This window comes from Accipiter gentilis, chromosome 2, assembly GCF_929443795.1.
Source record: "Accipiter gentilis chromosome 2, bAccGen1.1, whole genome shotgun sequence".
Classification (NCBI taxonomy): domain Eukaryota; kingdom Metazoa; phylum Chordata; class Aves; order Accipitriformes; family Accipitridae; genus Astur; species Astur gentilis.
In genome coordinates this window covers 10,746,196-10,890,374 of record NC_064881.1, presented here as the reverse complement: position 1 = coordinate 10,890,374, position 144,179 = coordinate 10,746,196, and the positions used below count along the sequence as shown (strand labels likewise).

At 38.0% G+C, this 144,179-nt stretch overlaps 1 protein-coding gene across 4 annotated transcripts; it reads left to right on the top strand.

The window, feature by feature from the left end:
- Nucleotides 1-25,434: 25,434 nt before the first annotated feature.
- On the top strand, nucleotides 25,435-128,078 carry ST18 (ST18 C2H2C-type zinc finger transcription factor). Of its 4 annotated transcripts, none has more exons than XM_049818686.1 (22): nucleotides 25,435-25,543; nucleotides 51,111-51,217; nucleotides 57,890-57,944; nucleotides 59,842-59,872; nucleotides 77,767-77,957; nucleotides 82,220-83,017; nucleotides 85,794-85,928; nucleotides 87,729-87,819; nucleotides 89,303-89,407; nucleotides 90,790-90,995; nucleotides 94,186-94,397; nucleotides 103,045-103,290; nucleotides 109,972-110,087; nucleotides 112,966-113,028; nucleotides 113,741-113,809; nucleotides 118,952-119,014; nucleotides 119,110-119,190; nucleotides 120,244-120,465; nucleotides 122,650-122,738; nucleotides 124,245-124,348; nucleotides 126,677-126,820; nucleotides 127,632-128,078. In XM_049818686.1, exons 3-22 carry the CDS (start codon nucleotides 57,890-57,892, stop codon nucleotides 127,770-127,772), a joined length of 3,162 nt encoding a protein of 1,053 aa, XP_049674643.1. In that variant the 5' UTR covers nucleotides 25,435-25,543; nucleotides 51,111-51,217; the 3' UTR covers nucleotides 127,773-128,078. The 4 variants fall into 4 exon arrangements, with proteins under 4 accessions (XP_049674643.1, XP_049674633.1, XP_049674662.1 ...); XM_049818676.1 differs by lacking the exon at nucleotides 25,435-25,543 and adding an exon at nucleotides 30,413-30,516; XM_049818705.1 differs by lacking the exons at nucleotides 25,435-25,543; nucleotides 57,890-57,944 and adding an exon at nucleotides 30,413-30,516.
- Nucleotides 128,079-144,179: the final 16,101 nt, after the last annotated feature.

The following is a 144,179-nucleotide window of genomic DNA, read 5'->3' as shown; positions in this document are numbered from 1 at the left end:
CTAGTAACTAACATCCCAAGTCACACAGCAAGGCTGCCTTGCAGTTATATATAATGTTAGGGCATTCACTTTGCTGTTTATGATCAGATGTGTAATTTCTCTTGGCCTCACTGGGCATTCTGTATGCATGACACTTGATGTAACTTTTCCTACAATGGTAAAAGATCATTTTTTCTGCTGAGTAATAATACCTTTGCACTGTGTCTTTGTGTATGTGAGTGTGACACATACTCTGTCTCAAAAATTCAACTGAGAGTTTCCTTGTCTGCACAGGAGACAGTATAAGTGCAATATAACATAATATAGCCTATAGCATAGCATGCTGTTCATAGTAGAATTTACCATCAGCCACGTTAGAGGTCAATGCTTATTAAGCAAATTGATCATATCCATAGTTAACTACTGTAAAGGTTCAAAAAAACCCACCAAGAAACCATTTTATCCCCCCCCCCCCCCAGTTTTGGGGGGGGGGGGTTGAAGGAAAGAATAAATGATATTTCTGGTACAGCTAATGCAGTGACAAGGACTGTCGAGCTGCATTTCTTCAGTTATCATGAGCCCAGGTGTTAAACATGGCACATGACACCGGTGTGCACCATGCAGTAAGGCAGGGACAGTGTATGCTGACAGAGAATCAATAATGAAGTGGAAAAGACAATGACACTCTATGGCATTGCCTCTCTTCCTGACCGATCTGTGCAGCCCCAGAAGTATTAATTCAATTGCTTCAGTAGCACCAGACTCTTTGATTTCATTCAGAAGTCAGCACTCATGGGGACATTGAGAGCAGCATCTTTAATACATAAATATGTTTCACGGTCCTTTCTTTGTAAATATTTAGTTATCTAAGTAGTTGTTACAACTGATGAAGTCATATTGGGTTCCAATCTTTTCTTCTCAAAGATAACCATTTCTGCAGCAGAAATCCAATTTTAAGTTAGAGCTCCCCCTTGGCTTGACTCCATAGTTGAGCATTTTAGGGGGAATCTAGTGACAAATTTAGTTAAAAGTTAATGAATTCAGTTTAGACAAATTAGATAAAGGGTGGTGTACAACAACAGAAAAAGGAACTATCTTACTAGTAACTACATAGTAACAAAGTAAGTTTCATTTGCTCATTTTTCTCCCTTCTCTCTCTATTCATTGTAATGACCACTGTAAATATACAATGCTTTCTACATGTTGTTCACCGCTGAAAATAAAGTTACACTCAATATTAATTTACTTCCACATCCCTGTTTCACCCCAAATGACAGCATCCGTGTATTGAGGAGTCTCAATCATCAAATCCAAACCAGGGAAGACCTGAGTAATATGCTAGTAAAACATATCTGAAGCATGTAGGCTGGAAGAGCTTAGGCAGCTTCTGCAATGAATGTTTATGTGTTCTACAGATAAATAGAGAACTTGAGTGTATTCTTTTTTAGCTCACACAACTTTCAGAAGCTAACGTTAATTACTTAAGTTTTAGATCAAAGTAGCTAAGCTAGATTTTATTTTCATTCATTGAATTTTCATTAGTTGTAATGGGCATTGCATGCTTTTTTAAATTAAGGTATTTACACAGGTTACTTAATTTTTATTTTTTTGTGTGTTTAGCATTTAAGGATTTTTCTCTGAATACTTAGGCCTCTATTTTTTTGTGGGTATGGACAGAGAAATGAGAATGGTGAATTTAGGCTTCTTCCACATCATCACACCCAGTAGTGCTTGTGAACTGCCAGGTCCTGAGTGAAGTCACAGTGTGCTTCAGCTCAACCATCCATCCTCATGGTCCAGTTTCTACAGGAGGAAAACTTGGACACATGGGACAAGTTACTTTTATGGCATACCAGAGTCAGACAGTGTTGTTCCAATATTAGAAAGTTAAAAAAAAAACCCAGTACTGGAATTATATTTTAGGAAGTGTATTCACAGATAAACTTCTAGAAATAATCTGGGATGTAAAGGCAATTTGTGATAGTGAATCATACAGGACATTCATATTCTTCACTTGAAGTATTGTTCTACATTTACCTAAATTCTGAAGGCCAAAGTTGATGAAAAGGTACACAAAACCAGTGTATGACTATTGGTACAAAATAAATCTGAAAAGCGTACTTGAATAAACTTCTGCTGAAAAATCTAGGGAAGGAATGTGAGTTTCAGCCAGTGATAGAAATTTTATTTAAAGTTAAAAGGACACACTGAGGTTCTGAAGGCAAGTTAAGATCCTGTCTCATTGCTGGTTTAATTTTTGTTGAGTATACTTATTTCCTATATTGAAGATATATTCTAATGTGGAAAGAGAATGACCATAGAGGGACCTGGTTAGAGATAGTATTTCTATTAAAGCCATTATTGGATGTTTCTCTGAGCGAAACTGCCTTAATGAATCCTTGTTTTGTAAGAATTCAGAGCACTTAAAACCTATAATTCTCTTTCTCATGCTAAATCAGGAACCAAGCAAGACATGCCAAAATAAGATGCCATTTTGAAACATGAGTGAGTATGAGAAGTGGATGTTCGCACAATTTTGTGAACATGTCTCTATTTACTGGAGGAAAACAAGGTCACTTTTCACATCAGTAACTTCTTTTTAAAAAATCCTTACGCCTTTATTTACTTTTAAAGGAGTCTCAAAAAATGCCTACAGCATGACCCAGTGATAGGAAGAATTAAGATCATGTTGGAGACAGGGAAGGAGATAGAAGGAAGACAAGGAAAGAAATAGAAGGGAAACAGGGAAGAAGTGTGACCTGCTATACTTTTCCTCTTGAATAGATAGTTCATCTTTTCAATCTGTATTCATATCTTTAATGCATAAACTACTGAATATTTGAAGCCACCTAATGAGCAAGCATGTACACTCTTAATTCTTGTAATAGAGAAACAAATACTGCTTACAGCATCTGAAGGCTGGGTGGACTATGTATAGCGTCATGTTACTCTGACAAGGATTTCATGTCAAACTGGGGAAATTACATTGTCCCAAATTTTCTCCAACAAGACATCACAGTAGATTATCTGGCTGCCACCACTCATCAGGCTGCAGCTGCTACCCTGCTCTGTTTGTTTGAACCAGCTCCCTATGTCTCTGCTGAAGTCAGACGGGCTGCAGACCGTGCTCAGAAGCAGGTTGGATTAACAATAATAAGGAGGCAGATTGAGCAGCCAGTAAAGAGTCAAACATGACTGGTGGTGCAAATCCAGGCTCACCCAGGCTTTTGTTTGCTGCTTCGGTACAAGGGCTGGTGGGGTTTATCCATCACAGCATTAAAAAAAAAAGAGTACATTGATGGTTTTGACCTCAACATTATCCCTTTGGTTTAACTTTGACCTCCTAATTTTGCACCAAAGGGATGTGGTCCTGCTGAAGCATGCCAAGAATTGAGAATGTAGGGAGCGCTAACAAGAATTTTGTGGCAATGTGTAGAAGCAGTGTATTGCTGGTAAAAGGCTATAGAGTCTCTCTACTTCAAAAGGTTTCATAATTCTGCAGCTGTATACAAATGATCCATTTTGTTAATCTGAATTCCTAGGGTCATTAAAATTTTTTTCTCTCCTCTCTGAAGTAGTTTATTACTTTGAGAGAAAAAAAATCAGTTTAAAGCCAGGTAAGGGAGGAAAGCTGACAAAAACATAAATTAGAGGAAGAACTTAATTTAAAAAGTGTCAAAAAGGATAGATAGTCTTAGTTCAATAATAAAGCCTGGTTCAAGAGCCTTCTATCTTTAAATAAAGCATTTGAGCACTCTATTACCTGTATACAACCAATCTTTGATTTCCAATCTAAGCCTATTTTTGCTTCTTATGTGATTAGCATACAAATGCAACAAAAAAAATGTGGCTACCCTGGTGACACCTAGGACATGTTTTTGACCTTCATGTCAGTGTCAGTGAGAGATTCTGTATGATTTTGAAGGTGACTTTTGAATAAACTCCTCCTGTTTTCTTGAATCAAAATATAATCACCACTGTGTTAGGTTATATCTACGCTTCCTGGAATGTTTCATCATATGCCTTGTGCTGCTTTACAGAGACACCAAAGAATTTTTAAAGATTTGACCTTTTCTGGGCTACCATACTGTGGGCTGATCATAAATACCTACTGAAGTCACACATGTACAAACAAGGCAACTGTATTTGTAGAGTAGAAACATTATCCAGAATTGTATAAGAAACTCTTGTATTCCACACAATTTAATGCTTCCTGGAGTTGTCCCTGATAGAGTAAGTTACAGTCCATTATGGGATTCTTATTTCAAGATATTATATTTAAGTATAATAAAAGCAACATGCTACAAAGTTGAGGAGAGAGTTGTACTTTGCATTATTTTCTGAAAAACATTTTGCTGCTTCTGATATTAAAGACTAAGCACAGATTTGCCTCCCAGGCCAAAGATCAGCAGCAACCTGTAGAGCCAGTGATCACAACTACTATGTCAAGTCAAAACTTGGGTAACTGTATTGGAGTCAATTGATTTTGTTTGAATATATATTGGTTTACAGTGAGAGCAGTATGTGACTCAATACATTCATCATAATCAAAATAAGAGAAGTAATCGGTTTTGTAATTCCACAACTTGGTATAGAGGGATGATGGTAGCTTGAAAGTCAGATGTGTTGTCCACTACTAACAAACAAACAAAACAAGTCAGCACAGATAGTGAGAACTCTTGAATTCCTTCTTCCTGATCCATACCATCAGCTTGTTTTTCACATAGTGGAACCAATTGCAAGGAGGAGAGGTGCATAATTATATCTCTGTGGGTTTTTTTTTTGTTTTCTGCTGAGACTGAAAACAAAGATGACTGTTATGATGGTGAGATTTGTTGGGTCTGTCATACTTTGTTTGGAACTTGGACTAAGACAGCAAATATACTTCATGTAGATCATGCGTTGAAATTGTTCATTTTTCAGTACTAAGAGCAGTGGGGTCTGAGGAGTTTGCAAATAACTCTAATCTTCAAATCTCACCAAACCCCCTCCCCCAAATTAAAGTTGTTGGCTATTTGGTTATTTAATTATCTTTATAGCAACAGCTGCATCATTTGCAATCACTCAAATCTGATTAAAATTAAAGATACTGAATTTACTAGCCAAATATTTCAGACTAATGATCACTGAAATGGCAGTTAGCCAAAATATTTAACAATTTCATTTCTGGTAGTGCATACTGTTTGAGTTCTCTAGGATCCACTGCCTCATTAATATTTCATTTGTGATGAGTTTCTGAAGTTCTTTGTAGCTAAGTTGCAACATCACCAAACTGGTTACTCTGCATTTTTTCTCATGAAGGAAAATGTCTTTTGGGAGATGATAATTGACTACTTGGGTTGGTCTCTGAGGATGTTCAAGGTCTTCCAGGATCTTTATAAGCTGCCATTTGTGCCTCTCTGTCATTTTTGTTGTTCTAAGACAAACTGAGTGTCCAAATGGACTTATGCTCTTAAGTTGCTCAGCTGCAGTGAAGTGACAGCTCTCTTGAGGGAATGCTGAAACCCACTTTTCAGAAATATGTCCCTTGGTATGGGGGTACTTGCTCACTTTGTCTCTAGTCCATCTCGTTAAGAAATGTAACTGAGAAAGTGATTGCCTTCTACAAATACCTAGGTCAAAACAGCCTGCATAGGTTCTACCTAGGTTTTATTTAGGTGGCTGCATTATTGCTGCTGTCTGCCTTTACTCCGCTGCATCACTTTCTTTGGCACAGTTTTGTTCTTTCTTTTGCTTTGACTATCTCTTAGTTCCTTAGATCAGAAAATCTGTGCGTATACACAGACTTACTGACACTATAAGATGCTCTCAGAAAGAGACAAACAGGTGTTATTAATATAGAATTCTAAACATTAAATAATAACCTAACTTCTCCCTTCAATCCTTTTCTTTTTCCTTATTTCCTACACCATTTCACTTCTCACATAGTTCCATTTTCAAAGATTGTAATTTTTAACATTGTTACTTTCTTCCGTTGGTCCTGTAGTGCACCATGATAATTTTGAAGGAACTGATGCTGACAGATGCATAACCATAAGAAAATGTTCTGCATTTGCAATGGCAGTCTAGCAAACATGTATGTGGTTTTTAATAGACTGAGATATGCTTGTACCTCGAAAGCACTTTATTGCATGCACTGAAAGTAAGGTCTTGCAGGATTATCAGATATTGATATATATTTGTCTGCCTTCAGGATGCTTACCTAGACTTTTCTCTGTATACGTCCAATTCTGGTTTTATTGCCCTTATATTTTAATAGTCTTTGTAATGTCTCTGTGTGAGGAGGAAGGAAGACAAATAGAGGGAAGAAGAAGAAGAAGAAAGAGCACATATAAAGCTAGTAGGAGAAATAACTTATTCAGTGTGGTTTTTTCTCTCCATTGTTTCTTCTCTGGGTTTGGTTTTCTTTTTTTCCCCAAGATTTTGGTTATGGTGGTAGAGTTCTAAACTGGTAGATGTAGATAAGTCACCTCTTTTCTGCAGGGCTTCGATGTGTGAATGGTAAAGTTACGTCCAGGTTAGTGGGTGAGAATGTCTAGGAGAGATGTTTGTTCCTCTCTCTAGTATGCCATTAAAAAAAAAAAAGAAAAAAAAAGCTGGGAAAAAACTCTGAGGGCCTGTGAGGTACTGTCGAGAGACAATCATAAGCAAGCTTACTGCAGCGGGACTTAAATGACTTTACTCTTGACCTTCCCTGTAGCATCAGCTCATGAGGCATTACTCGATATAGCAGCTACCTAGCTATGTAATTCATGCCTCCCACCTAGTCATACCAACCTGTATCTAACTTGGAAATTTCCCTCTCACCAATACCTTATAAAACAAGGCCATAAGTCAAACGGAGTCTGAGAGGACTGGTTAAGGAAACAATGTCTTGGAAAGTATGGATGACATCCAGGTGGCCTTCCCAGATGCATTACTAAATGTATGGCTTCAGTAAGCCGCATTCTTGGCAGCTAAAGGTGCTGCATGGTCAGGTTTCCAGTTGCTAGTATCTTCCAGGATCCTGCATTGTTTGTGGAGACACCACCACTTTTTACTGCACAATAGCAAGAGCTTCATCTCTCTATTAATTCAAAAATAAAAATGAATATGTCCAGGTTCTTGTTAGTGGAATATTTTAAGCAGAATAAGAGCCTACTTTCAGTCTGAATAGCTAAGTTTTGTACTGAATGCATAGTTAATAATAATAATTTCTACATTTACAGTAAATAAGGCAAGTTTGTAAATATAATAACCCACTGTATGAATACAATACCACCATGCATAGAATGTAGAACAGAAAAGAGGGTTAATAAAGCAGACATTATAATAAGTATAGTTTTATGTGTAAATCAAAAGATCTAAAATGTAAAAAATTACCATGCGGGAGAATCGGCAGTAGAAACAACAGAGCTTTAATCTAAAGTACACTAATGCAGCTCAAGTACAATCAGGGTTGAATAAATATTCATCACCTGTACTTTATTATATTGTACTCTGAAGAGGAAGGTACAGAAAAAAGTACAGGGCTATATTAAAATTCAGTTTTTGGCTTTGCAAGCTAGTTCAAGTCATTCATTTACATGCAGCTTTATAGCTAAGGGCTGACCAGTATTGCTGCTCAGAGAGTGTGCAGTTCTGTCAAAGTCAAAATGCTTCACTGAAGTGGCCAGTTTTGCATGACTTCTATTTGAAAGAGAAAGGTGTGGGGGGGAATTCCATTTCTGTCAGAACAAAAAAGGTTAAAATATTAACTTCAAGCTGATTTTTCTTGTTGACTTTTGGTATTGTGCCTCAATACAAAATAACACAGTTGCAACTGAATTCTGAATACGTAGAAATTAGCATTTGTGGTTTTGGTTGTGTTAGCCTTTGCTTAGGTTTGGAAAAGAGCTGTACTTACAGTCTTAAACTTGTTTACATAGTTTTAGTGTCCTCTTCAGATTAAACTAAACAGTCATCTGACCTTAAGAGAATAAAATTGGACTCTCTGTGAAGGCCTGAGAAACAATTTCTTTTATTTTTATTAATTTACAACAACACTGCCCTTTTCTTAATCCTGGTTTCCTGCTGTGGTTCCAGTATCCTCTTTCTGCTGAGTAACAGCAAATAACTTGCACCTTTTAAGTCTACTTTCTGCTCAGGAGCAGAGAACGTAGACAGTAGAACTGAGATTGCAGAAGAGAATCAGACGGGAATCCTCTATAAAATTCACTCAGTACTTTCTTATTCACAAGCTGGCTAATAATAATTAGAGACTAAGTGCAGAGAGAAGAGGTGAATGCTGTTCATCCAGAGTAAAGAGTAGTTCGCTGCTTTCCAAGCCCCTACACATGATGTTCATAGCGAAAGCATGCTGCATCTTCCAAAGGTGGGCGTTTGCTCACAGGTAAGGACATTAAGCACTTGGTATTTTCAATAAACTGAGATTCCTGAGGGAAGGGATTTATTCCCTGCTGCTTCATCACCTCAGTTCCTGCACTAAGTGAACTCGAGGGCTGCATAAAACACCAGCTGAGGATGTTTTTCACGGCTTTACGTTTGTGTTTCCAGCCACTTTGGTTTCGTGTGTTACAGGCTGATTATTTTCGTGAAGTGTCACGTAAGATCAACAATTGCTAAAGTTATTCACACTTAATCATTGATTTCACTCACTGGTGAAAACTCCCCTCACAGGGACCCTTGAAGAGCTGGAGTGAGATACCTTGTAAGAATATTGTTTCTTTCAAGCATTCTATTCATCTGAGCCTCAGTTAATTATACGTGCGTTACTACAGTCCCCCTAACTCAAGGGTAGTTAAGGGTACTCAGTTATTAACTGGACGGTGAATAAAGCTCATAGCTTTTCCTAAGGTGAAAGTAATTAGTTCAGAAACAAGTAATTTCCAGGTAGGGAGGTGAAAACCCTGTGAAAATAATTTATGATAGGACTACAAGTAGTAACCAGGTCATCTAGTTCCTGGTCCTCTACCTAAAATATGAGATTATTCTTCCTTCTGTGCTTTGAAATGTCATCCCATTCATCAAGTTAAATATACAGTGGATTAATGATATGAGTGTGTTCTTGCCAAATTATTTCCCTTTTGAGATTCTGTCATTGTAAATGATATTATTATTTCAGTAAGCTTTCATATTCTTTGCAACAATAACAAAAATTTTTGACAATATTACAGATATTCATCAGATCCTTTTAATGTAGGTCTGATTTACAAATTGTTTGTTTCTTTTCTTCTGTAGATAAATGAATGTATTATTGGTGAATAAATGTTTCCATTATTCAATTAGTTGTATAAATAGTCAAATAATGTTTAATTATGTGACCTATTCACATTTTTCCATCAATTGATATTAAAATACTCATGAGTAATTATTTTCATTATTCAACCAGCTCTTTAAATGATCAAATAATATTATGAAGTTAAATTCAGTTACTATCAGCAAATGAAGCAATGAGTATTAGAGTATTGTTTTTCATTATTTGCTTCAACGCATTTACCTATGTTATGAAACTGCTTTGACAGGTTTTCTGTAAAAGTAAAATATTTTGTATGTTCACGCAATGTTTCATCTTCAGTATAACACTAAGTTAAACTCAGGCCAAGGAATAAACCTAATGGGCTAGAGAAGTACTGCAGTCCCCACTTCTCCACTGTTGGTATGGAGGTTGACCATTTCTTCTGAACCATGATTCTGCCAGTGGTTTGGCATATGCTCTTTTTTCTCCTATATGAAGAACCGCAGACAAACATTTCAATAAATAGACTCTCAATATTTGTATTTTGGTGATGTTAATGCTATTAGTTGGAATTCATTGTTCAGCCTAAAGGCAGATTAATTTGCAAGTTAAAGTCTTTTTTTTTTTTTTTTTTTTTTTTTTTAAGCCAGTCTCCTGAATTTTTCCACCTCTCTTTTTATTTGGTATACTTTGTTTTCAGTCTGACATGGTGTTCAAAAACCACTGCTATAAATAGGAAAGAACATTAGTATAGGCACAAGAACACTGCGGTGCACTTGACAGATGGAAAAGGTTTACGGTGAATCTATCATTGCCCTATGGTGGAGAACAACACTGTTCATAGATTAATGTTCATTTTATTACAGCTATATCTTACCCTCAATCTGTGTGTAGAACTCTCACTGAAGTCATTTTGATCTGTGTGCATCAATCAAGGGTAGTATATGACACTTAGAGCCACATTTCAAATGTCGGCACTTGGCATCTGGAAATCCTGTATCTTGCATGCCCAAAATATTTATTTATACGTGCAAATATGGGTGGTTACAGGAGGTTTTAGTGAGTGAGATATTTCAGCTGGTGGGTTTGAAAAATTCACTGATTAACTATTTGATTTAAGTTCAGGCACAGGCTTAAACTAGGTGTGCCTGATTTAAAACAATTCCACAGTCTTTCCTTTCACAACTGCATTGATAGCCATTTCTACCTGGCTATATCATTTTCCTAGGAAAGTACAATCCTCTAGCTGTGTAGTTCAGGATAATATCGATTGTGCAGCAGTTATACAGATATGTGGTCATATATAAACCCAGTTAGCAATACCACAGTTCTGAACAAAGTCTTTGGGCCCTATGAAGGGTTATTTTAACAATTATTTCTGAAGAGTTTTGTCAAATTTGAGAATCTGACAATTCATATTCTTTAGATGCAAGTAACTGCTGTTTATCACCACTGTTGATAATTCAGACCGAAGATAATATCAGCAGAAAAGGGATCCCTGAAACAAGTCTGTGATAATCTCTTATTTTATAGCATACAGTCAAATGGAATAACAGTTTTGTCCACACTTGCTCAGTATGACCTCTACACTTTGTGAAATCAGCAATGACATAGGATTGTATTCTTCTAAATTGATATTATTAGAAAAGTCCTCTAACTGTTGAGATTTGAGAGAAATAATTTACCGTCAATATAATTTCCTGTATCTCCCTTTGTGATGCTGTAATGAAGTTATTATAGTTTGGCCCTTCAGCCTATGACAGATTGAATTTTCCATGACTTGATGATGTGACAAAGTCATTGCTCAAAGGCAACTATACTTTGTAACTGATAAACTAATGTAAATTAATTTATACTTCAAGTGAACTTTATAAAAAAGAAATCTTAGTTTCTTTTCTAACTCAAATTAAAAGCCAGGTAATATCATAATTTAGTGGTCTCAAGAAAGCAATAAGTACAATCTGTGATGTGAAAAGAAGTATTACTGCAGGATTAAGGAAGTTTCAGAACTTTAATCTTTTCTTTTCTATACTGTTGGACTATGGTGATGACCAATGTGCTTTTAAGAAACTTGAGCTGTATCACAGGCTGATTTAGGACAGAAGGAAGAACTGAATGCAAAAGTAATTTTCTCTTGTCATGTTCATACAAAGAATACGTGAATTATTACTCTTAACAACAAAAGCTTTACCCAGATCGTCAATTCACTTATTTCATTGCCTTTAGGCCAGAACTCTGGACAAGGGTTTGGTGCTGTCACATATCCTTTTCCATCTCATTTAAGTGATCTGGCCTCTGTTTTGGGAATGCATTTTTATTGTGCTGTTAAGCCCTGTGTCCCCTACATGAATATTTCATATATCTACTAAGTGCTTTCACTGAATATATTAGCCGCTGGTTTTCTCTTTTTTTCTTTTTTTTTTCTTTTTTTTTTTTTTTTTTGTCATGCCTGTTGCCACAAATAATATGGTAATCATGGCCTAAATATACAAGAATAATCCTTTATGGGATGGGAATTTTCAGATGCCAATAATAGCTACTTTGTCAGGTTTTGGCTAGGCTATTGAAAATGTTTAAACAAAATCTGTCCGTCATGTTACGTAAGCATTTTTCTATTTATATCTGCCTCTACCAGTCCACAACAAACATAATGAGCAATAAATGAAGCAGTGGCCAAAAGACACGTTTATGACTCATGCAGATGCCAAGGGACCATCCTAATATGGGCACTGCTTGGCATTTCTGCTAGCAACAGACCAGAGTGTAACTCTTATTTGACAATATTTTTTAAATTTACAGTTAAAGCCCATAGATTTTACCCATCTTAACCTAAAGTAATGTTCAAGTTTCAACAGACTTATTCCACTTAATATGACAGATACCAAGGGGAAAGGCAACCCTGGCAATTGAAACTAATATTTTACATCCAAATCATGATATTAACAAGAACAGAATTTGTTCTGTACCGTGGTAAAAGGAAAACATGTAAGTATGCCCGTTTGCTACTATTCAGACTTCATAATTTCCATTGGACCTAAACGTTGGACTTCAGCCACACCTAATTTCTAAGAAATAAGCTTGGCTATGGTAACAGCAAAGATTCATAACAACATTTCACCCATTCTTGTGATAGCTAGAATATTACTTAACAGTGAATCTGCTGATGGTTTATGCAGATTGCATCTATTGAGATGAAAATACACATGCACCTCCCACAAGAGATTTTGAGGTAAGGATGGAAATGGAGCAAAGAATGAGTTCCTAAAAGGGCAACAAGGATGCCTCATATCATGTTAGAGAGGAGATGGTCCGTGTTTTTCTGTCTATGTAGAAACCTCCTTCCCAGGTGTGCTAACCAAAGGTTAAAAAAAAAAATGTGTTAGGGGACTTTCAACTCTTCTTTTTCTCCCATTCACACATTGGAATAATGAGCAAAACGTACAGGTGCTCTAGGCGATGTTTTTAGGCTATCTGGACGTGGAGCACCTGACAGATGAGCAAATTTACATAAGCTTTCGATCCTGTTAATTTTTTCTTATTTCCTAAGCATAGTTACATGTCCTTTTACTGTTGGAAACAGTGCCAGTCTCCCTCTTCAGAAGGTGCTGCAAGAACCACTTCACCATTATTTAAAATCACGGTAGTCTTCTCTGCAAAATGAAAGCTGTACGTGCAAGGCTTAGAAGTAATACAGTGAGCTTACTAATGTGCAGCTCTGAAATAACCTGTTTCTTGGCTACACAGAAGAAAGCTATGCTAACCTTCTGAGTCCTCCTCTGTTGGTACCGAAGAACTTCAGACAAAGTCAGTTATATGATAATGCTGCCTGACAGGTAAAGTGCTTTGTATAAAGTCCATTTATGCTGATACAAACTGCTCGGTTGATTCCCTGTACTTCCAATAAGACCAGCCGCCTCTATTCCACATGCAGAACCCCTTCAGCAAGAAGTTTACGTGCAGCTGTATGGTAGGATGTGATCTTTTATTAGACAGGGAGTCAACGAAGCAGGGTCATTTGCCAGAGAAGAAGAGCCCATATATTTGCCACCATGCACGTTCAGAATTTATTGACATCTCTACTTCAGACTGGAGTTTTGCAGCCAGTTTATACAAAAAGCTTGAAGCATGCTGAGTTCAAGGGAAGCTTTTTTCATTAAAATCCGAATGCTGTGTCTCAAGCCCTAGGTGTTTGTTTGTTGACTTTTCAGAAATAGACATGATGAAAACTGGTTTTAAGGATAAGGAGAGGCTCCAAATCACCAAATGACATTTTTATCTATATGTTTTATTTTGTATTTATTTTTCAATCATCTGCATATTAACATTTGATTAGCAAACACTTGTTTAAGAGAGCATATCGGGTTATCTGGCTGGAGATAACAAAGCACGTTTTCCACAGAGGCTTCCAGACTAGAGGCTACACAGATGGGCCTGAGTTAAAAGGATCTCACTGTCTACTTTGAGAAGTGTAGATGGCTTCTGTATTTAGAGAAAACTCATCTGAAGCATCATAAAATAAAATGTACGGAAAATATAATAATCCATAATTAAGATTTCTAATGAATTGCCTTGTTAATCCATACAGTGTATGCATGTTGCAAAATTTTCCTGGCTTAATTAGTGCACTTGCTGATTATGTTTATTTCCTGATGTACACACTGATTAAGCATTGTCCATACACTGAGCCTCGAAGCAGGATCAGTCTACAAAACAGTACCTAGTTGTTTAACTGGAGACTCAGAATGCAAATAGATCAACTTATGTAAAATTAAATTAGTTCTAATAGAACCCATTTTGACTGAGCAGCTGGTGACACATTATAAACAGAATTCTCTTGTTATGTGAAATAAAGGGCTTCTGCTAACAGATGCTTATATACTTTTAAGACACAAAAAAAGTCATATTACATTTAAGGTCTAAAGTTAATGAAACTAAATAAATTCTGAGCCAGTTATGCAATGTTTCTGCACTGGGTCTCAGCATTTCTATTTGAATAGTGTATAAGGTCAGCTAGACCTTTGCAATGTTCCATGTGGGAACTTACAAGTGAATAACTGCTAAATCATTAGTCTCACAGCTAGCACATTAAACCTGTTCTTTTTAACAAGCACTGGCTATCAGCTGATTTTTGAAAAAACTGTTAAGGAGTTGGTACCGTCCCCTAAACCCCTAATTGTTTTGTTCTTTTAATACAAAGTGACTACTTTGTCTTTATTATTCTTTGGGAACATCATTTCAGACTCATAACACTCAGAATAGTCATTAAGAGTTAGTGGTGTGCTGTTCCTGGTCACTACTTGACAGCGAACTGCACTTTTTTCGTAGGAATGCTGTCAGCCACAGTGAAACGTGTTGAAGTCCCAGTGACAGGCCTTTTCTTAGTGCCAGAAGGTCTAGTGGATTGTATGAATGAGGTAGGTGTGTTTTAAACTCCTGGATGTACAGTTGCTTTATGGAAAGTTTAAGCCTCCAAGACAAAGAACAGAATAATTTCAACAGAACTAAGTAATTAAGGAAGTGAGTAAGACATTAAAGGCCTAGATGTGCATTTTCTGGCTTTAATGGATTTAACTCTGGTCATGGATTTATTTGAAGATGACTTTTCGTGAATAAGACATTTTACTGGAAGTGACAGGCTCTTTGGTTCTTGTTCTGTGTTTGACAGTGTTTACGCCACCAGAATTTCTGTCCTTAACTGACTTTCTAAATATAGCAGCATGCAAATTAATGTATATGGATGCTTTAAAACATTGTAAAATTAGTCATATCTTTAGTAAGTTAATTAGGAAAACAATTGATCAAATGCTCCATTTTTACTCCATTCCTGGTGTGTTTGTGATGTTACTTTGCTTTTCTGTCAACGGTACCTACTAAGCAGAATTAAAAATATCAGTTGATCCATTCAGAGTCTGGCAGCTTTTTCTGGCCTTACTTAATTTTAATTTAGTATCAGTGGACTCTGTGGAGTTAGAGGTTTAAGAGCCTAAATCATAATATTTTAGGCAACTATTGCAGAATCTTGATGACTGTAGGTAGATGCCAATCATAGTGATTTAAATCTCTAATTCTTACTATCATTTGAGTAAATGAGCAATAAGTCTTGATTCAAAGAATTGCATATGTAGTTATTTTCTTAATGCAAAGTTGAACTAAGATGTGGATTTTCAACTAGTGTGAAACTTATACTACAGTTGCTACTCCTTTTTGACAATCTGGAATATATACGAGCTTCACATTTAAATAATATTATCTGAATGTACATTTCCTCAATCACCTATCTTGTTTGAAAAGGGAGAATGACATTTATTTTTTATTTAAGCAGCTTAATTTTTTACCCTCATAATTAGGGACATGTTGGTTCTGTATGGAAATTGGAATTCAATGTGGAATATGTACAATCAGACATTTCTTTTACATTTGCAACATAAAATTATGTTTTAGATATATTATAAAAAGTGTTGCAACATTCTGCATATAGAACTCATTTATAAAAAAAAAAAAGGTACAATGCAGTCCATGTGTGTTATAATGTTTTGTGACTCGTAAATGGTTTTTCACATGTGTGTTCACACATAGATTTGAAGAGAAAAACAAGTTCTACTGCTTGCTCAAGACCTGATAGAATTTTTTTTCACTTTGAATGAGTAAAATAAAAATATTCTTCCTCAATATGCAAGAAGAGATGATTCCAGTTTTCTTTGCTAGTAACGTAAGAGCACCCTTTTGAAGTGTGAAATGCTGTACTCCTGTTTTCTGAGCAATATTTTTGAACAATAATATTACTGTTTTCAGTAATATTTGGAAAGGATAAGTTTAGCATGAAAGACATTACTCTGAATACACAATAACAAAATACATGTGTTACATGTTTAGGCAGTAATGTTAGGAGGCACTATTCGATCAAGTGTCAAAATGCAGTGTAGACTATCTTTCAGAACTTTTAGATGCTAAAATCTTTTTAGAGTAAATTTTGTCTTCAGATACTGTTCTTTATTCCATAATTTCAATTAATAGGGGGGTGTGTGTCTGTGAATTAAATTTTTAAACTAATTTCCTCCATACTCATTTAAGATTTTAATACTGCAGAAAGGAATTAAAATGCATGAGTCTTTTAGCAATACTCATTGGTATATTACAGTTCTACTCTCAATCTATGAGAAAAAACCCACTTTTTTGTACAAGTGAAGTTTTTGGACTAGTATCCCTAAAAAGGTGAGAGCCTTTATCCTCAGTAGGTGTAATTGTAAGTATGGTAGGCTCTTAAATTTAACGCCTTAATGCAAGGCTCTTAAATTTGGAAGGATGCTCTGACCTGTCAGTATAATGAAAGCATTTAAAAGTGTTAGGTTCACTAATCATAGACATAACACAAATACTAGCATGATGGACTTTAGCAGATAATAGTAGCAATGGAGTAATAGATAAGAACTGAGTTGAATGTACATCAAAATTTTGGAGACCAAAGCATATGTCTCGATTTATAGGCACTTTAATCTTTGCTCCATGGATGTCCATTTTATCAGATCTCATCTCTTTTGCACTGTCTCAAAGACATTGGAAAAAAACAATCTGACTTTTAAATCTAAATTTATGCTTACATAATCTTGTTCTTTTACATAATCTCATTCTTTTACTTGCTGTTGGTTTAGTTTTTCCGCAGCCTTTAATGGTGGTGAAGCATCCAGCCAACTGAAAAACATTTAATGCTAGTTAAGCCTTTGTGCAATAGAAACCAAGGCTAATAATCTCATACCTGGGCACTGGTTATTATGATCATGGTTTACATTCCTGACACTGTCTCTCTGGTCTCCCCCATTTTCTGCCCAGAAAAAGGAAAAACAGCCAGCACTCATTCCAGACTGAAATTTAAACAGCCAAAAATTATTCTACCATTAAGCAAGAAGACAATACAAAACAAGCAAACTAAATCCAAATATGTTTGAATTGCTGCTTTAGCCTGCATGGCCTTTTCATATGATTCATACAAAAAAAGAAAAAGAAAAAACAAACTAAATTAGGATCACAGCTCTGACAATGTGCAAAGCTTCCTATTTTTCCCCTATTTCTAAAATGTATCAACGGCAAAATGTCAGTGTGCTTGATCAAAATTAGAACCACATGAAGTGAAATATCAAACTTCATGCTCAAAAGAACTAAGAAAGTTCCCAAGACACAACCTTAATTTAAAGAAGCAAAATTACAAGAAGTCATGCAGAGCAGTATTCTCCTCCTCTCCTTGGAAATATGCAGCTCTTTATTATGGAAAGGCAGTAGCCCCTCTATCGTTAGGGTTGCAATCAACTTCCATTATAAAGCCCTATTTTAGCCCCCTGTAACTTTGGCTTGAGAAATTGGAATACAAATTGCCATATTTTATCCAAAAGAAAAGAAGAATAAATGAGGATTTTTTGTTTATTTGCTGAGGTGGGAGGATTAAGTTTTAATTTTAGTTTTCTGTGTGAAATTGAGAAAAAAATGCATAAGAGTTACAAAGTTTAAGTCACTAAGAAAAAATTACCCTGATCCAAATCTTTTGCTTTTTTTTTTTTGCTACCATATCTGCCCTTATTAGCTGAAATTATTTACAAATTAACGAAACAGTCCTATTGCTTTTTTTTGTTTATGAGGAGGGATGGGCCTAATTTTTCTCTTGGTGATGACATTAAGAATATTTTGCTGGTGACTTCTAGAGACGTAGGACTGGGCAATCTGATCAGCATTTTCAAAAGCAATTCATGTCTGGTAGTGTGGTATATATCTCAAAGTGAAGTATAAAGCACAACTTGATCTACTTGGAATTTTTGAGCAAGCGTTTAGTTTCTGGAGCTCTCCGCATATTCTTTGCTGAAATTTCCAGCACAGAGGGAATGACCGAGTGTTAAACAAAAAGACTGCTTTTAGAAAGGCCAGAAGAAAACATATACTTAGTTACTGAGGGCTACTGACTGCAGTCTAGAGACTGCCTAATGACACTGTGGTGAACACTAGCCACTCCCACCGTTCAGCCTTATTTATCATGCTTGGCTCATTTCCTAGGATTAGGTCCAGAATAGCCTCTGGCCACAGAGGCTGTTCAACAAACTGTGTAAGAAAAGAAAGCAAGCATAGTCCATGGAAACATACTTCTCTCTTTTTTTCAGATAGTTGTTATCCCATTCTGGATCTAAGTATTTAAAATTCTTTATGATTATAGACCTGGCTTTCTTGCAGATCTCATTGATTCACTGAGGGGAAAAAAAAAAAAAAATTAAAAAAATTCTTATGGCTCTCCCTTACTTTTATGTCAACTGTTTAGAAAAGGTTTATAATGCTATTTCCATTCTGTTCAAATGATCTCTTCAGTGTTAGAAAGAACAAGGTTTTTCTTCCCTGAAGGCATAACTGGATTATGTATAAAAAGTTGCATACGTGTGTTTATGCGTTTATATAAAATACACATTTGTGTGTAGATACTTGAAACCAGAGATTATTTTGCATATACCTATTTATAGGAGTTTGGACAGCCCAAACTTTGTTGTATACTGTGTTACAGTACCAAGTATTGTAATTATTTAGTGTATTAGTACTATATTTTTAAATGCTGACAAGATGCATCAGAGTGTAAATGTAGGTCCAATTGTGATCATATACACCCAGTACTGCACACACATATGAATCCGACTTCAGGTTCTTTTCATGCAATGCTTAAGAAGTCCATGCGAGATCACTGTCTGTCCTATGGTATAACTTGACTCTTTGAACATACTATAGTAAAGTTATTCAAAGTTTAGCAAGACTATTGCAATAATATTAAAAAAAAAATACACTCTAAATTTAGAGATTTTAATTAACAATGAAATCTGACAAGGTTTTAAAAATATAATAGAAAAAATCAGTATGAGGAAAATGGTTCTCCTGAACAAATCAGACTGTTTACAGTAGGATATATCTATAAAATAAATCCTAAAAATTTAGGAGCAGAAGGAAAAGTGTTAATCCTATGCCAAAACACTTGAGAGTAAAAGAAGGAAAAAGATGCCAATATTTTCTCTCTTTATATCCACACAAGATATTTTAAAAATTTCTTTTTTTAACTGGTTGTTTTCATTGTGATAGTTAATGCTCAGACCCATGTGAGTTTTGCTTTGCCATTCAGAATTCTTAAAACACAGGAACACTAAGATCACTGTTTCTACAATGTCATTGGGCTTTTCTTTGGATAATAAGCGTGTGCTGCACATAAGCAGAGAGGAGAACAGAAAATGATGAGCAGGATTTCCCTGAAAGAAGCAGTTGTCAGGGATAAGGTAAGACATTACTGGCAATAGCAGTTGGAATTTTGTATATGTTGCTGAGAGAGCAGCAGAAGAGGTTGTGTAGGTACGTTCCCAAGACACGGCTATCGGAATAAAAAAAACTCTGAAGAACCACAGCTGGAAGCCTAGGGAGATCTGAGGACAAGAATTTAGGCTGAAAGGCAGGTGTTCAGCAGATGACTATTTACCTGTTGATTTGTCTAATCTGGAAAATGGTGGTACGTGAGGAACGGAAACAAGGCAGAAGCTTGCCTGCAGACAAGTCCAAATCAGAGAAGGGATATTTCCCAAAGAGAACCTGGAATGCTCCTACTCAGAGAGCCATAAGTGGGCTTCAGTGAAAAGGCTGTAAGGAAAGATATGATAGGAACCGAGGGAAAGACACAGTTGTCACAGTTTAGGAAATTTATACAACTTTATTGAGTTTTGTACTTCTCAGAACTACAGGGACAGTGAGATAAGTGAACTTTTTGTTAAGATTTCCAGGGCTCATTTGCTCTGTTGGAAAGAATGATTTTGCCAAACAAGATTTAGTCTGATGTTACAAAAACTCATGATGAAGTTTTCAGAGGCTAACACTGGAGGTGTTAGAGGTCACCCCTACTTCTAAGAACATTTGTGATAGTGTGTGAAAGGTAGGAATGACACATGCAGACACCAGTACATAAACCAGGCAGCAATCAGATAAATAATTTAGAAGACAAAAGTCCTCTGAAGTAAGGTTGACCTAAAAAGAGTAATTTTGCTTTTTGAGTCAAAATGTATAATAACTTGAAAACTACTAAATTATGACATGATCCGATAATGTGACTCAAAAGAATTTTTCCAGCTGATCAGCTATCTAAATTGCAAATGAAAATCTGGTGGTATCTATGATAGAAAGTTTCTTACCACAACAGCAATATGATTATTGTTTTTTTATTTATGCATTTAATAATACAATGATTAGGAGAAAGATGTGTTTGAGAGCTTTTTTTAATTAGCAGCAAGAGCTGAGAAAATTTGTTACTCTTAATATTTAGCCTTATTATGGAATTTTCTTGAAAGGCTTAATCCATATTTGACATCACCTACACCTAATTTTCAGTGCTTATTAAACAACTGCTTTCAGTTACTTATTAAGGCTATATTTTAAAGTAAATAAGACTGTGAAGAGAAAAATATTTTCATTTCCCAGTTCTAGATCAGCCTGAATTTCATAAAACTGTAACTCAAACCAGCAATATTCTAATCTCCCCTTCAGTGAGGTACAATACCAACAACAAAACTGATTAAGGATGGCTTTTTAAAATCCTTTAAATGGAGAGTTGTCCACAGTCCCTTGAGTATTTTTATAGAAAGTCTAAGAGAATTGGGTGCCTGTCTACACTAAGAGGCTTTGAGAAAACTCACCTGAAATGTCTGTTTCCAGATTTCTGTGGTAGGGTCTATTGGCAGGAAAGGAGTACTCCAAAATTTGCTGGCTTTCCTTAGGATATTGTTAAGTAAACATTTAAGAAAGAAGGTGGCTAGAGAGAAGATGAAATCTTTCTATTGTTTCAGTGAATGGAGTATTTCATAGAGAACATGCTGAAAACCTTAACATTCCCATGAGCCAATATGTAATTTTATTTGGATAATCATTCCCTTGTTAATATTAGGTCAGGTATCTTTTCTTCTTCATCTTTTTTATTTCTCTAAATTGACACTTTTGAAGTAATATGTTGTACAAACATGGTTAGTACATTTTTGAAATGTCACTTCAAAGTTGAATGCTTAATGACTTTTAGTTTTTCTCCTATGTATATATCTGGCGGTTTTCCTCAGCACAAGCCTGCTAACATAACTCACTCCAGGCTGATTTATTGTTTTTATTCAACCAGGTGCTACATGGGTTTGGCAACTTTGGCAATGCTATTGTCTATAATGACTCTGCACTTGGTGCTTGATGATGCCAACGTGTGCAATGAATTTACTGGCACCAGCAGAGAATATTTCATTCCCTTATCTCCTCACGAAGAATCACGCTCATCTCCCATATTGCTTGTTATCCAATATGTCTCATGTAATCTTTTTGATTTCTTTGGTATCTTTCCATTTCCAGAATGTTCAGTGATGATTCTGCTGAGCTAATAGCTGTTCTTAGAAGTAGAAATATATCTGTTATGTTGAAGTTTCTTTATAAATATTTTCACTCTTTATTTTTCCTCTCGTGAGGTCTCTTGTACTTCTCTATTTTTTTGAGGAGGCTGTATCATAAACAAGTGTTGTCTTTTTTAAATAGATAGGAATACCATTTGGCAAGATGTAGGAATACAGAGAGTACATTTATTTCTGCAAAGGAATGAAAACTTTCTTTTCTTACTGTAGCACTCTTCTCTTCCTAACTGTGACTATAAGATAAATCCAGGTGAAAACACTGAAAATTTTAGTACTATTTAATACAATATTCATAGTGCTAATTTAAATTCTGTGCTGTTTTTGAAGTTTCCCCTGAACTTGAATAGCAGCTGAATAACTGCTATACAGTCTACAAGGAAGCTTTCCCTGTCAGTCTTTGCTGTTGTCTATCTGGTGTATTACAATCATCAATTAACAATTTTTGATCTTGCTCTTTGAAGAGTATTTTATTTATCAAGACTATAAAGTCTTATACCTGAGCATTCATATTAGACCCGCACAAATTCTTACCACTCTAAGTCTGAATGGTAGCTACTGCATATTGCAGTGTACATTTATTTCATTTGTGTTTCTGCAACAAGTCATCACTCTACTATTAATTTTCATTTTTTCCTAAGTAACAGCTTGAGGGATAATTTAACCCTTTCTTTATCCTTTTCTTGTTATTCTTGTAAACTTTGAGCCTCCTATTGTGTAGAGGGCTAAAATAGGATGGCTACTGCAACTTAGTTTTGCTAACTTTGAAGCACTTACATCCTAACTTCATATTTTGGTTTTTTTTAAAATGAATTCTCAACACAAACAATCCAAACTTTGCCAGTTTCTCATTTCTTACTGGAATGTAAACCGTGCAAAAAGCTAAGTTGTGGTAAATCTGAACTTAGGACTGATTTAATGACAGAAGTTTGTTGGGTTTTTTTTTCTTGCTTATGTGTCTTATAGGTATGTAAGAAATACCTTCCAAAGCCTTTTTTCAGCAAGCAGTTTTTAATGTGCATGGCACTACAACCATATAGATAAGAATCAGGCAGGAAAAGATAATCTATATCTACAAATTTTACTCATTCCTTCATCCCATGTTCTTCCCATGATGTGAAAGGATCCAACTAGGTTTGTTAAAGGAGCTGTACCTTTAAGATAAATGAGACAGTTCACAACCCAGGACTATACTTAACAGTGGAAAATATAAAGACAGTGACCTAAATGCCAGTCTCAGTCCATGATCAATTAGGGCCATGCACAGCAGATCTCAAAAAAAAAAAAAAAAAAAAACCAAAAAAAACAAACCCTAGGAAAAAAGCTCCATCTGGTTCAGAAGACAGTGGCCAGTCCCATAAATAACACAAGCTGTCAGGAAAACATCATTCCTATAGTACTCTGTGTATTGGCTTTCTGTCCAACTACAGATCCACTACAAGGAGCTTCAGAGCTTTGTATAGGCTTGGACCACACTTATCTCTTCAGCTCACCGTAACAGCCACATTCATGAGTTATTCCCAGACTGGCAGAGTGCAGAACAAAACGTACAGAAGTAAAGAACATGGACATATACAGTTCTAGAATCCTATTGCGCACACATGCAGGCACACTAAAACCCACAAAAATAAAAGTCCAGGTTTTTCATTTCAGCTGCGCTTTTCTGAAACAGGAAAATAAAACTCATCAGTAACATTATATTTGGAAAATGTAATTGCAAATGCCACACCACAGTATGAGGTAAAGATGAACAATAAGCTTTACTTTACACTTCTTTGTATTTCAACTACTTCTGTTGGTAGGTAAAAAGTAGTTTGCAACACTAAAGACAGAAAAGAAACACTTCTGGTTTTTACTTGGTTAAAACAGCCATACATTATTTTCACATTCAGGAGATTTTTTTCATAGTGGAAAAGGAAAGATCATTCAGTACTGAACATTTGTATTCTGGTAGCATCTGTTACTAGGTCAGAAGGTGAGAGTGCTGGGCACTATACAGGCACATGAAAAATAAATAATAGTTCTGGAAGTTTATAATATTGGTGCACAACAGAAATGTGCCTGCATTGTTTTTAGACAGAAGCTTTACTTTTGTAAAAATCGACGACTGGAAACACTAATACAGAACACGAGCAATGCCGAGGTGGTGTTGAGCCCTGCCCAAACAGGAGGAGGATCCACAGGCCCAGCACTGCCTCTGGACTTTCCTCTCACTTGCTTCAAGTGTTGTCTCACCATCCTGATTTTCCTCCGGGGGAGATGTAATGCCACTCGATGTCTCTTCTCTGGCCTCAAATTTACACACCACTTGCATTCAAAGTGTGTGGGCTCCAAGGAGAGGATTGAGAATTACTTTCAGCAGTCTCATCAGTTTTGAGGAATACTCTTGTATGAGGTAGCAAGCTTCCTTGGTCCGGTTCTACACTAAATCTCTAGCACATGAGGGACCCACCGCTTCCCAGAGTGTTTTGTCAGTTTTACTTAAATATCCTCCCCTCTACTGCAGAGGGAGACAAAGGATTCTCCATTTTTCTAAGTCTCCCCTGGGGAAAAGAACAAAAGACTTACAGTTCCTGTAGGTACAGTTTCTTAGTTGAACATACAGTTCATAGCTGAACTTTATTTCTGAGGAATCAAACGGTTACTCACATGCTCAAAATATTAAAGGACGTGAAAGTTGTGGCATGAACAGGGAGAAGAGAGGCTTTGGATATTTTGTTTGCTCAGAGGTAAAATGGTGATCCCCAGTCCTTCCTGTTAATCTGTTGAAGATAAATAGCAAATTGCTGCCTTTATTTCTTGTCTCTGGTTTGCATTTAGAAGACGACACACGGAAAATTCACTTTGAAACATTTCCTTAAAGGCACATGATAAATCCCCAGGGAGAAATTCACAGCCTGAAGAGAGCCTTCTGCTTGGGTTTGATAGTGACAGATAGCAATGGAAATACAGTACTTGGTGCTCCGAACTAAGAGACCATTATGTGTGCAACTCACAGTGAGACCATGGCAGAATAAAGCTTCCCCCAGCCCCACCCAGAAGTGTGGCTGCCTTTGTAATTTTAATTGGTCTGTGTTTGTGGAGTGGGGCCTCTATTTACTTATGGCTTGGGGCTTGTGTTTACCAAGCCTGGTGGAGGCCAAGTGTCATATCACTGAAGCTTAGTTCCTGCAAGCTCTCCTGCTATATCTTGAGGCACTTTTCTTTTCAGTATCTGTGCCTGTCTAATTCGCGAGCTTCTGTGAAACAAGCACAGGAGGGTACAAGGCCTACAGGGAGGAATTACACCTAATTACTCAAATAATTGCTAGGCTGTTGCCTTCTTAGTCACTGAAAATAATTTCCAGGTCCCTGGCTTTTATAGATAGTCTTCTAGAGGCAGGAGGACACAGCCCCCTTTTTAACTCAGCCCATTCACTCACAAAATCAGAACACTCGAGCCTGCAAAATTAATAAGCACCACTTCCATTACATATATTTTAGGTTGTTGTTGCCGTGGCGATAAAGTCAGGGACATTGAATCTCCTCTGTTGAGCCATTGTTATCATCCCTGGCCATCTGCTGCAGAGGAGTGATATTCCATCTCATTTGCATGATGACTGATATATGGGAGGTTTGGAAGGACATATGCCACAGCAATCATGTGATGAAAATTAAAGTGAAAGTTTTGGGCCCAGAGCCGAAAAAAATCTGTGTATGCGCATGAGGCTGTTGATGTGCAAATGTGAATCATATTGAGAAGGTTTGAATAGGGAGGTGTGACGTAAAGAGGGGACACAAACGCAGGTGCTTATCTCTAGGCAGTCAAAGGCACTGGATGTCATATCATGGGAACTACCTTTCAAAGACACAGCTTTAGTGCACACTTCAGCACACAAGGGAGGAGAAACATATAAGTTTTGGAAACAAAAATAAAGTAAGTTTAACAACTTTTTCACACTATTCTGAACCCATTGATGTTTAAGCAACTTGTACTATTAGTAACTTTCTGTCTTTTCTATTGTTTGTGCTCTTATTTTGCAAAAAGCAAAAAATCCTCTCCATATAGCAACGTTGAAAGCTTAAGAGTTTTGTATTAATAAGTTTGAGGGTTTTTAATTCATGTTTAAAATGCTCTCTGCAAACTTTTCTTTTTGTTTAAATGACACTAATGCTGTTTCTTCCACAATGTATGCTTGGTCATTATCTTAAATGCTATTTTGGGCCTCATTTAAAAAATAGCTACTTGTAACTGCTTTGAGAAAGCTTTCTGAATAAAATGTCATGGTGTAATTGCATTTATACTGCCTCAGTAAAGCCTTTGTTCATATACATTTTAGAATTGTGCAAATTTGCAGCTCTAGCTATTTAATTTGAGGAAATGATCACAAGGACACTTTTCCTCTCATTTTGAAAAGTTACTGAACTTAAATACTACCATTGAAAAAAAGAGAGGGGAAAAAAACAAGACGGGAGAGGGAGAGAGTGGGACCAGTGTATTTGTAGGAACTGTTCGATAGATGCAGGTTCACTTGCAGTTATGTGTTACACATCAAAGAGCTTTCTCATGATGTTTTATACTGCTTTAAAATCATGCATAATGTTTTTAAAATGAAGATTGTTGATCAATATATTTAATAGCACTACTCTAAGTGAAAAAGGGTCTTTCAAAGTGTGACATTTCAGTCCTTTAAATTATTTGGGATTCAGAGAGTGAATTGAGAGCTTCTGATTAAAAAAGCGAATACTGTACTTTAGAATGAATGTCTGTGTCAGGAAAAGCTTTAGAAAGTTAAATGACAGTAATATCAGGCAAGGTTGAAGAATGAAATGGACCTTCTGGGACAACATTTTGCAGGAGGATGATTTTTATGAAATAGGATTTGATGCTAGGAAAAGTCTGTTTAACACTCTGATCAGCAGTAGCTCTCTCTCTCTCTCTGACTTTCTTTTGTCTTTAACAAAGCACTTAGTTCAGATGTTTGTCTTCCTTCATATGTAAATAGGAAGACAATCTTCTGCAAGGTGCTGTGAATTTTTCATTTAATTGATTACAGAAGCACAAATCCCAGATTTTATCCTTAAACTGTATGGGGTGAACTTTGTCAGTTAAGGATCTTTTTAGGATTCAAAATGACCATTTATTATCTCTTTTGTCAATTAAATTAGTTAAGTAAATTGCATAGATGTGTCGTCTTTGGTTTGGCTGTGCAATGGTTTTGTAATTCTTGGGGAAAATTACAGCATTTGTGATGAAAGCTTTCTCTGAGACAATAATATATTTCTGCTATAAGGTAGCTAACAGATAATCCAGATTCGGAATGAGGAATTTCTAAATATAGGCTTTGCTTCTTAACTTCCCAGTTTGGAGCATTTTATTTTGACTTGTAAATATCATCTGCGTATTATAGTACTTTCATGCCTGCAGGCTAAGATTACCAGTCTTCCTTTTTTTCCTCCTCCTTCTAAATATTCAATTACTCAATGGTAATTATTATTATGTGGCCTTCTTGGCTTACTGCATTATTAGATTAATATAGATTTCTTGTGCCAAATTAGCGGAAATCACTGTTATACACAACAACGAATCACTTTTTTTTTTTTTTTTTTTTTTTTAGTTTTATTTACTTTGTTGAATAACAGGAAGACTTTGACATCATGAGGTTTTATTCTCGAGACTTTTAATATAATATGTCTTTGAAAGCTGAGCAAGAGAGAGTGTATTTTTATTTTGCTTTTTCTTTTGTAGGTTTCTGGTGAGTTGAAACTTTGGTTAAATTCTAATTTAGTTCATTCAAAGATCGATAAACAGGGACCTTTGTGAATGAAATTACAGTTAAAGTCCCCTGATCTCTGGTTATTGTTTCAAAGGTGTGTAGCAGAGGTTAAGAAAACCGAAAATGAAAGAAAAGGAGCTGTCCAGGGTACTGCAGCTGATTAATATTTCCTGTTACTCTACAGAAAAAATTGTTTACTGAAGTGTTCACAAAACTGCCACCATTTGCTACTGATTTTTTTTTTTCCCTCAACATTAGATAAATCTTATGTCGAAGTTAACTATAAAAAAAAGTGTATGAAAAACTTATTTCAGGATCATGTCATGTTTCTGTGAATAGCAAATACACCCTCAGATCACAATAACTTTAAAAAATTACTTATTAAAACCAGATTTTTATGCGAAGGTTTTTGTCAAAGTTACAGAGAATAAAACTTTTCCAGTCTAAATCAGTCTCTGAGTACAATACAAATGGTTTCTATGGTAGTGCCGCAATGTAAACAAAACAAACAAACAAAAAACCCCCAGATCTCAATCTTGCATTACTTGATTGCTTTTGAAATGAATTCTTGTCCTTATGTGACCTGAAATGTGTGGTTACAAAGCTATAGAAATCCAAACGATCATATTTGTTTGATATGAAATGAAAAAAATAGTTAAATTGAAAGTTTAACATCATGAAATTCAAAATCCCAAGCGGTATATAAACATTAAAAGAAACTTTGGACTGCTAATCCTAGGAAATGAGTTTTATGGATTGAATTCAACAAGGCTTCAGAAATGGTTCCATCTGCTGCCTAGCAGCTGGTGAAAGGATAAATTTAATTCATTAATTCATTTGGAAAAAAGGATCCAAGTAGTAAAGACTTCATTGCTCATAATGCACATAGGTGGAAATCAAAACTGAAATTAGGTCCAGTTGATCATCTTTGATAATGAGGAACATTTTCTTTGTTATTTTTATAATGATCTTGATCAGGCAGTTGACAGTATATTGACTATATGCAGTCATATATGCATATGGTAGTTTTATGCGTCAAGAAGTTGAGAACAATTCTGAAAGCGTAACTCCTCTGTCAGGAGGAACATCCCTACTTTGGGAGTTACAGATTATATAGGTTTAAAAAGCTGGAATGTTTCACTGAAACAATATTGCTGTCTCTCTATGAGTATTTGCAAGTTCTTTCCTATTAAGTCAGTTTAAGAACACAAAATAAGGTACCATTAAAATTACAAAATTAACTTATTCACAGTTAAGTCACCGTAATAATCCAAAACCAGAATGTCAAATGTGAAGGGTGTATTACTTTAATTTACTCTTCTATTAGAGTCACAAGCATTTTTTCTTTCCTGTCTTCACCCATTTTCTTTTCATAAGTGCTAAAAACTTAGAGTAAGAGGGAAAAATATAAGTTAAAGACTGAGAAAGGGAAATAGTGAAATATCCAGAGTTTTAAAGGCAAAATGAATGGGACAAATGCTTCAATATTTACTTGACATTTATGTTCTAGATATGAAGTTATCCAAATTGTCACAACCTCTAGACACAGATTTTTTAAAAAAAGTGGTTGCCTCTACTTCTTTTAATCTAAATCACAAGCAGAGAGTGCAAAGTTATCTGAGGCATTTGAACCGTGATGGTCAAGTGGCAAGAGCTCTTGTTCACCTTATACCAGGCACACAGGTAAACGTGTGCCTCATTACTTGCTGAGGGGTAGACAGGACTGATGAACCTGTTATTCTGAAACCAGTTAAATATCTGCCAATGCCTATTTTCAATGTTTCTGCTTAAGATGGTGATTTCATGAATGATATTTGGCTTTTCCAATTTCCTCTGTAGCCCATAGCTCACTGTGGTGGGTTTGTTGGATTTACTATAAAGGTTCTGTTCGCACCCTGTGGGTTGGGTTAAGAATTAGGATTTATGCATTTACTTCTACTGTTGCATTGTTTATACAGCTTTGGTTTAGTTTTGATCCCTTTTTTTTTGCCTTTGAGGCTCTTCCACAGTGTCAGCTGCTGACTGATAGTAGGAGAACGGCCTCGTGGTGTGAATGAAAGGGACCTAGCGGTTGGTAAACAGAGATAAGGAATAAATAGAGCACAGGCAAAAGGAGATAGTTCTGTGGGAGCCCAGATTGCCGCCAGTCTGTTCAAGTGAGATGCAGTGCCTGTCCTTTTCCCAGATTAAATTAGTGTGCGAAATCTCCAGTGACCTCCTCCCCTTCTCCCCATACTCTTTAGCCAAGCTGAACAGCCTCTGCTGTAAAGTATTCATTTTATCCAGGGACAAGTTGGACAATAGAACTCTCCCTGTTACTTATGGACAGCTGTCGTGATTCATAGGGCTTTTCAGCATTTCATTTTTCATAAGAGTTAAAAGGGTTTTACCTTGTAACTGACGAGAGGTTAGAAATGCAAAGACACCAGCCCTGAGGTTGCCTGTAGTAAGGAAGTTAATAAATAAATATCACCCCCCCCCCCCCCACACACACACACACACACATCCCCTCCCCGATGTGTGAAAGGCTGTGTATTTTGTTAGTGGTGCTCTTCTTATTTAAAGGGGTTTAATTGTGATAACATGATTACACTGAAGCATGAATTGCATGGAGAAATTAACAAGCGGAGACACAGTGATATGCAGGGCCCCCAAGGTTCCCTAAATTAAAGGTGACCAGTGCAAACCCAGTGAGTGCCCTTCTCCCTTCTTTGCCCTTGCTTTTGCCTACATCTCCTATTACTTTATTACCTGCAAATAACTCCCAGGAAAGAGTAAACCCTCATGAGATACCTCTGTGGTCCTGTATTTTTTTTAGTGATTTACTGCAAATATATTCAGCATTTTGACTGATTAAATAGACCTTCGGCAACCTTGAGGGTCACTGTGTAGAGTATGTACATAGAAAATGCATCAGCCCATTGTACCCTGGCAGCTAATGAGATTGGTCGTTAAGTAAATGACACAAAGCCTACAAAAAAAGCTTAGCAGCTCACTAGAGTATCACAGAGTGTCCCTGCACACCACACAACGACACAAACAGTGGACTAACCTAGCCCACCCCTGCTTTATTCTACATCACTGCTTCCCTGATGTCAGCGTGAGAGGCAGAACAAAGGCTAAAAGGCACACGGTAAGTCAGTCTGACAATTATGCCCTAGGGAGAAAGTAGAGCAAATCTTAGCCTAACCATGGGGTTGAAAGTCCGTTTCTAGACAAGTAGGTCATAACGAAGGGATTTTTCCCCCCCTTGTCACTTCAGGAAGGGGAGAAAAATGTCTCTGGAATCAAGGTTGGGTTTGTTTCTTGCTTGTTTGTTTCCTTTTCTCTCTGTCTGATTCGCCAGCTTACAAAAGTTTCTGGAATTCCGAAAGTAACGTGAAACAGTATGTTTTGTGAACTGGGTGTTGCAATTGTAGTGTAATGAAATAAATAACCTTTGTAAGAACTGCCACACAGTAAGCACTGCCTCAGATGTACATCGATGTCTGATGAACTTTACAGACAGAAAGTTTCTTTTTACTTCTCTGTAAAAATCCGCTGAAAATGTGTTATATGTATGAATACACATTTCAATCCACTAGCCAGCTAGTTACACCCCAAATACCTGGTACGGTTTTTAGAACTATGCAGATATAAATGAAGTTGTTACTATAATTTTGGGGTGGTTTTTAAAACAGATTTTTCCATGATGCCTCTCTCAGTGTTGTCTTTTGCATGAGCCAAAATTAAAGAGTTGAAGATTGCTGTTAAAGACTTACACAGTCATTACCTATTTTCTTTGCACAGCAGCAAAATATTCAGCTGATATCTTAGAATAGCAGGTGCCTGCCTGTGTAGCCAATGATAAAATCTTTTCTAGCAGTGTTTCAGTTTAGTATCTCAGGACCTTTTATTTTGCTGAAAAATGGCAACAGGAAGTTGCCAGAAAGTCTTGTTTGCATTGCTAAAATGTTTCTGTCTGCTTTGCACTTTGGAGGCTCAGGGGATGTTACGTTCAAAATGACATGATATTATTGCAAGATGCCTGTGTGAATGAAGTAATTCTGCTCCCCCCCCCCAAACCACTGAAAAGCATCTGTTTTAAGAATGCTTTCTCAAATAAAGACAGTTAAAGAAGTGGGGTTTAGATATCAGCCTGCATTACAGCTCTTTTTCTGTTGGCTTTTTTTGTTGTTTTATTTTGGAAGAGTTATTTTATTTGGGAAAACACTTGTCAATATATGTGTATTTAGATGTGTCAGGATAACCTGTTCACTTAATTAAAACTCTTCATAGGTCACAGAAGTCAGTTCACTTTGATATGTCGCTTACACAGGGACATCCTTTTTACTGCATGGACAATAGAATTATCATCAGAGCTTATAGAAACTAAGATAAAATGTGATATTTTATCATATGCATTTGATGATTCCTTGCGAAGGTGTGTGTGTGTATGCATATATACAAATCTGCATGTACATATTTATGTAAAAAGTGTACATATGCAAAAGACTATGTACCTCTATATAGTATCCCAGTTCACTGAAACTCAGTATATATTAAGTAACAGTTAAGTCTTCTTTTGCATTTCCAACTTCAGAAATTTAATGAAGAAGTAAACAAACTTGAGCAAAATTTTGTATTTAATTTTATTTTCCATATTTTTAAGGTGTATGTATCTCAGCAACATATTTTCCTTATGTTACCTCAGAAAATACGATCTATGCAGGCATCAGAAAACAAGCTTGCTTTCTCAGCTAAGTCCTATAATTCACACCTAATTGCTAGATCAGCAGCAATTTAGTAAGCTACACCATTACAACAGAGTTTTGCTTTGAACTTTGTTAATTAATATTAAGTTTTCAGTTAATTTTAACAGGTAAGATTTGAGGATATTTCATGTTCAGGTGCACCACCACAGCTTTTAAAAATGAGTATATCCCTATCACACAGTCATCATGCTTTTTACATACCTATGTGAATGAGAGTAAAATGTATTTGATATTTCAGCATTCATCGCATTAATGAATAAGTTCAGTTGTCCTTTATCCTACTAAAAGTAGAGAGTGATTTCACAGGGGTAAAGCACAGGCAGCAGTGCTACAAAAATAATACTGCTACTGTAATCCGACAGGTTGAGTCATACTAAGTTTCAGTAGTTTTTTACAGCTTCATTTTTTTTTCTCATCCGTCATTTCTTTGGTGAGAAGAAAGGCAAAGAAAACTTCATTTCTAATGATTAATGTTGTTCATCTGATTTCCCTGATAAACTGTGTAACACACCAGATTTTGAGAAACCACTTTTCAATGGACTTTTTGGACCTTATAATCCAATATGAGGCCTCTGCGCATATCTCTGTGCACAGTGCCAGGGGACAACAGTGTGAGTTGTGCATATGGATTTGAAAAACTTTATGGCATTACACAGTTGATTTGAGTAATTCTAATTCAGTTTTTTTGCATGCTTGTAGATTTTCAAGCCAGTAATCCCAAAATATCTGATACTGATGATAAGCAAGTATCTCAAAAGTCAGTCACAGACAATCCTCCCGAAGGCCTGGCTCTGTCGCTCCAAAATAAAACATAGCAAATAACATGCCAAGTAAAGTTTATATTCTACTATATCCATATCTATATGGAGCATCTAGACCAAAATCTATCTGTTACTTAACTGATTAATTTTGGAAATATACATATATAACTGGGACTGGGTCACTTCCTGTAGTTTATGTGCGCATAGTTGTGGATTATTAAAAACTGCATAAGCAGAATCAGTGCTTCTGAATTTTAATTACCTTTAATCACTTCAGACTAAAGATACTGTTTAATTAGTGATAAAAAAGATTGTCTCCCTCTTAACTTTTTTTAGTACTTACATAAAATCTCTTTGGAGGAGAATTGCTTTCATTTATGTTCGTGGAAGACTTCTAATAATACTAGCAACTTTTGCCTTTCTAAATGACAGATTTCTGGTTCAAAAAAGGTGATAACAGCAAAAGTTACTTTATAATGGAGGCAGGGCTTGCTTTCTTGGGTACATGAACACTTACAAAATCATTTGTACACGAGTGATTCCACTGAGGTGAGGTCGATGGCTCACTTCAATACAGTAAAGCAGGTGTGTAAGTGTTTTGAAGATGAGGACTTCATTGATTTGCTTAATAGATTCAGGTAATATTTGCTAGCTCATTTTTCAGGTTTGGCTTCATATGTGAAATCTTTCATCCACTAAGGAACTTTGGTTAAAAGGAGATAGTTTTTCCTTTAAAGAAATGTATTTGAACTCTGTTCCACGAGGCATTAGATTAAAAAAAAAAATATATGCTTTAGAACTTTTCCAAAATATCATTTCATGTGAGGATCGGAGATCCCAATTTCTTCATAACAGTGTTTCTTCAGGTGATAGTAAGAGTCACTAGGTCAGTTCCCTAAATCTCAGGAGAAAATTTGACACCTTCAGTGCCTCCCCCCCCAACTTAGAGCACATGTACAGCAGCTGGATTGGCACAACAAAGTAGTAATGGTTCCAAAGGCACCGTTATGGACTATCAGGTCAATAATCCTTATGCTAAGAAGGATTTACATGATACAGAGTAATGGTTCTGTCATTTCTGAAGTAAAAATCCACTTTTTAATGAGCATCAAAATACTGTTTTGCACTCTTCACATCAGAGATATTAAGGTAGTTAAAAAACTCAACACATATACCTTCTTCAAATAAAAGTTCACATTTAAATGTTGGAATAAAATAAATGTTAAAATACTGTAGGCAGGCAGCTACAGTATCCCAAAGAGAGACTTTTTTGAAAATATACTTATTATTGTTCTCAAATCTTTTCTTCCTTGCTATATAAGAAGATTTTAGGATATTTCCATCATGTCTTCAAATAGCACTTTTATGATGCAGTCCAGAAATAGATTGGGCTTAGGGGGCCTTTTGTTTGTTCTGTTTAATTTTTCTACTGTGTGATTTTCTCCTACTTCAGGCAGAAGTTTGACACAATCTAACACACACAATCTAGATCTTGTTACAAAATTAAGTTTGAAAATAAGGACAGTGGACATAGAAATCCAAGGTTGTGATTTTGTATTAATTGATTTTATTTTAGATAATTCAATTTCTTGTGATTAAAAAAAAACCCCACAAAACATTTAGTACATTTCCCATGTTTAGGGAAAAAATATTTTCTTCCCTAACAATGTCGGTAACTGAGCCTCCATACAAAGTATGGAAAGTCACCAAATCCTGAACAGAAAGGATGACCATCACGATACAAATGAAGAGACTAAGTACACATGACATTTTCATTGTATCTCTAACATTTTATAAAATTAAACACCATTTTGAAGTATGGGTCTGATGGGAATCATCCTATATATAAGCACTCGACATTTAGTGAACAAAGTGCAACGGAACACATAAATCACTCTGAATAACATTGACACTTGGTCAAAAGAAACATGTATTTAAGGCTCAAGTGTATGGTCAAGCTACTTTAAGGAAAGCCTTCCCATTATTTTTTGTGAGAAACAGTACCGTCTACGAAAAGGGTTAAAGAAAATGCATTCTGTTGCATCTGCTTACTAAATCCCTTACTTTAGTAGAAATTCAAATTTTGTAAAGATTATTCGTTTTATTGATGCATATAATTATAATCACAAGCCATCTGCTGATTTGGCAGGCATGGTTAAAATTCTCTAACTCTCATAACCTTTCAAGTACAGTGCCCTTGGGACTCTATTTCACTTTTATATTTTGGAAAACATGTAGGGACAAACAAGAGAGGTCATCTGCCGAAAGTCAGACCTAGAAATCGTTAAAAGAATAAAGATCATGATGACTGCTCTTGTTTTAATAGCAAAGAAAGTATTTTGTATTTTATTTCTGACTTCAGGAAGGATTATACTGGTTTCCATCACACACTTCGGGAATTTGAATTTTTTCTAGGGATTAAAGCTCTCTCCTAGCACTCCTGGGATCTAGGTTCCAAGTCTAAACTAAAAGAACAAATATTGTTCAGTTTGGTTGCCACAGGTGAATTAAACATATTTGACCTTGGCCTTAATTTTTGTTTTTACGCAATTCCCATTACATTTCTATTTGAAATGTTTTAACAAACTCTATTCTCCATGATTTTTTTTTTTTTTTTAACTTGGTTGTACTGAGTTTCACAGAGAGGCACCTGTCACATATGTAACTTTTTCCCATGAAGCTCAAAAGAGCATTTTAATTTAGAGGGCTACATACAATAAGGCATAAAACTAACATTTTTTGCCGTAGTCCTTTTGAAATGCATGCAGTTATTTATATTAGCCTACCATCGACTGATGGTTAGCCAGTTACAAATGTTTGGGCTTTTTGCCTATGAGAAGTCTCATTCTCCATTTTCTTGTGTCCTTCATCATGTTTAGCCAAACTATTTTATACTTTATATTTTATACTCTTTCTTTTTTTTCTTTTTTTCTTTTTTTTTTAATCTTTGTTGCTGTTGTTTTTGTCTTACATGTGGTGTTACTCTGCTGCTTCTAGCAGAAAACATCTACAAGGGAAAAAAATATCTAGGAGATGCTCTCTCTGTCATAATACAAAAATGATCACATTTCACCATTGTAGGATATTGTCAGTGCTCTGAATTAGGAAAAAAGGTGTTTCAGAGAGAAAATACATGAAGGTGGAAAAACTTTGTGCAGAATGGGATAGTCCAGTGACTTCCTGGCATTAGCAGAAGGCAAAGACAATCACCCCTCAACAGAACTGTCTTGCTTAATGCTGTATTGACGTGTATCTCGCAGGAACAAAAGACGCAACTCTCACTTCTGTTTAATTAGTGCATCTGAGGGCCTGTGTGCAGCGTGCATGCTGCTTTACTCCTTTTGGAAGTTTGATTCTCACCCCACACCCTCATTATGACAAGCAGGAGGGAAATGCACATGTTTGAAAGTGTCTTCACAGCTGAAACTAGGGAAACAGGCCGAGAGTAGCTCTGGTTTATTTCACAACCAATTAAGTATGACATCTGTTGAAACTCAGGAAATAAGTCTCCCTTCCCCCTGTTCATATACTTAGTTAAGCTGCCAGTCTTTTGTTTAAATATGATGAATTTTACTCACAAGACTTTTTTTCTTTGGAGTAAATGCACAAAATAAAGAAAACAAGACATAAAGGCTATTTTTTTAAAAAAAACACAGTAGGTTTCACTGAGTGTATGTCAAAAAGCCCTGCTTGACACTCACAAATCATGCAAATAATTGTGTCAATAATTCTTTGCCTAAACACTCACCTTACATGGTGAAAAAAAGGGCATGCTTGTGACGGGCAGTGTAGGCACAATAACATTTTCATTTTTGAAAATCTGGCTCTTGTTAGCTCCCAAAGGCCAGCAAAAGTTACTAGAAGGAATTTGGATTTTAATTTCTTTAATTTTATTGTTGAAAACTTGACACTGAACAGAAGACACCAAATACAACAGGGTATGTGGCATTATGTATGGTTAAAACAAACCAAAAAAAAAAAAAAAATTAAATGCAGACCCACTGTCACTGGTGACTTCAGGTTTCCCAAGTATACAATAGTTCATAGTAAACCAAGGAAGAAGACAGATAAGCTTAAATAGCAAAATTGGACTTGAGAAAACTATCGTATTCAGTATCAGATAATAATAGTTCAAGCTGAGAGACACTTCCCATTTATCAGACACTAATCCCTGTGACACATTTACTTATCAGGAAAACTTTTATTCCTTCATAAAATATTATCCAATCTAAATATTAAAAAGATGGTATTTCAGTCCATACCAACTCTTAGAGTTCAGTTTGCCTCCGTTGTGCTTAGAACTTGGTTGTCTTCATGATTGTATATCTAGATGAAGAAATATTTGCCATATCATGCAGACCTTTTTCTTTCTCTGCTTCTTGACACTGGATTCTGCTGTGTCTCTGAAGCCACACTGCTCATATCAAAGCTGTGGCTAACTCTCCTTTTCTTTAATTTACACCATCCATTAGTGCTGCCTTTTATTTGTTCATCAGCTTCGTTTTGTTTGCCAGTTCTTTCCTACAAGGACTGGCACTGCCTTCGTTCCCGGAGGATGGTTCCCTACTCTATTTCTTTTGCTTTTTCATCCCTATTTTAAAGTAGAGCTCAGAGACACATAGCGTACATGTTATTTAAGCTGTAAAAATCTGCTCAGCGATTGCCATAGGTTCTTTGGTTAGGAATCCTTTGGTGAAATGTCAGTGTGCACAGTGGAAGTGTCTAGACCGAAGCCAGTCATCCAGATTCCCTTTAGAGTCAGTGGAAAGAAAGAGAAATTTCTTGGATGCAATTCATCTCACCCTGAAGTAGATGTATGAAATAAGTAAGATGTATCACATATCTACACAGCAGCAGAAATACTTGTAGGTTGCCTACAGGCTACCCGGAGACTATGGGAAGCCAGCTGTTACTACCTCAGAAATATGTATCTGCATTTCAGGCATGTAAATTTAGGGAGGTGAATCCTGTCTTTCTTGTCCAGCCTAAAACTGGACTTGATGTCTTCTTATATCTTGTCTCCACATAACCTTACTATTTCTCACAGTTTCATAGAAGACAGTGATATAAATAATGTGGTATACCTTGGACTTAAAGTTTCCTTTTGCATATATACGACATTGATGAAATTTGGTGTGTGCTCAGATGTTAATGGAGAGCAGAATAGCAAAACTGAATATTGCTTTGCAGCTCAGAGGACCAAATTTTGCCCCTGAAATGTGCTATTTACAAAAGGGAAGGGGGCAATTCTGTGCTTTGTTCTTAGGAGTCATTATACTTCCTTTCAGAAAAGGGTTTATTTTCTCAAAACTAATTCTTAAAAATAAGAAATTCTTTTCTCAAAACTAATTCTTAAAAAAAATAATAAGAAAAGAGCTGTAAAGATTTAACAATATCCATTCATTTTCAAATACAGGAGAGATTTCTACATTAAACCAGCTGGATTTTTTAAACACTGCTGATATAGAAACATTTCCAGACTCAGCTCCAGATTTTCTTTCTTCCATTGGTCACTCCTCAGAGTCTGTAGGCACTTTTAGCGGTGTCTCTGTGATTTCTCTCTCTCCTCAGGCTTTCAAGACTCTGTAACTCAAGCTTCAAATAATAGAAGGATAGATTAGATGATGATTTTGCACTCTTTCTATGGGTGATTATAGTGGTTCAATGTTCCTCATGCTATCATAAAAACTACAAGCAAGCTCGCAGTTCAAACTTTCAGTTGCTGTGCATACTTTGCATAGAACTCATGGGGTTTTCTGTGTTTGAAGAGATTTGATGACACGAATTTTGATTTTTAGAGAATTATTTATTATATCCATATCTTTAGCACATAGATGTGGTTTTTATTACACAAATCTTCATCCTTTTAAGCTCTAGGGATAAGTTCTCAAAGTTTCTTCAGATTGAGGCAAAGTGCTTAAATTGTATTTCTAAGTGGACAACTCAGAATTCCCTCAGGGATCAGAGCTGGATGGAGCTCCACTAAGCTATGCTAACCCTGATGTAGTGAGTGGTTCCTGTGGTACAGCATGTGGCTATACACTACCCTAATCTATATCATGGGAGGCACGGGTTGGCCTTGGAAGCAGGGAGCCATAGCTGGGTGTCTGAGAGTCCTTTGCCTTTTCATACCTTTTTGCTGAGGGGAGGGTAACCACAGTAGTAAACTCTGCCATAAGATTATGCTTAGCTTAGTCTAATTTTGTAACAATGAGTTTTACAAAGGGTTAGTAACTATATATCTCCAGTAGCACTTCCACAGATGAGATTCAAAGTCGATGAAAATCATGGCCAAAATTGTGGGCATACGAAGTTCATTATGGTATAAATTGACACCAGTTCAATAAACATAACACTTCAGACTGATTTAAAATCTATCCTGAAAACTCAACCTGCTCACATATAATATTCTCAGAGTTTTCTTCCCCGCAACCAACATTTTAGTGCCTGTCATTAGAAAGTGTCTTCTTAAATATCCCTTACTCATCTTGAATAGTGTGAGAGAATAAATAGCTTTAGCCCTGAAAGCTTTGGGCCAATGTTATTTATAGCAACAACAATAATAATGCCACTTATTTTTGTTGTTAATGTGGATAATGTGCTACTATTTTGTGATCACAGGGAATAATACTGTAATATTGAAGAAGCGCAAGTTGCTTTCAATCAATGATTGCCAGCCTTCAAACAGCAAGTTCAGCATTGTGGACACCCTTCAGGTCATACAGCTTGCTTCCCTATTTATTCATGGGGTTTTGGTATTTATTTGTTAGTTGCATGATGATCCCTATCTTTTAAATTTAGAAGTGGCACGGCTATATTGATGATATTTTAAAAGTAAAGAAGTCAAGTTTTTAAGTGGGCACAGTGCAGAAGATATGGGTTTTAGCCCTAAATTTTTCAGAGACACTATTTGGTGTGCCTCCTCTTTCCTGAACCTCCAAGAGGGATCCCCACGGTAGGACTATCATCAACCCATTAGGCTCTTTAAAGAAGATGTCTCCTAGCATCCCAGCTGCTTCAGTGTATAGCATGAAGTCTACTTCTAGTAAGCCTTGTTACTGATAGAGTTCAACTTAAGCAGACTGCATCTCAGGAAAGGGTGAACCTCAGTCCAAGCGGTTAGGTTTTCCTATTCACCAAATGGAGAGGACTCGTTCCCAGTTTTCCTGCCTGTGGCTAAAGAAGGCATAATGTTCTTCTCAAGAACCCAGGAGAAGACAAGCCAGTGACACGTGAAGACCTTTGAGTAGGTGGAGAATGCCCATGCTACCCCTGAGAATTTTTTTTTTATATTAAGAGTGAGTGAGATGTTGGAAGAAGGAATAATCTCTTGAGCAGAGGGAGAATCTGAGACAAAATGGGCATTACATAATAACAGTTTTCCCTGGCCTGACCTGAGTGATCAGAGGTTTCTGTGAATCATTAAACCCAGTTAATGCACCTTCAGGAAATTCACTTTCACATAAAATTCCAAAACCAAGCAGGAGAATTGCTTCTAATAGAGCAATAAATAAATATCTGCCTTTTAAAAGACCATAACCACACAGCTCACATTTTCTCATCGCTCAGAGTGTCCAAGGTTGTCAATACAGCTTGCGCAAGTTCAGTTGCCTGAGAGAAAGAGGTGGTTCATTACAGTAATGTTCAAAGGAAAGTGTACTGCTAATTTCCCAGATGACTATTCAAGTAACCCTTAGACTCCCATGCTGCTTTTGCCTTGGTATTTTCAAAAGCTAATTTATTGTATTTTGAGCTGCCAGTCCTGCAAGGTTAACCTGGACCTGGAAAGCTTAAGTTTCTTCCTCCTTCATCATATTCAGATGACCGTATTCCTGCCTTAGATTTGTCAATGACCGTTATCTCATGTGACAGCTAGCAAGGAATTCAGCTTCAAATAGCGTCTTCATGAATGGGCCTGTTGAAGATACAATTGCGAGTAGTTGAGCTCATTCTCAAATAACACGGACCGTGTGGTGCCCCTTTGGTGTGTGGTGGAAATTCACTTTCTCTTCTAACACCTACAGATCTTACCCTGAGGAAATCTGCTCAGTTCAGGGCAACCTCCATGTAGACAGTTTTAGCATAGAATCACGCTTTGAAGACAGTGCCAACTTAGAGCCCTGCCCTCAGTTATATGAAAAATGAACATTTTCTGATTGTTGACCCAAACAGGACTTGAGCTTTGGAAGCTCTGTCACAAAGCCCATCTTTAGCCATAGTCTTCGTAGCTTCCCACGAGGAAGCTGGCATAACCACTAGTGATTAACTGTAGGTGCTCATTGCTGCCATGGAGGAGCTCGTGCCCTTACTTTCTTGGCAATACAAGGAAGCCAGGTGTCAGTCCCCTCCCTGTTATTAGAGTTAGCCTTTCTAAATATCCCCAAGTTTTATACAGTCCTTAAAGAAGACATATAAAAGTGATGTATGAGGATCGCTCTTGATCTTATATGGCTATAAAGCATACATCCTGTTCACCCCAGCTAGAAAATGATGTGTTCTATTTAGTTGCTATTGAATTACCTTCTAGAATTATGTAAAACCATTAGCAGGTTACTGAAAGCTTTCAATCATTGTCTTATTAGAGTTTGCCACAAAAAAAACCAACAACCCACAACTGTTTCCTTAAGTGCATTTATTTTTGCACTATTATCTGTTCTACTACTTAATATATTGTAAAGAAGTTTTCTAGTTCATAGACCAGCAAGCTATAAATGAATAGCCTCACCCAACAATCTGGTAAGATGGATCTAATCTTCCTTATATAAATTATTATGCAATATTACAAAAAAATGAATTATTATTAGTTTTCATGTCCTTAGATTTCTACTCCTGTTGATTAATTCAGTAACCTTTAGAACATGATGTTGGCCTGAAAAGTACAGTTGTTTCCATGAAGAGGCATGGGAGTTTTACATATTTTTTTAAAAAACTGCTTTGCAAATTCTTTGCACAACAAACCTCACCAATATGTAAACAGGGCTCTAGCTACTGTGTTTGTCCACAGCTAGAGCTACAGATGAACACAGTGTAGTTGTGTGATGACAGGAACAGCTGACTCATTAGTAGAGAGCAGTGAAAGGTAATTAACCCTGGGAAAAGTACAGCTGCCATGCGAGCTGTTCCTTTCTGTAGGATCTGATTAGAAATTAGTGTTAAACCACTGATTCTTTAAAAAAATGTCATTGATAATTCACTTTCTCTCTCAGGTGTGGCCCCTAAAAGGGGCCTAGGATAGAACTAGTGTACAAAAGGTCTTCTATCTAAAAAGGCCTTTTCTGAGAGAAGTACACACCTGTTTGGCTGCTTCTGGACTTTTCTTAACCATGAATATTGTCCCAGCTTTGAATATTTTGAGGACACCCTCCAAGTCTATGGGCAGTACAGAGAATGCATTGTCGAAATTATTTAAGGTAGAACATTGCCATAATGGTGCCTTTAGTGAGGCTGATTATTTAAAAATCACAGATACTACTTCTTGTATCAGGACATAGTTTTTATGCAAAATGATGCAGACCTCTTTAAAAGAAAACAAAAATCAGTCTCCTGGGGTAGGTGAGCACAGTACATTAAAAAAAATAAAATGATTACACCCTGAGCACAAGAGCCACCTCGCAGCCCACCCCTTTTCCTGTACATGTATTGGCATTTGAGGTGTAAACAGAAGAGGCAGAACCCCTGATTTAATGTGACATCCAAACAACAAACTAGCCTATTCCATATATATTCAGACATCTGATATCGGCCTACTTATCAAGAACGACATGACTATCAAATAAAATAGCAAAATTTCATTGATTTACTATCAGAATTTCTAAACTGCTCTTTATTATTTACAGCTGTCATATCCAAAATCCTTTCTAATCACCTTACTTTGTAAGATCATCTGACCAGGACTGTATCTTTGTATACCTGTGTGATTAGTATCGAGTCTATGTGACTGCTTCCACATGCAAATAACATGTATTATTGAGGTCCACGAGAGTGTTCTGGTTGTTTTCAATGGAGCCAGGCTTACACTAGGGAGCCTGAAAGAAAACTGTGTTTAAAGTGATGAAGTTTGTAAGACATCTCCCCATAGGAAGGCTTTTTTCATCTTGCTCAAGTCAAATTTGCTGCAATAGGATGAATAACAGATTACTGTTATTTACCAATATAAAATAACATTACAAAGGTATGTTTCTGTAGTGTTATTTTTTAGTGGTACAGTGGGCCATTTTCTTACCACACATCTACTATGCTCACACTGAAATAAACTTTTCTCTTTCAGTTACTTTTAAATTAAATACAGTGCTTGCTGGGTACAATATTTGAATATTTGAACTTAATGTTACCACAAACATATAGACAGATAGATAGATATACACACTTTACTGATATTTTCAACACTGAGAGCAGAAACTTTCAAAGTAAAACAGTTAAAGATATTTCCAAGGAGAATGTTTCTCTTCATAGGAAAGCAAGTGAAACAGATTTTTAAGATAAAGACCTGACATGCCAAGAGTACAGTTACCTCTGGATTGCCTAATATGCTAGGAGAGAACATAAACATGTTTTAAATTATTTTTCCATTCATCATGCATTAGTTCGTACTCACTCTTCTCAGAAGTGTCCTTTTCTATTTGTTCAGCGTTTGTGGGGTTTTTTTACTAAAAAAGCTTGGAAACTTTTTTTTCTTGGAAATCCCAAGAAATAGCATACTCTTGAAGTATCTGGTTGAGTTTCAGAGGAAGTGACAACATGAGCAGGCTATTAAATTGATGAACGCCTGAGGGCAAAAATAATATTCACCATCTTAAAGCATGGTTAGAAATGCACAAAAGCATTTCACAGCACTCTATGTCGTTATCCTCATTTAGCTGAAAGGTGAAGAGACTTGCTGAAGGTCAAAGAATAGATCAGTGGCAGAGGCAGGAAGAGAGTTCCAGAATCCCTTTTTTCCAACTATTTGCTCAATCACAGTGCCTTCTGTTTATGTCTATGGCAGAAGACAGGTGCCATTTTAGGAAATAACCTTTGCCCCACTCTAGAATCATAAAAGGCTCCAAAAAGGGAAAGTAAACAGCCATGCCTGGTGTCACTGACCTCTTAACATAACTTTAAACAGCCTGAACACCCTTTTCCTTGCTCCACACATCTGACCCAAACATTTGCTGAGTGAAACCTTATCAGATAAGAAATCTGTCCCAGTGAACATTTTACATGCACATTTTGGTACCTGACAAATATTAGTCTTTTTTTTTTTCCTTGCGTATTCTTTACAACATTGATTTTCAAGGTGTATTTTTGTTCTTGTTTTATTTTTTCCTGTGCTCTTCAGCATGTTCCCAGGATCTTCAGGGCAGTGCAGTAGTGCAAGCCAGCCCCATTATCTTTAGCAGTTAGGGTCATTACAAGTCTTTTAGATGGTGGCAGACTGTACTTCACATGGCACTCTTGAAGCTAATGAACATATGTGATTTGCATGTTGAGGGAAGGCACACTTCTTCCCTTTGTGTGACTTTCCCTTTCTTGGGGCACGTCTGTCATGCTTAATGAAGAGAGCTTGGCATTCAGAAAGGGGAAGATGAATGCATAGGATAGCAGAATGGTAGTTATATTTCTTTTTATAAAAATAGTTTGTATTTTTAGGTTCATTGTTCCTTTTGACTCCATGTCAGAGAATGTTCAATGAGCTAATTAGCCATGGGTTTTGTCCAGCGTAAGAATTGCAATGTCCTAATTCTGGCTATTAAATCAGCCCCCAAAAATTTGGCTGGAACAGCCAGAAATCACAGGGAAGGAATATAGTAACCTAGATTAAGCCTGTAAGTATTTGAGGAGTGAGCACTTTTACTGAACCTAATCAGTTCCAGCACTTCTGCAGAGGTTAAATGCAACCATAACAGCATCCCCATAAAATTGCCCTTCAAACTCATCGGTTCCTAACCAGCTTTCTGGAAACCATGTACGGTACAAGGACCGTAACAGTGGTGGCTAAACAGCAGGCATGTAGCAACACCAGAACCAGACCAGAATCTTGTGATGTTGAAGGAGGCTATAACAGAGTAATTAAAACAACACAATTTCGCTGCTCTTACTCATACTGATCTGTGTGCTCAAGCATCTCCCACTGGCCTCAACCCTGCAACTACTAAGCACCCCTTTTGATGAGCGGAGCATGGTCCTCTTTGGCTGAAGTCAGTAGTGGTTCCCCCACACAGAACCTTACAACAGAGACGACTCTATGCAGGAAAAGTCATCCAGGCTGAAAAAGAGTAAACATGTTTTAAAAGAAAACAAACCTTGTGTTCCAGAGTCAACAACACATGCTCTTTGAACTTTCTTTTAAAATTGCTCTGAAATCATGAGGTTGTTATGGTGTGGTTTTACTCAAAATAATGCATATCATTGTAACACAAGCCTTGAAGTTAAGTGGCTACTTTAATGAAACATAGTTACCATAGTTACAGCAGGAGAACAGAGAATAACTTTTAGTTCTTTTGAAGCTATGAATTAGTTTAAAAAGAGGAAAAGGAAAAAACAAGCATGCAGAAGTTTATTATTCAGTTTCATGCCTGATCAACTCTAAAAAAGAAAAACTCTCCCTAGACTAGGGCATTAACATTTTCCAGCTGAAATCTGTAATTGTCCATCAACAAACACAAAATTACATTTCAACTCTTCAGTATGTCTGTTTCCATGTTTTTTTCCTGAGTCAGAGAAGAAACAGATTTTTCCAAAGTTCTGCTTTCAGCATTTTGTTAATAACTGACATTTTACAGCATCCTGGTTGCTAAAATATAATGTCCTAAAGGCAATAATACATTGCTAAACACAACTCATGAAATCTATGGTCTAGCTCTGTTATTCATTATAAACACTATCTTAAGGTTGATGAGAGGGAAATGAGAATTTATCATAGTGAAGATGTCTTCTAGGACCCGCTTCATTGTTTTTCAGTTTAGCATTGAGATGTGCTCTATCCCTGAAGTGTTAATGGAGGTCACTGCTGTTGCTCTCCTTTACTGTGTCAAAGCAAAGGAGTTCTTACATAGTTGACTATTGAGAAACAAAATGATATTCTTTCCAGTATATCACCTTCAGCTTATGAGCCTCTAGAGCAGCAGTGATTAACAGGACTTTTACAAAGTTTCTGTGTAGTTACAAGGACAGCTTCAATCTTCTGTCATTTTTTTGCATTAGCTATGATTATGCTTTTACCACCAAAATGCATTTATTTTAAAGGTAACAATACAGACTCAGAGAATAGCTTATGTTTCATCTATATTTATCAGCACTCACTGTACATTTGTGTCTTCATTACCAGGAAATATTAAGGGACATTGTGCCATCTATTCCTGTTTACAGTTTATTATGCAGAGATAGGAAACACTTAGCATGTAAAATGAATGTAGAAATTATTCCTGGATAGAAACACGGACATTTCCCACTCGTTGGCTCTTTCTCCTCCATCACCGGATCAGAGTGTAATTGTCAGTAATCAGGCCTGCTTGCTGCTGATAAAACCACTCTGAATGCTAGCAGCCTTCTTTGTGTGATGACTCAATTATTCCAGAAGTGCCTCATCAAATCTGCCCCATCAGCTGGGCTAATAAATAAGGAGAAGAAACTGGCCCCCCAAAGCAAATTATAAATCCATTTGCATTAACCATTTCGCTGGTCCATGATCTAGGCAGAAATAAGCATGGCAGATTGTGTTAAGCTTATTTGAATATGTTTATAATGTTTACAGCATGCAACCTTTTTTTTTTTTTTTCTTTTTTTTTTTTTTTTTCACAAGGTGTTGGAATTATCGGTCATGAATAGCATCTAAATGCAGTTATGTTAATTACAGCAAAGCCTCAGGCATCTTTAAGGGATAGTTTGTTGCTTAAATCAGGTGAAAGTTAAACCCTTCTGCTAGGCAAAATATGATCTTGCACATGGTATTGGAATTACTGCCATGTTTAAAAGAGAGGATGAGTGCAAAGGATGTGTTTTTACAGGTAGTGGAAGGACAACTGCCTGTGTTACCAGGCTGCCTTGCACTGGTAACTTGACATCCTGTTCATCTCAGGGTAGAACTAAGTAAGATAAACTTTAGCCTTGTAGTTGGGAAAGAAAACGCAATAGTTGAAGCAGCAATAGTTCTGTTTCATGTGTACTCTGCACTTAACTGAAGTGCAAAGAGGAGTACTCTGCCCCAAAGAAATTCCTTTCTGAAGCCCAAATTATACAAAAATGATGTTTCCAAGTAGAATCCTTCAGATTTCCAAGAGTGCCCATGTGTACTGCAGTGAGGGTCTTGAAGCAAAGCATCAGAAGGCCAAATTAAATTAAATTTCTTTACTCATATGATGAACATTACACATGCACTTAAGGATTCAGGTGACCCATAAATTTGTGCAGAACTTTACATATTAAGTTACGTACTTCAGCCTGTGCAGGATAAAGATCGGGCTGCAGTCAAGAGCTCAGTATATCTTCATTTATTTGTAATGGCATCTTTTGATTTCACATATTTTTTTTCTCAAACACTAAATATGTTGCATTATTTTATCTTGAGAAAGAGAAATCACTGTCACTGTAGAAACACAAAAAATATTCAGGGATCATAATGGTAAGCACATTGGATTTTGTTTCCTTAGCTATTACTTCCATTCTGAGTTGGCAAATCACAAACTGGTGTGATCATTCATTTTCATATTTGCAATACATCAACTAGTGGTGTGGTAAATGAAAGAAAATCAAATTAATGTATTGGAAATGATATCCATTATGCTCAAAAAAGTTGTTGGGGTCTTTTACAGTGTAGTACAGTTTTGTGTACTGCAATTCTAACAGAGAAAACAACCTCAGACTTCTGGTGAGATAATTTTTGACTGTGGAATATGTCTTTTCTCATTATTAAATCCTCAGGAACTCTAGTAATCTGACCTGAATGAGTGGACTTTCACCTGTAGACACCCATAGACAAGAATGGTTGCTTGAAGGGATTTGTCACACACATCTGATGTTGAGGATCAGGGCCAAAACGGTGATTCACATCAGTATCCTGGTATGACTCATGGATCTCAGTAGGATGGCACTTCAGAGTCAGTACAAAATCATGTTATACTGGAAATGGCTATAAACCAAAGAATGAATTGCAAAGGTTCCAGGTGACCTCACTGAACCATTACACTGTCAAATCAAGCAACTCATTTATTCTGTCTTTGTGGGTTTATAAAGTTTATTATTCAGTTGAATTGAGGTGCTGGTTGAAAAGAGTGCAGGTTTTCTTTGTAGGCAGGCAAACTTCACCTTCAGGATTAAAAAATTCTGTTCAGACACATAGGGCGTTGAAGAGTAGACATAATTTGCCATCTGTAAATCCTTTTGAATTCTTTACTGAAACAGACATATGAGTTAATGCAACCTATTAATGGATTGGGCCAAATGAAGATATGTGTGGACTTAAGGGGAGTGATCCCACCAAAGAACTTGGCTGACAAATAAGTAAGTGAGTTCTACCTGCTTCCCATCAACAACAGTCTTATCATCAAAGTCACCAATAACCTAGATACATGTTCTTTATGGGCTCTTGAGGCTGAGATCTTAACTTTTCCAGTTGGCATTGCAGACTTTTATCTGCACTTCTTGCAATACCTCAAAATTTGGCCAATGATTAATTTTATAATTCATAAAATATACTAAAATAAAGTGTTTCTCAATAGCTTATTGTATAAGATCTTGACGTTACTGTGAAATCAACACTAACTCTTGTTTGCTAACTGAAGTATCAGATCCCAGCACTTACATTTGAAAAGTAAGTTGCTTCTTGGAGCGTAGACACAGGTGATGCATAGTTTATATTCCATTAGGGATATATCACATCCCATGACACAGCATAATCCTACACACCCTGTTTATAACATGACAAATGCATGACATTGCATTAGACTTTTTATGAAACACTGTATCTTCAAATGTGGGTACTCACCCACGAATCAGCCGTATGGCAGCCAGCACCCTGTTATGCGAAGGAAATAGAAAATAGCACATTTAAACTTACTAACCAGTAATTTCTGTTGCGATTAAACAACAACAACAAGAGGGGTTCAGGTTTTGTGCTTTATATAAGGCCTTGCTTTTGTCCTACTGTAGCACACTCTGCTTTACAAAGATAGCTGATGATGTTGCATGAGGGGCAGATGGGAGTAAAATAGCAAATGGCACTGTTGCATGTAGTTTTCCAGTACAATTTTCAAACCTGCCCCCCCAGCCCTGACCCGGCCCCGACTCCTCTTCTTAAAAGGAGAATTTTCAATGTATTAGCTTATTATGTAAAGTTAAATGTGAAAAGTTTTGTATATTTTCCTCTCCTTTGTGCACTTTTCCAAGTGGATCTCAGCTGTGGTGTCTTAACTCTCGGTCCCTTAGGATGAGAGAGACAGCAGATGGGGTTAGGGCAGAGGGCTGATGCTTCTGACAGCAAACGGCCTGGTTGTTGAGTGGAAGCTGTGAGCGTCAGGAAGCTCCTTTTCCCCAGAGAACCAACTAACCACTGAAGAAAGTTGAAAATGAGCCCTTTGAGAAACGCTATTAAAAGTAGTAAAAAATTGCAATTGTGCAGATGATGTGCTGCTGTGTGGTTATTCGGATGCTAATGAGTTTGACATTAGGGAACTCAAAGGGTTTACAGCTACTCCCTTATGTGATTTGGTTCTTTATTGGCAATCTTTGAGAAAATAAATGAAAAATATAATGCTAATAAATACATAACATGATAGGATTTTAGACAAAAAGCTGCTAAGTTTTAGGCTTTAAAGCGAGCTTTGTTCACCATTGTAGTTATTCTCAGAGATCTTTTGTTTTAGGTTAGTGCGTTTTGAACAAAGAGGAAGAGGCAGGTAGAAAGCTTTAAGACTCCTCTTGGTTTTTTTCATGGATGTTGAACTAGAATAACAGGGAAAGAGGCCTTTGAGGATAAACAACATCTTTTTTCCAGCAACATATTGGCTAGAAAATGGCTTAAAAAAAATCTTTTCAGTATTGGGCTGTTTTGTTCTGGGTTTTCTCCCTTCTTTATCATCTTGCATCTGTTGTCTGTTTTGCTATTTGATAAAAGCGTATTTATTTTAATTAAAAGTTATTGATGGGATGCAACTAATATTCTATCTATTGGGACTCAAGCAGAAATTAGTCACTCAATGAACTCTAGCTTCCCAGAGAATCTGTTTAGAATGAGCCTTTCCAATTTCAGAAATGTAACATTATAAATTTTACTGACAAAACTTCATCAGATATGATTAAATGAATACTTAAAGTTTACTTTCATGTTCCTAAAGTTTATCTGTAAACTTTGCCATAATTGGAATACGTTGAATGAACAGATCTATTTTCCTAAATACACTGGATACTATTTGAAAAGGACCTATGAAGTTGCAAGTGATAGTAAAATTTTTATATTTTGGTCACTAGTGGCAGGAGCGATGCCAAAATAAAGCCTTCCCATAATAACTGCTTACAGCCATATTTTTCAGGTTGCAAGTGCCTACAATTTTAAGTGTTTGAAGGGTTTGGGTATTCATTATTTCTGAATACAAGGCCCTCAGTATTGTACACTCAGATACAAACTTCTGCAGCTCTTCTTCCCTTGCTGTTACTGTTGATTTAGAGGGACATTCCTCACAGAAAGGAATAAAAACTGAGCATGGAGAAATGTCAAGGATTTCCTTCAGTTTGCTTATTGTAAGAACACTACCAGTCTGCCAAACTTTAAACTTTGATATTCAAAATCAGAAGAAAAAAAAAGAAAACTGAGGGGTTTTCTGCTATTATTAAAATATTTTAGAATGCTTCTCATTTATTTCACATCATGTACTGAACCACCCTACTCAGTCAAAGGTGTTCTAATGCAGTAAAGACATTTGACTAAGGATTTCTACACATAGAAACTGTGGATTTTTGTCTGTGCAAGAAGAGAAACTTTTCTTAGAGCAGGTCTATTTCATAAACTATCAGAAAGAGCATTAACAATATAAAGAAAGTACGATCACAAAAGAAAAATAGCTATTCTTTCTGCCTTTTAAAAGCATCATTGAAGCCTGTATATCACATCTTTGAAAAACTACACAAGAAAACAATGCACCTGCATTATTTGCCCATTTGATTTAAGAAGTGTCCTGTTTCATCTACATTTTATTTAGTATAGCTGGTTTTTGCTTTTCTTTTGTTGTTTTGTTTTTCAGAGAATGAATTTCAGGATTATCTGTTAAATCAGGCAAGGCATCTTGGGCTGAGTGACGAATTTGGTCCTTTGGAATCTGCATATATTTTCACCCAGAAACACGCAAAGGTGGGATAATTTATTTACAAAAATTAATTTGAGTCAAAATATTCCTCTATATTGGTACTTGAATACTATGTGGTTTCATGTGTAGTGTCTCGTGTACTGGGACTATTTTTCTCGTATAGCATCTGCTGTTTTAAGAACAGTAGCCATCAACAGGTATAACAGGTATAACAATATTGAACAATTGAAAAAGATATACATCTTTGTAAATACTAGAAATTCTAGTTTTTAAGTTTCCGAACTACACTCTGTTAGCATTACATACTGACAGGAACACAACTATCTTTGAATCTATATGACTTCAGAAGTGAGAATATATTTCATAATGCACTGCTTAAATTTAATCTGTGAGGGATAGATTGTTTGTGATTTTTATTATTTTTTTTTAATAATGCTTATTGAGGTTTTTTTTAACTACATATCAGTTGGGTAGGATAAAAACTTTGGTGTTTTTATAAAAAATTTCAAAGTGTCAAAGCACTTTCTTCTTTGTGAATATTGACACTTTTTTTAATTCTAAAAAAATGTATTTAGTACATAGTAGCCCAGGAAGTAGTGACAAGACATTGACATAAATCAAAAATAAAAATCCAGGAAAAAAAGCCTCCAGAAAGTAGGATCACACGTCAGCTTGTGTTGAGCTGCAATTCAGCATGGTAGACTATATAATTTTTCTCTAAATTTAAAAAGCTAGCAGTTGCCCCTTAATTTCATAAAGCTGTGACTCTGCCCTCCAAAGCCTTGGTAAAGCAGACTAATAGAAATACTTGGCACATGTTGGTTACCTAAGGGAATAATAGAACTATTTGCTGTAGTCGTTTGGCAAAAGGACATAAACATATGGCTTTGGTTTATATTCAGCACTGCCAGTTGTGCAAAGTTGCATGGCTGAAGTATACAACAGCAGTGACAACTCAGAAATCAGAAGTGAGAATCAAAATAAATCATCCTCATTACAAAGCTCTTGAAGCTTGCCTCTGATTCAAGGTTTATTTTGTTGCTGCATATTTTCAAGTAGTGACTTCCATATAAAAAAACCATCATCTTCTCAAAAATATGTATACCATCCAACCACACTATAAAATGCCAAATTATCGATTATTTATATGTAGTATAAACATGCTTTAAAGTTTTCATTCAGTACTTACTTACTCCTGAGGAATGAATACATCTGAACCAATTATTTCCATGTTATTCAACTTTCTCCTAGAGAAATCAGGAATAACGTTGTATAAACTAAAGCAAAAGTTTCAAAAATAAAGATGACTCGACTCCTTGGTTAAGAATAATCAAAATCACAAAAAAAGGCATATTTTTAGTAACAGTCTTTAAGAACACCTACTTTGTAAGTATTTTTATACTTTCTGGCTATCAACATGTTATTAAAAAAAGAAGAACAAGAAACTTTAACCATGGTACAAGCAATGTTCCTAAAACTGTGGTCTTTGGATTTTGGATTTTTTTTTACTGCCAGTAATCAGAATATATAAGCTTTATCTAGAAGTTGCTATGTGAGTACTTTACATTTCCTTCTCACGCCGTACTTCTCACCATCAATCTGCCATTAATACTTCATATTAAAAAAAGCTATTGTAGAATGACAGAAAGATGCAGTCAGCATACATATATACACAGCCAGCCAAACAGTGCTCTGTACTTCTGGACAGGCTAGAGGAAATCTTCTTGCTTTCAGATTTATTTTAAAAATCTTTTTATTTATGACATTATCCTCTTCTTATGCGTTAGATTCTTAAATGAGTTCTTCAAAAGAAATGTTCAAATATGAGTACCAAAAGCACTGAAACTTTGCTCTGAAGGTATTATTCATTGTAGGGAGAGGCACACAGTGTCATGTCACTTTGGGAAACAGTACAGCACAGACCTGTTTGTAGTGCTTAGTAGTGTCTGACTTCAACTTTGAAGTTTGTGGCTTGTGTTTGAGACTTGAGGATGGATTCCTGTGCCTTAAAAATCATCAAGTTGTTTTGGTTTTGGGGGTTTTTGTTCTGGCAAAATTTATTAGTCTAATGACAGATACAGCTGTTGCCTCTATACAAACTTTTAGTAGTTTACAAATTAAAAATAGTAAAGAAAAACTATTCTTGTTTCAGACCTCTCAAAATCAGTTAAGGTTTGTCCTAGAAAAGTTGTTTGCCAAATTTCATTTTGGAAATCAGACGTAACTTTTAGTTGGAAAATCACAATGAAACGTCAACTTTTTTACTCCTCACCTCTAGATAAACCGGTTATTTCTTTTCTTCTAGCTAGTTACACAAAAGGAAAGCGACTGCCATTCCATCAGTGTGAAACCCACTCCGGGAAAATCATGCTTGTACAAAGATTACAATAGAAATTAGAAAGTGCATAGCTCTTACATTAGCTCTTTCCAGGAGGTGCATTTCACTTTTACCTATGTCAGCAGCACTGGCTTCCCCAAGTCATAGTTTATTTCACAGTAATGTGCTGTAAAACTATGTTACCAAGATAGCAGTATCAATTTAGTTTCTGAAATTCAGAATTAAAAATGTGCAAGTAAACTGAAATAGTTGTTCTTCTTATTATTGTTATTATTATCATTTATTGCACATGCCCTATTTTCAGCTGTTAGTCATATTCTTGGATCCGATTATAATATCAGTACACGCACATGTGCACAGATAGACTCCAGGCACACAAAAAACCAAACTCAGAGCCAAATCCTGATTCTCTCACTCAGGGAAGTATTTCCAGGTGCTGCTCTCGAGTCCACTGACTGCAGTGGGATGGTACAAACAGAAGAAGTAACATTTGGTTTCTGCAGCCAGCAACTCTGAAATAGTTTGCTCTGACAGCATGATTGCTGCTATTCCACCAATAAATTCATCTGGAGCAACATGAATACCCTGTAACAGTCACATAGCAAGTTACTCCAGTTTCAGCCAAGCAGAATTCCTGGTATCATTGGTGACTCCAGTCAGTTTTCTGGGATCTAGTTATTGACTTACCCTTAAGTCTCAACCGATATTGAAGGAAAGGTGGAGGGAGGAGCAAATTGAAATTCACGAAGTCAGACAGAAAGCATTCCGAAACTTAGGGAGATTTCTTGGAACATGCTTTCGGAAAATAATTCAACATCGACATCCTCAGTAAATTTCCAAATCACAGAAATAGGGCATAATTGAAGCAATTCTAAGGCAAGTATTTATTTATTAGCCTGCTTGCTTAATGATTTGGGACTGCATAGATCCTACCCCGCTGGCACTGTGTTTCTGACTGTGTATTTCCCACTAATTCCTTTTGAGTCCATTAGCTAGTTTTAACTAATTTTGAAAAGAAAATATTTATATGAGTTTAAAATCCATTCAATCAGAGAATCTAGGTATAAGACACAGTGTTAAAGTGGAGTTAATTCCACTATTCACTTGTCGTTATTTTTGTGAAACATGCCCTTAAAAAATACGGGACTATAACCCTCAATAAAATATTCCTGACAAGCACTCAGATATTATCGTGATAGTAGTGCAAGGATTTTGTGCAGACATGACCATTCTATATATCCCTTATGGCTTCTTTTCTCAAGACCACATATATACCAGGAGGGACAGTTGACCATCCCCGGCTTTGAGAGCATGAAGCACCTTCCAGAATCCATCCAATCTTTACAGTACACAGCAGTAATAAGATATGTCTTTCAATTTTACACCTTGATAACAATTACCTCTAAAAATTTCAGATGGAATTTTGCAGAGTTTAATTCTTTTGTTGTTCCAGGGGTGATTTAAAGGTTTGAACACTTCTTGCTGACCATCTGAGGCTGTAATTTCATGTAAAACAATCCCTATGTAGATAACAATCAGAAGTGAGAAACTTTGTTCACTTTTTCAGTATCAGGCAGTCTCTGAAAGAACTATGAAAACCCAAAGATATTGCATTTAAATTTTGAGTAAGAGAAGTCTTTTTGCTGACACACTTTAAAAAAATCACAGTTTTATTCAGTTACTTCTGTAAAACTTCCATGTTAATGTTTGGGACTTTTTGTAAGTCAAGGTGGTTTTTTTATGCAACACAGACATGATAATTATTTTAATATGTGGTATGCACCAGGCTAAATAGTTCTATAAATTTTAGGTTTGAGTTGATTAAACTTCTCTCATAGTTTCAAATCATTACAAGGAAAAGAAATCAATAGAAAAATCACCTACACTGATTTTATTGTTGGTTTTCACTTATTGTGCAGTTTTTAAATATTCATCACAATGCAACGTGCTATTTAGACCAAAGTAACTGCTGTTCAGTAGAAGCAGTGGACACTTTTTGTTTCATAATTAAAAGAGCAGCACTGTGATTGGTGTGGTATTTATTATGAAATGATGACAAAGGAGTACCAGTGGTTTTAATAGTTTTAGCTTACAGGAGCTGTTGTTAATTTTGTCTGTAGAGTTGCAGGTGAAATAATGCACAGTGGATAAATAGTCTATATTGGTTTAACTGAACATAATATATAGTGTGTTCTGGAGTTGTTTGTCTCAATAGACTATAGTAATCAAAAGTAATGAACCTATTATGTGCAGGACCTTGGAGAGCATAGAATGGCAGTAAAAGTGTGGCACATAAAAGGTTTATTAAAGGAAATTAAAGTCCATCATTGCCACACCTGCTCCCCTATTATAAGTCTATGGCAGGTCAGTGCCTTCAATCACAACTCAGCATCAGAGAACAGAGCCATGTTTCCCATTACCATTGCAGTCACATTGCAAAAACTCGTTCTCCAGGATTTAAGGATAGTAACAAGTAAAGGCTGCCATCAGCCCCACTACATAAACACAAGCCACTTATGTTCCTTCACTGCTAATAATCAACATCAGATGTAAATTTAAACAGAGGAAAGATATCATTTTCTGGCTTTGAGGTGCATTTCAATCAATTTACACTTTCATTTCAGATATTGCTAACCTGTGTTCTAGAATTAGACTTCTTGAAGTACATGAACACTCTTTTCAAATGTTTGTGTTCTCTCCTGCAAATAGGTATTTTGATTCCAGTAGCTGTATATAATGTGTAACTATATATAACAACAAATAGGAAAAAAAAAAAAAAAAAAACCAAACAAAAACAACAGGAAGTTAAAGAAATGCTTTTTCTCCTCTATAAAGGCTGACTTTACCCTTTTTCTTTCTCAGGTCAATTTTGACATATTCTTTAATGTTCTTTCAGATAAGACCTTCAAAATATCTTAGTTATCTGAGTCACATAAAGCTAAAAATAAAGCATGCTCAGATCTTCAAACTCTATAAATGTAAAAAGGCACAAACAGAACTTCTTGCACCTTCCCTCAATAATGCAAAACAGTTCTGCTGATCCTCGGAAAGGAAGAGTGAAATAATAGACAGGATCTTCTGTTGACATTGGTTTTTATCTTGCAACATTTTGCAGGGAAAGATGCCAGGCATAGGCAACTTCTGGTATCCACAGAATGCATCCACCTTTTGCTCAACAGTTTTATAAATCCGATGTTGGTGTCTGCATTTGTTCCTGCATATTGATCTGCAGAAGTACATGGGACTTGCTTTGTCTACATTATGTTTGATCATCACCATTTTACAAACAGGGAAACTGAGATTCAAAACAAAGATAGTAAGATATTACTGTACACTGAAGAAGAATTCCAGGGTTCCTGATGTTTTGCCTATATAAAAATTCCTCTTGAGAGAGTCTTCCTTACAGAAAAAATTAAGAGTTATTTCAGAAAGAAGAGGAGTTTGCCTCCCTGGACACGGTCAAAATTCTACTGTTGTACAGTCTGCTGTATGTCACTGCAGCCCTCCACACCAGAACATGAAATCTTAATCCATTTGAATTTCAGGGGTTTGTAATAAAATCCATGGATTGAAAACCTGCCCCTACAATTATGGGTCTGGGCTGGATCCAAGACCAGAAGGTGCATATTTCCAGTGCTGGTTTAGATGTAGCCAAAAGTGTCATGAGAACAGCTGATCTTGAAAGGTCTCTCTTATTTCAGTCAGAAATCTTACTGCAACAGCTGACTTTTTGGGTGGCTGGATTTTTTGGCTGTGTTGTTTGGGTTTTTTTAAGGTGAAATACAAACCTGGGCACTTACAGTCTCCCACCCCACCAAAAAATCTGTAACTGTCTCTTTGACCAAAACTTCTGTAAGAAGTAACTAAATGGTGAAGAATTTTAAAGCTGTACATGTGCAATGATGCACATTCAAGCAAGAGGGATTCACATTTTAAGGATGAAGTCGTCAGAAATGCAGGTTCCAATGCAGCTATTAAGATATGCTTCGGTTACAACAATAATGCCGAGTGCCTGTAGGCACTGTGTCTTCCTGGGACCTTTTCTTCCAGGAGGTAGATGCTGAAAGCAGCACTCATACAGCACTGCTGTGTCTAACCTTATGCCTTCAGCAAACACCTGTAGACCTTGTCATTAAACCTTACAGAGTCACTCATAACCATCACTTTATTAAACAAATCTGTACCATTAAAGGTATCTCCTAGGTATTTACCAGATATTCACAGATGGCTTTTTATCTCTTTGACAAGATTAATAAGGCATGATTATTCTTCTTTCTATTACTGTCTAGCCTTTGGAAATGTGGAAAAAAAGCATTGGAGACTTTTTTTTCCTCAATGGCAAAAGGAATGAATTAAAGACTTTGTGTTAATATTACAGATGGATGCAGATGGGGAAAATAAAAAGCTGCGCACGCGCTCAAAAGGAACCAAGGGTGAGTTAGCAAGCACGTTCCATGACCCTGTGCCCAGCACACCATGAAATATGATAGTTCCTGTGCACAGTCCCTAATGTGCAGTAAGAGAGTGTGTAGCTTCCTTAGGGCTGCTTTTTTAATCAAGGCAGGACACAGACTGCTGGCATTAAGAGGCACGATGTTATTAGCTATGGTTTAAAGAAAAGCAGAAAAAATCTACTGTATGCTATTTTCTTTGAGCTATTTCTCAAAGAAAATAAAGGTTATGCTTTTTATTATGCAAACAAAGATTTTCCGTAGGGAGTACAGCTAAACAATATTGAATGGATGTTTTCAAAATAATGTACACAACTTTGTCTCAGCCAACTGAATGTTTTTCTGTCTATTGCCATTAATTATCTGTAAATTAGATGTGTAAATGTTCCAGAAGTAAATTTACTTTAATCAAAAGGTGCAGGTGTATGCAGCGGAGGAGAACTCTGTGCTTTTTTAAAGTACTGGTGCTCATGTTTCATTTTGCAAAGTTATGACATAGTTGTATTTCCCAGCTATTCCTCTCTTTTTGTAAGGAACAGATGGAAATGCAGTACTGAGAGATAAACAGGCCCTTAATGATCTCAACATCTGGAAAACATGATTGACTAGCAATACAGCCCTTTCAGGAAAATAACTTTTTATTTTAATTCATAACACTTTTTGTGACTCTTGATAATGAGTGATAAATGGAGATACATAAAAACAAATGTCAGAGTTTTGCCTGCCCTCTGAACGTTTTTGCTTACGACTATTTTCAGAGGTGCAAAGCACCCATCCTTCACTTAAATTTTAATGTGAATTGTGCACTCTCAGGATTGTGCAAAACAGATTAATTTGATTCATTATCATAACTCAGTAGTTCTGGATTGTTAAAATCATGCTTCCAGCTTCAAGCTGTGGTCAGAATGAAAAATTAAAGTGTGTTTTGGCTTAGTTCTTTAGTTGCAAATGACCAAAGGGGTGAAAAGTGCTACCTTCTCTTAGGAAAAGACAGAGGAAGCGGGTGCGAGTGCTACAAACTGCCCGCAGACAAGGGGAGAAATACAGACAAGCCTTTCTAAAAACCATAAGCACTATCATATCAAAACTTTGATGCATCCCTCAGTAAAGTTCTCTGAAATTAATGTAAAATTCATATATATTTCAAAAGTACTAGAACAGAGGACTTGAACAAAGCCGTTGAATAGGGAAGTTATTCACACCTCAGCGTTAGAGCATGTCTTTGTTGGTCGGGACTGTAAGTTAAAACAGTCTGGCTGGCTTAGCAGACTTTACTCGTATTTAATAGGGGATTCACACCCTTTTCACTCAAAAAGCTAGTAACACATTTTTAAAACTTGTGGATTTTCTTTCTCTGTATTTCTTATACACATCCACACACCTCTGTAAGAATTAATATATCGGGAACATTTTCCCAGAAGAGGAAACAACAAAAGTTGTCTGTGCCGTATGAGTAATCCTTAGAACCACCTGTTGGCTTTGTCAATATGCTGTATATCCTTGTGTGGGTATTTGTATTTGTAAACACCAGCCTTCATCATTCCCAAATTGAATTAAAATTCAGAAAAAGCAGAGATTTGTCATTCTATTTTCAATAAAAACAAGTGCCTTCTCTTTTACTTTTGTTTTTTTCTTGTTATTTTTATTATTGTTCCACTGAACATCATACTCCAGGTTTTATGCATTCTAAAATCACTGTCTGAATTATACTTTCAGTTAACAGTTGCCACTAGTAGCTACAGTCCTGTGGTTAGCATGAAATAATCACCTGTGTTTTGATAGCCACTCCTCTGTCATCACAGATAGGCAGGTGCAAGGTTGCAGAAAGCACAAGTCTTGAAGTGTAAACTAATTCATTCTTTCCTGCTTTTATTAACAGTTCAAGTGGACTCTATAGCTCAAGAGCTCAGGTAAGAACCCACATTGTTTATTTTTTCAGTTTTATTTTCTGATTATATTGATAAATTCATACGAATGGTATTGCTATAAAATAGAGAATCCAGCAAATTATGCATTATGTATAGATTTAGCATAGATCTGACAAAGGTTACTTGATGCAGATTCACTTTTTTAATATATCAAAAAAAGCGCAAAATATTAGCAATAATTATGCAAACATAATCAAAAGTCATGCAAAGTGGGCAGGATTCTGGTATGCAGTGTTTATCTTCAGCCTGTGTCAGGGCACACAACAAAAGAGTATAGTTTCTGATAGTCTTCAGTCTTCTTTTTCCTGTAATAAGTACTATAATATTTCAACATCTGAACATTCTAAGAGAGACTAACATTTATAAGTTTTGGTAGATGGATTTTATAAAACCGATAGTCTCTGTAAACTACTCTAAGTTTTAAATGCACTAATGGCTCATTCTTCCTCAAGTACTTGCTGAGGTTTCATGTTTTATTGAAGTAGCAGAGAGTTCTTTTCAAATTTGCATAAAGCGTGGCAGTCCATTCAAAATCATAAATTGTACAAGGATATTTCGGATCACAAATAATGTAGTAAAATTTTTAAATTATTACTTTAATCTTACTAATGAGTGCACCAATTCCTAATAACTGGTCCAAGAGCTTAGAACAAACTCTGGAAAGACTGTCATATTATTCAGTACCAAAGCTTCAGAAAAGAACATGTACCATCAAATTCAAGTTTTCTCTGGTACAAGTCCACTCTTCATGTCCCCCAAGGAAAATATTTACAGGTAGCTGCAAATTCCTAGAGTTATGACTCAAAATTACAATGGGCTACAGCTGCAATATAAATACTGAAAACATTTTTGCAAAAACTTCTTAAATTAACTTTTCATCACATGCTACTGAGCTGCTTTCTTAACCACAGCAGGCATCTGAAGTGTATGCTTGTGGGTTCACCCATCTAGGGAACAGAAACATCATCATGTGATTTATTTGATCAATCAAAGTGCCACTCTCTCATAAGATAGGACATGAAATATTTACAGGAAGTTATCTACAGTGAAGACATGCAATATTTTAATGTTTTGTTTTATAATAAAACTGAGGAAATTATAAGCTTCTTATAGATATTGTATAAACAGAAGTGGAGGCTAACTTTTTGGATAAATTATTCATGGTGAGTCACTCATTCAGCTCTGCTGTGAATCTCATTTTTCTGTATGGCTTCAGTTTCCTGAGATTTAGTGCTTCTCCTTTTTCCTCTGTGCATCCCTAATTTATGCACCAGAAGGATGCATTAATCCGAAGAGGCAGTCATCCAAAAATGAGGATGGTCCATGTGTTCCTAAGAGAAAAATGTTTGAAAAATAGAGGATGTGCAAGTTTCTACAACATCAGGGAAGCTGTAATTTATGCATTATCAATTACAATAGCTTTACCCAAGTAATTTTGCTTTTCCCTGTGAAATACATGCTAACTTAGGAACTACTGTGTAACAGCTTACTCTCTCTGTCAGAGGTGCGGACTACCTCCATAAGGACACATACATTCATTTAAAACAGTGAGTTAAACAGCCAATAAAGCCATTGCCCAGTCCTTAACCTGGTATTTGTAATTTCTACAGTACCAAATTCAATGTTGGGCGTCTCCATAGTCAAGTGGCTTTACTGGCATGCAAGTCAGGTGATCAACTTTTATGAATCTGTTTGTTTATGAAAAACTAGAGGAAGAGAGGCAGATGCTGCCTTTTGGAAATGTAGCCTATGAACTGCATTCCTATTACTCATACCCATATTATTGTGGAAAAAACTATTGAACGTTCCTCAAGAATTAAAGACTGAAATAGTCTGCTGTGTTCCCTGGATACAGATATTGGAACCACTGTCTTTTCTGACCAAGGTTCTAAATGCTGTGTTGGCTGAGAAATTTAAATCCATGCTTAATTAATTTCTCCTTTTCCCCTGGCTTATCCTATCTGACAAAGCACTTTTGCACTCCTTATTGAGTTTCTGTTACAAAGTGCCTTGGGATACTTCTACATGAAAGGCACTACATAAGCTTACATGCTCATATTGTATTATTATTAGTTTCATAACATTGATTGGTTCTAGAGCATTTGTTAGCCTTTTTTCTGCAAGTTGTGTTTCATAAAGTAGAGAATGAAATAAATTAAAAGCAAAACAAAGAGTTGCAATCACCAATTAGATTCAATAATGAATGAAAATTTCTCTCTTCTAAATTTCAGGGGTTGCATTTTTGTTTAATGGTATTCAATGCTAAAAAATCTATTGATTTCAAGAAAGCCAAGGTTTCACCCAGAAATCTGGCTAATGATTTTGCTATTACTCATCTTTTCCTGAGAAATAGGACAACCCTTCTGCATAAAAAAAATATATTTTCAGAAAAACATCACCTTAAGGGACAAGTTTGGGTTTAATTTTTTTTCTGTTTAGTAAAATAACTAAAAATTCTCTTGCACTGTGCTGAGTGTTCAGAGGACAGTCCTTTTCTTCTAGATACTGACCACCTATACACAACTCCTATTTAAGTGTCAAACTTGCACCGATTTCATGTAACTGTACACCTTAAGGAATCCCAAATTTCAGTACCATATAAGAAATTTTCTTTATACATGAATATTATTAATATTGCTGTTATTAGTTCAGATTTATAAGACTTTTTTTTTTTTTTTACTATATCTACTGTATATGCTGTAGTGTTAAAGCATAATATGCTCAACTTAAGAAGTCCTTCAAAACAGAACTGTTTCTCCTTCCAGTCTTAATTAGTTACTTATGAACAACATGGATTAATTTTTCATTTAGGAATGTAGTTCTGTGGTGGTTTCATTGGTAGCTAAACTACCCAGAGGAAGAGATGAATCTTTTATTACAACCTAAATATAGCAAACACAATATGTGGTAGATGTGAGTGCTGAAGCCAGGAGAAGTCTGTCCCATACATTCCAGTTTGAATCTGACACCTTTGGGACATAACAACTCTGTTGTATCCATCTTCTGCAAGAAGCAGAAAGAAGAGGTCTTCTCAGATGATTTAGTCATGGACCACTGAAAGGACCAGGACCTTCAGCTGTGTTCAGGATTAGAATGAAAACCAAAGGGAAGTGAGGAATATTGGTGTGATGCATTCTCATTACTGTGTTCTATTTAACAGATGGGATACAGTACGATGAACCATCTGTAGGTTATGGAGTGGCATCTGGGTCAGACCAAGGAAGAGCAAATTGGATCAATCCAAGCATGGGATTACAAAAGCATAGATCAGTTTGGCTAAGTCCATATCTGAACAGAAAGGGTACCTTTTCTGGGTTAGATACAGGTGAAACCAAGTCTTTCTGGCTTCTGTCACTAATGATTAATGAAGACTCCACAAGGCACTGGTGTTTCAGGTCATGCAGAACAGTCCTGCTCTTTGATGAGAATAGTTACACTTCTCCCTACTCTCTGTAGTGTTGGATCACTTCAAAAGGACCATTTCTTCAAAAGTAAGGAAAGTTACTTTTTATCTGGAACTCTCGTTCCAGATGTTGTGAACCTTTTAAGATATTCAGATAAGTTGAACTGTTCATTTTGAATGTATAGAGACATGAGTATCTTGAATGCTTTAGCAGAGAGAGAAAGAACAGAGCTGTCTGGATGCCTCTTTGATACAAGGAGTAACTGGACACTTCAGCCTTTGCTGCTGTCTCTTGATTAGGAGGGTGAGAAGCCAGCAAAGCAACCCTGCAATCAATGGTACAGAAGTATTTCACAAGGTTTATGTTACTGAAATGTACTCCTTAACTTTATCCAAAATGTTTAAGTGGTATGTCAACGTAACAGTATTGACAGCATACTAAGAAGTATTTTGCTCGCTGAAGTAGTTATTACTTATACAATACTGAATATCTTGTTGGTTTCTTCTAAGTACTGGTAGGTGATATGTATCCAGTTATACCCGAACTGTAGCTTCAGAAAGTAATAGAATGAAGGTAGACAGTTTGATAAGATAGAAGATAATTTGGCCACTCAGGAAAAGTTCGTGGCATGAAAGAAAAGGGCTGTGCATGCCAAGCTGCATTTAGAAAGGAATGATTCATTGGTAAGTCTTTCTGAGCTTCATAAAATAAGCAGGTTTTTAAGAAGTAAGGTATGAAAAGAAAGCAGTAGTCTGGCAGATGACTTGAGAAAGAGGTGAAAACAGTATTTAGATGATGAAAGTGGGCCCATGAAAAAAAATCACATAAAAAGGCCCAAAAGTGTCCCTCAGTAAGAACTGAGATTATGACTGATTTGTGTAGCTATCACCTTCACAGTACTCTTATCCCATAACACTGCTTAAAAGTAAGACAGAGACTGAGAAAACTGTTTGTTCCTAGCCTGCATCTGGAAAAACTGTCGGGTTTGTCCTCTGGGCTTGGCTTCTATTTCCATAGGAGTTGGTCATAGACTCTGATTTTCTGGAAACTGCTAGGAAAAAGCACATTTATCATAATCCTGAATAAGCACATTTGGAATAAAACTGGACTCTTGCATTTCCTGGTGACTCATCTGTCTCCCACTGGCAGAGAGTGTGGGACCCTCGCAGTCCTTAGCGTGCTTTGCTGAAACAAAGTGCATCCCTAAGTCCAGCTAGACTTAGTAGTAACTGCTAAATGAAGATGGTCAATAGTTATATCTACTGCCAGGATATTTATCCTGGTTTTGTGCAGATATGTCTGAGCTTGGCAAAAAGTCTTTTTCTACAATTGAAGACTGAGTGTTGACAGCATACATTCCCAGCTCACCTCCCTAGCATTCACTCTGATGGTAACTGGCTGGGACAGAGTTGTGCCACCTTGTCATTTAAATATATCTCCATGATACATCTAGATTAGGCATTTCACCTGAGACAAAGATCTGTATTCATGCTGTTTCTATTGATAACTGATCTTAAATTAAACAACGGTCATTAATCTTAAGAGTACCTATTCCCAAGGTCTGGTAACAGAATGATGGGTTAAGAGTATCTACTGCTTGCTCTCTAGCTTGGAAAACAAACTTCCTCCCTGCCTTAGCCACTGTAGAAACTGAAATCATTACTGGGCTTTGAAAATATTAACCTCTGCCTCTTACGCCATGATTTTTGGTATAATCAAGTCTGTCATGTTGTCATCAGTCATACTTTCTTAAATTCCCTAAATCTTTTTCATTTCTTATTCTTTTCTGACAACACTGTTAGGTTCTTAAGGAATTCAGGCTAGCATGCTAGTCAGTACTGTCCTCAAAGAATCTGTGGAAATCTATGTTTTATGCTAAGGAAAAAATATTTTGTAATTGATGTTTGATAGAAAACATTGAACAATCAAGCATAAACAAACACTGAACAATCAGTACATGGTGCAGTTTACTGTGAGGCAACGGTAAGTATATGCCGGTCACAGAACTAATAAAATAATAGTGCTAGAATTCACCTATCCTTATTATTATGTCCTGTATGTCAACCATTTTCATCATAACTAATAAAGCAAACATTAACATAAATTGTAATGGCAATCAATTTTATAGGTTTGTCATGTCTAAGTTCCTCCCTTGCTTCCTCCTCCTTCTTCTAGTCCCCCTCTAATTAGCCATCAAATTATGAAATCTACAGTTCTGTCATTCCTCCTCTGCCTTTATTCTGCCTCTCCTTTCCTCTCCTCTCCTCTCCTCTCCTCTCCTCTCCTCTCCTCTCCTCTCTTCTCCCTTTCCTAGAGCTCTGATAAGTTGATGGACCTCAGGCTTTTTGCCTTTATTTGTAGTTCCATATGCTTTCATACTTCAGAAACAGGTTGTTCTTTCAGTACTGTTAAACCAGTAAACAAGAAACAGTAAACAAGAAACAAATAAACACAGAAAGAAATTCAAACATTTTCCACCTCAGGTTTTCTACTTTCAAACATTCTTGTGAGTAAGTTAAGGCCTGCATAAAATGTTTGGTACTGGTGTATAGAGAACATCAGATTAAACTTTTTTTTTTTTCCCATTAAAATGTCATTCTTTGAATGAGATTATAAAAGGTAATAAGAACTTCCACTCTTAAAAACATTGTCATTGTTTCTGTGAAGAGAAATAATACCTTATAGTTCTGGGTGACCACAAGTAATGACTCACATTTTGCAGGTAACCTTGAGGTTGATGGTTATTTGACTTAACTATTTAGTGAACTGTTCTGAATAACCACTAAGATGGTTGAAATAGGAACTGTATCTCATACTCCTTTTGAGACACCTGTGGTTGGAGTTGTTAATTTTAATGAATCATTTACCTAATTCCTGTAGATACTAAGACCTTCTGATGTATGCACTATGACCTCTACCTTTTTCTCCTAGATATATTTAAAGCATTTAAAAGTTGTATTTCATGTTCAGATTTCCATTTTAGTTTGCTTTAGTTGACATTTTATGTGCATTTGCTTTATAGGTGACTTTTATAGCTTTCTTCAATAACAAATGCATTAGATAAGTTTCTAGCGTATTGTAGGCCTCTTTTATGTCTACTGTGTTCATTTCTAGCCAACACCTGCAGTCTCAGTGTCTCTTTTCTCTTTGTTATTTTATTTGATTGTGGTTTTACAATTTTTCTACTTAAAGCCTCCACTTAATATATATTTAAAAAACAGTGATTAATTAGTTTCAATGTATGCTTTTCTGTAACAGTTTTATAATACATGTCAAATCCACATAACTTTAATTGTGGCTGCTAGACTGGCAGATAGCTATTTGAATTTTTTTCCTACCTGAGAGCTTGTTGCATGTTAGAATGTTTCTTGCCTTGAACTAAAACTTGTACATTATTTAATGTTTTACAGGAGTTGTTGTCTTCCCCATCACAACTTCTGTGTTTATCAGAACATGGTAAACATTATCCTCCCAACCTTACACAGGAATTTAGAGATGCATGTGCCTTAATGCCTTCTGCTGTGTGACAGAATGCATCAGAACATTATAGCCCCAAATGGTTGTTTCCTCTTATGGCAGATTTTTTCTCTGTAGATGACCACAAGCCATATAGAAATTGAAATGCCAACCAGTGACGTCTGCCTCAGATATATCAATCATGAGTTAAATATTATGGCTGGCTGAATTGCTCTGACTGACTGATGTCAAGGGTGGATTCAGCCAAGCAAAAGCAAGCTGAAACAGACTGTGGACAGCCTGGAGATAGCAAGGAAAGGAAAAGAATGCAGCCATGGGACCTCCTGCTAAATTAAAGGGAGGTACTGGCTCCTGACAATGAATTGCTTACAGTCCCATTGTCTGTTGTAAAAAAAAAACAAAAACCCAAACCAACAACTTATCTTTTTTATGTCTTCTCTAACCAGGTTGTTGTTACCAGTATGCTTTTTATTTAAGCATTTACTAGCCTTAGCAGGCTGACTACTCACGTGCAAGGTTTTCTGGATGCAAAGGTTGTGTGGATGATCTGTAGATTTGCCTAGAAACTTAATCCATTCTAAGCCAAATTCTTGGCTTGGGTCCCACTGGAATTTATTGACCTACTGAACCTGGACAGATTGAGTGAGTAAATGAAAAAGAGGTTAGGGAGGCTGGATTTGGCCCAGATCTTGGGCATCCATTCATATTACTGAGTTTAAGAACTTCTTGAGCTCCATGCAAAAAAAATTAAGTTTCCTCCAAACTGGCTTTTACTAAAAATAACTTAACTTTTAGAAAAGGGTCCAAATATATAACTCTAGCCATGTAGAGCCCTTGATCTGTGAGCTATAGACACCATGAAGTCATCCATTTCATTAACACAGTATTTCAATTAGGGGTGTTATATGCATTATTTTTTATATGATCTGAATATTCTCATGATCCTACAAGCTTGTAAACTGAAAACAAGAAAACCAGAGAAAAGAATTTAAATCTGTGCTGTCCTTCTCTGAGTTGCCTTTCCTGTGGGGAGAACCCTGCTAAAATAGTAAACTAAAGTTTTAAAAAAAGATATAAAAGAGTTTTTTTGGGTTTTTTTGTTTTTTTAAAAAAAGTCATTTCATGAGACTATTGCAGCCTGAAATAGTTGTCCTTTAGCCTCAGGCATCACAGTGAGCTTGAGGCATGGGTAGATTTCTCCATAACTGTGTGCCTTTTCCTATGTTATTGCTGACTTACCATTGCTTCACTCTTTTTACATGCTTCTTTTTATTTGCTCAATCATTTCACAGTCCAGTTGTTCTTTTTGGTCAGGTGGCCTATAACATTTAGTTTACTGTCTGAAACATCTCCAAGCTCAGTACATAATGACCCAACACCATTACCCATTTCTCCTCAGCCTCTTATGGGGGCTAATAAATCCTCTTTCACCAACAAGGCTATGGCAGCTCCTTCGCTTTTCTTATATGTCTTTTTTAAATAAAATATATCTTTTAATATCATGCCTCAGCCAGCTTTCAGTTATGATACCATATTTTCTCCACATTATCTGTCCAGTTCTGTTCCTTTTTTCCTAGCTAAACCTTTCATTTGTGTATATAGACAGACACTTTAATACCCCCAAGTTACTGAGCTTATTTTGCTCTATATTAGTGTTCATAAATGTGAATTTCCCTTTTATCTTTCTTCCCATATATACCTCATGTGCATTCCTTTCATCTTGGTTCAGCCCTGGACCAAACTTCTCTACAACTCCAGCATTTTAGAAAAAGAGCATTGCCCGTGTATGGCTGTAAACTTTTCTATTTATAGAAGGCCTTTTAACCCTAGGATGATTACTACAGTGCACAGGAAAAGACTCCGTCCCTTTCACAGGTACAACTTGTAAGCCAAGTGTATGGGTTTCTTAGAAAGAGGTGAAATACACTTTTTTATGTTGTGTGTGATGTCAAAAAATGAGAAACAGTCAGATTTTCTTTAATTATCATTGCAGTAAGTCACACAAGTTCTGAGCTTCTATTACAGCCAATTAACAGGGGCCAAATGGTGAGCAATTTTTTTCAACACATTTTATTGGTTTAAGTTCTTACCATTTTAATGCTTAAAAATGCTGATGGAAGGAAATTACTTTTACTTGATGAATTCTCTCCCAAATGCTTTTTCAGGAATTCCCAGCTGGAGCTATCTTCCAGATTATTTTTCATTACCTAGGCTGAATCAGTGAAATAAAACACACTCAGTCATTGAGTTCAAATATTACAGATTACCTAAAAGTTACTGTGGCTCAGTTTACTTTATGAAATACAAGAAAACATTAATGTCAATAACTCTGACTCCAATTTAGCAATCAAGTCAAATACATGTTTAGCTTCTTGTCAGTGGTGAGAACTCAGTGCTCCTTTCCTGGACTAGCCTCCAAAATTTCATCTGTAAAAACTCACATCAGAGTTCTGTGAACAAATGGCCTTTTTTAAATATTTTCAGACATAACCATTCACTGGCAAAATGTTTGAATACATTTTAATAATTATAAGAATTATTTAAAACAATTAGAAACTTGTTTGTTTGTTGAACTCAATCTTCAACATTCAATGAACTGTAACTAAACCCTTGATTACAATTTTCTCAGTTGCACAGTCTTACTCCTTGAAGTTGTTCAGATACTCAGTTTGTTGCTATCGATAACCTGTAAAGCAAGCAGTTGTTTCTGGACATGTGCAATTTTCCCACACTTGATAATTCACAAATCACTTTTACTTTTTTAGGTAGGTAGAATGATCATTTAATTTAACCCATGCTCCAGCACGTTCCACCATTCAGGGAGAAAATCATAGACTTACAAAACACCTGTAAGCATACTTGCATATCCAACTGAGTAGAACAATGTTTGGAAATGGGAAGTACATTGCAGGATGGAGCATCAGAATACAGTGCTCTAGAAATCCCAAGAATGTATGTAGTCTATACAGCAGACGAGATAGAAGATATTGTAAAACTTACGGATCTTTCTAAGAAAGAGAATTGAAGGGTACAGAGATGGTGTGAAGCCATTAGAGCCTTCTCTTGAACTACCTTTCTCACTGATGAAAAGCATCTCATCAAATACCTTCCTTAAAAAAAGGGGGGAGGGGGGATTGATCAAGAAGTCCTTATTTAATACACAGGTAATTTTCTTTATGTCTTTTGAGAGACTTTGCTTAGTTTTGCACCTGGCACCTATACAGATTTTAGAATGGAACACAGTAAACAGAATTACTGTTTAGTTGTCTTTTTTTCCAAGGGCATAAACTTTGTAGATTTTATATTCCCGTATCCATAGTCCGAAGTGATGCATTTTACTTTCTTCCTTTTAGAAAACATTCTTTTCTCTCCATGTATAAAATCCATGACTAATCAATGTCTCTTAAAAGTAGCTTCTATATAGTTTTCTGAATCTAGGATTTGTTTTTATATATAGTTAGATTATGTGAATTCTTTCATATTCAGTAAATAATTTCAAGGCATTGGAAACACCACCCTAGTCCTTAGATGTTGAATAGGTCTTGCAGACCTGACTGATGCTGAAGATTTTCAGTCTTTCTGTGGAGACTCCAACTTCTGGCCATGATGAGACAGCGTGTTAATACCACCATTCTGTCTGTTCTCATTTTTAGAGCAACCTGAGCTAACACTGTCACTCTCACTTACACTGAGCTATAAAATTTACATGCGTTCTTTGCAAACAATGAGAGTTAGTTAAGGATATGGAACATAAATCTGACTGTCTTAACCTGAAGACAAACAATTGAGTCACAGTCACTCTCCACCTTCCTCTCCAACCACTGTTGTCCATCTGAAGTTGCTATAATTAACAGCACTCATTTGAGTTTTTTCAACTGCAGTGATCAGACTATCAATGCCCTCTTTCTTTGGACTCTGACATTCCAGCTCCTCTCATGAACATCCAGCATTCATGGTTGATATAAATAATAACATGAATGTCATTTCAACTGACATGCAATCCGTCCCAGGAGCAGATCATTCCCTTTCTGTATCCAATGCTAGTAATTTCTCCTGTTCATCATCAGCTTTTGAGGAGCTCAGATTTTTGTGTGATTTTGGGGGATCAGATACTTTCAGCTATAGCCTAAAACTTTGGAAGCCATTGTGCTAAAGAGTTAGACAGAATTCAGCTCATTTGTTTCTTAGAGAACAAGCTGACATAGAAGAGGACTAAGATTGGGAGACACTCAGAATTTCTGTTCCTTTTAGGTACCTCTGATTCAGTGCAGTCTTAAAATTCTTAGAAGAAAGCCCAACCATGACAGATATTTGTAACCTACTGGTTCATCTGTGAGTGGCACATGTCTCTGAATTTTCAAATACCAACTTTTCCCTCCTGTAAGGAAAATGTAGTATTTGACTTTGACAGTGTCCTAGGGCATCTGCAAGTTTGTGAACAAAATCTGATCAAGGCCTAAAGCCTCTGGAAATGTCTTTAATCACAATATGATTAAGGAATAGTTAGGCTAACCTTCTCCTTATAACTACTGGTGTGATTTTAAAATGATTCTGCAAATCAGAAGATGATGTCTCCTTTAACTGTAATTCAATAGTCTAACACTTACTTTTGTAGTATAGTTAAGCAAACAGTCAAAAGGCAATTCAGGTAGAGAGTTTAAAATTATTTTCTCCACAACTAAAATGTTCCTCTAATTATTCTTGCACAAACTCACATGAGGAGTGGGCTCCTTAAATAACGTTAGACAATAAATGTAAGTGCCTTGATATTTAAATACATTTCTTTTCTCTCTTGAAGCTAAGGAATATAAATGAGATGCAGTGTGTTCTGTTCTTATTATTTTACATGGCATCCATTACAGGCATTAGTAAACACCAGCTGACAGGCTGAACTTACCCCTTGTTTTACCCACTATTGCAATTCATCGCTCTGTTATCAGGCTTTACGAATCTGCAGGCTGCTGTGAATAAGAAAAAAGTCTTGAGATCTAGAAGTCTTGCCAGCAGATTAACAGCAAAAAATCCTTGCTGGCTACAAAGTGGTTAAAGGTCAGGTTAAATGCTTGACAAACACATCACTTACTTAGATGAACCCATTACAAACAAAGACAAGAATGACAATTTTTAGCAGTAGGAAAAGCTGTATATGGTTAGGACTCCATAAAACCTGTCTCTCTTCTGAGGCATTGGTGTGTGGTGGGGAGCCAATGCATTGTTCTGCCTGTATACTACCAGTGTCTGCAAGATATGTTCTGAAGACAAATAAAGGAAAGAGAAGGACCAAGTAAATTTTCCCCAAAAGTATTTAGGTATGAAATACATATGAAAGATTTATCGGGGGGGGGTTGGTGGTGGTGTTGTGTTCAACACATGCAACGAGGTCATACATGTCTTAGATTTTAACCTTTTGACTCACACCATGATAATTGACACAAGACTGGTTTTGGTAACTGAGTTCTTGACTAAAAAATAACAATAATGAAAAATCTGCTCATTATAGTACTAAAATGATTTATTATTCATAAAGTTAAAGTACAGTTAAATTGGGGGGAAAAAAACCCCATGTATTGGCTTTGGGCTCATAAAAAAAAGAGCTTCTCCTGTTTTATGAGCCTCAGATTACCAAATAACCTTGACAGCTGAATCAGTGTTCCATGACAACAAGCAGGCCATTGATAAATAGCAACAAAACTATTAGACGTTGAATTTATGAGATGAGTAATAGAGAAGCTAAATTATAGGTTTACCATTTGACAAACTACAGCTTGACAAATCTGTGCTAATGTACATGTGTGTGTATGTGTGAATGTATATAAGGAAAAGAGAGAAATAGAAACTTTTAAAGACCAAAGTGAAATCAACATGCCATGAATGTTACAAAGGCATAAATATATTCTTTTCATAGTAGTTAAATTCCCAGTGACCATTATTAAATACTTAGCAAATCATGTGTAAGTACTTGAAAAGACTACCATTTCTGAAGTTGTTTTTTCAGTTTTAATTTTAATTTTTAATTTTAAGCACTGTAAGGTAGAAAAGAAGGTGCATGATCAATCTTTAAACTGTCTCTTGCAAACTAAGAGGTTTCAGTTAAAACTCAATCCCAGCCGTTTAAAACGTAACCAGCAAAAGCAAGAGTATATTCTGCTGGAGTTGAAAAATGTCTTCCTGTCCTATGGAGAGCAATTTGCACTTCCTAGGAAAGAAGCAAAACCCGCGTTTTGTCACCTTCCTATAATCAGAGTGGAAGGTGTCAGGAATGATTTTACTTAAAGTTGAATCTCACAGAATCATAGAATCATCGAATGGTTTGGGTTGGAAGGTACCTTAAAAATCATCTAGTTCCAAAACCCCTGCCACAGGCAGGGACACCTTCCACTAGTCCAGGTTGCTCAAAGCCCCATCCAACCTGGCCTGGAACACTTCCAGGGATGGGGCATCCACAGCTTCTCTGGGCAACCTGTTCCAGTGCTTCACCACCCTCACAGTAAAGAGCTGCTTCTTTACATCTAATCTAAATCTCCCCTCTTTCAGTTTAAAGCCATTACCCCTTGTCCTATCACTACATGCCCTTGTAAAAAGTCCCTCTTCAGCTTTCTTGTAGGACTCTTTAGGTACTGGAAGGCTACTATAAGGTCTCCCCAGAACCTTCTTTTCTCCAGGCTGAACAACCCCAACTCTCTCAGCTTGTCTTCATAGGAGAGATGCTCCAGCCCTCTGATCAACTTCATGGCCCTCCTCTGGACTCACTCCCACAGGTCCATGTCCTTCTTATGTTGGAGGCCCCAGCGCTGAACACAGTACTCCAGGTGGGGTCTCACAAGAGCCGAGTAAAGGGACAGAATCACCTCCCTCAACCTGCTGGTCACACTTCTTTTGATGCAAACCAGGATATGGTTGGCTTTCTGGGTTGTCATGTTGAGCTTCTCATCAACCAACACCTCCAAGTCCTTCTCCTCAGGGCTGCTGTCAATCCATTCTCTGCCCAGCCTGTATTTGTGCTTGGGATTGCCCCGACCCATGTGCAGGACCTTGCACTTGGCCTTGCTGAGCCTCATGATATTCACAGAGGCCCACCTCTCAAGCCTGTCAAGGTCCCTCTGGATGACATCCCTTTCCTCCAGCATGTTGACTGCACCACACAACTTGGTGTCATCAGCAACCTTGCTGAGGGTGCACTCAATTCCACTGTCCATGTCACCGACAAGGATGTTAAACAGCACTGGTTCCAATACCGACCCCTGAGGAACACCACTCATCTCTGGTCTCCACTTGGACATCGAGCCATTGACCGCAACTCTTTGAGTGTGACCATCCAGCCAATTTCTCACCCACCGAGTGCTCCATCTGTCAAATCCATGTCTCTCCAATGTAGAGACAACGATATTGTGCGGGACAGTGTCAAATGCTTTGCACAAGTCCAGGTAGATTGTGTCAGTTGCTCTTCCCTTATCCACCAATGCTGTAACATCATTGTAGAAGGCCACTAAATTTGTCAGGCATGATTTGACTTTGGTGAAGCTATGTTGGCTGTCACCAATTACCTCTTTATGTTCCATGCACATTAGCATAGTTTCCAGGAGGATCTGCTCCATGATCTTGCCAGCACAGAGGCAAGACCGACTGTTCTGTAGTTCCCCGGGTCTTCTTTTTTTTCCTTTTTAAAAATGGGGGTTATGTTTCCCCATTTCCATTCAGATGGAACTTCTCTGGACTGCCACAACTTCTTGAATATGATGGATATTGGCTTAGACACTTCATCCACCAGTTCCCTCAGGACCCGTGGATGCATCTCATCAAGTCCCATGGACTTGTGCACCTTCAAGTTCCTTAGATGGTCTAAAATCTGATCTTCTCCTACAGTGGGCAGTTCTTCATTCTCCCAGTCCCTGCCTCTGCCTTCTGCAACTTGGGTGGTGTGACTGGAGCACTTGCTGGTGTAGACTGAGGCAAAAAAGTTGTTGAGTACCTCAGCCTTCTCTATGTCCTGAGCAATCAGGTTTCCTGTTCCCTTCCAGAGAGGGCCTACATTTTCCCTAGTTTTCCTGTTATCACCAACGTACCTACAGAAGCTTTTCTTGTTTCCCTTGACATCCGTGGCCAGATTTAATTCTTTCAGGGCTTTAGCTTTCCTAAGCGGATCCTTGTCAACTTGGACAATCTCTCTCTATTCCTTCCAGGCTACTTGTCCTTGCTTCCACCCTCTGTAGGCTTCCATTTTGTGTTTGAGTTTGTCCAGGAGCTCCTTGTTCAACCATGCAGGCCTCCTTCCATAATCACTTATTTTAAAATGATGGAAACTATAGAGGAAATCTGGGCGAGTGGCCACTCATGTACAGAAAAAGATACGATAAGGACAAGCTAATGCATCAGTCTTTCATAGAGGAGAAACTTTCTAACATGAGCAACATGCTTCCAGGCAGATTTGTGGGCCTTCTGACATTGTGGGCCTGTCCTGACATTGATGCAACACCTTTTGATTTACTGCTGTAAACTCTGGTGGTTACAGTCAAGCGGGATTCTTGTGCTCTCATTTTCCAGAGCAGATCTGCAGGTGGCAGGTGGCAGCAGTACCCCTGCACTGGTCTTGACAGTGGTCTGCTAACATCTGATTTAGACTGTCTTTCACAGTTGTGGTGAAAAACCAACGTATTTGATAGCTATTATGCCAGCCGCCAGTGGTGGGCTTATAACATTATGTTACTAGAAAAAGATTGTACTTATTGAGCAAAAACACAGCAATCAACTTACCTGCTTACCATGTTTTCCCTTAACTTGACTGGAAGATAGACAATAGTCAGACAAATTACAGGATTAAAGCTGAGGAGCTAGATGAAGTTCTGTGACCTGTGTTGTACAGGAGGGCATTCTAGATGATCTAATTGGATCTTCTCTTCTAAAAATCTATTAATTATGCTTGTGTAAGAAACAGCTGTAGCTTCGTCAAAGGGGAATTAAACACTGGAAATTCATCTTGCCCTAACACTCTCACAGTAGCTACTGGAGGTAAACTTGAAGCTTGACAAATGTATGAGAAAGATCAAAAGCAAACCTAGTGAAGGTTTTGGTTGATAAAAACAATTATGTGTGAAGGGCTTTCAAACATTTGTCATTTATTCAATTTTTCTGAAACAACGTGAGTGGTATGAACTGCCATTCACAAATATGAATTAAGAAACTCTTGATTGTGTTTACTTAGAAATAAATTATGCATATTTGTCCACACTACATCCATCCCTGATGCCTGTTATATGGGCATAATTTCCAAGGGGATGCTTATACCATTGTGATTCTGACCTTTAATATGATATTCATGTTATCCTCTATTCATAAACAGAGAAGTAACGCAGAAGCCATAATATATTCAACTACAGCAAGTGCTTAACATCCAGTATTCCTGATGCCCATAGCATTTCAGCTTTCAGAAGATCAAGAATATCTACTATGTTTAAGATGCATATGGTAGAATTTTAACATTCCCCCTAAAATGCAGATCTTCACATTTCCATGTCCTTCATGTTTGCAATGATGGATTGCCAAAAAGGTGCTTAGCCAAAAATGGGTATTTTTTTTTTTTTAACAAAAAGCTCAAGTTAGTCATATGCTTTCATCCAAAACAATCAGAACCTGAGCCAATTTAGTGCACATAAGATACCTTGGAAGGATTAATTTATGCTGTTGAGCTTGTAATATGTGTAACCAATAGGAGTTCTCTGCATACATGGATTTTTTGCAAATCTTGCAGCTAAGTCAGTGAGACAAATGCAAAATCCAACACCTAAGGGCATTGTGTAGATGTGTAATGCACCCTGGGGGTGCCTAAGGTCGAGAAACCATTGAGTGGATTACACAGATTCATATATGTAGTTTTTTCATCTCTGACAGATATAATATGAGCACTATTATTCATACTACATAAATTTCTTAGAATACTGTTGTGTGAGAGAACAAGGAAATCATGCCAAATCACTTACACAAAAAGTTGTTAAAAAAAGAAGGTTGAAGGTTCAGGCCTCTTTAGTGAGGTGTCCTATGATATGACATCTATATGCCATACAGATCAGCTGCATGGCAGTGAAGGTTTTGCTAAATATCTGTAGAAACAAATTAATATGCAGACCAATATGTGGATCTTATATGAGCTGAAAGAAGTATATAAAATCTGCTAAAATTCTTCCTTTTTAAAATACCGCGCTCTCTTCTCATGTCGGTCATCTGAAAGTTAGGCATCTAGACTGGGTAAGGTCTTTCCCAGAGGATGGCTCACCCTCTTTATCAGGTAGTTCTAGTTTTAAGTGGGATGAATTGCCCTCTGGAGGACCTTTTTTCCAGAGTCTATATAGAGACCTGAGAAGAGCTTAAACTAGTCATTTATGGCTGGAAGTTAATGAAATGAAGCTAACGCTTGGGACTGATATTGAAAGAGGGACCCATATTGCATAATGTTCTGAAGGTACAGTGTGTTTTGCACAGGTTTTATGCACACAGGTTGAACTCAAGGTGCGTGATTGGATATCCATACTGATGTAAAGGTAATGGAGCCCAAGGCTCAGGATGTTGTAGTATAACTAGTGGTATATTTTTCCCCTTAGCTGTTACTCTGGATTATCAACCCAGACTACAATTTTGTTCATCCTTTCCTAGGTGTACTTATTTTACTGCAGAGCAGGGCTTAGATTAGTGTATGCTTACATAGGGTTAAGCATGTTAGGTTATGGGTTTTTTGGTTTTGTCTTCCTCCTCATTCCCCTTTCCCCAAACAGATTCTGGCAGCAGTGAAAAGAAATGGGACTTGCCTGTGCCCTGAACCTCGAGTACATGAGCTAAAATTAAATATCCACTGAGTAGAACTTGCTGAAACTGCAAGTGAATTAGTATTTTGTCAGTCCTCTCTTGTATACTTGGTATTAAGCTAGACGATGGTGCTATTTTTTAAACAATTTACCTCTCACTTCTCCCACTTTTTTCTCTATCGTTGGCGATTGATCATTGCAGTGCTTACAAATGCTCCATGGCTAAGAAGAGAAAAGCCGAAGAACAGATATCAGGCGTTCCCGTCAACAAAAGGAAGTCCCTGTTAATGAAACCCCGCCACTACAGCCCCAGCTTGGAATGCAAAGAAGACAATGAAGACAGGACGGATTTACAGGAAGAGATCAGTGTCCTCGAAAGCAGCTCAACTCCAGGTAGTCAGGCAGTGTGCCTCTGCTTGAACCTGAATTTCACAGGAAGGGAGATATGAAACACTATTTCCAAAAAGAATGCAGAATGTGTTTGACTTCTAACAGAGTTGGAATGGTGCATTTCTGTCCAGGCTTAACCATCGGACTTCCAATTATTTTGTACAATAACTCCTCCTGGGGTCTAGTAAATGCTTTGTAGGTCACACAGAGAGACAACTACTGCAGCAGTTCAGATATGGAGCAGCATCTGCTTCTCCACTAGCTAGTCAAAGAACAAGGTTAAGCTCACCACGGAGAAAAACACATTTATGAAGAGCAGATTTTCACTGGAATATACAGAGCTCTTAGGAAGAAAAAAAAAACGCTTAGCAAAACATTGTTGACTTTAACATTTAGCAAAGCAGTTTCATGTGTGTGACTGCTACGTGTATTCTGTTTAACACGATTATTAAACTCAGCACTTTTATACTTGTTATTCCAACTCTGCTAAGCCAAACGTCCAACAATTTATAGAAACTTTTACAATGTGTATGCTGGAAAATATGGAAGAGGATGGGGACACAGAAAGATATAGCTACAGTATGTGTTTATTGCTTTTTCTTTCTAACATGTTTATATATATTCAAGATGAACAAAAAAAATAAAACTAAATTCGCTGTCACATACTTGTTTAAGAAGTCCTGAACAAATAGTTAAACAGGCAAATTAGAAGATATCGGTGGAATACATTCTGGATTTGTTTTGAAGGGAGGAGTCATCAGTGGATAGTAAATGTCAATATAAAAGCAATGTGATCTGACACTGGGAAATTAGTAATCATAGATAATATGAAAGCAGAATGAACTTCTATTCCACTCAGTTGCTTGTTGCTACGGGAGTTTAAAGGTAATTTATTTTCCACTCAGTTTCTTCTTATCAAATATTTTGGAAGGGCAGGGTGCTAGATAATGTAATCTAGGCTCCCTTTCCCACAAAAGTTTGGACCAAGTGATCTTTCAAGGTCCCTTCCAACCTGGGCTGTTCTATGATTCTATGATGAACTGAGATTAGGAATTTACAACTTTAGCCACTCTAAATAGAATTTCCTCAAAAGCCAAACAAAACACCCCAATTTTATACATACAAATACTATAAAACACATAGAAGAAGAAGGAGGCTGTCTTTCAGATTAAGTAGTCAAATCCTGGTTTTACTGAAATTAGCGGAGGTCTTTGTGTCATTTCTATACCACAAAGATTTCAGCCAGTTGTCACTTGTAAGTCTTCTAGGAGGCGTCTCTTCCAGGGATCTGCATCCCATCAGTGTGAAAGCCTAGAAGGAAGCTCCCTCTTCAAACAGAACATTAATTACCAAGGTGATACCCAATGTCTCTGTCTTTTGGGTGACATTGCTAAGCTAAATTCATCATGAAAAAAGCTCCATGGTTCTCAGTGCCTGTCCAGCCTGCAAGGAGTATTTCTATCTTCTAACACCAGAAGGGAAGCTGTTTGAGTAAGAGTTCCTGTATGCTTTTTTTGTTTGGGGTTTGGGGGTTTTTTTTGAGATATATAGGGTTTATCTGATTTTTCTTGTATTGATTCAGCCTGGTTGCTGGTCATCCAGAGCTGCCCTCAGTAATGTGTTGCTTCTTTCCCTTGTGTCTGTCCTCTGCACAGCTTGAAGAACTCACTGAAGGGAAAGTACTATGATGGGTGTAAAGGTAGAACTTGTGCCATATACAGATAAATCTAAGTCATTTAACTGGTTCCCGTTTTTTAAAAAGGGCAAGTGTTGGGCCAGGTCCATTGATATAAATGTAGGGGAACCCTATTTGCACTCAGCCCCTCACTCAAAAGAAAAAAACCACTTGATTTCCAAAAGATTTAGTTGATATCAGTGAGATTTCTCCCAACTTGCTTGTGTCAGTGATAATACAACCTATTCCCTTTGCATTAATTCTGCCAGCTACAAAACAAATTTCAGCTAAAGCATACAGCTGGTCTGGGTATGTATGTTTATTTGTAATTAGTTAATGTAGTATTGCTTATTTTATTATGAACTCATGATTTTTGTCTGTTGATCAGTTAATGCTTCAGTTCATGGATTGATGCAACTGTAAACTAAGCTGAGTTTTGATTATTTTTAAAGTAAATTTACAGCCTGTAGAAGTGAAAAGCAAAGCTGGGACAGCTGAACCATTAAGACTGGTTCAACAACAAATTTTTAAACATTGCATTTAAAAATTGCTGATTATTTAAGGATCTGTTATAATGCATTTATATTATTTTTCTTCTTTCCCCCAGAAAAATAACTGAAAAAAACTGTTACTATTATCAAGTTTTGTTTTCCTTTGAAGGGTGGGAGATTTCTTTTAAAGCTAGAATGTCTTACATTTTGAAACGACCCACTGATGGGATTCTGTTATTTTGCAAATGGCAGAAGAACAAATAATAAATACCCATTTGACTCAAGTTGGTTATAGAGCCAAATCATCATTCTTACTTGCTGAGACGTGAAAAGACAGCAGACTTCTTTATTCAGAATGCTGCAACGTGTGTGGTGCTAGACCAGCTGCTAAAAAGTTAGACTAAGGTTTACAGACATTTTTTTTTAAACACAACTTTATGCACACAGTGCACAAGGCCACCTCTCCCTGCATGAGTCCAATTTTCTGAAGAAGAATAAGAATTAATCAATATTTTCTTTTAACATATAACAAACAGTTGAACCAAACAATTATGTAAACTGGAAATGACCCAAAATGCTAACAGTTTGGCAGCAGTAAAGTGAAATGCATTGTGGTGCACATGTGCATTTTTGTCCCCCTTTTCCCCTCCACAATAATCTGCACTTAATAGGAATATTTTAAACTATGTAGCTAAGCAACAGAGGTAATTGTTGCTTTCTAGAGCTTTTGTTAGGCACTCTAACACAGCCCAAATATGCATAATTAGGTATAATGTCTATAAATCATTATTGTACACATGTGGGTAGTTAAGTGGATTGAGAGAATAGTTCAATGAATTGGACATATTCAGTGAAAATGCTTTTTATTTGTTTTCTGTAGTTCATAATACTTTAAAATTATCATAACCCTTTACACTTTCTCTTAATAGCTCGCTGTGTTATTGAGAGAAACTTCATTTGCATTTTAGACTATCCTTAATTTATTATTTAAACCTGGAGTTCTTCTGATTCAGGAGAGGAGAGACACATCTTATGAAATAGTCTGTGCTTGTTTATTCATCCTCCTTTCTAGGAAGTAAAATGTTAAATTTTTCAGTTTATGTTGAATAGATCCCAACAAAAGAATGTACCCTATAATCAGCATTATTGAAGGGGCTAGTGTTGTGACTAAATTCTTCCCTTCATCCAAAAATGCTTTTAGTTACTATGGCAATATTTACTTGATCCTGGCAAGCCAGTGTTGATTTTAGAGAGATAATTACCAGAAAGGAAGATGATGGAGATGTATTTTTGAGTGTCCTTGTCAGAGGAAATGTTTATAAAAAATTAAATGAGATACAAAAGGCATATTGTCTTCCACACCGACAACGTCTCCTACATGCAGCCTCTATTACCTGCTGGCTGCTGCTTTTCTTCTGAAGAAAGATGTTTATAAAGACAGGATGCACTTCAGTGGTGTCTTTAACAAGTCCTTTATGAGTCTGTATATAACAACCATTTCTGTTTGCCTGTGCATGACCTGATCTATCACTTAATGTGGCAATTGCAACGGTGACCAGGAGCTCGCCCTTTGTGAAGTATTGAGGTTTTTTCCGTCAAGGTCTTTCATGGGATCTGGAGTGACTGGGAAAGTAATTAGGGTCTGTTTTGAGAAATAGTTGGGAATCTTAGATAAAAGAAAAGTGAAAATAGATCAGAGGAATTTTAAATATGTGTGTGCGCTTGTATATATATATGCATGTATTATATAGATTGTGTGTATATATAGTTTCTATCTATATATGGCACATTATATTTATATGAATGTATATGAGTGAAATGTGTTCTAAGATATACGTCTTCACCATCAGTGAAAAATGGCAACATATTTATTTCTTATATAGCTTTGGAGCTATAATATAAAGTAGATATAATCTTAGAAGAGCTTTTCCTGATGCTACAAGCAGTCATTTCAAACAGCCTTGGTGTGATTTCAATCATTTCAGAGTACCTTTGAGTGAAGAAATGGTGATTGGTAAGTAAATGTCTTCATATCACTTCTACAAGATACAAAAACCAGTTATTCTTACATATTTTTCTCTTGCTTTTTTCTCATGCAGAGGAAAGAACTCCAAAATCATCAGAGGAACCCTCTCATTCAGGTGGGCAAGAAAGTTCCAGTCAAGGAAAAGATGACTACTCCAGCTATCAAGATGCCATGGCCAAATCTTTGATGAACATGGGAAAATTAGCAAAAGATGCACCCAGTCAAACAGTGGCAGAAAACCTAAATGATAGTGGCATTCAATCCTTAAAAACAGAAAGTGATGACACTGATGAATGTTACATGATTAACTCAGCTGAAGGAAAGGAAAAGACTGTTATTTCTGACCCAAAGTACTGTTCATCTGAGGAAAATGAAAGCAATTCTGAAATTATGGACAACGAGTGGGACAGCTCCTCAAATTTCTCAGAAGAAACTAGTGTAAAGCCCCACGTAACTCAGAAGTATATTGTAGAGTGTAATCAACCTAGCATCCTGGAAGTCCCAGAAATTAAGAAGGAAGAGGTAGAATTTGGCCCCTGTGAAACACTTTGTGACTCAGAAACAGAGCTAAGAGCACCCCAGGAGTCTCACCCCGATCCTTTCGGGAAGAGAATTCAGAATCCCTTCCCTGAAAGTGAAGAAGATGACAATGAGTGCCTGTCAGAAACCACAGAAGTGTCGGTTGAGCTGGACAAAACAAAAGGGAACTTGAGTTTGCTAGAACAAGCAATCGCTCTGCAGGCGGAGCAAGGGCATGTGTTTCACAGCACCTACAAGGAACTGGATAGGTTTCTTCTGGAGCATCTAGCAGGGGAAAGGAGACAAACCAAAGTTATTGACATTGGTGGGAGACAGATATTTAGCAACAAACGTAAGGAAGTATTTTTGGCTGTTCTTACTGGCTTAAGCATTTATCTTGTGACTGATAGAGGATTCTGAGCTGGGTTTTATAGCAACAGTAAAGAATCTGGAATTTAGCTGGTAATTTTGTTAATTATGTACCTTCACACCAGTGCCTTACATCTAACCAGGTTAAACGCTACGTAGTTGGCTTCCTGCCAAACCGCTATGTGAAATGATCAGTAATGGGTACTAAAAGGGCTGTGTAGCTGGCACTGGCACTCCTTCTCCTCCTTTTCCTCCTCCTCCGCCTCCTCCTCCATAGGGCGCTAATACATACCTCCTAAATTTCAGCAGCCAAAAGAGAAGGCATTAAAATGGTGCTTAAGGAAAGGTTAGGGTGAAAAATTGGCCTCTTCCAAACATACCACCTAATTCCTAAGCCATGTGTTTTCTGAGTTCAGTCTACTACACATATCAACATTACATTTTGCTACAGCCAGCACTTCTGAGCCAGGAAAGCACAAGCCGTGCTCTTCTGCCTCATTCACCATCAGCAGAATTACCAGTAAGTTCCAAAATCTTTATTGTTTCTGATGGTTTGTGGCATCCTACAAAGCTGTAGGAACATTGCTCCATTTTCAGTATTTAATCAGGCTTCCAGAAGTGGAGATTTAAAAGATTTGGGGTTGATTTGTAAACTGGGCTGTCTCATATGGAACTCCTCATTGAGGATAATTACAGAACATCAAGAGATGTCATTTTATAAGCACACTCCCTGCTGTAGTAAGTAACAATACATTCATCTACCCTTCGACTTTTCCTTTTGGGCTTCCAAATACAGTGAGGTCACCTCAGCATTGCTGCAATTCCTGCTTTTGATAAACGGTTTACTTTGGTATTTCTCATGATACTTCAGAGTAGTCCCTGTCGACATTGCAAATATTATAGTAGTGTGGTTATCTAAAGCATTTAGCTTATAAGATAACTGACAAGTTTTTCTCAGTTAAAACTATAAACTATAAAATATTTCCTGTAGCATTTGGGAAGAATATGCATGCATCTCATTTTTCTGTCTCAAGCAGTCTTTTCATTAGCATGTCTTAAGCTGCACATGCCTGGTATTAGTCTATCTCCTTGCTAAACTACATGAACCTTTATTTGCTCAGATGACTATGGTATATACAGGAATTTTACAGATACCTTGTCTTATCCTGAGACCAGCTGTGTTCGCCAGGTTCACATTGGTGTCAATGTGACTTTTTCACAGCAGACTTAGGAAGGAGCAGTGACGATAAGCATGGTAGAATCTGGCCCTTCCTGATTGGCCTCACATTATTATTAGCTGTAGTTTGCAGGCAAGTTCAGATATAACTGTCATGGAGGACCAAATTAGGCTTTGTTCAGGTTGCATGAACACCATTGTGATTTTAGTCAATGTAGTATCAGGCACATAATTTTTTCACCTTACATAATTAATTGTCTCTTACTTCTGAAAAATCCACCATCAAATCCATCAGCTCTTAATTTTCTGTCTTGGATGCTACATCAGAAAAGCAGGTCTTTAATTTATATTTTTCCATCTTTTTATTGATAAACCTTTGCAATTAGTAGGGCAAAACTTAAATTATGTTTCAGGGTCCCTCTTTATTTCCAGTCCACTATTGCAGCACCTCCCATTTGCAGTGATTCTCAAAAGCATGTGGTCTCCTGTTGATGCTCAGTCTATTTTCTTTCCTCTTCTTTTTTTTTTTTTTTTTACCTAAAACCTTGCCAGGAAGTTTAACCCCTAGCTGTCCCTGGTGATCCTGTCCCTAAGCACATCCTACCTCACAGTCCAACAAAATGAGCTTGAAGGAGGCTGCTCCCTGTGTTGGCTGCAGCTGTTTTCTCCCCCAGCACCGAATGCTGTTGGCAGCCAATCACAGATGGAGCTAAAACCATCCTCAGCAATTTATGCAGCCACTTCCTCCAGATTTCTCACAAGAGAATTTCTGGACCAGAATTCATTCCTTTCTCGCCCAGACTTTTGATCCTGCATTGGAAATCAAATAAAGGCTTTCTGACCAGTGCTTCTTGCACAATTCTAGGTGCTTGAAACAAAAATTGGGAATGCACTGCGGCCATTACAGAGTGGTAGCTGTGGGGCTGGGCTGAGACCTCGTCTTTGAAAGGGTATCGGCTGCTCCATGTTTTCACTGTCATTGTGGGCTGCTCCACAAAGCGGCATTGCCATGTGTACCAGAGGGAGCTGCTTGCCTTGCCTCTCAAATGTAAAGTGGCATGTATTCAGTTTCCTAACAAAGAACCTACAGCCTAGAGATCTGCGATATTTAAGGAATGGCTTCTGGTTGAAATGCTTTTTGTTTGTTTGTTTGTTTGTTTTACACCTCAGCTTTTATTTGGTTGTCCCAGCTTCCTGGAGTCTGACATTAACAGAGTAAAAGATTGTTTCTGCTTTTTTATTTATTCCTTTATAGATCTTGCTGTTGGCTGATGCTGCCAGTTTCCTGGCTTATTGGATTGTGGCTTCTGTCCTGTGTGAGGCTCTGATTGGAATAAATGACACTGCAATCCTAAAGCTATATAGTTTAGCACATAAATGGCATATTGGGAGGGGGGAGCCATAGTTTAAAGGGCATCGTGAAAACCTAAAGTAATGCTTAAATCGCATATGTCTCTGTTAAAACTTTGTGTAGAAATTACATCTGAAATACAAAATAGAGAGCATTACGCTCCTAGGATTGCTCAGCTGGGTGCAGACGGGGGCTAAACCCAAACAAAATCCTTATCTGATTTCTCTGCAGATTCACCCAGGCCTGAAAAGAGAGAAACCAAATGTCCCATCCCGGGATGTGATGGCACAGGGCATGTGACTGGGCTGTACCCTCACCACCGCAGCCTCTCAGGCTGCCCGCATAAAGTTAGAGTGCCACTAGAAAGTGAGTATCATCACCCTGCAGTCCAGAATAACAACTGGATCTGGCCTGGCATTGTGGGTAGTGTGTGCTCATGCTGGAAAAGAAAGCCACTTTTTCTGGGTGAGATTGCAGAAGGAGGCCGAGCGAGGAGCCATCGCACATTCTTTGCCCTCCAGCTCTTGGTCGCAGGCCTACTGCCCACCCTCGTGAAGCTCGAGCACTCCTTAGCAGTAGCGTTACAAACAGCAGTAGGCTCCTCAGGTAGCCTGGGAAGAATAGGATCAGAGCCAAACTATCCCCACCCTGCCAGCAGACCTCCACACTGTAGTCTCATGAATCTTCAAGATCTTGCTTGCCCATGCCTTTGCTAAGTCACGCAGCACAGACATCACCTGCTTGTTTCAGAGCTGCAACCTGATTTGCCGTAATCGCACACCGAGGCTGCTGCCTCCCATTGCCAATAACTGAGAGGCCTGGGCATGCTTATTCAGAGATGTTTCCAGCATCCCCCTTACCACTGAGCTCAAAAAGGTTACTTCCGTCAGTACCTCCCAGCGCTGGTCCACAGCACGTCCTTCTCATATGACTGTGTCATGCTAACCCTTTTATGCCCAGTCTAGCCTGAATTCCCTGCTTATTTCTGACTGTGCTGATCTGATTACATTGGTTTGTGTGTGTGTGTGTAATCCTGCAATGTGATGCAATGAAATGCTGCATAATAAGCCAAAATCTAATGTGAAACTATTCGTTTAAACAACCTAGTTATTCAGATTGGTTTTTTGTCGTGGCATGCATAACAACAAATTAAAAGGATACGTGCACTTTACCAACATCCTGTTCCTAACTGTAGCTCTCCCTTTTTTTTTTCCAGTTTGGTACTAAACTGTATTTATGGAAACATCTGCTGAGTTAAGCAGGCTGCTGCTTTTGGAAGGCCTTAGCAACATTAACTTTCTAAAAAGTTAATATTAACAAGTCCTTCTTAATTATCACACTTCCAATCAGATCTGTTCTGTCCTGCTGGAGGTGGCGGGGGGGGGAGAATATTTGGCTCCTGACAGAAGAAATCAGTTGACTGAACCATCAGCTTATTTGAAGCACTGTGCACCCAAAGGGGTAATGTAGTACTGAAGTCATGAGGACAGATGTACAAAGACATATTCTGTTTAACACATACATCTCAGACTTAGTAAAGATGATCCACATCTAAGGGCATATGTAATGTACACACACGAGGTAGTAACCGCTGCTGAGAATGTAAGCTGCTGCTTGGGAGCATGACCAATTGGCCTAAAGTAGTTTCAGCACAGCTCAGGGTATCAGGGTTCAAAGGGGACATACTCAGATCAGACCACCTTACTCAGGTGCAAGGCATAAAAAGCCTTCCTGTACCCGAGAGCTTTCCCTCCCTGAGACAGCGAGGGACTGCAGCTATACGTAGCATGACTGTGTGGCTTGTGGCTCCTCTATCACCCCCCTTTTCTAGTCGACTGTGTTAGTGGTGTATGAATCAGAGGGCAAAGGGCTCCATGATGTAACATCCTTGCTGACTTCCACCTGTGTTCTTTTAAAGTCCCTAGAAACAATTATGTTCATGTGAGAAGCAACACTACAGCAATATAGGGATAAACTGGTATATGCTGGAGGCACCAGCCACGCTGTGTTGTAGGTCCTTTGCTTCTCCTTTTCTTTTGTCATCAAAATGTGACAGAATTGAGAATCTGAGTCCAAAGAAGAAATGTTCATATTTTTTAATATGCGTATTTTTAATTGATGCATGTTATCACCTTTTTTTTTTTTTTTTTCCTTATTCCTGTTTAGTACTTGCCATGCATGAAAATGTTTTAAAGTGCCCCACCCCAGGATGCACTGGAAGAGGACATGTCAACAGCAATCGCAACACACACAGAAGGTAGGTCAGAAAAGTTCCTGTCCACTTGAAATCTAACATGTACTCTGGACTAAATTGATGGGCACGTCTTGGAATTAGATGTTATGCGCTACACTGCAGAATGCTTATGAACTGCAAGGGTAGCCTAAATTGTTTATAACCGAATAATTGTGTTTAATTTCATTACATAAAAAATGGCTGCAACGCTGAGGATCACAAATTCCACTAGTATTTTTCACAGATGAGATTTCAAACTACAGTTTCGTCATAGTCTTCACAGTGAAACATCATCATGTAAAAGGGGTAGGAATGAACAAATTTTTATTGCTACGACTGGAAAACCCAGCGGAAACCAAAGCCTCTTCATTTTGCACCACATACATGGTAGTCCTTGGCAGGAACTTCCCATCAAAGCATACTCCCTTTTAGCAAACCAGAAAATTTTAAGTGGAATATTTTAGAGTCCATGTAATACCTCAGGAATGTCATCTTCCCACTTGGAATACTCCTGTCTGTTTAACTTGCTGCCTGCAGGGAGAAAGTAAAATTGAGAAAAGCTTTCCAGGCAGGCAGCTGGGGAATCACAGCTGGGCTGCAGGTGAGACAGAGAGCTGATGCGCTCCCTCTCCAGCAAGCCACTGCTGTCGGCATGGTTCTTGTCAGTACCGCTTTCTGCTGGAAGCCAGCAAGCCAAAGTATTCCATTACAGTACTTCTGGAAAAATATAATGTCTTGCAGTCAAACTTGGGGCATAAAAATTTCAAACCCAACTTTCTTTGTTGAACTGAACTTTTGTGGGATATTCTTTTTTTGCTGCTAATTGTTGATTGATTATTGTATGAGTGTAGCAAAATCAAGGATTATCATAAATTTTACTATCTTTAATACAAAAAGTTAGTCTTTACTGGAGAGATTACAAGCTCCTCTACAAGAATATATAAGGAACCAGTAAATATTTTTCCATTGCGTTTCCTGTTTTAAATCCCCAGTCATCTTTGCAGCACATCAGCTGTATCATAAGCAATCCATGAATAGGACAAGAAAATATGTTCTAATCTAATAAAGCAAAACAAGAAAGCACAACTTGAAATGACAAAATGTGTTCTTTGCTAACAGTTGCTTACATACTGCTGCGTTTTTTCCCAAAATTCACTTTCCTTTTAATCAGCAGGAGGCTTATATGCATGGTTTAGCTGATAAAGTAAATGTCATTTGTCAAAAAATTTACTAGTGACCTGCCAACCACAAAACATCAAAGCTGAACTCCTACATGATTCAGTTTCCAGATATATCACCTCAAATACACAGGTTTCACAGTTTTGCATTAAGGATTGAAAAACAGATGAATCTGGGCTGTAGTAGCAGCAGCAGCTCCCACAGATGCACAGGGCACCAGAGACGTTTGAAGTCATTGGGTCCCGCAGCACACATTTCCTTTGCTTAAGATTTCATTTTAACATTTTTTTCTCTTCTTGTTTCTTTTCTTCACCTTGCTTTTAAACAGTCTTTCTGGTTGCCCAATTGCTGCGGCTGAGAAGTTGGCCATGTCCCAGGAAAAGAACCAGCTCGAGTCTCCGAAAGCTGGGCAGTGCCATGATCAGACTCACAGGTAGGAGCCCTCACAAACTAGTTTCTGCAAAGTATTTCTACACAAACTGTGTTGATCAGTCCTCAGGTCTTTTCCCCATTTCAGATTTCAGCTACAGGGGTAACTCAGTTTTCCAAGATGAACCTCCGCAGAGCTAACTTGACTGTATCTCAAAATTAAGCTGCGGCTCTGGTGCATGTGGCTGACATTAAAGACAACAGATGTATCTTTTGAAAAACAGTCGAATATATTCCACTAAATCTTACTTCAGCACAAACAGCCTAATCAATGGTCCTCATATGTCTTTCTCCTGTAAACCAAATCTCTCTTGCTGAAATGTTTAAAACAATTTTCAAGAACTGTTCCTTTGTTACAATATTATGGCTGCTGAAACTTGATTAGCAATCTCTTTGACCTTATTGCACTTTTAGCAGCTCATTCCTTATATATTTTGTGATTCTTTTCAGAGGAATCTTACAGTGATCCAGTAAGTAACATGTTACCTGAAAGGGTTGAGAAGTCTGCTCATTCTGTTTCCCCACCATTGAATAATTCATATTTTGAGTTTCTTTATTTTAAGTTTATTGGTTTAATTAGTTTGATTTATTTTTTATACAATGGCATCAAAAAGGGGAAACATTTTTTATTGCAATTGTATTTTGTTTGAGAGTTAGATGGACCCCACAGACATGCATAATTTGCACATCATTGGCACCACAACCATTACAACCTATTATATTCAGGTCTATTTGGGGACACTTTAATTTGTGGATTATTGACATGATCAGCTCTAATGGTTCCTTCAGAGCCATTACAGAATATTATGTCCATGTGTCTGCCAATGGCACGTGCCTTAACTCTACATATGAAAAGTCCTTAGGAAATTACTAAAGACAAGTAGTTACTGAACAGTAACTAAATGGAATAACACACCATAAATCATTCGTTCCTCCCAAATAACAGAAGCAATTATTTTGTATCATCTTATATTATATTTATACCATATCCATTCACAGTAAAGTAAGAACAATAGTGATCCATAAAACTACAAGTCCTTTGACTAGCAAAAATCCAAACAATTTTTAGAAATAAAGGAAGCACCATGCTAGAGTGGTAATCTAGAAGTCAGTACCTTTCTGGTAAATAGCCCACACCGTTACTAGAGAATACTACATTTTTTTTATGCCCTCAGCTTTGAACTTGTATGAAGTCAAAGTACTCTGACTACTAGGTCAGCCACCATATTTATGTTATTTATTTCTTGTATACACCTACCAGTAAGTTTTACGTGTGATAACAGCACGCACTCTGATACTGACATGCAACTGTATCCTATTTTTCAAGGAAAGGTTATTTAAAGATATTCTTGTCTTTCTCATTCATTCTTTTCCTCCTCTCTGCAGGACAAATTTGGGGAAGCAGCCTGAGGTATCTCAGTACAATTACAGAACTTCACAGCCAGTCACCTCCTCCAGAACCACCCTGGCAAAAGAACAGGAGAAGTTTGGGAAAGTACCATTTGATTATGCCAGCTTTGATGCACAAGTCTTTGGCAAACGCACAACAGCACCTGTGGCACAAGGACGAAAAACACCCCAGTTCCTTGAATGTAAGCTTGAAATTCCATTATCTCTTGGAAAATGGGCAAAATGTCAATGACCTTTTTTTCCCCCCTTTTTGCTTGTTCTGCTTTCAAACTTTGAGAATTCAAAACAATCTCTGTAGGAAACATCTTTAACCACTTGTGGCCAGAATGCTAAATATCATCACTAGTTTTTTAAATACAGAATCCTAAAACGCTAAATATCATCACTATAAGGTTTACTTTTTTGATGTTGTTTTCCAAGCAATTATCAGGTGGAGAGAAGAGTAAAAAGGAATGTTTTATATCTTATCTGTTACCTTCTTCCTTGGCTAAATTGTGATATCTTTATGTGACAGGATGCTGCCATGAGAAGTCCCATGGAATGTGTCTGCACAAGACATAAATGAATTGTAGTACAAAGAAATCCAAGTTAGGCTTTAAAGGCATTTCAGATACATTTTAGAATCATCCGTACAGGTATTATTTGTCCTAGATGACCATGTGCCTCAGCTGTATTACTTTCAGGCCTGGATTGAATTAGTTTTGATATCTCATATATCTGTACTACATCATACTTTTAGTGCAGACATATGAAATGCATCAAATTGTTGTCAAGATTATTCTGCTTACATCACTTACTGTTTTGCTGAGGTACTACTCTGTACAAATGAGGTACCACAGGGCAAACACTGATTATTTATTGCAGATGCTCTTCACAATTTGCATGGGAAACTTCAGCAAGATTCTGTCACTGTATTGACCATTAAAAAATACTCTTTAGTTCAAAGAAACAAATTAGTCTGTTGCCATGAGGTAAATAGAAAAAAAGGGTTTCGCTGCACCATATTAGGTTCAGAAGAAAGTAGATCCAAAACAATGTGACACACAGCTCTTTAGTTGGTGTTTCTTTTGTTCATGACAAAAAAATTAATAAAGGAAAACAAAAAAGGAAAACAAATTGCATCCCTTCTATCCCAACAAAGGTGAACATTCATAGTAAGGTGAACAGAAAAGCAGAAAAATTTACATATGTATATATACATATATAATTATTATAATATAATATACTTCAAATACTATACAATATTATATATGGTTCATATCTTTATAAAATTTATATATTTATATATGTATTTGTGTATGTGTCTGAGTACACACATACACACATATATAATTTTGTAGATATCTATGTGTTTGTGTATATATAAAAATACCTTATTTAAAATTGCAAATGAAAAGTAGATATTTATCTGGCCGGGAAAATAGGCTTGTTCAAATGAAAGCAAATATGTGCATTGCCAGCTTCTTGGGTGGCAGATTTTCCAATTTTGTTTGTAAAATTGAATATTCCCTATTAGCTGTCTCTTTGCACAGATGTATGTCTATTTCACAGGTTCATTTCAAGGAAAAAATGATTGAAGTGTTTTTATACAAATGCAAATGCATACATATGCAATTTATGTATAAAGTATATCAGGGCTGAAGTTTACAGCCTGTTGTTCTTGCAAAGATTGCAGTGTGCAGCTATTATTTTAATGGAAAGGTGAAAGTAAAAGAGCAGGTGAGTGCTTCAACCATGCAGATATACAAAAGTTGGCAATAAGAAGCTGATGATGTAGTGACTGGTTCAGCATCCTATGTAAATATAGCTAGCCAAAAGCCCATCATTAGCACTGTGTGGATTCTGCACATATAAACTTGATTTGTTAACAAAACATGCACCTTTCATAGCCTGCCTTTTTTTTTTTTTTTTTTTCTTTTTTTTCTTTTAGGGTGGGTAATGGAAAATGCACTTTTTTGCTCTCTAAATAGAATTTGAAGTTAGTTGTAGTAACTGCTAAAAATGTAGACCCTTGTGCTTGTGCTACAGTTTTACAGCAGGGTAGATAAATCCTTTTTCATTTGCACTGGAGAAAGGGAGAACTGAATCAGGAGGCTTTTATGTGTTGCTCTACTGGGATGCACCCAGTACATAGACAAACCAAATATGGCATTCAGCTACAGTCAGTGCATGCAAACAAGCATTTCTCTTAGAGCATCCCAAGTTTGAGGAAAGATGAGTTCTTCAATGTCTTGTGTAGGTCTTAGCATTAAAATGCGCTCAGCCAAAGCTCTACATCCAAAGAGATCCAGAGCCTTGGGGCTCAGATCTTTATGGAGCGAGCAGATGGCCATATGCAGAAATGTTCTTGGTGTATCTGGGTGTAGGCTGAGAAATTGGATTTTGCTTAGTTTATCTTGGTAGGACACTGTGAGAGCTACAGATAAAAGAAGTGATTATTGCTTCCTAAGAGCTGAAATCACAGTGCTGTGTTTTTCCTGCAACAGCTAATGACATCTCAAGCTCCCAAAGCCAGAACAGAGAGCAGAGTTCTTTCTATATGTCTAAGAGTAAGTGCTGCTGATGGAGCAGAAAACAAAGAACCACACACACCACTTTTGTCTGTGCAAGTGCTTTTCTGTTCACCTGTTAGTTTTTCATTCTCAACTGACCTCTTTGTGCCTAATAAATCTATATATTATTCCAATGATAGCCAACATAAGACAGTGAGCCAAGATCAGTTTTATTCTGAAATGTTCATTGTAATTTTTTTATTTAATTGATCAAAGGGTAGACTTAAATTTATAAAAATGTCCACAAAATCAGGACTGAGTATTCCTAACAGGTAATGTTCTTATCTGATTACTCTGGTTCATTCAAGAGTCTGGTCTTGTTCTCCTTACTCACGTAAGCAAAGCTACTTAAGTAACAGACTTACTCATTTAAGTAGGGCAAGCAGTGTTGTTTTAGCTAAGACTGGACAAGTCGCTGTTGGTTTTTTACACAATAGAGCACCAAGAAGAAGCCTTTATAAGGATACATTTATAATTGCATTTGCCCACCAGTGTTGTCAGGTCACAACAGACAACACAGTAACGCTTGTTCAGTCTTTCCTTGGACATCATTGCTTTTAATGCTAGAGTAAAGAATGAGTAAAATCTGAGTAAAATTCTCAGATACTTTGTTGAAAGGTGTGTATTTGTCAGGTAAAAATTAAATTATTTTGTTTCTGAAGCCATTTTTACAGCAAACCCTTATGGCAATAGGAAATGGATTGTTTTAAATGTATGCTTTGAATATTTTAATGTATGAAACTGTAGTCTGAGAAACAAAACTATTTAATGGGAAAAAAATCTCATACATGCAATTGCTAATCAAATCTCTCTTCAACAGCAAAGCATTTTTCAAATCCAGTGAAATTTTCTAATCGACTGCCTAGTGCTAGCGCCCACACACAGAGCCCTTGCCATGCCAACTCTTATAGCTACGGTCAATGTAGTGAAGACACCCACATAGCAGCAGCTGCTGCTATCCTGAACCTTTCCACCCGCTGCAGGGAAGCAGCAGAGATCCTCTCCAACAAACCACAGAGTCTGTCTGCCAAGGTAGGGTAGTCCAAGAACCTGGAGGGTGTGCTAGCTACTGAACTGTGCGAATAAACTGTCTTTCATGTTAGTGACTGCATTAAATCCCCAAAAAGGAGGCTTCTGTTTGCATGCTCTTTTGAAGAGAGGGAGAGGAAAAATCAGTAATGTAGTGACCAGTTCTGATAAAAATAAATAAATAGCAGGAATTATTCTGTTAACTCTTTTCATAATTGAGCCCTAAATACAAGGGGGGAGTCAGTTTTGTGGGAAGAAGAAAGAAGGTTCTTTGAAATCCAGCAACAATCTGTGGTGGATAATGAGCTAGGTCTGCTTAAAGAGGGAATTTTCCTCCCTCTGAAACCTGCCATGAGCGATCATTTTGGAAGCTGATTTTAAAAAAAATAAAAAAAAATTTAAAAAAAATCATGTGATTAATCAAGGTGATATTTTGCTAGCAATGGAACAGAACTACACCTATTGAGTCTGTTGTGTTTGGAGCTCATGACAGTTTTAAAGGTGCAGGGAGGGAAATAACAACTGACTTTGGTAAAATTCTCCTTTCTGCTGGCAAGAGAGGAGAATCAGGCCCACAGCGTTTCGAGATAGATAATTTGGGCAAGTCTGTCATAATGGAAAGCTGCCTAATATCGTAGATGTTTGTGTGGCTTTCATGTTTTGGTTTCTGCTCTGCATTTCCTCATGGATCTTTATGATTTACAAATGGTACTGTGTGAGCTATGAGCCTTATTTTCTGTGCCATTACATAGTAGTATACTGCTGATGAAAATAGACAAGATTTTCTTCTGATGAGCGTGGTTGTGGGAGCACTCTTGTTTATTATTTGTATTAAAGTCACACATGGTCCACTGCAATGCAACTTTTGAAACCTCTGTGTAGATGAAAGGGTGCCATTACAAGAACTTGAAAAGAAATCACTGGGAAATGAAAAGAGGTGTGTTTATCAAAACACAGAGTAGCGGGTGTGTTTCTGCTGTGGATCTCCGAGTCATGATGTGTGCTCCAAAAGACAGATGACCTATTTCTCTGCAAGTCAGTGTCACTCTACCTTGTCTATTTTAGCACCGGGCTCAGTCCGGCTAGAGGTGGCTTCCACAGCTGTTGGTCTACAATTTTATTGGGCCTTCATTCACCATCGCTAAGGGGTTAGCTATTATTCCTTGAGTGGAACCATTCATTTTACCACCAGTGCAACACCTTGTTAGGTATTCCAAGCCTTGTGCCCTTGCACAGTGGTATCCCCTACTTTGCTGCCTTTTACTTCTATTTGTGAAGTCTTGGATCTTGGAACTGATGTTGGGAGATGCCACAGAGTAGACTTTTTAGAGTGTGTCCACATGCATCTCCTGTAACTCCGACATTATGTCCCTAAAAGATTGCTCACAGAACCTTTCCCAGATGACAGATCCACCCCTGATATCTGCTGCAGAAAGCTCCTTCCATCGGTCTTCAATAGAGACTTCTTCCGGCAGGCAAATGGAAACTGATGCCAATGGCTGGATTAAATTGCTGCCACAGCCTTTGGCTGACCTCAGCAATAGACCTTCTTGCCAGAGGAGAGCAGTAAAGGGACCAGGCATAACCCAAAGATTTTCTCCTCCGTACCTGCTTCACAGTTGCCAAATCCTGGGGAACGTTTGAATGGAAGTGAACATAATAGTAACGATATGGAGAGACACTTGGGGCACATAGCTTACTCCTTTTTCACAGCCAGGAATCCAGCCTAAAAGAAAATCACCTGCATACCTTGCTATCTGCCTGCCTTCACTTTTGCCAGACTTTCTGGAGGGCATACTGCTACAAAACATCTGACAGAAGAATCAGAATTAGCTTCTGGCCAGAACACAGGCAAGTAAGCCCCAAACAGATTTGATGGCCAAAACCACGCAAAGCCCATTTTTATTTGGTTTTGCCTATTTATTACTTTTATCATACAGGATTCAAACAAAAAAAATCGTGGAAATAAATCGCCAGACTCTCTTCAATGAAGATGCTTTCCTATTTTAAAATATGAAGCAAAAATTAAGGTTATTTTTAAAGAGACTACTATCTATTTATCAATGTATCTGAATTGTTTTGTGGCTGGTATTGGCTGCAAAGGTTAATATTTAACTGGTAGAATACCTTATAAATTTTTAGATGATAAAAAACATCTCTTGAGACTTTATTAGTGTTTGGATTTAGATAATGTGGCATCAACAGGTGACTACAGAATTAATGATTTCCTTTTTCTATTCTTAATATCACACACATTCTCCAGGTCTGAAAATACCTGTGTGGGGTGGCTGTGTTCAGAGCCCCATAGTATCAGACCTCTCAGCCCTGCCCCTTGTCATGTTTCTTTGTTCCTTTGCTAAAGAAAACCCGATTAGCATCATTCATACTTTAGCAGATCAAATCTCCTGACTTGTAAAGGTGTTTGCTCTTATATGAGCATCAGGCAGCCTCCCAGCAATCCAAGCCACTGCCACATTTGCAAATTGGAGGCAGTGTGGTGGTAAAGCAAAGACATGTGGGACTGCAGAGGTTTTCCTGGAGTTGCAGGAAATCCTCTGCAAGTTACACAATTGTCAGCGCTGTAAAAATATTGCACTTCTAAGTTGTAAAAACAGAACTTGAACTTCAAACATTTCAAGCAAGTATCAATTTCTTGTAGTCACTCAAGGCGTGTATATGTCACCTTCCTTAAACAGGTGGGGAAAACACCAGGACATTTTTTAGCACAAGTGTATTCCCAAAGTATTATATTTTTTTTCTTTCTGTCTCTCAAATTTAATTTCTTGACCTCCAGAGTATTGTCAATTTTTTAGTAAGAGTTGGATGTTTTACCTTGAATATTCACCGCTTTTCTGAAAATATAGATAACACCTGAAAGCAAAAGTAAATGGTTTTTACAGCACAAATTTCATTATTTTAATGGATTTTCAAATAATATGTCACATTCTCTACATATCAGTTCAAAAGGGAGAATCTAAGCCAAAAAAAGAAAGACAAAGTTAGCGAGGGTAGAAAAATCAGATTACACATTAACAGTACCGTTGGTAAGCAAAACTTCCAAAGAGACCTAATGTACAAAGGGGTGATCTGCCAAATATCTCAAGGTTAAAAGTATCTATTTATAAATTAAGCAATTTAAAGAATAAATTTATTCTGAAATGATCAGTAAAGTAGATCCTAACCTTTCTCTATGAATTACCTATCAGCTGCATACAAATTATTAAGATCATCAGATACCTTGATGACACTGTTTTCAAAAAGAATTAATAACACATTCATGTTACATTGCCTGAGCCATTCAGCCTCCACCTGGGACTGTAGTGAACTGTTTCCCTGAATATAATCCTGATCGGCCAATTCTAATGAGGTCAGTACCCCAAACCAGTCTCCTGGTTGCCTTTGATTTGCAGTTTATGTAGCTTCATTCAACTCCCATCGAAGTCAACAGAAGGACTCCCCTAGAAGGCTTAGCCTGCAGTTTTTAGCACAGTGCAAGAGTCTACACCATCATAACATCCAGGGATCTTCCCTGTTTAAAGCCCTCACCTCATTCACGTCTCACAGAGGTAGCTCTAAGCAGTACAGTTTATCTGTATCCTCATCACTACTGCTTGCCAAACATTTTGTTGACTGTTTTGGTGTTTTTCCCACCTGTTTAGACAAAATGGCATATGCGCACTATGCCTTGAAATAAAACAAAAAATGGCACTTGCTAAAAACGTTTAAAGTTCAAATTCTGTTTTTGAACAAAATTATGTCATCTCTCCATTCTTGGATATTGATGATGGTGATAATTACATCAATTATTTCAACAATGTAGTTAGTACTCAGCACGTTTCTCAGGCAGTCCTTTACTCCAAGTACCTTAAAGCCTAAATACAGGATGAAAAATCAGCCAAGAATATCACTAGGTACCATCCTGTTATACTGCTGTGCATATTGGTCTTTGAGTACATTCTTGGCTGGTTTTTTTTAATTTGTGAATTGCTCTGGGCTGAAATTCTGACTTCATTTTTTGTCTCAGATGTTTCTGGGCAGTTACAAGTTTTCTTATTTTGACCCAAATTAGTATTTTAATTTGCTGCAGAAGAACTCAATTGCTTAAATTTAAGTCTGAAGACTTGAGGACCAGGCACATGCATTTTTATTGGCTGAGAATAGAAAAGATTATACTCTTTTGGATGGAGTTGCATTAAGAATAGTGTTCATACACATGGCAAGATACTAGTCTCAGAGTTACTCCCAATACAAGAACTGAGCTGCTTTTTTGAGTTTTCCAAACCAGACTGAACTGCTAGTGTGAACGCAAAATCATTGATAATGTTGTTTCTCTCGACTTAGTATTAAGTTGTACGGCTGATGCCAACGAAAGAATACATAAAACCCCTTATATGTAATGATACAATCTCCCTAAGATCACAGGTTTGAAATAAGATTCATGCAGACACAATAATTCACTCTTTCTGATCCAGCTATGAGATAAAGCTTAACTTGTAATCATTACTGGACACACACTGCAGAGTATTAAATGTTGTGAGTGATCAGATGGACCAAAAGCATATGAAAAAATGGAGGAGTAATTTATCACAAAAAACAACATCCATTGTTGTCCTAGCTGATGTATTTCAGTTCTAAGGACAAGATTTAATAATGTACTAGAAAATATTCTGTAATATTGATGTCATAAAATAAAGGAGGCTGAAAAAGCTTAACTTTAAAGAACAAAGCACTTGAAGAGAATAGAGACCATTTTTTTGTTTACATATTTATATTAGCCTTCATTTTAGATAGTTATTCATAGTAAAGTACTACTTGAACCTTATCTTTTCACTGAATAGATCCTGGAATAACAAAAATATGCTTCAGTCATTTTTTACTCATTTTTTTTGTTCTGGAATTCTTTTTCCAGCTGCTTGCAAAATCTGTGGGGGTGATTACACTGTCACTGATGCGGGATTAGATAAGGAGTAACCTGAATTTAATTACCATGTGTATCGTCTCACCCTCATTGATTTTTCTTCATTGCTTCAGTGGATTTTTTTCCTGGTTTACACCAGTGTAAATGTAAATGTAAATGTAAATAAGATCAAAATCAGGCTCCAATGGTTTACACAGCTGCAAACCAGTATAAGTTAGGAAATAACAAGATACATTTTAATCTTTACTTTGCTTACATTTTCAAGGAAGAATCAGAACAGTTGACATTGTTTTGGTAGCTATTTTAAATATGTCATGATAAATGGATAAATATAGGCCTGTTCACACATGCACTAGAGTTGACAGTAATAAGATCTTGCCTTCACTGAGGAGAACACAGCCTTTACAAGTCTGAGCTAAGCATAGTAAGTGCCATTTTCTGTCAGCATGTCATAGCACTGCTCTAGCATTTTTTTGCCATTTGCCATTTTTGTCTTTTTAGTTCCATTTTAAAATTAATGTAAAAATAAACATGGTAAAACAAGCAAAGGAGACATATTGAGAGGAGGGTGGGATGAGAGTAGGAATGAAAACTGGAGCAGTACCTCTGACTAGCCTCTCTTTTTGCTCTGCCATTTGGAGTTTGCTATGAAGGCAGCAAAGTGATAGCTCTTTTATACCATTCTGAATAAAAAGCCATGCTGTAAACGTGTGATCCATCCTGTGATGGGCAAAAGGGGATATTTTTTCCATGACTATATTTAATTGTTGTGTGCATCTGTGAGCTCACTTAAACCCCATCTGTACGCTACTTCACAAACACACAACCCAGCCTTCCCTGAGCAGAATTAGGTGCATGTTGGACAACCCAACTTCTACGTGAATGTCAGGAAAGTGCTGAGGAAGGTTTAAATGTCCATGTTAGTAAATGATCTGCTTATCAGCCAGAGCTCCTTGTTGTGGCTAATGGTATCTGTTTCTCAGAGACAATACATTTCCTGATATTTTTCTACGTACGGTTTCATCGAGGAGGGGAGCTTGATTGATTTTGGTCCTTTTTGTTGTTGCTGTTGCCTTCTGAGTAGTTGATATTTTGTCAGTGACAGAGAATCTGCACTATTTATGGGTTTTGCACTATAAAACTACTGCAGCCCAGTCACATGGCTTCCTTTCCTAAGCCATCTGTCACAGAGGTCTGGAATTTTATGTGAATGTTGGTTGTGCAGACTTAACCCAAGTTTTTTTATTATGAAAAATGTCAGCAACTACAATATTTAGCATTTTACTTTACATTGGTCATTAAACTTGATTACTGTAGCTCTGTTTCATTGCTATAGTTACATATCAACTATGAAGCCAAAAAACACTGGGGCGATCGTGGCAGAGCTATATTGTCAGATCCTGGAGTGTGCACTTGGCACTGATATAGTTAATATCTTGGATTTTTGTAACTAAGGTTTATTAATGCTGGTATAAAAATGTATTTGATATTATACAGATGGCATAAGATGTTGTGGTTACTAAGTTATTATCCAGGATAAGCTGCACTGTCAAATTCAGGGCTTAAAACTATCACAGGAGATTAAACTATTTACTAAAAAGGGGCAGAAAGATATAACCAAAGCGTCTTAGTATGAACATATTAGAAGTGTATTTACTTCCCATAAATATAATAAAACATCTCTCTCTTTAAGCTGTGTGATTGAAAATGAGAACTTTGCTGTGCAGGAGAAGCAAACATAAGAGGCGCCTGAGTTTCTGAACCGGGGGCAAGCAGATGGCTTGGTAGTGGTTTGGTCTAGGTGGGCATCTGTCTTAGGCCCATGAATACAAAATGGAGTCAGGCTGTCTGACTGAGGAGAGATTGCTGGGCCCTAAATTCTCATCTTCTACCAACTTTTTCCTTCTGATTAAAAAGGTTTCATCAGACAAATTTTACCTTTAAATGAGTCACCACTGGCAGTGGTAGAAGATATGGCTGCATGAAGGAAGCTTGTGCCTGCAGTCCAACCAGGGTGGCTCTGTCACACTTTCAGCACAGGGGAAGAATTCCCTGTTTCACCACAACTGTTTTAAGACTCTCAAGCAAAGTTGCAATTCCCTATCTTTAACCATTAAATGGTTGACTAATCATTAGCAATAGCTAATGGGAAGAAAGAAAAAGGGACCCTTTCCGCCAGTGTCTCATCTTTTCCTAAGGAAGAGGTCCAAGAAAGATGGAAAAACTTGCCCCTGGACATACCTGTCTCTTTTCCATTTACAACAGGGTGTCTAGATGATTCACTTACACTATGGGTTTACTTTTATATTACTCAAGGTAGGAAGTCTCAATCTGGGTTTATACAACTGTCTCCTATAGTTATACAACACCTAACATATCTAGCCCTAAATTCCCAAGTGGTATCTGAGCTTTGTGGTGATTGCATCACAATAAAATGCAGTACAAAATTGTAGTGATTACAATATCAGGAAGACACAGAGCAGTGTTAATTACAGCATTCTACATGCTTAGATCTATGATGTTGTTATTTATCTCTGTAGTCTTTGAATGTTTTCTACCTTATTCAGGCAACACACAGAACTAGATGACCAAGTGCTCCTCCAGAAGCCACCTCTTTTACCTCTTCCCCTACTTGACTTTAGTAATTGCTGGCAATAGCAAGGACTAGTCTTATACTCATCTCTATATACACAATGTGTCAATATGCAGTGTTGCATATTGAGCATGAGAGGAAATTTTTTGTTGCTTCTATTAGTAAGTTGCAATTTCAGGAGCTTTTTGTCATTCCAAGAAGAGGAGTTTGTACTCTTTTTCTGTGGTCAGACAGGGTAAGGCAGAACAGTGAGCTTTCCTTCCCTCCTCCTTCTTCTTCTTCTTCTTCTTCTTCTTCTTCTTCTTCTTCTTCTTCTTCTTCTTCTTCTTGTACAGCTGAGCAACACTTGCCCCTTCCTGTGAGCAGAAGCTGCTCTGAGAGCAGCCTGGAAAGAGAAGTTGGCTCTCTCCCCAAACTGCACACCCCCCTGAAGTCAGAGGCCGCTATTTGTGTACTTCCCAGGTAGCAAAGGCTTTGGTAACTCATGCTGAAGGTCTCCATCAGGGACAACCTCCTAAAGATCCTCCAGCGGCTCCCAGTCTAGTGGTCTCAGTGCAGACCTGCGCCTTAGTGGCCTAGTCAAAATATGATTAAGGCAATATGTTGAGTGATCTACAAAACCCTAGTGAAAATTTCTCCTACTGTGCTACTTTTAGGCATATTTCTTCCCCCCTCCTTCTCTCCCCCATGATGCAGATGTTGTAATATTTCTGAGGTGTGGGGGGAAGGGAGGATATGTAATAGTAATGCTGTTGATGACCTAAACAATGCATTAATGCTTTTAACTGTGAATTGGGGTCATAGTTCTCTGTAAGAGTGAAAAGATCAAGAAGATTTAAAGCTAAACTTTTTTTTAAATAAAACTAGATTTAGAGTGTATAGGTTATGGTTTAGAGGCCTCTTATTTAAATTCTACTTACTATGTTTAAGCTGAGATGCAGGGATACTATTACTGAGGCTACTCTTAAGTCTGCCTAAGAGTTGGACATTAACTGATATAAATCGAAAAGCTGGGTTTAGATTCAGATAAATTTAAATAAAAGCGTGCATTTATAGTTATCCTTTAAAAGCACCACATGGTTATGTTGCAGCTTCACCATGTCCATATCTAAACATGTCTGTTTCCTGTTGCATGTCAGGGAGCTGAGATAGAAGTGGATGAAAATGGCACTCTGGATTTGAGCATGAAAAAGAACCGAAGCCAAGACAAAGTTATGCCTCTCACTTCTTCCAGCACAGCACTTCCCACTCCTTCCTCTTCTCCTTTCAAAACAAGCAGCATCCTGGTAAATGCAGCCTTCTACCAGGCTCTTTGTGAACAGGAAGGCTGGGATACACCAATCAACTACAGCAAGACCCATGGAAGGAAAGAAGAAGAAAAAGAGGTAGTTTTTCACTTCCTGAGTGACTTTTTCCCTTGGATGAGTGGCCGTCTGATGGTCTTTGGGACAACCAGTCCAATGCAGTTTAAAGGGAATCAATTTCCACAGGTAGAGGTTTGTGAATGTTGGACTGGTTTTAACGCCCTCTCAGATGCGGCATAAAAAAAGTCACTAGTCACTTTGAAAAATCTTGCTCTCAGAGCCTACTTGTGAATGCCTATAAGTCTCAGATAAGGAAATCAAAGGTGTCCACCACTAGAGACTGCTTTTTAAATTTTGTTCTGTCCTGGTTTCAGCTGGGATAGAGTTGACTGTCTTCCTAGTAGCTGGTACAGTGTTTTGAGTTCAGTATGTGAAGAATGTTGATAACACACGGATGTTTTCAGTTGTTGCTCAGTAGTTTTTAGACTAAAGTGAAGGATTTTTCAGCTTCTCATGCCCAGCCAGCGAGAAAGCTGGAGGGGCACAAGAAGCTGGCACAGGACACAGCCAGGGCAGCTGACCCAAACTGGCCAACGGTGTATTCCATACCATGGGATGTCCCATTTAGTTTAGGAACTGGGAAGTGGGGGGGTAGGGAATCACCACTCGGGGACTAGCTGGGTGTCAATCGGTAGGTGGTGAGCAATTGCACTGCACAGCATTTGTACATTCCAATCCTTTCATTATTGCTCTTGTCATTTTATTAGTGTTATCATTATCATTATTAGTTTCTTCTTTTCTGTTCTATTAAACCGTTCTTATCTCAACCCACAGGTTTTGCTTCTTTTCCCGATTTTCTCCCCCATCCCACTGGGTGGGGGGGAGTGAGTGAGTGGCTGCGTGGTGGTTAGTTGCTGGCTGGGGTTAAACCACAACAGTCCCTAATGTCTCAGTCCTATAGCACATACATACACCCAAATGACCTAGGGATCACCTGGGGAAAAAAAGAAACAACAAAAACCACCACCACCACCACCAACAACAACAACAAAAAACCCACAAAAAAAAACCACAAAAAAACCCCACCAAAATCAAAGCAAGGTAATTTTTCATGCTGAAACAAAAAGTAATTTTTCCACACCAGCTCTTTAGGATTCTAGTTAACTCATTATCTAAGCATTTAAACACATGCTTAGATTCTTGCCTGCAATAGTCTATCTGTGGAAAACTTTTTATTTTACATTTAACGTACTTCAAGAAGTCTCTGCCAGTGAGTCTTAGATCTCACAAGTGAGTCCAGTAGTCCAGAAGTCAGTCTGAGAGCACAAATTCATAAATATAAAATTGTTAGGAATTCCTGAAGGTTTTAGTTACAATAAGTAGCACATGAGGATATGTACATAATTTCCACCAATTGTGATATTTTTTATCCCATAAGGAAACAGCATAGAAAAAGTAGAGAATTATATAGAGGTGTCTTCCCTTTTCAACCTGTCCTGGGAATGTAAGAGCCCAAACCCGAAAATGCAGTTGCAGGAACAAAGATGAGCAATTAAAATTTCAGCAAATATTTTTATTTAGTAACTTTCCCACTTTTATGGCTAATCTCCTAGACTGCCACTTCCAAGCTGATAATTGTCTTGGGTTTGGTTTTGTTTCTGTTTTGCTCTTTCGTGTCGGTTTATCCTATCTTGGCAAGATGGCGGCGTAGTGTCCTTTCTTTGTCTTTCTTTCCTATTCTTCTATTTTGTTGTTAAGTTTGGTTTTATTTTTTTGTCTCAAGCCTGGCTGTCAGAATATGGATTGCTTGCATTTTTCTTAAATCAGGAAGGGACCATCAGCACCTTTAAAGGCTAATTAGATAAAACCTTGATAATTAAGATAGACAAGCCTGAGTGATGGCTTTCTGAAGCAGAATAAAAGATGTCCCAATTTGGAGTTTTTATTCAGCTTCAAATACAATTACTCCCTATTTGGTGTTATATATGGAATAATAGAAATTGAACATTATATTTATTAAGAAATTATCTTTTGTTCAGATATCAAAACTGGCTCTTCAAGAAGACACAGACAGGGGTAAATCTACTTAGGGCTGACGTTAGGGGATCCAGGCCTCCAATTCCAAAAATACCTGGACATAAAAGATAATTCAGCCACGTGAAGAAAAAAAATCCGTCAGCACTGAGTAAAGACCTGTCATAATGAGACCACTGAGAGAGTTTGCACCGTGGTGGATCATTTCTTGGAGGCTGGGTTGTCTTGAAGAACACTTTGCGGTCATCTCTGTGGGGCTGATGATGCTCCTTACCTCAGCAATGAGACCGTGATCCCTGTATCAGGGTTTTTGGAGTGGGTTTGACACGAGGCGGTAGGCTGGGGGCTCGGGCTCTTCCCCATTCATGCCGCATAACGAGCAAGCACATCCAGCTTCGAGAGAACCGCCTTGCTGCAGGGGATCAATCGGTGTCGCAGACTTGGCAGGGGGCCTGTCCTGCTGCTCCTCCTCCCTGCTGCCACCGAAGCTCAGCAACAGCTATGGCAGGAGCACCTCCGCGTCCCCCCAGTCCCGGCTCCGCTTTTGGAAGGGCGCGATGAGTGGCTGGCTATTTCCCTCTCCCTTACCGCCCCAGGGAGCTGGAAGCATCAGCAGACTACCCGACAGGACGTAAAGGTCTGCGCTCGGGCACTCTTGACCCTTGCGCTCGGTGCTTTGCCGCCGTGCAGCTTGTCCCTAACCAAGGATCTGTCCCCAGACCTCTGCTGTGAGCTTTTGCAATCCCAGAGAGCGTTGACACGTTCAGTGATCTCAGGGCCAGAGGCTCTGTTTTGCAACTCGAAGACTGGCAGTTATTCTCATGCAAAGAAAATGACTGATTATATCTATTTCTAATTCATTGTTATCTGGTTCATATGCACAACAGTTGCTTAATTTTGGTGGTAATTTCCAGAAAATATTGTCTCTCTCTCTCTCAGCGAAATAGCCTGTCCAGATGCCCCCTTAAAAAAAAAAATCTGAATTTGGAAAAAGCTCAAAATCTCTCCAAAAGGAAAACGCTGAGAAATAACTAGAGCTGTCAGTTAGTTCAACTGTCAGTTCTCCAAAGATTTCAGGGCTTAAAAATGTTAAAAGTGCCAGATGCTATTATCTGTTATTCATGTTACCATTATGTTCTGGTCTTTGCTGAAATCAATATAAACTTCCATCTGTACATTAATGGAGTTTCATTGCTTGCTTGCTTTCTGTAGTGTGCATGCGTGAATACACACATGCTCTTTGCAGAAAATAGTAGTGTTTGGATTGATTGGGCTGGTTCTGATTTTCCTTTTAGTCTGGAATTCTTCAGAATTTTAATAGCATTCAGTTATAAATCCATTCAAATGAGAAAGGAAAAATTATACATACGGTTGGACTTGATTAGCTGTGATGATCATCACATAACAGACCAAAAAGCAGGAAGTGCTAAAGGTATTTTCCCAAAGGATTATTTCTCCATCTAAAGCTAAATCTCTGGAGAAGCACACGAGCCAAGGCACGATGCTCTATGCTCAGTCCTAAGTGCAGAGGACCAAAAAATATTTGGTCTTTAGGTCTGACCTTCTTGTTTCAGACAGATGCAGCCGCTTTTGGGCCACATGTACTGATGTAAGGTCCTAGAAAGGCAGAGTTCTGGTATTCCTTTCCCTGCATTCCCTTTGCACCGCCTCCCTTTTGCAGCTTCTACCCACCTGAAGATTTCAAGCTGCTTGAATAATACCAAGTGTTCCACAGGGTGCTAAGACAATGCTGAAGAAATCACCTCTTTAAAGGTCTATATGTCTCCCTCATTCCTGGGATGTTAACTCGGAAACAAACTGTGCTCCTACTTGGGTCCTTATTAGATTTTTTCTTTTTCGAAAGAGCAGTTACTATGACATTATAGGTGTTTGTGTATGTATGTGTGTGTATAGCTATTAGTTTAAAAATATTACAAATCTTAACAAGGCAATTAAGGAAATTCACAGTTAAGATTTGAAAAAATGAATTATTTCAAAGATAGAAAACAAAAATACTGCAATTTTAAAGCCTCTGGTATCAGTTATGCTGGTGGCTATAGATGTACTCATGTCAACTTTCAACTTGTAATCTTATTTTTGCTAAATGATTCAGTGAAACATCGTTAAATGAAGTTGTAAACTGTAACACTGTAGTATTTTGTAAAGCCTTGATATACACAATTCTCGATCAGTCCTCTCTGTGCAGCAGGTATCAGACAGTGACGTGATGAATAACTCACATACACAAGTTTCTGGTCCCTCACCAGCAAAAGATCACGAGATATCTTTCATTTGAGATAAAGAAGACAAGCTATATATATGAAAATATTAATAAACCCTGCAGTATGAACAGTTACAGATACTCTTGTTTGCTGCAGGTGCATCCTGAGGTACATCACACAGTTCAGGATCCCAGGGAGTTGCAGGGTGGGCTTTCTACCACCCTCCGCTCCACGTTCCTCTCAGCTGGACCTTTGACAAGAAGTGAAAGAGGCTGATGTGTGTCTGGTCTTGATGCATAGTTAGGATCCAGCCAAGGCATGCACCTATTTTTTAGAAAAAAAGCCTTGGTTCAGTGATACAGATGTAGCCTATCGGAGTCAGCTGATGAGAAGAAACTGATAAGCCAGTCTTCTTCAACCTCCATTACATTAAGTGGAAACCGCTTCACCTGTGTTTTTTGAAGTTATTTTGACATTTGATGCCTTCCAGCTGGCAACAGAGGGTCACCATTTTGTTGTTTCTTTTGGAAGCTTTTGATTTTACAGTGACTTACTACTGGTGATCATCCCTGTAAGAGTTGCAGTCACGTATATAAAAGAAAGGCGTGTTAGAACTTATGGACAGAGAGAGTCAGGAACTCAAATCCCCATTCTGCAGATTGCAGTGGCAAAAAACACCCCTATATGCCGCTGGAACCAAGATTTAACTCAATGAGGGAAAACAGCCTTTGAGGTTTCTTGAATCTTGAACAAAGCTGGCATTCATTTTTCCACTTTTGGTTTTTAGGATTTTAGTTTCCATGTTTGGAGGACTTTCAACTATTTATTATTTCTGTATTAACATTTTAACAATATTTATCATGTCTTTAATTTTCTCTATCACTCCTTATCTGAAGTTTTCCTTCAGAAGCCTGAAATACGTCAAGTTTTTTTTATTTAAAATAATTACTTGATAATTACTATGAAAGTGTTTAGAAAAGCTGAATATATGTGTTTTTGCCTTCTATATTTGTAGCAGATGAGCTTATTCCCAAACAAACTAACCCCACAAATGTGGTCGCAAAAACCAGTAGTAATTGATATAGCAAGAATATGGCATGGTTTCTATATGTATGTGTAGTGTGAGTTTCAGTAGGCAGTAGGTAGCCAGTACCAGAAAGCAGAAGGAAGTCATATTGAGGATCCAGTCTCCAAACAGGCAAAGATGAGCTGCCAGAATTGAGGACCATATGGAAGCTTTATCAGAAGAAACACCCCCGCAGAGCTTACAAGTCCCGTTAGGCAGAATCTCCATTTTCAGTCCAGATTCTCCTCAGCCCTCAGCTCTGTGTTAACAGCTCTGCAGACATCCTTGTCCCTCTGTCCTGGCACATTCATAAGCTGCACAAGCCCAGAGCATCTATGGCACCAGCCCCATGAGTTTAGCAGGATCTGGGAGCTTCTCCCCTCCACCACAGGCAGCAGTTTCTGCTCCTACAGAGACTAATCTCTGGGTGATACCTACTTGAGTATTGGAATGGAGTCCCCAAACCAACATCAAATCCCAGAAGGGATTAAAAGAGATTTGATAATTCATGCTATGGGCTTTGGAGAATTCTTGAATGATACAATATCCACAGAGCATCCCTCCAGAAAGGAAATACTTACCCTTCATAAAAATAATAATAATTGAAGGCATTAATTTTTAAAGTATAAGTATAAACCAATCTATTTTGAAGTGATCAAAGAAGATTCTTCAGAAAACAAAAATGTAATTTCCTTCCAGGACTCCAGATTTCCAAAATGCCTTCCCAAGGGAGTGAATACTCATGGTCCATACCATCCATCAAACAGCACTGTAGCAGTGATGATTTTAATCTACAACTAGTAGAAATAAAGAATTACCCTTAGCAGCCTGCTACTAAGAAAATTTCAAAGCGGTTTTGTTCTTACAATTTTTAGTTTAACAAGACCCTGCTCTTTGGATGAGATAACAAATCATTCCATTCTACAGACCTAAAAAGCTTTGCATTTACCTGTCTTTATGTGCAATAGTTTTTTTTAATTTATGATTGTACTTTTGTAATTCACAGTACAGTGGTACTCACTTCAACTGCATACAAAGCTCAGTGATGCAATTGCACAGAAAAAAAAAAAGAACAAACTTGCTGAAGTCTTGTTTGGCCCTATATATTCAACAGCTGCTTTTATTTTCTCTGTGTATTTTTCTTTGTCCTTTACCACCATTTTATAAATCTAACCTAAATTTTCCCTATGTACAGCTTAAAACAGCATCCACCTTCAGAAATACTCTCACAAAGATACAGTTCAACATTTTTAAAAGTCTACCCATGAGACCCTCAGATTGTACTAAACTTTCTTCATCTCTCTCCATCTTTTCTTAAGAATTTTTTTTTTGGTAATGTTTTCCAAGAGATTCTCTTCTTGCCACAGCAAGTTATTTGTTGAATATATGGGAGGCCCTGTAGAAAGAAACCTTTTGTCACATTCTCATCTGATATTTCAGAAAGATCCAGTGAGCTCCCCAGAAAACATGGAGGAAAAGAAGTATCCAGGAGATGTCTCCATACCAAGCCCTAAACCCAAGCTCCATTCAAGAGATCTCAAAAAGGAACTCATCACGTAAGTCACAAAAAATGCCACGTTTTCCTCTGCCCTGCTGAAAAGCGACTAGGCCATTGTTCTGAGTGCTGGTTCGGAGTAGATTTGCAGGAGCTGGGCAGGGCAACTTGCATGACAGTTCACTGTGGGTAGTTAGTTCCCTGTTGTGTCTATGCAACCGGGTAGACGTGAGGTCTGGAGCTGAAACAAGGCAGGGTAGGCCTGGGAATCCAGACAGATTCACGGCTAACGTTATACTGGGTATCGCTCCTTATTCCTCAGATAGATAGGTAACAAATAGGCAACAGCTCCTTCTACAAAACACACAAGTTTTGTAGCGTGTTACAGATTGGCTGTGCTAATGCTTACATAATTAAATAAACTTTATTTGGACAATCTTTGTTATAGATCCACTGTTGAGAGTTTGTGGAGAAGTGCGGGAGATTTCTCAGATAGGAAACACGCAAAGTTCATAAAAAGATAAAACACAAGACAGGAGCTGCCCCAGGTTTTTCCAACCTGTATGAAAACTATGTTTAAGTAAGTCCTTCATCTGCTTCCTTCAAAGCAGAGTTAGTTATTCTGTCCTACCGAAAATCCAGTGGATGCACAAATTCACACTCTGGGACCATGGGCTAATACTCTTTCATCCCATGTACAGAGACTCACTTGCTCTGTCTTAAGCTCCAAAACTTTAGAGTCTAAAACTGCAAAGAAAACAGGATAATTCTGTTAAATCTTTCTGTATGCAACAGCTTGTTTCAGTTTAGAATCCTTTCAGTAAAATTGTCCTAACCAGCTCATAACACTAGTCACATTTTAAAATCTCATCTAGACTCTTAACCAAGATTCACATCAACACCATTTTGGTATCAATAAAGTGTTTTCACTGTAATAGTCAACTAGGACTTTGCAGTTATACCACTTTTCTTTCTGTCCCAAACCAGAGTAGGTCTCTCTAGCCAAGTGCACTCCATATCGCTTAGTGATGATAGCCCATAATGTATCACTGCAGGCTCACCCATAAATAAATGAGTCGCATCCCATCACCTTGTGTCCTGCTCCCCAGACTCAGTGGCACTGAATCAGTTAGATCCGCCTCTGTCTCTAGAAATTACATTTCCCTGGGGCAAGCTGCTGTGAAGAGCGATTCTTTCCCCTCATGCTGTGCAGTCTGCATGTTGTCTGCTCTCCACATTATATCTGCAGTTGTAGTTCATGACCTAAATTGCTACAGGTCAGGTTTGTTTTGCCTCTTCTAAAACAAATGCATACCAAAATCGCTGAGAATTTATTTGCTGAAGACTAATGGCTTTTCTTTTGTAATATTTATTCCTTCGTGATAGAGACCTGCTTTGAGATGTCTGTAAAATACTTTTCTACCCTCCTAAATAATAATTCCCAGGGTATTTACAAGGGCGATGATCAGCTTACTGTAGTTTTACTGTATTATTTTCAAACAGTGAGTAGAAACAAGCATCTAAAATGTAGCTGTCCAGAAAATTAAATAATAGTTTTAATTTCTCAGAAGAATCTTTATGTAATATAGGGAACAGACTGCATTTCCATGATCCCATTGAGCTGAGAACTTGTACAGAACAATTCAATACAGGTGGCTCCATCATGAGGAAGTTTTTAAAATGACATAAGCACTTGCAGAAAAAAAAAAATCTGGCATGGTTAGCTCAGTTGCAGTGAGCTAATCTGTAAGTACCACCTCCTAGCATGTGCCTTCTATTTTTCCATGTTAATTCTCTTGCCCATAACTGCATTACTCAAGTTGAAATGAGCTGTGAAAATGAGGCTGATGTCTTCCTAAGGCTTCTCTACCGATTTGAAAAAGTTCCTAGCACTCTGCCAGCTCAGAGAAAATGGCCAGATGAGGATCTCGGGTACCCCTTACTCATTACTATGGAGCATCAGCTAAAAGTTTTTGTACAGTTTCTGCACGCCTTTCTTCTCCATGGGCCCAGTGAAAGAAGACACAGCCCTTTATAAGGTGACTCTGAAGGACTGGTGTTAGTGTTGTAAAATACTGTAGAAAGGAATACTTAATTCACCTCCCCCTCCCCCTCCATGTACAAATTGCATTTCTTGATAACTTTGCCCTCTTGCAGAGAACTACATCCCAATTTGATAAATGAGCTCAGTGCTATAACTGAAGAAGGGTTGAGGAAAAACAGAAACTGTAACATCTTCTCCAGGTCAAACATACCTCCATCTCTTGGCATAAAGGGACATATTTGTTGTGCTAAATGCATACCACCTTTGTATCACTTCTCAGTTCAGCTGAGGAACATCTTGGGAAAATTTTGTGCTCATTCTGAACTTCAGCTGTGTGAGCTTGATGTACTTTCTGTTCTGCAAGCAACTGTAACACATAATTTTTCATTTATGTCAGCAAATAAAGATTGGATTTCTTTCTAAAGAAGGTGCCTTATTTCAGTCAGAAGTCAAGGGAATTATTTTGAGTATTACTGTCCTCTGGCCTGTGTTATAGAGGAGGTCGGATCAGAAACTTCATCACTAACATTTATGAATTGCTGTCAAAATTTGGTACTGGTAACTAAACTGTCCTTTGGAGAACCTAAGATGTAACCAAAAAATCTACACAAAGCATGGTGGTTTCATGTTATATAGATTAAAAAAAAATAAGGTTTTGACTCATTTGCATGGTGGAAATAGGAAAACTTTTTTTCCATCTATGCTTCCAGTAGTAATTGAAAACTAGAGGTGTCATGTAAGTTCTGCTAGTTTTCTGTAGGGTCATGATAGTGTTGAGATGTGTAATGATGAATGTGATTGCCCTAAGGATCATTACCCAATTCACTGCAGGGTAGAGTGAGCTATGTGGCGTATTATACATACTCTAATTTCTCATTGCATCTTCTTCACATAGCTGTCCAACTCCAGGATGTGATGGCAGCGGTCATGTAACAGGAAACTATGCCTCACACCGCAGGTAAGAAACAACAGGAAGCCTAAAGCAGGAAATAAGAGCTACTTTTAGCTATTGTCATCTTTGTACATTTTTATACTAACCATGGTTAAGTATTCAACAGTAATTTGGAGAGAATAATCCGTATGGAAATGTGGCTGGTTTTCCTGTTTTTGTTATATTTTGTGAAGGTCTGGACTCAATAGACTGATGAGGTTAAGCAGCATATGCTTATTACTGTAGCTGCATGTCTTAGCTGAGACCTGTAGCTATCTCTGTGAATGATTTTGAAATTCATAGGTCTGCTAACATAATCTGAGGATGCTAAATATTTTCCTCAGAATAGCCTACTGTCAACAGCCAGTACCTGGTGGTGGAAATGATCGCTTCCTGCCTTTCCTTTCGGGAGCAGGATGGAAGCAGTTTCTGCCTTTTTCCCAGCCATGTGGACCAGATGTTCTACCTGACCTTCATGTAGGCAACATAAAGGAAGGATTCTATGCACCACTTCCTCCCCATGCAAAGCTTTACAGGGGGCTTAGAAACCTTTGGCCCTGACTGTATGTCTTTCCAGTAATTTAAGCACCGCAGCCTGGTATTGGCTGCTTCTCCTTTGCCAAGAGCAATATATGAGGATCTCTTTTTTCCCATTTTAAGTCATAGATTGTCTGGAGGTTGCTGTTTTAAAAAAATATGTTCTGGTTTCGTAAAACTTTTTACATGGTGTTTTTTTCAGTGTTTCTGGGTGCCCCTTAGCTGACAAGACATTAAAATCCCTTATGGCTGCTAACTCTCAGGAGCTTAAGTAAGTATTGATAATAGCACAAATGTTATTGTTATTTATCTTTGATCAGCATGTTCCCTACATCAATGAAGTTGTCCATTTGAATTGCTCTATGTCAAACCTTTGTCCAAAATTTGAAGTGAATTGGTTTGAAAGCTTTTGAGTGAAATAGAGTTTACTTTTCTCCATTTGTCTTTCTTCATTTTTGTACCCCTTCATTTTCATGAATTAACCAGAACCTGGGGGGGGGGGGGGGGGGGGGCAGGAATTGTAAAGGCTAGGACAGAGGCTGCTCTCACAGTATTACTGAATCAGTAAGAAATAGAAAATATCTAACATGTAAGACAGATCTGGCAAATAATTCAGTCTGATCCAGTTAGAATAAATTAGAATTATTTAGTTAGAAATAAATCTAGTTAGAATAAATCTAAAAATGACACCAGAACCCCTGCAAATTATTTTTTTTATCATTCACTACCATATACTATGAGTTTCATGTCACTGAAGCAGACATCAAGTCATATGATTTTGTGCTGGCATAATTCTCACCATGAAATGTCACTTACAAAAGGACCGTGCAGGCTCTGCTATATAGACAGATGTATAGGGACATGTGAATATTTCAAAAATCTGTAGTCAAGAGAGGTACTGGCAACCAGTCATCTAGTTATTGAATTGGCTTTGTCAATAAGGATGTGTGGAAGAGGAAAGGATAATTAGAGTTCTTTCATAGCTTTCCCTCTGCAACTTGTAAATTGGATCCCATAATAGATGGCTTGGAAAAACTAATGAATGCATGTAAAAAGGGGAGAATCCTGTGACTGTCCTTTCTGTCCTTTAGGTTCATCCCTAGTCCAGATAGAAGAAAATAAAGTCTGATCATGGCACTATTACACTGTTCTAGTGGTGTTAATAGTAGGAGTGACTACATTTAAGCTTGATTCGGTGTTTAGGCACAAGTTAGCTTCTTCAGATCAAATATTAGTGGTCTCATCTTTTAGTTGGACAACTTGAATTATAAACAAAATGCTGAATCGATGGTAGCTATGGAGTTGAACCTGCTGGAGGTGCAGAAAAATGGCAAAGAAAGGCCATTTATATCAGCAACTGTTCAAAAGCAGTTCCCAAAGTCAGTAGGTAAACTGATACACTGGTACAATGCTTCAGTTTTTCCATCTTGGAGCCTCAGAGGTATAAAATTTAGTTTTAGTTTGTTTTAAAAAGAGCAGCACAAGAAGCAAGGAACCGACTTGCGAAAATGCTGACAAATTTGAAATCATTTGCTGAGTCATACATATTTGTCCCTGCTTTTGTTGGCTTTCTGCCATACATAGACAGTCACACAAATATTTTGAATAGTTGCTCCTCATGCAGCGCCCCCCCCCCCCCCCCCCCCCCCCATTCATGTGTGAATAAGGAAATTTGCATACCAATATGGTTATTTTTCCACTAAAGCTTCTAGAGTTTTGGTCATGCCATAAGGAAAGAGGAGCAACAGCATATGACTTAAATGACAAACTGCACACTGTACGCCATGTATAATAAGTGAGTTGTGAAAGACAAAGTCAAAGTTCATGAACATTTCACAGACAGAAATATGTTGCATAACACACTTAGCATTTAATTTCAATTAACTAGAAAAAGAGCAAAAATCAAAATCTGTTCACAGACAATTTGCAAAAGGAAAAAGGGATAAATAAAATGATTTTCCACAAATGTACCACCTTGTTTTAGCTTCCTGCAAACATTGTTCAGGTAAAATTTTAAACAAACCTCTGCTTTTGATAAGTGTTAGCTAAATGAAATCATACGCCAAAAACTGCAATCATGCCTGGACTGGAATTATACAGTGATATCAATAGTTAATTTTAGTACTGCTATGTGAGCAGAGGGCATAAATGCTCATAGAATCAGGCCAGGAAAGTACCCTCATGTAGTTAGGCATGAATATGAAAAAGCTGTGTATTTTTTCCAAATGTTATCCACGTTTAATTTGCCAGAATCAAGACATGATTTTGGCTTTAATTATGAAACTCTAAGCCAGCAAAGATACACGGCTTCCATGTGATCTACAGTTTGGAAATAAGGAAGATCTGTTCAGAAAGTAAGTCTTTGAGTCAGATTCAAATTTTTATCTGAGGATTCTTCCTTGCACAGAGCAATCTAAGGTGGTCAAATTAAAACAGACTAAAGTTGATGATGACTCACAGATTTTAAAGCTATAAGGGAGAATTATGACTGATAATCCTATTTCACCAGAGCTGCTTATCAAGCCTTAAAGAATTTTAAAACTGTACTTTAGAAAGATTTTTACTTACAGTTCAGAAACTTCAAGGAATGGGTAGTCAGTCCTATTCTTACACAAGTTGTTTCAGTGGTTATAAGCCAATTTCAGGAGACATTCTAGCAGTTCTTCTAGATAGGCTTCACACAACACATAGATACTGATCCATACTCCATAGGCAGCATGACATATTTCAGTCAATAGTTTTCTCAGCTGACCTCTGTAAGGCAAACCTGGGTTTGCCTTAACTAAAGTTCATATCCAACCATTTCTGTGAGCTTTCCAGGGACTAAGAGTACCAGAAATGTTCCTAGATCTGCAGCTTTTTTTAATTCAATTTTACATGCAGTTGTAGTTCATTTACCTAAAAATAAAGCAACCCTCTCGGAGAAAGAAACAAAGTAGCAGGTACTTAATGCACAGTTATAAGAATTTCTGTGTGAAATCACTGAGATTTGTTCTTGGAAAACAAACACGGTGAATTGTAAAACAATCTGTAACTTACATCCCCTTGAGAGTTGACGTCTTTTAGCTTGAGCTCCTGAGGCCTCTGGCCCTCCAATGTAAATCTGATTTTCTTGGCTCTGCACAGGGATCCAAAAACAGAGGCTGACTCCCTAAACTGGGGCACCAGTCCAAACTCATCAGCCAGTTAAAAGCTGATGAAGATCCACAGTATTACTGATTGTAAGGCAATACATTGTTGGTGTATCTTGTATTGTGGAATTTCACAATCCGTACAAAGATATAATCAATATTTGGAAAACCCAACCCAGTGGTCAAGCTTAGGAGTCTTGCTAGTGAAGCTTCTTACTAATTTGTCAGTAATCCACCTGAAATACCATCTTATAATTTCACCAGTATTGATAATATCTCAGCCTCAAATCTTTAATGACTTCAAAAATAGTTTGGACTCTAATCTGGTTGTGAAAGCTAACTGTTGCTGCAAGTGGTAAATGCAGATGGGGAGATTCAAATTTAGTTTAGTGTCTTTTGTAAGCCCATAACTCTCAGACTCATGATCTGAGTGTCTCCCACAAAGAACTCTTACTGAGTTAAAATCCACGTCCGGTCTAAGCGGACATCTCTTCCATCTGTGATCATCTGATCAAACAAGTACCCAAAATTAATATACATAGTATTTGGCAGGTTTTCCAGATTTATATGTGAGCATTCACATTCTCCAGACATCTGCCCTTTCTGCCCGCTCCACGTGACATTGTGCCCAGTCCTTGTCCCCCACTCAGACAGGTCAACATTTAGCTCTACACAGTCAAGCGTATCTGGCACTCTGCAACCCACACCTCTACCTTCACTCTCAGTGCGAGGTACGTTATTCTGCCAAAATGTTTTGTTCAGAAAATGGTATCATGAAATGTTTTGACATTGTCTTTAAAAAAAAAAGTCTCCCCTATCTTCAGTTGAAATTATTTGCTGAATTCTGGTTGAATCAGTGAATTAATTGTCATGTCCAAAAGAAATCACATTTTTGACAAGTTAATTGTTTGCAGAAAAATAGTTTTAAATATTCTGTGAAGAGGTACACCTGCACAATCAGATGTGCTGCTGCAATTATATTTGTAGGTGTTTTCCATGGCAGCCTACCAACAACTAGATGAAATTGCCCATCTCCTCACCTCAGGAAAGATTCAGTAACAACTGAGACCCTTAAGAGAGTATTGAACAATGCTAGTTTCCTTAGTGGTTCAGTATAAGATTATTTGGCACAACTCTTTCTGCAATTCCAATACTCTGTAAAAATCATAGCATTCAAAAGGCCCTTAGGGATGCTTAGCATAAGAACTTTGTGCTGTATAATACAGAAACATAGAACTGGCTGGCACAATTTCTAAAGGTAAATATTTTGCTTGTGCTGCTTTGTGTGCTGAGGTGTGTTTCTCTTCTCTTAAAAACCAAACCAAGCCAAACCAAACCAAACCAAACCAACACAAGAAATACAATACACTTAAATGAAAAAAGAAATAAAATACCTGAAGTTCTGGGATGGAAGGTGCTACCAGGAAGGTCCTGCTCCAAACCCCATAGAAGTCAGTGGAAAGACCTACTGACTCCAGCAGGCTTTTCGAGCACATTCTTCATGTACAATGAGCACGCAAGAAGCCCTCCCTCCCAGACCACTGGCAAAAACACAATAACAGGCAGGTTTGTTTCTTTTCATTGTATGGATTTTTTAGTGTTAAACAGTCATACTTCAAAAGGCTTGTTTCTTGCACACACACACAGAAACTCCTTAACTATTAGACATAAGCATAATCCAATTGCCAAGCTGAATACCCAATTGAATCTAGTGCTAGGAAGATATGGTCCTGTTGTATGCTTACAGTGCTAGAATTACAAATTATTAAATTCAAATTCTGGCTCCCGCCTATTGATGCCCAAAAGTAAAACTGCTTCTCTGCTTCCATTTCCCCTTCTGTAAATACTGGCAATGTGTTTATTTATATCTGTACCTGAAAACATCAGAAGAATAGCAAACAAACACATAACAGTAAATTTACAAATAGATCTATATCAAGCTGCCTTTTTTATTTTTTTATTTTATTTTTTGGCATGTTGATCCTGTACAAGGGAAAATGTTTGGTACAAACAGTGTTATAAACTAAATAAATCTACACATCATATGCAATATATTTCACATTCCTTACTAAAACTTTGTTGTAATAGAAAAAAAAATTTGAAAGGCGTCTGCTCATTTAAAAAGAAGGAAAAAAAAAAAAAAAAAAGCAAGAACTAGTTTTAATTATTCAACAAAAGCTCTGCTGTTCTTTCTTCCACCCTAGACAAAATGCAGAAGGTACACATTATTTACTGTGTACCTTTGAAGCTGTATTTTGTAAGCTCCCTGTGTTATTCTATAGGTGCCCGACACCTGGCTGTGACGGCTCTGGCCACGTGACGGGGAACTATGCATCCCACAGAAGGTAAAAACCATCCTATCGCATGGGGCTGCAGCGCTCAGGGTTCTCAGCAAGCAGCAGCAGAAAGAGGTGGCTTTTATTCTGTGTGCTTCTTTCAGTTTATCTGGTTGTCCTCGTGCCAGGAAAGGAGGTATCAAAGTGACTCCTACCAAGGAAGAAAAAGAAGACCCTGAACTTAAGTGAGTACAAAAGCAGTGGTCTCTCACCAGTGAAGGGGGAAAAAAGCCCATAAGAGCTCAGGACTTGAGGCATCATAGGAGATGCTCCAGTTAATCTGAGCCACGTGAGAGTAGGGCCTACAGCTGGAGCTGAACCAAGTGTTCCTGCTTCTAGCGAAGCTGGTGGAGTCCATCACCTTGGAGCTTGAACAGTGAGGAAGGATTGCTGTATCTATCTGCATTGGTCCAATTATTTTAAACAGTGCTACGAAACTGCCACTTGGTTGGAAAATTTGGCAAAACGAAGGAAAACAAATTATTTCTGCCTGTAGTGAAATCTTCACGTCAGCTAATTAAATCAGAGTGACACCTTCAAAAATATGTCCCAGAGAACTGAAATATATGTAAATCGCATGTCTTTCCTCTATAAATAAAAATTTCACTTAAAGTGAAAACTGGAAACTCAATAGAGGTTCACTAGATTCCTGACTTGAATGCACATTCCATTAGAATAAGTAAATGGTAACTGCCGGAGTATAGATATGAAGATTTAGTTGCATACAGTGTTGTTCTTAATACTTGCTAATGATCTATGAGAGGCTGCATGACACTGACAGAGCAGCACAAAAAAATCCCAAACCTTTCTTTGCAAGTATTTACCTGAGATGATACAAGTTCTCCAGGTACAGGAACCCATCCTCTGCTTCATGCCAAAAACCTAGATAGAGAAGAGAGAATGTTGACTTTCCATACACTTGTAGAAGTGTGATTTATTGCCTGTGATGATAGAATTTCAATTTTATTTTCTGGTAAAATACTATCTAAATTAATGTTTTACTTTCTTAGGCTGTATGACTGTATTTTAAATTGCCTAATCTTAAGATCAGCTGAACCCCTATAACTCAGCTTGACATGAATTGGATGCTCAGGTACAGTGTGCCTCAGGGGACTGAGTCTTAATCCATTAATGCAAAGTGGCACAGGCAGCTGGAATTATTATCTCAGACTTTCTTGAGACTGTCTTCGCCTGCTCTCTCCAGTGAAAACGGGGGTTCTTTTGCTGTGTTTCTGTAGATGTCCAGTGATAGGCTGTGATGGCCAAGGTCACATATCAGGTAAATACACTTCTCATCGCACTGCTTCTGGTTGTCCTTTGGCTGCCAAGAGACAGAAGGAGAGTCCTGTCAATGGGTCTTCACTATCCTGGAAACTGAACAAACAAGAGCTGCCACACTGTCCTTTGCCAGGCTGCAACGGGCTGGGTCATGTTAATAATGTTTTTGTCACCCACAGAAGGTATAACTTTGTGTTTTCTCTTTTTATTTTTCCTTAACATTCCACTGTTGAATTGGCAACATGTGAGGTTACAGTCTGAATAAATTGTGCTGAAGTCTTTTAAGTAACATCACAGTTTACATTGCAGCTGAAGTAATATGGATCAGAATAACTTTCAGTGGGTTGGGACCAACTTTTCACTCTTTCTCTACATTCAGATTGCAGTGTAACTTTCCAAGGTATTTGCTGCAGATTAACACAGTTTCTGTATGATTTAAAATTTAACAGAGATCTTTCAGGCAATTATGGAGTTGTATCTCTATATCTTTTATGGAAAATGCAGCTATCTTTGCAATGACACCAGAAAATATTTAGCAAGAGCAATGGCTGCATTCATTTCATACTTCTGCCAGCAGAAAAGCTGTTTTTATAAACTTTGTATTTAAATAGCTAGAACCACACAAAAAAGTAAACGTGTAGAACTCATATGGATTTCACAAGTTTTACAACAACCTTAGAATGAAAACTATCCTTACAAAGCAGGAATCACACCTGTAACCAGTAACAATAAACAATATGATTTTATATATCACTGTGAAGACTCTAGTATAATTTGACCGTGTTCAATAACTATCACAGAATCATAGAATGGTTTGGGTTGGAAGGGACCTTAAAGATCATCTTGTTCCAACCCCCCTGCCGTGGGCAGGGACACCTTCCACTAGACCAGGTTGCTCAAAGCCCCGTCCAACCTGGCCTTGAATATTACTCAAAGAATCTGGCTATAGAATCTGAATTCATACCTGGCAAATTCTGGTCTTCTGTCTGTAATAAGAATTAAGTATATATTCTGTACCTTCTTTGCCTTCTTTCTAAAAGTCTGAACCAACTTCCCCAATACAAGTATGTCCAAGGTGACTTGAACAAATTCAGAGTCCAGTGCTATCCTAACTTTATGATCTACATCCCGTGTTAAAGTCTTTGCATGAGGACCCTATTGTAAATTGGACCTAATTAAGCAAATAACATAAATAGTGTGTTAGCTGGTTGCAACTCAGACTATAGATGATTTCTCTTCTACATAAGGTTGGATCACACTCAAGATCATGTTAGTTAAAATGACATAGTAAATATGGTTTTGTGATTGATAACCTTTCCTAGGACATTAGAAACCTAACAAGTAACCCATGGCTTTGAGACATTCTTCCAGTTAGTTATCTGATTTGGGCAGAACTAAGCAGCATTTCGGAACTGGAGAACTAACATCTTTCCCTGTATAGCTTTTAGCTAAGCCAGTCTGAAGCTAACTTCAACCCCTCCCCCCCCCCTCCCCCGGCCATGGAAACACCATGTCTGTTAGGATTTTTGCTTTTCATTTTTACACACACACGAAAATCCACCACTTTTCTGTGGAACAAAATTTTCCTTCACTCCTTACTTGGCTACATCTGAATACAAATCCTTCTGCCAGTTCTTCAGCATATGGGTATTTCTTCTTTGTTATTTATAAAGATAGTATTAAGACAGTGCAATTCATCTTAGCCCTTTAGTGGGCTATAAAAATTGCCTCAGATAATTACCGGCTGATGAAATTGTAAGCTTTGAAATAGCAAAATGTAATTTAATGTGAACAGTGGTTAAAAAGCAAGCTGACTATATAATAGAACCATTCAAAAAAGCTATTACAGTCTATAGGGTATATCCAGAGTTATTATTGTATTGATCATTATTATGTATCAACAAAATGATACAATAGTTGTGCACTGTGGAAATCATCCCATTAACTAATTTTTTTTTAGGATTGTAAACTTGCCAGTTTAAAGGACCATACTGCTCCTCTTCTCTGGAGCACAAGCCCTCAATGAAAACAATAGAGGGGTTTTATTTATAAGTGTTGGAACTGCAAGACTTCTGTGAATGCATCTTCACGTAACTTAACAGTAGCTGCCACTGCTATTTTGATTATTCTGAAATATGCTTAAGAGTTGTTTACTTATAGGTTGAGATTTCTGTGCCAATTTTCAAGCTAGAATATACAGTTAAATGGCTCTTTATGAGTTATGTCATTCCCCGAAGCTATGCTATAATGGAGATACTGATGTGACCTTAGGTACAGAGGTCTGTCCAAGTGCATGATAATATTGCCTGAAAGGATTGTTGCCATTTTCAAGTGGGTGCTAATGTTTTTTTTCCTATTCGTTTCAGCCTGTCTGGTTGTCCTCTGAATGCACAAGCCATAAAAAAGGGCAAAATTTCGGAAGAATTAATGACTATCAAGCTTAAAGCAAGTGGTGGTAAGGAGATTTGTAAAAGACGATGACATTTATTTAGATAGAAGGGCCCTGACTCCCATTTATACTTATGCCCCTTTATGCCATTCTGGCATTAATTCTCACTCCTTTCAGTTGTCTCTAGCAACAGCAAATTTTGAATAACAAAAATCTTTGCATGAGAGATTATAAAATTATTCTCATTTACATCATGATAACTCAACATTGAGGGTATGCTCTCATCTTGTCTCAGAGCATTATTTTTTGATTTGGAGATGCTTTCAATATTGTTATTACTAATACATTATTAGTTGCAGATCGGGAGGACTTAGCTCTCTGATGACTAAGGTAAGAAGGGATAAACACAGTGTGCAGAAATTGACTCCTCTCCCTAACTTGAATACTACATGGTTTAGTGTCTGTGCAGTACTTGGACAATTTTGCTAACCCATGTAGTAAGTAAAAGGAACAATTACCAAATAGGTATAGAGGGAAATATGCAAGAGTCTCCTTTCTTTACAGTGTGCTTTATTAAACTGGGAATTGAGCCAGGATTCAGGGAACTTTATGCATCCAACTGTTGAGGAAAAAGGTTGTATTACGTGGGGCAAATTAGTTTGCTTCCATATGTCCATGTTTTCACTGGGCCAGGGACTGCTGCTTACAGATTCCCCAAGCTGGCTCCCCAGTTGACTCTGTTTAGGGCTTAGGTTTTAAAGCAGTAACAGCAACAGTGGCACAAATCTTTAGGCAGAGCTGGTCTCAGCATGATGCTGAGCGGAGAGAGGGACACCTATTGCCACCAGCTGTAGCTGCTCAGTATTTTTCAGGACAAGGCTTTCTTTAAAGACCTGAAGATTTTTTCTCTTTGCTACCTAATTTGTGGGAATGTCAACGTCTTCCTTCCTCTTTTTGTGCAATGCTTGTTAGCTTCCTGACAATTTCCCTTTTGCTGCTATTTAAATTTCACTCTTTATCACATGTAACTAAGGCTGTGCTTATTGAAGTTATTCTGCACGGAGATTTGCCCCCACAGAACTTCTTGCAAGTTCAGAAGCAGGTACAGATCAGCTTACTGAAGTCAGCAATTATACTAGTGGAGAGGTTACCCTAGGGTGTTCCCTGCTAAAGAGGAGTTGCTGTTATGTTTCTTTTAAAATGAAAAAAACCAAAACAACAAAACATTGTAAATATCCCTTCATGTTTTGTGATAAACTGCCCTCTTTCTGGGCATTTTTTTTCTTTCTGTACCCTCCAGCTTGTAGTTGCATGTTGCACTGGAAAAAAAAGAACTGTGAAACACAAAGACTTAGAAAGCCCCTTCTATGTTTCAGCTCATACAGATGTTTTACAGCTAGGACACAATTTTAACAGTAAAAGCAAAGTAAGAGGCAATGTAAGGATCAATCATTTGATCAAACACTTGTTATCTTCCTCTTGTTCAGTAACAGGTAACACAGCTTGTTACTCATACATCCATTTACATGTGGACACTTTAAATCTGGTATTGCTATTTTCAACTATTTGCAGGTATTGAGAGTGATGAAGAAATCAGACACTTGGATGAGGAAATAAAAGAACTGAATGAATCCAATCTTAAAATTGAAGCTGACATGATGAAACTTCAAACCCAGGTATGACATCAACATGAAAGTTCTACCTCTTCTTATGCTATGTTTAAGCACAATAAATAAATTAAATGCTATGTAAATGCTATGTTTAAACACAGTTAGTCTGCTGTGCACTTGTTTTCCCATCATTCTGTGGCACTTAAAAGTACCAAAATCCTACATGCTTTTTTGTCAAGTTTTTGTTTGGTTGTTTTCTGTAAACAGGCAGAAGATTCTTAGGTATTGTCTTAAAGATCTGATGAATGACAAACTCAGGGCAGTTTAGAGCTAATCTTGGCAACCAGGAAAAACATATTTACCAAACAAAACATTCATTTTCCTTTGTTGACCAAACTTTTGTTGACCAAGCTGGGCAGAATCTCATACTGTGGTTTTTAGGGAGGATATTACCTCTTATCAGCACACTCTAACTCTTAATGCCAGTTGACTTTGTTCATATGTGTACCTAAGAAAATCTCCCTAGTTCAGTTCACCCACTGTCAGTTATTCAAACAGTTTGAATTTTGCCTCCAGGCAACACCTGGTGAAGAATGGATGCCTTTTGCTAATTTGTGTAGCAGGCAAGTTTGATGGGAGCTATGGAAAAGACTCATTCTCTTTCATTCTTTTGTATACCGTAGAGATTAAATTGGCTTTAAGACACTGGCAGTGGTTCTATGGAGCGAGCTGAATACTTTCATCCCTACAGAGACTCCTATATGCACCTGGGAGTTCACCTGGGCAGGCTGAGTAAAAGCAAGAGCAGAAGCTTGCTCAATATTTTAGGAATAAGAGTTTAAGAAAAAAAGTTCCTAAATGAGGTCTGGGAATTGAATATAAGTCTAAACAGATCTAAACCACTCTGAGTGTAACCATACCCCTCCGTATTTGTGCCGCACTGGAACGTATTGTGTTGATTCATGCCGGTTTTGTAATAACCACTGGGTGTATGGTCTAAATAAGGGTGAAGTTTATGTCACCTATGCTGGATCTAAATGATCTGGCTTCACACTGCAAAGACTGTGGGGATATCCATCCCAAACTGCACTGCAGCAGGAGGATAGTGTTTAGCGTCTCAGGACACTTATTTCAGTTCTCTCTGGCGATCACTGTGCTGTTTACACAGAGATTGCCCAATTTATGCAGTCAGATTTCTTCTCCATGGACTTGCTCCCCGGAGAAGGCAGCCTGACCAGCAAAGCCTGAACTAAACTACAGCTGAAGCAACGTGTCCCCTACAAGGCTTGCTCTAGCTCCTTTTAATCCAGCCCAGCCAGGTGTTAGGCTGCTGCGAGCACCCTCCAGAGGAGAGGCTGTAGCGGATCGCAGGCAGGCAAAACGGGGTTCCTCCCCCTGGGGAGAGTTTTGATGTGTGACGGTATGTGAGCAGGGGAAGTGGCCACAGCAAGAGACATTTAAGTAGTGCGGAGATGTGCATCCTAACGAGGAGAGGGTGGGCATAGCAGCCGTGGCCGTGACTCCATCGCTCTGTGCCTTGCGGAGCTGTGGCCAGGCACAGGGGTGGCAGCCCCTGGTTCTGCCCTGCCCTGCTGCCTGCTGCTGGGCGAGGAGCTGGGCAGCAGGGAACCAGGCCCTGCCGTTGCTGCCTTTGGTTTTTCAGCACTGCTTTTGACATATAAGCCTTCAGAGCTAAGTATATTCCCAGTGCTGTCGCCCTATAAAGATACCACTTTGCTACCTCGGATGCTTTTTCCTTCTCTTTCCAAATCCCTCATTTCCATTCTGTTGGTCGGAGATCAGCTTTGCAACGATTGCTGTGCGCTCAACCTCTCGGTTTCCTTTCCACTCTATTTTTCTCTTATCGTTCCCAGCGCCAGCCCTGTCGCTAATCCCAGCCAGCCCACAGCTCTACCCTCCACCCAGGAGTGGGGCAGGAAAGTAGCACAACAGCTAATGCCCGTTCCCTTGCTACTGTTCCCTAATCAGCAGGGATGCTGTAAGAGCAGGACAGCAGTCTAAACGTCAGCTTCCTTTCTCCTTCCCTCTGCCAGCCCTGCAGCCACACTCTCCATCCCAGCTCCACACTGACCTTCTCCGCTGAGCTCAATTCCCTCCTCCTGCCGCGGGGCACCTTCCAGTGCCTCGCTGCCACGAGGTTTCGCCGTGAACCAGCAGCAAAGTCCATCACTTCAGAGCAAATACAACCTCTTCCCTGCTCTAAATATTCTGTGGAGAAGTTACGTCTATCCTAAAAACCCCATACCTGAGCTTCAGATCCATTGTGGCCCCTCTCACAATCACGTAACTTCCATCTGGGCTTCAAACTGCGGTTACAACAGCGCTGCCAAGGGTCTGTCTGTTTGTGTGTTTGTGCCTGCCTGTCTCTTTTAGATCACATCTATGGAGAGCAATTTGAAAACAATAGAAGAAGAGAACAAACTCATAGAGCAGAACAATGAGAGCCTGTTGAAGGAGTTAGCTGGCTTAAGCCAAGCCCTCATCTCCAGCCTCGCTGACATTCAGCTTCCACAGATGGTAAGACCACAGCCAGCAGCTTCACACCTTCTTTGGGACTGTTTTGCCAGCACTTGAAGCAGATGAGCAAGCTCAGGGACCAGCAGGAGCAATAGAGCTGCATTAGCAGAGAGCTTTTTTAGCCGAATTTACCTTGCAGAGATGCTGGATCATAAAATCTGTGTGGTAGCAAGGGCAGTTGCTTCCCAGACTGAGCCAGCCCTCGTACCTCTGCCCTGTGCCACACTGTGCAGGACAGGCTTTTCCCTCTGAGTCCCTATCTGAATGTCCACCTTGCACAGAGAGTGAAAACTTCACACCGAGAATCCTTACGCAGTCTGCTCCTAGGTCAAAACTTTAACCTCTTTCATACAGGTGGTTTTTCTGGAGCCAACAAAGCTTTACCTTTTCAAAAACTCCACATCCTTGATGTCTTACTTGCAAATGCAGGCCAAATCCACAAAGGTACTTGGGTCTTCAGAGCTACAGGCCCTTCTCCCAACCTCAAGGGGGTGGCTGGGAAATTAGGTGAGGACAGTTACAGGCATGTCAACCACAGCCCCAGAGCCAAACAGGCCAAAACTGAAAAGCAAGTTACGCTGCAGGCAATATCTCTAACCCCTTTTCTTGCTTGGAGAGTGTGTAGTTCCCCCAGCATGTGCAACTCCCTTTATTTCTATAACCCCTACATTAATTTGGATGCCTGCCCTGTTTACAACTTCTCCACAGTTGCCATATCACTGCTTTACCATGCTTTGGGGTTGGGTGTTCGGGGGGTTTTTTGGCCTTAATTTTATCTCCTACAATTATAATCTGTTTTGTCTTCATTTAGGGGCCAATCAGTGAGCAGAATTTCGAAGCATATGTAAATACACTCACAGACATGTACAGCAATCTGGAACGGGACTATTCCCCCGAATGCAAAGCTCTGCTGGAAAGTATCAAACAGGCAGTGAAGGGCATCCATGTGTAGGATGTGAAAGCTGCTGGGCAACAGAAATTACTTAACAGCAGTAAACTCCAGATGGATCTGTTAGGAGTTCATGTACTGCTAAGGGGTGTAGGTTGCCATGCTGCATTTACAATTGCAACATTGCACTAATTTTTTCCCAGCTGACATAAAAAAAAAAAAAAAAAGAAAAAAGAAAAAAGAATAAAACCACAACAGACTATTTGTATTAACAGCAATGCACTCTGTTAGTATATTGTATTTATTTCAGTACAATTCCTTTTTTTTTCTTCTTTTGCACTCAGTTTTTGTAAAGTGAATGTAAAAAGTGTGTGCGACTATTTTTTATATTTTTTATTTATTTCTAATCAAAGAGTTGTTTTTTTTATCTTTTAACAGCATTTTTGCGGCCTGCCATATTTTTACAAATGTGTTTATTAATTTATTTTCCAATGGGATTTTAAATAGACTGAAAAGTTATACTGTAAATTAAATAACTTGCTGGGTTTGTACAGGAAGAAAAAAAAAACCTATGAAAGTAACAAATGACTGAACCGTGGTTCTAGTTTTATTTTCCTCACATCCTGCTTTTTTATAATGGCTTTGTATCAGAAATGGGTTTGCGGTAACATGAGATGTGAAGATGCCTGGAATGAGAAGATAAATGGTGCCCACTAGTGGGGAACTTGGGCTCTTAAAAGCACAGTATGCTGGAAAACAGTGTGTTAAAGAATACGTTAGCAATAATGAAATATAGCAATCAGCAAAGCACTTGACTTGGCTGTGTGATTTAGCCTATGCGAATGATTATTTAAAATGTTTCAAGAGAACTTCAGATTTATTTTACCACTGTGTTTTTTTTTCAGAGTTAGCTCATGGTGGGAAATGACAATTCTCTCTAAACAAGAAGGGTAATTCGATAGGACTGGTACTTTTTTGGTATGAGACATTGAGGTTTTAACCAAGTGACCGGTATTGCTATGGATTTGGATTTGAAAAAACGCAAACACATCCCAAGCTGAAGGCTTTGTACATAATGAATCGAACACATCTCCCCTGAAATGGCATTTAATACTGGTTTGAACTTAACGGCAGCTGAGAAGGCAGCGGGCTGGAGAGGAATAATACCACTCCAGCGCAACGGTGGTTGCTTTTCTCTTTGAACAAACGGTAGCAACACCGTGACTGGTTTCTCCCATCCTTCTTCACTAAGACTAGGCTGTTACTGAATTTGTTACCGGTCTTTCAGTAGGGTACCAAGTGCTACAGAGCATACAAACAGATGGAGGTGCGGACAGACGAGCACTTGCGCGGAGGTGCTGCCGTCCGCCTCGGTATCTGGTTAGCCTGGGTGTGGAACTTCTGAATCCGTCAGAAAGTAGCGGTTGCTATAACAGAGGCAATGTCTATTTCAGGGATTGTAAGTAATTAAGCATTGTTTCAGAAGTTTTTTTTATATTTATTTTTTTTAAGAAAAAGGTATAAACAACCAGCTAAACTGCCTTTTTTGTATGCACACACACCTCATGTGCATATGTGCCTCAGTGTAAATGTATACATGGATCTAGCGTGTGTTTAATTTTTCCGTGCTATAATGAAAGTGTTTATTTTTATTAGCCTCATTTATATTTAGATTGAATATGATGGCATTCACAGGCTTGACATATACAATTATATTATTACTGTTCCTGCACAAAAGTACTATTCAGAAGTGATTCAACTTTCATGCACTGTGGTCACTGTTCTGCATTAGGTGGGGCTTGCTTTTTGTTTGAGGGTTGATTCAACTCTCTGATCTTAGTTTAGACAGGGGAAAATGTATGTTCTTAGGAGCTGTGTTTATTTTTAAATTGATTTTTCAAAAGCTACCATATGTGCTGTCTAATATAAATAGGAGGACACCAAACAGAAATTTGCTATTAAAGTTATTGTTCTTGCTAAAAAAAACAAAAAGCAAACATTTGTTATACTTGTTAAATGCATACAAAATGAGTTCACTCATTACAAAGACTAAAATTTAATTTACTAAATATTTTAACAAATTTGTTATATATTTTATTTAAGTAAAAAAAAAAATCTCTTACTGACCTATGTATTTATTATTATGATTTACTATGGCTTCAGGTTAATTTATCTGTGTTTGGTTGTTTGCTCAGGATGTTCTGTGAAGTATGTTTGTATTTATTTGCCTCCCTTGTACTTGATGTGTTTTGTAATGTGCACTGATTTTTTTTTCTTTTTGTTTTTCTTTTTTTTTGTGTTTAAATGCATTGATGAGCTATACTGTAAATTAGACCTTTTGTAAAGAGCAATGATGTATGCATTTTTTAATTTGGAGTAGTTTGTATACTGTTTCTTCATACAATTAATATTTCTTACATCAAAACAACAAAATTGTGTTCTGTGCTGTACATTTGGTGTATGGTAGGAAATAAAATTGATAATGAAACATTGCAGCAAGTTTGTTGGGTTTTTTAGCCTCTAGATGCCAACTTGTATTACACTTTCTTAACTGCACCTGGCACTATACAGTGTGTCAGATGTTTTACTTGCTTTGTGTACAAAATGTGTCATCCCTGTAAGTAAATTTCTGGTATAAATAATTTAATTAGTGTTTTACTTTGTCAATTTGAAATTAGAAAAGGAAAAATGAAACTGCTTAGGAGGTCCTTTTCACTTCTGAAGGGAAAGAAAAACTCAAGATGATAATCACTGCATTATTTAATGCATTCTTTTCTTGGCAGTTGTAGACTTCATTTATACTGATAAAGTACAGGATTTGTGCTGACCTTTAACAGCTGCTAAATTATGTTTAAACATAAAAGCCATTGTAAAGTTTCCAGCAATTCGGAACCGCCCACTGTTCCAGTGCAATTTTCTGCTGAGATTTGCAGTGCTTAGACAATGCACAAATAAAAATCTGCTGGTTTTAGAAAGACAATATTTCCAGTATCTAATGGACTTTCTTTTTTCGCTGCTCGTTGTAGCGAAAACAGGCCAGTTTCATTTAGGATGCCTGCTAATGGCTTCAGGAGCATTTCTTGTCTCAGATTCCAACTTTCCATGGATAGACCAAGAATAATTTTCGGTTAGAAAATAAGGTAAATTTAAAGCCTATAAAGTAGCTGGTAATTATTTATTTGAATAGACATAGTTCAATAAACTAAAATGGACTCTGACACTAGAAAAACGGATATGTCCTGCATTTAAATAGAGCAGAGGTTCAAAATTCGCATCATGACATGAACCCTGGATACTCACAAATCTCGCCAAGTTTGGAGCTGTAGAGTCAGCAATGGGCTGGGTTGGAGACAGACCTGTCCTGGGAAGCTCTGCTCCACTGGGGTTCAGAGTTTTCTTTGCTCTAGGACACTTACCCAAGGAAAGCATGAACTGGCTCTTAAGAACTAATAGATACTTCAGTAATATTTCTTAATGAATATAAAATAATATTCAGGGTCCTTTAAAATTACTGTTTAACTTTAGCCGTAGACCTTCAGGTCAGCAGACACTACTGGGATAGTCTCTTCTCATACATCACAGATGAAGCAGAAACAGGTCTCCCTTAGCAATGTGCCTTAATGCTAAACAGATAAAGACTGAGGCCAACATTTTCATTTTGTCTGACTGCCTAAATTCAAATCACAAATTTAGAAGGCCTTATTGACAGATAGGCAGCTCCCCACAGGGCATTTTTTAAAGATCTATACTAATTCTGATTATCTGCTGTTTATAAGATTGGGGGAGGGCAATGGTATGAGGATGTTAGGCTTACGTACACCTAAGAAAACGATGCTGTATTCTCAAATGTTTCCAGCAATATGAGACAGGGACTGTAAGCAAAGAAACACTTTTCCTAGTGGTTTTGGGTAGGAAATATGATATCCAGAGATTATTGATTAATTATTATTATTATCCAAAGACTGTTCCTGCATTCACCTTTAAACAAAATGTTTATTTCAGTGTTGAAATGATGGTCTTTCTTGATTAAAAAAGAATAACAATTAACCTATATTCATTACTAAACTAACATAAGCCATGGGGGAAGAAAAACAACCAAACAACAAAAAATGTTGTTCTTGAAATAACCTTTCAAACCATTTCCATCTCCTGAAATTTCCATTTTTAATTATTGTTCTGTATTTATGCCTATAGAAGGGGGGAAATTGCTTAATTCAGTAAAAATATATAAATTCCATTGATTGAATTAACTTGAATGGAATTGAAACTTTAAATATCAAAGAGAAGGTAGAGGGGCAAGAACATTTGCTGTCCTATTGGCTCAGGAAGTCTATCCTGTCTCTTAACTGATCGTGATGAAGGTTTTTGAGTCTACAGTGTAGAAAACAGATTCTGTTTTCTACTGCAACCTTATTTCTATTTACTAATTAAGCACCTCTTCTCTCCTGCTGGCTTAGTGTATCTATCTAATTATGTCATGGCTTTTCCACTCAGCACCCTTTCATCCTACTCATATTGTACTTTTTTTTTTTTTTTTAAATAAGTCACAGGATTTCTCGATGGGAATTTGTTGTCATGCAATGACACAGTTATGAAAGAAGCCATCCCCTTAATTTCATCCCGTGTTCCTTCAGCGCTACACATTCCACCTGTCTTGGCATTTCTGCTATGCTTAAAATTTCTTTATGATTTATGCAGCTGTATAACTTGGACGCTGCTAGGAGATTCGCACCAGACAAAGTCCTTTGTTCATGTTGCTCAGGACACTGTGGGATGATAGAGCTCCATTTAGCTTTTGTGTAATGTAGGACAGTGACCTAGTTTCAGTACCTTTCAATATCTCATTCTGGCTTCGTTTTCTTCTGTCTCTTTTGCTCTAGTAAGTCTTAGACAGCCAAGCTTACACATAATTTCATCAAGGATTAGTCTGATTTCCTGTCAGACTTCATGGTACAAATTGCTTCAACTGCATTTCATTCTTAACAAATGTTCCCAGGGACATTGTCCAAGTAAATCTCAGGACTTCTCAGTTATGTGATAACAATTACTATTTAGGTTGCTGCTATCTGCTCCTAAAACTGTTACTGCGCAAGAATTTTCCAAACCAGCTTTTGGTGTCCAGCACCAGATTTCAGTGCCCAGCTTTACATCCCTTGAAGGGCTCTCATTTTTAGAAGCTAAATGCACAGCTATTTTTGCCAAGCAGGGCCTTTTCAAAATTCCCTTCTCTGGCCAATCCAAATGACTAGCTACTAAGTTTTCATATTATTATTTCATAGAGTTGTTATACGTATCTTATTAATACCTATTTGCATGTACAGTGCACCATAAAATTCCAGGTGGGTGCTTCTACCCATTCCAGGTTTTGAAGAATAAAACATCACTGATGTTACCCCAAGCCTAATTCTGACCCTTACCAAACTCTTCTTTTACTGTCTGTGCACACCTTTTTTAAGGCTCTGACAGAAAATAAAACAAGATTTAAAAACAAAGGGCTGAACCTCATTCTTTATTTAATTGAAGAAATCATCTGTCCAAACAGTTCCCTGTCACTGCTGCTGAAGCTGGAGCTGGGGCTTAAAGTATCTGGCCTGCAATCTTCTTTAATTACAGTCATATGTAGCGTCTCATGCGCACCCCCTGCTTACTTCTGACACAATAAGCAAAATCTGGATTAGGAGCCAGGTTCTATGCTGATTTCAAATTTATTGGGATGAAATTTATTTGATCCTTTAGAAGCAGGATGAGCTTAGTTCCCTTGGGAGGGAATTGCCTAGAACTGGGAGGCAGAGTCAGGTTCTTTAATCCTGATGTCTGGTCAAAAAGATTTTAGGGAAGGAATTGAGATTTTAAAAAGCTCATGGAAACCTACTGGGAAAATGTGTATAAATTGAATTCCTTCACAGAAAAATGCAGTGCCATCTCCATGGACTGAAGAGCTGAGTTCTTTGCACAGATGCGTGTGGCAGAGGCACCGCGCGTAGATCATGGGTGATGGAGGCTGTGAGGCGACGTCTTTTGTGTTTCCCAGACGGCAGGAGATGAAACAGCACCTCAGGAAACCCAGTTCTAGGTCCTGCTCAGCCTTTTGGATCACTCTGAACAAGACTCTTGATTTGAGCTCTGTTTTCACATCTGTGAAAGAAAAAACTGAGCCACATACTCTGAAGTGTTTTAAAGATGAGCAACACCGGTCTTACTTTGGAGCATGCAGTACATGCATGCACGTACAGTCAGGGAGAAAGAGCCAGAGCACACGTGTAAGAGCATATAGTAGCTATTAATACATGTCTGGCAGTATACTATCAATTTCACAGCAGTAACTGCTCTGTTGGATGAGAGATATCTCCAACACCACACTATATATTAAATGCCTCGATGGCAATCATTATAACTCCAATGCAGCCACTTCGTCCTCTGCATTTTAGAGGTGTTGCACAGTACCAGCTTTGGCACGTGGGTCTGCTGGCCTCGGTTTGGTTCCCCTGCCTGTCAGAATTGGCTCTGCTCTGCATGCCACAGGTTCATGAGAAAACCCCTCTTTTCCTATTTCCGATGTTATCAGTGCTTAGGCACAGCCCACCCTCTAGGTTTAGCTTTTTTTCCCCCCCTCCTGAGGCATTATTACAGTCCTCGTTTTATTCCTACACTTCTTACATTGTTTCCCCTGAAGATATCTTGCAGTTAGTGCTGCTGGTCAGTCTGAAACTAAATTTTCAAAACGCAGAAGGTGAAATTTCAAAAGAACAGAAGCAAAGGCTATAAAAGCAGAAGCATTATTGTGGAAACAATGGAGCTCCTACAGATTTTGTGACAAATCAGCTGATTGCTATGACAGCAAAGTTATGATTCACCGTTAAGAAGGAAGAGGAGGGAGGCTCAGCTGTTACAGATTCTCTTTGGCAAGGGCCTGCTCCTGATCAGCACGATGGACGACCCAGACTAGCAGCAAGAGTCAGTGCAAGGCTGGCCAGAGAGCTGCACTCCTGCGCATGGTGCAGTGCCAAAGGCTGTAAACGGTACAAGTCTTATGCGCGAGTATAAATATTCGAGCTAAAAAGCAGGTGGGCAAGCAGTGACTATACCTCCTGTGTTTATAGTGAGGGTGATGGGCACAGGGCAGCAGTCCACAGGAGTCCCTGGGGTGCCAGGCTACCTCAGCTCCACCCAGTGCAGAACGGGTCTGTTTTCCAAACGTGGGTCTTTTCCCATTTTGTCAAACTAAATACCCTCTCCAGCTTGCTGTGGTATCTTTATGAGTAGCGTTACTAACCCTGGGGAAACACGCGCTACCTCTGAGCTCTGACTCATCCCGAGATGGGTCTATGTCTGGGAGAACGAAGGTGAATATTTCACAGCACCTGCTGGGCGGGCAAAGCCTTGCTGCGGAAGCTCCCCAGCAGCGCAAAACTCCAACCGCCAGCGCATCTGCTCTCGCGGGCTGAGATTTCGGGGGGGAACAACCGAGGTGCTTGCTGCGTGCCTTTTCTCCTTTGCCTGTTAGCACCTCCCCGGGTGCTGCAGTCCCCAACCAGGTAGCGGCCGCCCAGCTGCGCTTTCTCCCTTTTTCCCCCTCCCTACCCAGGCCAGCCTGGAGGCAACCCTTAGGGGTTTTTTCTGCAAGAGGCTTAAATCTCCTTTCACCATCTTGGGAGCATAGCGTGACTGCAGCCATCGCTGGCTGGCCTGGCTGCCGCCGTTCATGATGCCCTTTTTATTACCAGATTAGAGGACATTGTCGCGATGCGTATGAGGCCTTTCAGATAAGGCGCTGTACAAGTTCCAGCAGGTTCCGAATACAACAGCGTGGCTTTTGCATCCAGCCTACGGGATCAGAGTTTATTTCCCCAATGCAGACAGCTTTGCACTGCCTTCCTGTTAATTAAAGTATTGATTACAATACCGCACTGTTTACATGCAAGATTTTGCATGGTCTTGGCCATTCACATGCAAATGAACTTGTAAGCCTTTCTGTGCCCTAAAATCTGCTGATGTCAGTCTTCCAATTCTAACTCTACGTTGTAGGACATGTGGCTTTCTATAGCTTAGCTTTGATGCCCCCAAGTCATATTATCTCAATTCAGAGGTTCATTATGATAAATCTTTCACTGGTTCTAAATAAAAAACTTTAATTGTACTGTACTTATTCAGCTTAGGTTTTGGCTCCTGAAGGCAGCAGTTTTAATTGCATCATTTGTATAGTGGCCCAATATGTTTTGGTGTGAAAAGTGCATTATCACGTTTAATTTTGCATTATTTTTCCCATATGTTTTAGTTACACTAAAACTTCAGATGGGAAGCCATGAGGCTTTCCCACTGCTCTCTCATTCTCTCTTCAGTGTTTTTTAATGAGCTAAGACCACACTATTTTCTTTTGTTCTCATCAGTTGAGGTTTTAGGGAGCTGTTTATTTGTAGGGTAATTCTTGTATTTATGTAGAGCAAGGCATTAGACATTTTTATCCTCTACTTATTAACAAGCCAGATGGTACCGGCTGCTACCCACACAATTCCAATTATCAGATGGCAAACTGAAATATACGTGGGGCAAATGAGAAGATGTATATTAAAGAAGCATCATGGAGAATTGGCTTCTCAGAAATGTTGATTCACAAAGGGGTACTAGCAATTAGGGTGTGACAGCCTGCTGCTGAACGTACAGCGTTGGCCTGGGGGCACAAGCGTTCAGTCTCCAAAATTTTAATACTATCTCCCTCTTTCCCCTATGGTATGAATACTTATCTGAAATCTGATTCAGGTCTTTCATACTTTCGATTTCTTGTCCACTTCAGTGTGATATGTAATATCAAAGCCAGTCAGCAAGTTAAGGTATCCCAGAAAGATTGCAGGAGAGCTGAAAATTAACATGAAGTTTGTGCATCCCCTCTCCTAATACACCCTCATGCACCTCTTGGCATGCACCTCAGTAACATAGAAATAGCTCTAACACTGAAATGTAGGATCCAGCAAAGTATTGCTACTCCAGGACTCAAACTGACCTAGAAATTACAATTTACACATCGATTTTTGCTTAGGGGCAACTTTCAACTTCAGGTTTAAATATAAGGAGGTCTGGTCACACTCACGGATTCATGGTCTTTTAAAAACAACTTTTGTAAATTCAGAACCTAAACCCGGTCCTGACGTAGGGATTCACCCTACATCAATGACACATGCTTAGTAATAAAGAGTGAGTGTTTTAATGGAAGATTTTGTAATGCTTTTAGGTTTTTTCTGGCCAGAAGACACAACATCTATAGGAAATGGTTTTGGATAAAAACTGTGTTCTCATGCTTCCTTTGTTTTGACATAGAAATCATACACGAGTTGGCTGGGAAAATAGTCAATTGTGTGGGAAACTTTTTGTGTGACTCTTCTATTCCTTTTCCGCACTGGCTCAAGCTGAAAGTGCTAACCCAAATCAAACTGTGGAGAAATTTATGTCCTCAGGTCAGATCAGCTAAAGGAAAAAGTTATTTAAGATAAAGTAATGGCTTTCTAAACCCTTCAGTTGTTCATATGGGCTACTAGAAGGTTAATCACCTATGTGACTGGATTTTGCAAAAGTGGCAATGTGAAGCATTTCAGGTTCTCTCTAGCTTCTGTCTATGGTATCCAATCAAGACGACACCTTCTCTTTCAACAGCTGCTCTGATCATGCCAGGGAAAAGGTACTCTCCTTGCAGCTGTTCCTGGTTCTAACACTTATAATTTACAGTTCATGGGGCAGTCTTTTAGCAGGATGAGTCTGAAAAACAAATCTGCATGGTTTAAATACCACTTACACTTCAAACAGTTTCCTATGTGCAAATGGCGCGTGTGCAAATTCTCACTCTTGTTCAAGGAGAAGTGAAAGATGTGTGCAGGCATTTGTCTGCCATTTGGTTACGCAAGTACATGACTCTGCAACTGGGAAGGAGCTGGTGCTGCTTCTGTCTCACCTTCCATCCGTGAAATGAGGGGACTAACAATGTTCCTTTCATCTTGCTGTTAGCAGTAGAACTGAGCAAGATCTGCGGTGGACTCTAGGGTGCTCCCAATGAGATTCTAAGAGTAAAACTGATACAGCCATTCGCAAAGTCTTGGTGAGTTCAGACAGAGCTTTTGTACCTGGCTTACCAGTTTTTAAAAAAACCCTGAACCATTGCCCAGTGCTTTTTCAATAAATGCTCATTCCAGTGAAAGCAGCCTATTGCCTACTTTGTGTTACTGATATTCCTCAAAAAGGTTAGGCAAAGTAGAGAGATTCAAAATAAGCATGTTCTTGAAGCTCCAAGGTGCAACTGCCAGTCTCTCCCAGTCTACACAATTGTCATGGAGGTTCACTTACTGGCTTCAGTTCTTTAAAATCTGCAAGGCCAAAGTTTGATTTGATTTCTCAAAATAAGAAAGCCAGCACTGAATCAGATGCTTGAAGATCACTGACATCCCAATTATTGTCAGGTCTGGATTGCAAAGAAGTGATTCAGTAGCTGAACATCTGTGTACTCGCTCACGTAGAGTTGCTGTTTCACCCACAAGCAGCTGTGGAGTAGACAGGCAAAATTCTCTACATGGTGATAATTACAGTGTGCATTACAAAGGAGGCATAGTCATAAGAGCATGCAATCAGTTTGAGATTTTTTAACTTTGGAACAGGCAACACTGCTAGATCCATGGCTAATATACGTAAAACAGGTTTCTCAGACAAAATAGAGGAACATTTAGTCAGATCTGAACAAGATAAGGAAATTCACTTACGGAGCAGGAAACTTTTTCCAGTCTCAGTTTTGCTTCTATAGAAGCAATGGTTAAGAACTACCCGAACAACCCCAGGCACCCAAACTCTTCAAGAAACTGAAATACAATTGATTCTCTAAGGATTTGCAATTTGCTTTAATACGCTTTTATAGCTCGCTACATGTGCCTGCCTGCTCTATCTTAGGTAGTGGCATTAGCCATTATATTATCATTACTTACCACCAGGTTAGTGATGACAGCTGAGTATCCTTATCAGAGCTCATGATCTTTTCATCTCTTATCTTATGCTCTTTCAGCCTCTTGGTCACATTTTTATATGAACCCTAGTGCAGCCAGAAAAAAAAAGGAAAAAAAAAAAAGAAAAAAAAGAAAAGAAAAAAAGCTTACAATGAAATCTTTCTCTCACCCAAGGCAAGCAGCTATGCAAGGCAGAAAGCCTATGAAGTAGAGCTTAAATGAGATAAAATGGGATTTAATTAATGCATAAGCCTTGTGTTCTTGTACAGGACTGCCTTTTCCCTACATTTTGGATCTATGAGCTCAACTTTCTTTTTCATCGCTAGGAGCTGAAAGACATGCAAGTATGAAACAGGGCCTTCCTTGGGTTAATTCTGACACTTTGAATTTGTTGTTTCAAGGCTCACATGCGAATATGAGTGTGCTAGTGTGACAATTTGTGGATCACTGCCCACGCAGCCAGAGAGAACAGTCTCACCCCGGGTAAACAGAGCAGCCTGGACTACAGCAGGAATGAATATATCATAAAACATAAGAATTATGGCAAAGTACAAGAAGATTATACTATATTGGGAATTCAATCCTGTATCTTACTGTAAAATGGTTGTAATTGGTTATCGCAGGGGTTTCTGGTACAGTAGCAACTACACAGCAAATTCCTTTCCTAAGCAGTAGTCTGGTTCATGTGTTTACATGACATTTGTGGTGAAGAAAATAGAAATCAAGTTACTAGTGTTTTTCTATCAACAGCAAGTCTTGGTTTTGCACCTGAAATATTCAGTAACTGTATTTTATTCATTACCTAAACAGGTTCCAAAATTTCACAAATTTTTCTCTGAGGGAAGATACTAGGCACAGCAAGATTTGTGAGGAAAAAAACCGATAGGTCACTCTATAAAAGCAAACCAGCTGTCAAGGTTTTACTTGTTCCCTTAATAGGTAGCTACAGAAAAGCATTGTTTGGATAGAATAATTGCAAATTTGGGATTGCAGCATTACACGATGTGCACAGGAGGAAAATAAGGAAATAGATGGTTTAATTTAAAGTAAAAAAAAATTAATTTAAAGGAAAACCCATTGGAGAGGGAGAGGGAGCGAGCTGAAGAGAGGTAATAGGAGCCCTGCTCCTGCCGGCAGTCAGGCCCAGGTAGAAGACTCAGGCTGGGCATGGACTAAGTAGAATTGGTCCTTGCTGACCCTAAATACAATTTTCTGACATACCTGGCACAAAGGTGTGTGGGCAACAGGCACCTGCCCATGACTCTGGGTGCTTAAAGCACAGGATATCCAGCATCGATGGTGTTGAGGACTCCCTGAGAAGAAAAGCCAATGGGGTGGGTGCAGGCAACCTCTGGCTCCTGGGGGATGCAGGCTGGGTTTGCTGGCACAGGGGCAGATCTGCAGTGCCCAGGTTTGGCCCAGATGGCAACCCCCTTGCTGAAAGCCTGCAGAGAAGCATCGGTCCGTCGGTGCCCACGGACGTGTCCCTGAGTGGCGCTCAAGACTCTTACGGCAGCCATCCCCAGGGCTCCAGGGGGCTCATAACAATTTATACTAACTGGGATTCAGCCCCGTGTATTTTAAATCCCGCAACAGAGGACAAAAATTCATCAAGATGCTTAAACGTGTTAGGGTGAGTTGAACACAGTTGTTCCGCTGACCTTAATGGCGCTATTCACACGCTTACAGCAAGGCGTGCCCTGAAGTACGTTGCTGAATCAGCTCTTATGTGTGTACTAAAATATAACAGTGATTTCTGCAATCAAGGCCAGTGCCAAGCTCTGGTACATCCCTGCCTAGAGTCAAGATATTAGACCATTGCTGCTGTGTGTAGTAGCTGGCATTGCAGCTCCTCTTCCCAGGCCTGCTGAAGATGAGCAGGAAGCATCCACACAAATTGGCTCATGCCGCTTCTTTAATAATTCATGTATTTTTGCTCTCTTCTATAGTTAATGAACCTCCCCCACTCTCACCCTCATTCTCTCTCCCTCTCCCATTCAGTCAGTTTGTTGTGGTTTCATGTATCTAATCCATCTGTCACTCGATTATAGCTATCGAGCACCTGTTATGGATTTCTAGAGTTTCATTCAAGCTGTTGACAAGTTATTCACAAATTGGCCCTTGTCACACTGTCATCGTGTGGAGTGCACTTTAGTGAATTCTTTTGGGTACACAAAATAATGAACAGAAGACAGCAAGGCTTGTGAATTAAGCAGTTTCATGTCCCCAGTATTTAAAGAACCGTTAACAGATTGGAAGTTTCTTGTTGGTGATATATTTCTCAAGCCCTTTTCTTAAAATATTTTGTCTTCTCCATCCAGACCCTTTTGCATGAATAATCACAACACAACTTGCTTGAGTTGTCAGGGCAAGCTATGTTGACGATGACGCCTTATTTTATACAGCCTATGTTGCAGCTGTGACAAGTTGATCATTGCTTCCTCTGCACAATCCTCGTTGCCTACACTGCTTTGGTAATAGCAGGGAAAGCAGAGGGCTGGCTTGCTGGCTGGCTAGCCTTCATTAGCTGCAAAGCTCTTCTCTTCAGGTGGTTATTTGTTTTATTTTGCCCTAGAGGACACCAGGCAGAAATCAGGTATTGGAGGCGACAAAGGTCACTATCAAAGAGCAAAGCATCTCCTGAACAAAGCCTTAAGAAAAGAAAAGTTAAGGTTAAAAGCAGGTTCGGCTATGTGTTGAAAAATTCTCACTTTCCTAAAAAAAATCTCAAAAAACTCAGTACCAGAAGGTCTAGAAATAAAGTTTTTCACCCACTTTGTACTTCTGCTTCCAGACAGTTGCTGCTTACTCCTTGCTCCTTAGACTTTTGTCCTGCAGCTTCTGTATGTGCTCTGCTGTTGTCCCCAAATGCTCTTGATGTTATTAACAATTTTTGAGTGTGTGGTAAGGACCTTGAAAGTAACGTGGTACCAGGATAACATAAGCTAAAAGAGAATTCTAAAATATTCTCACAGTGCAGCATGTTGGTGCTGTAGAAGAATGGATTCGCAAATAGAGGCAGAGTGATTGATCTGTTTGCAGCTATGAAATCAGTTATTTATGTGCAACTTGGCTTGAAACGAGTAAATGTAGTGCATGCATATCTGTATATTTAAATCTATTTTGCATCAATAAACATATGTACATTTTTCTAGTGTAGTCTGCGAATCCTTTGAATAAGATTCCAGAGCTTCAGTGTTTCCATCTTTGAAGAGGATATTTTTTTTTCCAATTCAAAAGGACAGAAACTACAGTTTAGCAATTGCTTTGTCCATATGGGGTGCTAGTATAGCACTAGAACATTATGTGGCAATTGCAAAGGGGCTAAATTACTGCTGATCACTTACTACATTTCTTACTGCTTAGTGGTTTGATGTTGTAAGATACATTTTCCTTTGTTGTTTCACAGAGAGGTCTAGCCGGGCTGATCATTGCTCTGATAAACCAATAGGTGGCAGGACTTCAAAGCAAACTGTGAAATAATAAAGCCATATTCCCTTATAACGAAGCTTAAAATAGAAAATGCAGCTGTCTCAATAGTTAATAGCTTAACAGTTAACTCAGAAGAAGTTCTTTTTAGAGTTTTTTGAATATGTTTATAATTATTCAATGTTCAGTCTGTGAACTGCAGTTCAGATACTCACAAAAACTTCCTTCCCAATTAAACAAAACAAAGTTTCAGGGAGTTATGGGCTAGGTTTGTAAGGGCATTTAGGTATTAGAGGATGCTGATAGGCACCCATGATTTCAAAAGCATGTAAGATTCAGATTCACAGAAATACTTAGATACCCAAATATTTATGCTGATGTGATACTGATCACCTGTAGGGATCCCACCATAAGTAGGTTATGATAATAAATCCCATTTTCAAAACCAATCCATTTCCTTCAAGCCAGATCATAAGACCAAGTTATGCACCTGAAAAAACTTCACTGAGAGTTTTAACACCACATCACTGTGAAACTATCAGCGCAAATCAGTAGTAATACCTTCCCACCTGCTGCTATCCAAGGCATTCAAATCAGCCTAAGCATAGCTTCAGCACCACAGTAACGACCTGCTCGAAGCCCTGCCTCAAACAGAGGTCCTGCAAGCCCTGACACCAGGGTTTTAGCCTGGATACCAAAACGGTCCTGTCATTAGTGGCTTACCCATACAGCAGTGTCCTCAGCACGCCTGAGGCATGCTGTCTCCCAGGACCGTGGCAGAAAAATAAATACAGGCTACCTCTAGATGGAAGAAAAGCCCAACTCCAGCCTACGTGACAGCTGAGGGATAATGAGAATAATAGAATAAGCTCAGCAGAGATGGCCTTCAAGACAGGCAGAGGTTTTGACAACTAGGGCACAGGCTGCTTAAGTAGTTGACTTGGCTGCGGTGCCCGCGTCCAGCAGAGAGCTCGCAGCCAAGGATCCTGAGCGAGGGGAGCCACCTCTAAACTGGCATCACATCAGTTGCTTAGACACATAAGCCCCATTCTTCAGCCTTGCACTATTGGCTAATTTAGGCAGCTCCCTGCTCAGCTGTTTGCCTTAAAAAGCTGAAAATCCCTTTCTTACAAGCTTAACAATTCCCGTATAGGGATCCCAAGCTGCAAACAGGCACTCAAGTTGGTGCTGCTGAAATTCCAAGCTGCGAGCGGCCGAGGAGTTGTGTTGTGCTCCTCTGCCAAACACCACTGAAAACCATCTAAACAAATCCCTTCAAATCCTAAATCTTGCTGGCTGTGAGGAAACTAGGCTAGGGGAGCTTAAGTCACTTTTTGAAAATTATGTAGGACCCTAAGTCACTTATGTGCCTTTGAAAAATCTACCCCTAAAAGGGGGTTGCTAGAAAGTGATTTCCTTCCCAAGTACCACTGTTAACTTTGCAAAATTATTCCTGAAGTGTGCATGAATAATATTTATTCATAGGAATAAGGCTACCACTATCTGTCTAAATAAAAAGGAAGCATAAAACAGTCCTCAAAACATATTGGTGTTTGGGCTTTTCCAATGAATCGCTTAAAAATCTATAGGTTTTCATTGGCTTTATGAAAAAAAACCAGAATATGTCCCTTCTAATTTTTTTTTTAAACATATAAACCCCACGTATCTTCTAAGTATCTCTGATGGGTGGTCGGGGCTTTTGATTAAAGGATCCTGGTAATGAAGATATCTTGGCCCTTTGAATTGGGTGGTGCCAAAAAGAAGTCTCAGGTGTTTTATAACTGCTGAAGTATTTTACTGTAAGAACACTCCCAACACCCTAAGTCTTATTTCTGTATGAAAAAATAAAGAAGATTTATAAAAATGATATGTTTTACTTCCATTTCAGTTGGTGCTAGTCTTTTGTCTTCAATGATGGGATTTAGGGGTGCTCCTTCCTACTCTGAAATGGTTCAGGGAGTGAATAGTTTTGAGGAAAAGTAGTAAGTATCATTCCCAGAAGTAGCTGTTGAAGATTTGGGCTAGATTCAGGTAGGCGATGGTTACACCACTGTAAAATCAGCAC

Bases quoted from the DNA above. Each gene is read 5' to 3' on its own strand.
- ST18 (XM_049818686.1), top strand. From the start codon at position 57,890: ATGGATGCAGATGGGGAAAATAAAAAGCTGCGCACGCGCTCAAAAGGA. The intron at 87,820-89,302 runs GTAGGTCAGAAA...GCTTTTAAACAG, and splicing joins AATCGCAACACACACAGAAG to TCTTTCTGGTTGCCCAATTG. The intron at 103,291-109,971 runs GTAGTTTTTCAC...CTGATATTTCAG, and splicing joins GGAAAGAAGAAGAAAAAGAG to AAAGATCCAGTGAGCTCCCC.